General features: G+C 51.4%; 2 protein-coding genes and 2 long non-coding RNA genes across 16 annotated transcripts; 2 read left to right on the top strand and 2 right to left on the bottom strand.

Annotated features, from left to right (window-relative positions):
* Positions 1 to 5,822: 5,822 nt before the first annotated feature.
* RNF186 (ring finger protein 186) lies at positions 5,823 to 7,091 on the top strand. The gene has a single exon (XM_086364841.1). It carries the CDS (start codon positions 6,028 to 6,030, stop codon positions 6,706 to 6,708), a length of 681 nt encoding a protein of 226 aa, XP_086220967.1. The 5' UTR covers positions 5,823 to 6,027; the 3' UTR covers positions 6,709 to 7,091.
* A 482-nt stretch (positions 7,092 to 7,573) lies between these two features.
* LOC147377287 (uncharacterized) lies at positions 7,574 to 9,168 on the bottom strand. The gene is made up of 2 exons (XR_015150165.1): positions 9,065 to 9,168; positions 7,574 to 8,898 (listed from the first exon to the last, which is right to left on the bottom strand). It is a non-coding gene; the product is annotated as an uncharacterized LOC147377287 (long non-coding RNA).
* Positions 9,169 to 31,940: 22,772 nt separating this feature from the next.
* LOC147377286 (uncharacterized) lies at positions 31,941 to 34,335 on the bottom strand. The gene is made up of 2 exons (XR_015136550.1): positions 34,095 to 34,335; positions 31,941 to 32,359 (listed from the first exon to the last, which is right to left on the bottom strand). It is a non-coding gene; the product is annotated as an uncharacterized LOC147377286 (long non-coding RNA).
* An 86-nt stretch (positions 34,336 to 34,421) lies between these two features.
* Positions 34,422 to 141,329, top strand: TMCO4 (transmembrane and coiled-coil domains 4). Of its 13 annotated transcripts, none has more exons than XM_086325711.1 (15): positions 34,422 to 34,465; positions 43,254 to 43,367; positions 57,448 to 57,625; positions 65,025 to 65,199; positions 65,939 to 65,966; positions 76,877 to 77,009; positions 84,529 to 84,626; positions 85,022 to 85,165; positions 86,282 to 86,401; positions 91,817 to 91,981; positions 92,841 to 92,977; positions 95,669 to 95,753; positions 123,645 to 123,762; positions 130,153 to 130,270; positions 140,104 to 141,329. In XM_086325711.1, the coding sequence occupies exons 3-15, from the start codon at positions 57,456 to 57,458 to the stop codon at positions 140,509 to 140,511; spliced, it is 1,899 nt and encodes a 632-aa protein (XP_086181837.1). In that variant the 5' UTR covers positions 34,422 to 34,465; positions 43,254 to 43,367; positions 57,448 to 57,455; the 3' UTR covers positions 140,512 to 141,329. The 13 variants fall into 13 exon arrangements, with proteins under 13 accessions (XP_086181837.1, XP_086181846.1, XP_086181898.1 ...); XM_086325720.1 differs by having other exon boundaries at positions 34,422 to 34,694; XM_086325772.1 differs by lacking the exon at positions 140,104 to 141,329 and adding an exon at positions 130,659 to 130,937.
* Positions 141,330 to 141,780: the final 451 nt, after the last annotated feature.

Raw genomic sequence — 141,780 nt, 5'->3', positions numbered from 1 at the left:
GAGGCTAAGGTGCTCTGGTATTCCCACCTCTTAAACAATTTTCCACAGTTTGTTGATATCCCCACAGTCAAAGTCTTTAGCGTAGTCAATGAAGCAAAAATAAATGTTTTCCTGGAATTCTCTCACTTTTTCTATGATTGAACAGATGCTGGCAATTTGATTTCTGGTTCCTTTGCTTTTTCTAAATTGAGCTTGAATATCTGGAAGTTCTCTGTTCACATACTGCTGAAGCCTGGCTTGGAGAATTTGGGGCATTACTTTGCTAGTGTGTGAGATGAGTGCAATTGTGCAGTAGTTTGAACACTCTTTGGCATTGCCTTTCTTTGGGATTGGAATGAAAACTGACCTTTTCCAGTCCTGTGGCCACTGCTGAGTTTTCCAAATTTGCTGGCATATTAAGTGCAGCACTTTCACAGCATCATCTTTTAGGATTTGAAATAGCTCAACTGGAATTCCATCACCTCCACTAGCTTTGTTCATAGTGATGCTTTCTAAGGCCCACTTGACTTTACACTCTAGGATGTCTGGATCTAGGTGAGTGATCACACCATTGTGGTTGTCTGGGTCATGAAGATCTTTTTTATATAGTTCTTCTGTGTATCCTTGCCACCTCTTCTTAATATCTTCTGCTTCTGTTAGGTCCATACCGTTTCTGCCCTTTATTGTGCCCATCTTTGCATGAAATGGTCCCTTGGTATCTCTAATTTCCTTGAAGAGATCTCTAGTCTTTCCATTCTATTGTTTTCCTCTATTTCTTTGCACTGATTACCTAGGAAGGCTTTCTTATCTCTCCTTGCTGTTCTTTGGAACTAGGCATTCAGATGGATAAATCTTTCCTTTTCTCCTTGGCCTTTCACTACTCTTTTTTCTCAACTGTTTGTAAGGCCTCCTCAGACAGCCGTTTTCCCTTTTTGCGTTTCTTTTTCAGCCATATATATGTATATATCCCCCTTTTTGGATTTCATTCCCATTTGAGCGACCACAGAGCACTGAGTGGGGTTCCTTGTGCTATCCAGTATGGTCTCATCAGTTACCTGTTTTACATATTGTTGTTGTTTAGTTGCTAAGTCGTACCCTACTCTTTGCAACTCCATGGACTATATCCCACTGGGCTGCTCTGTCCATGGAATTTCCCAGGCAAGAATACTGGAGTGAGTTGCCATTTCCTTCTCCAGAGGATCTTCCCAACCCAGGGCTCAAACCCACGTCTCCTGCATGAGCAGGCAGATTCCTTATTGCTGAGCCACCAGGGAAGCCCATTTTGCACATAGCAGGGTATATATGTCAATGCCAATTCCCCATTTGGCATCCCCCTATTCAGGCTAGGCCCCAGGTCCTGCCTTCTTTCACTTCTCTTTAAGAAACACTGGCTAAGCAGATCATCAGAACGCCTTCTCTCTGCACCCCCATGTGAGATCCGTTACACTGAGGTCAGCTGCATAGCAAGGTGTGTAAATTACTCAGTCTGCCCTGAGCAGGGTTTCATGGAGGGGTCAGCGGAAGTAATCTTCCACAGTTTCCTACAGAGTTTCTGTCTCCATTTTATCAAAATGAGAAACTGAGCTTCAGTGAAGTTGAGAAGACTTGTCAGAAGTCGTGCAGCTAGTAAAGTGATGGGAGCCAGATGCCTAACTATAAAACCGGTATAAATGGTTACTCCAAGGCGCCTTTATGAACTTTCACTTTCTACTTTATATATTTCTATAATACTTGAGTTATTATACTCAATATATGTTTTCTCCACAATGGTTGCCCAACAACATCAAAGGTTCTTCTTTAGACACTAACCCCAAATTACTTCCCTTGGTCTGAGTTGAACTTCACCCAGCTACCTTCCTGATTATTATTTGGCTTTCCAGTATTCTTGCTTGGAGAACTTCATGGACAGAGGAGCATGGCAGGCCACAGTCCATGGGGTCACAAAGAGTCGGACAGAAGTGAGCTCCTATCTCTCACTCAGAGCTGGCTAGGGGCTTTCCAGGTGGTACTAGTGGTAAAGAACCTCTCTGCCTGCCGATGCAAGAGCTGCAGGAGAAGCAGCTTCGATCCCTGGGTCGGGAAGATCCCCTGGAGGAGGGCATGGCAACCACTCCAGTATTTTTGCCTGGAGATCCCATGGACACGGGAGCCTGGTGGCTACAGTCCATGGGGCCACAAAGAGTTGGACATGACTGAAGCGACTTAGCCCATACACAGGGCTGGCTAGCAGAGAGGGGCGTCACCGGCCAGGCTGGCTGAACTGTGCTGTCCACCTGATTTTCTATTTCTTATTATAAATGAATGCAGCTCAACAGATTTCTTTCTTCTCCTATCTCAACCCTCCCTAGGGTCTAGCAAACAGAAAGGAGCTTTATATAATGCAGGTCAAAGCAGTGAAGAGACACAAAGTCTTTTTGGCACAGTAACCCACAGGCCTTAGTTCTCTCTTGGCCGTGTACACTTTGTTGTCCGTGTCAGAAAGCAATTAAAGGCCTCTTTTCTTCATCTATTGCTATGTTACTCAAATGACTTGCCCTTCCTTACAAGGGACAAAAAAAATCCAACTCAAGCTAACTTAAGAATAAAAATCTAGGTGGATTTTATTGGTTATTATAACAAAACAAAGCAAAACAAAAAAACCCGAAGAGTTCTGGCTTCAGGTATGGCTAGGTCTAGGCATTCAATGTCATCAGACCTTTTTCTGATTCTTTTCTCATCTTTCTTTTGTTCCACATGGTGTGGTCCTGGAAACTAAGAGTTCTATCCTCTAGCTTGGAAAGAGAAACTTGTCAGTCATTCCAACAGAAGTCCCAGAATTGAATCTCATTGCTTTGGCTTAGCTCACACTTTGAAGTCTGAACCACTTCTTTTAGCCAGTAGGGTGAATATGCTGATTGGCCTGCCCTGAATTACATCACCTCCCCACTCCTGCAGAGGGGCAAATCACACAGAATGAGAGTGGAGAGCAGCAGTTACCCCCAAAAAAAGGCCACTGTGGAAGGAGAAATGGATGTTGGGCCTGGGGAGGAGACATGCTAGATCTGAGCCACCCTTCAGCTTGATCTGGGGGACAGTAGAGTAGAAAGATGGAGAAGGCAATGGCACCCCACTCCAGCACTCTTGCCTGGAAAATCCCATGGAAGGAGGCGCCTGGTGGGCTGCAGTCCATGGGGTCGTTAAGAGTCGGGCACAACTGAGCGACTTCACTTTCACTTTTCACTTTCACGAATTGGAGAAGGAAATGGCAACCCACTCCAGTGTTCTTGCCTGGAGAATCCCAGGGATGGGGGAGCCTGGTGGGCTGCTGTCTATGGGGTCGCACAGAGTCGGACACAACTGAAGCGACTTAGCAGCAGCAGCAGAGTAGAAAGAAATAACTGTCACGTCAAAGGTGAAGGAGAAGAGATGTGATGACAGGGGGTAGAGAGTGGAGAAGTGGATTTCAGAGACAGAGGGCCCGGGGGAGCCTGAGGCAGGAGAGCAGGGCCTGCCTCATGGGGTGGGGACAGCGCTGAGTCAGAGGAGCTGGACCCTGTGGACCTCGGCAGGTGGCAGGAACAGCGGGCCAGGTTCATGCTTCTGGATTCAGCACGGCCTCGGTGAGATTCCTTTGAGGAAGTGGATCATGTCACCCCACTCTCTGATATTCGGGGCAAAGCAACAGAATCACATTTTCCCCCTAGCTTTTAACTTGTTTGTTACAGTTGGTTTACAATGTCTTGTTAGCTTCTGTTGTATAGCAAAGTGATACGGTTATACATACATATAATTTTTTTCTTTTTCATATTCTTTCCCACTATGGGAATCATGGCAGGGGATGGGGGAGAAGTTGAGAGTTTTTGTTGTTTGCTTTTGAACTGTGGTGCTGGAGAAGACTTTTGAGAGTCCCTTGGACAGCAAGGAGATCAAACAAATCAATCCTAAAAGCCATCAACCCTGAATAGTCTTTAGAAGGACTGATGGTGAAGCTGAAGCTCCAATACTTTGGCCACCTGATGCAAAGAGATGACTCATTGGAAAAGACCCTGATGCTGGGAAAGGTTGAAGGCAAAAGGAGAAGAGGGAGGCAGAGAATGAGATGGTTAGATAGTATCACTGACTCAATGGACATGAATTTGAGCAAACTCTGGGAGACAGTGAAGAACAAGAGAGCCTGGCATGCTGCAGTCCATGGGGTCACAAAGAGTCAGATGCAACTTAGTGACTGAACAACAACAACAATTTGCTTGTTTTTACAGCACCGAGCGGCATGTGGGATCTTCATTCCCCAACCAGGGATCCAACCAGCACCCCCGGCATTGGGAGGATGGAGTCCTAACCACTGGACACCAGGGAAGTCCCAGGAATCAGGATTTCTTAACCTCCACACAGTGTGTATCTGTCAGTCCCACATGAGTCCTGTTAACTGGAGTCAGCTGCCTGAAGGCCAGTTGCCTCCACACCAACAGATGAGATTGAGTTCCTGGACCCAAGAAGCTGGGAACCCGACCTGCATGCTGGTAGATCCCCAGGGTTCTGGCCCCACGGAAGGCCCCTTGGCGGGCGGCCAGCAGGCTTGCCCTGACCACACCCCGCCTTTGCTTCCAGGCCTCCACAGCGCCGTCCTTCCAGGGCTGTGCCAAGCTGCAGGGCGATCATAGGTGAGGACTCTGTCACGAGGCTCAGCTCCAAGGAGGCTCAAATAAACAGCAGCTGTTCGTGTTACTCCTGGGTCTGCAGTGTGTCTGGCACACAGCAAACACACCTATTGTTAGGTCTGTGACGTGCACAGCTCAGGAATCAAGAACGGTTAATACAACTGCTATGACGGTAAAGGAACGGATGGCCTTGACAGGTGATAAATACCAATGAGCTGTCGGGGTTTTACTGGGTTTGGCTGGGCTTTCTCCCCCAGACACTCAGAATACTTTTCCCATCACTTCTCTCTTCTTCACAAGGCGGCCTGCTTGCAAATAGGCTCAAAGTGCAAACTTTTTCCCATTGATCCTGACATCCAAAACCTTTCATGGAGATCCACCCATGGCAATGTTTCTCAAATTGGGGGTCCCTGCAATCCGCCTGGGTTAGAATCATGATGACATTTATAAATGGGGCAAATTCTGAGATTTCCATCCAGACCTTGCTGAATCTCTGGGTCTGGGGACCTGGAAACCTGTATTTTGAAAGGTTCCTGGGAGGACCTCCCCGGTGGTCTAAGAATCTGCCTTCCACTGCAGTGGATTCAGGTTCAATACCCAGTTGGCAAACTGAGATCCTACATGTTGTGGGACAACTAAACCCAAGCACCGCAACGAGAGAGAAAACCCACACACCGCAGCTCAGACCTGACGCCGTTTCGTCACTGAGCTGTGTGTCTGACTCTTTGTGACCCTACGGACTGTAGCCCACCAGACTCCTCTGTCCATGGGATTCTCCAGGCAAGAATACTGGAGTGGGTTGCCATTTCCTTCTCCAGGGGATCTTCCTGACCCAGGGATCAAACCCATGTCTCCTACATGGCAGGGGGATTCTTAACTGCTGAGCCACCAGGGAAGTCCAAGACCTGACTTAGCCCTAAATAAATTTTTTTCTAAAAAAAGAGATTCTGGGGATGGGGTGGTGGTGGTGGTGATTCTAATATATCCTGAAGCTCACAAGCGGTAGTCCTGCGGGCAATCATGACGCACGGGCCCCAACAGGAAAATCCTGATTCTCGCACTGGCCCTCCCTGCCCCCATGGCCCTTCTATCAGGTTCCCGCACTGGCCCTCCCTGCCCCCATGGCCCTTCTATCAGGCAATTCAAAGTCTCCGGGCGGAGAGTTACTGATTAACCCTAGGTTTCAAGGAAAGAAATAATAATAACTGAAGGGACAACGTGAGCCAAGAAACAAGCTGAGCAGCCCTGGGAGAGTGGTGGCAGACGGCTCAAGACTAGAAGGAGGAGAAGGAGACTCGAGCCAGCCAGCCTGCGGCCAGACAGCCTTCAGGTCCCAGCAACACCCACCGATTTCTGCCTGTGGATGCCCAGGCGGTGAGCTGCCACGTCCTGGGGGCTCCGGGTGCCCAGAATGGCCTGCCCCGAGATCCCGCAGCAGCCCCAGCTGGTCTGCCAAAAAGCCACCCCCTCCGACCCCGCAGGCTGCGATGGAGGTCCTGGCGGCCCCACAGAGGGTGACCTGGAGTGCCTGGTGTGCCGGGAGCCCTACAGCGGCCTCCGGCCGCCCAAGTTGCTGGGCTGCCAGCACGCCTTCTGCGCCGTCTGCCTGAAGCTGCTGCTGTGCGTGCAGGACGACGCCTGGTCCATCCCCTGCCCTCTGTGCCGCAAGGTCACGGCCGTCCCCGGGGGCCTCGTCTGCACCCTGCGCGACCAGGAGAAAGTGCTGGAGCGGCTAGCCTGGCCGGGCCTGGAGGTGCCGCTCCGCCCTCAGGGGCTGGCGAACCCTGCCACCCTGACAGCAGGGCAGCCCAGGGAAGCCGGAGAGGAGGAGCAGGACCTGGTGAGCACCAACCGCGCGGCGGCCCGGCGCCTGGCCGCGCACCTGCTCCTGCTGGTCCTGCTCATCGTCCTCATCCTGCCCTTCATCTACCCCGGCGTCATCCGGTGGGTGCTCAGCTTCCTCGTCACCCTGGCCCTGCTGCTGGCTCTGCTTTTCTGCTCTCACCCCGGCCAGCAGGGCGGCTGCGTGCCCACCCCCAGGACTCTCTTCTGCAGAGAGCGGAAACCCAGCGAGATCGCCTCCATCTCCTGAGCCAGCTCTGACCGGGCGGAGTCGGGGGTCCCTTCTGCCGCTGCGGCCCGCTTACCATCACGGTGAACAGAGGAAGCGGTTATGCAGCGGACCGGCTCCCTTGGGAGAGTAACTGCCCCCTGGACTTGCCAGCCAAAGCCAGAACGGCTGTCTAGGGTCAAGAACTGTGCTTTTGGACAATAGACTCACCCCTGCCGTGGATATAGCATAGCTATTAATAAACTCTGGGGCTGGGGAAGGAACTACTTGAACGGGACAGAGGAAGGGGGTCTCCTGTTCCTTTTAGTCCAATGCCCCTGACTTTTCTTTCTATATCTGGATGAGAGTATTGCAAATATTATTGGTATTGTAGAACAAATAGAACTGGAACTCCTTTTTTTTTTTTGCAATTTCTCTGAGTTTTTTCTTTCTGTCTTTCTTTCCGTTTGATTTTGTGTGTTTGGGTAGTTTGTTTCTGTTTCAGGCTGTGCCGTATCTTCCCTCCTGGGAAGTCAGAGCCCACAGGAGGTCTTCCTGTGCTCTCCCTGATGCTGTCTGTCTGATGCCCATCTCACCTCTCCAAAGGTCCTGGTGGCTCAGGTCTCCTACTGACCTGCTCCCAGGGATGGAGAGGGAGAAATTGTGCAGAGCAGTGATAGTCCTGCTGTGGCTGGGGGATGCCCACATTTGGCTGGCTGAGTTGGGGAGGAGTGGGGAGGACCCTGGTGGGTCTGAGAATTGCTCCCAGCAGCTCCACCAGGATTTCTCAGCTGCATGTCATCAGGCCCTAACACAACAGAGAATCTCAGGGTTACAAGGACTCCCCTCCAACGGTGGGTCCAGCTGCCCATCTGAGGCGCTCAATCCCACACTCTGGAACCAAATCTTTACAGTTGTTGTTTTCTTTCTTATTGCATCCCGATGCCCAGTTGAGATTTTGTCGTAAAGATAAGAGGCCCCATAAATACAACGGTCCTCTCCAATAACCCCGTCTTTCCCACCTCACCCAGGGAGCCACAGTCATCTGAAAGGCTCTCGCATCTTCTCTTGGCCATTTCTGCTCCATAACAGAGGAGACTTCTGCGGGAGGGAATGACCTTCCGTGGCTTCCGGAATCAGGCACCAGCCAGGGGGACCCGTCGGGGTGCAGGGGGGTGAAAGATGGGAGATGTCGCATGATATCCTTCCAAAGACCCCACAGTTGAGAGGCAGACTTGAAACCTCAGAAGGGCGCGTTGAGTCCAATCCATCATCCCTCCTGGGCCCCGTTTCCTGATAGTTGCTGCATTTGTGTTCTTGAACTGGGCCTTCTGGCTCTCTGAGCTTCATTTCCCGCAAAACGAGCTAGTAGGACTGGACTATTCCTAAGTCTCCTGAAACCCAGAAGCTGAGGGCACTGCTGGGCTCCCGAACAATGAACAAGGGCCACAGCCTCTCTGGAGTCACATACAGAAAAGTCAGGGTGTAAGTCTGTATGCAATTAGCTCTTGCAATCTGCAAACAAAATCTCCCTTTTTTCTTACAAGGTGCTTTCAGGGCAACTCCGTGACACCCACGCTTTGTTAACTCCAGGTACTGGGAGGGGGCATGAGTGAGGGTGTGTGGGTGTCCCCATCCTTTTAAGCCAAGGCCAAGTGGGCCTGGAGAACACCTTGTCTCCCCAGGATGAATAAATGACAAGAATTGTTCGGCATGTCCAGAACTGGCCTGGGGCATGTGCAGTTTGGGAGGGTAGTCAGTAGGTTAGGGAAAGAACGTTCTTTCCTCATTCACCTCTACTCCCATTCCACCTTGATCTTGGACCCTCCACCAAGGTTTCCATCACTAATAACAACACCATTTCTACCAAAGTAATGGTGAGCTCAAGTTTACCGAGCGCTTACCATGTGCCAAGCACCACATTAAGTGCTCTGTGTCCGTCATCTAGTTGAATCTTCACGACAACTTTACGAAGGAGAGACCACCATGCCGAAGAGAAGACTGAGGATCAGAGAAGTCAATTCATCTGCCTAAGGTTGCTCAGCCAGCCACTGCCAGAGCTCCCTAGGAAATGAACCCAGGGTTCCTTCTGCTCCAATATACTGCCTCCTTTGCACGCAGTTCCAAAGCAGCCAGGAAGCTGGTCACTGCTAGCGGGCTTGAGAGGCGGACAGGAAACTACCCTCTGGAGTCTTCAGGGAGGCCAGGGAATCCTAGCATCTATTGTCTATGCTAAAGAGAAAGAACAGAAATGAAAAATGGGCTGGCCTTCCTTACTCTTGCCACCCAGTGCCAGCCTCCCCTGAAGGAGCCATGCTGGCACAAAGACCCCAACAGTGTGTCCTCTGTCTTGACATTTCTGTGCCTTCGTCCTGAAGCCCACCTGGTCCTTGAGTACCTTTCGGCTCCTGGCAGTGTGAGGAGAGATAGCACAAGAAGCTGATGTCAGCCCAGGCTGCCCTGGAGAGAAACAGAGGAGACAGGCAGTGCTGCGAAAGGATGTGAGTGGAAGGAACCAGAGAGGCGGGCCGGGGCTCAAAGCCAGGCTCAGACCCAGGGTGTGGCCAGCCAGACTCACAGAACTTTTCTGAGCCGTGTTTTACTTCCCTTTCATTTTTCACTTTCATGCACTGGAGAAGGAAATGGCAACCCAATTCAGTATTCTTGCTTGGAGAATCCCAGGGACGGGGGGAGCCTGGTAGGCTGCCGTCTATGGGGTCGCATAGAGTCGGACACGACTGAAGTGACTTAGCAGCAGCAGTAGGGAAGGGTGCCACCCACCTGCCAGGGGCTCCTTGGGCATTTAAAGTGCTGCTGGATGGACTTCTGTGGTGGTCCGGTGGTCTGCATTCCCAACGCCAGGGGCCTGGGTTCACTCCCTGGTCAGGGAGCTAACACCCACATGCCACAGATAAGAGTTCGCATGCCTCACCTGAGATCTGGTGCAGCTAAATAAATAAATGAACATTGAAAAACAGAAAACAAAAAGCTCGTGATGGCCTGGATGGGAGGGGCGCTTGGGGGAGAATGGATACACATATATGTATGGTGAATACCTTTGCTGTCCACCTGAAACTATCTCAACATTGTAGTTAGTTGTTTTTTTTTTTTTTTTTTAAGTGCTACTGAATGAGAATCCCATGTCCCAACAGCCTGGCTTTCTCATCAGTCATTGAACCCCTTGGGTTCCATGGGGCCTGTTCAGTGTGACAGAGAGCAGGGGCCCAGCTTTGGTAATGGGGTGGAGAAGCCCGTCCAGGGTAGGAGAGTCGTCCAGAACAGGCCAATCTGGTGGCTGACTGTATGCTTACGTCCTCAGGTTGGACAGGAATTGCAGGGAGAAGCCAATTCCACCCCCTTTAGCCCCATCTCCCTATTCTGTGGCCTTAAAGTCAGACATAACCTAGCTTGAATTCTAGTTTTCTCACTCAGAAGTCACCGCACCTCGCTGCATCTCAGATTCCTTATCCATGAAACAGGTTTCATAGAGTTGTCTGGAAATTAGTTTTAAAAAAAAAAATCCATGGTTGAGCATTTAGGATTGTAAGAAAGTAAAGAAGAAAGAGGGAAGACAAAGAGAAATGGATTGAGTTCTAGAAAGCCCTAACAGGAATGATGAGTACAGACTCTATTTTATTCAATCTTATTAATAAGGACATGGATTAAAACCTGGACATTAGAGACTTCCCTGATGGTGCAGTGACTGAGACTCCTCACTCCCAGTGCAGGGAACCTGCATTCAATCCCTGGTCAAGGAATTGGATCCCACGTGCTGCAACTGAGACCTGGCTGCTATGTAAAATAAATAAATATTAAAAAAAAAAAGAACCTGGACACTAGAATTTACCTCCTCCACTAACCAGCCTCAACATCAGCAATGTCTTCAGTAATATAAGAAAACAATCACCCCTAACATGGTCTGTATGCACTGAGAGAAGTGTATTACATATGATATCACATCTGCTACAAGGTTCGCTTCAGTTCATTCACTCAGTCGTCTTCAGTTATTTGCGACCCCACGGACTGCAACATGCCAGGCTTCCCTGTCCATCACCAACTCCCAGAGCTTACTCAAACTCATGTCCATTGAGTCGGTGATGCCATCCAACCATCTCATCTTCTATTGTCCCCTTGTCCTCCTGCCCTCAATCTTTCCCAGCATCAGGGTCTCTTCCAATGAGTTGGCTCTTTTCCTCAGGTGGCCAAAATATTGAAGCCTTAGCTTCAGCATCAGTCCTTCCAATAAATATTCAGGACTGATTTCCTTTATGATTGACTGATTTGATCTCCTTGTATTCCAAGGGACTCTCAAGAGTCTTCTCCAGTACCATGGTTCAAAAGCATCAATTCTTCAGTACTCTGCAATAAGGTAGGTGCTATTATTAATTAACTCCAAATTACCAATAGGGATGCTGAGGCACAGAGAGAGGTTCAGTAACTTGCTCGAGATCACACAGTAAGGTGGTGGTGGAGCCAAGGCCAGACAGCAGAAGTCCAATTCCAGAGTTTAGACTTTGAGTCACTTTACTGTATCCAGATGAAACACTCCTGGTCACGTTGTAAGCACAACAACGTATGTGAGCCCATGGCCTGAAGGGTGAAAAATTAAGAAGAGGTGGCATTCCCCCTTTGGCTGGGGGACTCAGGGGTGCCAGGGCTAGACGCCTGTGGAAGGTCGCCTGTCCCATTTCCTACAGCCGGGTTCCCATCTCAGCCTACAGCACCCGTTCATCACTGGAAGCTCTCTCAAATGACCGGAAGGAGCCTTGCGGTCTTTGCTGGAACAATGAATTCTTTGCAGCAATGGAAAATATTTCCAGGAATAAAGGACCTTCCTGCCGTCTCTCAGGCTATGGGGAGAACATGGAGCACATTCAAAGAGAAATTAGATCTGTGCTCTTGAATCTGCCTGGAGCTGTTCACATGAACTTTATATTCTTGCCTTGGGACCTTGAAGTCACTTTCTTAAAGGAGACTATTTCTTGAGTCAGTAGGGAACTCTCTGAGAATTCAGGACACCATGAAATCTAAGATCCATCAGTGCATTTACACAACAAATATTTATCGAAGGTCTGCTCTGTGCCAGGTACTGAACAAGGTATTTAATCGTATTTGATAAGGAACTTTGATGAAAAAGGGAAACCAATGGGTACAAAGTTGAAATGTGTCTCCCTTCCCCCCAAAATATAGGCTGAAGCCCTAATCTCTACTACTTCAGAATGTAAACTTATTTGTTTTTTGCTTTATTAATAACTTAAGTTTTATTGGAGTATAGTTGCTTTACAATGCTGTGTTAGTTTCTACTATATAGCAAAACAAATCAGATATATATATATATACCCTCTGTTTTGGACTTCCTTTCCATTCAGGAGAATGTGACCTTATTTGGAAATAGATTTTTACGAAAATAATCAAATTAAAATGAGTGTCATCCGCATGGGTCCTAATCCAATATGACCGGTGTCCTTATAAAAATGGGGAAACTGGTCATGGATTCAGACACGCTTAGAAGAAAGACACCATGAAGATTCATCAGAAGATCAGCCACGCGAAGGTGAAGGCAGAAAGGGGTTATGTTTCTACAAGCCAAGGAATGCCAAAGACGGCCAGAAAGTGACCAGAAGCTCGGAGAGAGGCCTGGAATAGACTTTCTCTCAGGGCTTTCAGCGGGAACCAGCCTTGCTGAGATCTTGATCTTGGACTTGCAGCCTCCAGAACGGTATGAGACGAGAAGTTTCTAGTACTGTGACAGGGAAGAACAGAATCTGATTCCGTGTCGGATGTGTTTCTTTAACCTTTGCTTGCTGGTGCTTCTGTCACTGCAGCCACTGCAAGCGTGCGGTCTCTAGCCATGAGCATCCATGGCAGCCTGCCTCCGGAACCCGGCCCCTCTGCCTCTGTTCAGCTCACAAGGAAACACCCTGACCTTGCCCATCTGGGACTGGCCACAGGAAAGGAGAAATTAGTACATCCCCTTCCTGAGGCTGGCCAAATCAGGAGATATTTTGCAAGACTTCTGGCCTTTGGGGACTTCCCTGGTGGTTCAGTGGGTCGAGAATCCAGCTGCAATGCAGGAAACTGCCTACCATGAGGACACCAGGGTTCGCTCTCTGGGTCAGGAAGATCCCCTGGAGGAGGAAATGGCAACCCACTCCAGTATTCTTCCCTGGAGACTCCCATGGACAGAGGAGCCTGGCGGGCTACAGTCCATGGTAGCAACTAACACCACCACCGTGGCCTTTTTACTTTACTTCCTCACTCCGTCTTCCTCTTGTTCTGGAAGAGAAACTAGCATCCAGACCCCAATAAGAGGGCACCTTAAGACTCTAGCAAGCCATCTTCTTGGACACTGGCTTTCCAAATAAAGCTGCTATTCTTGCCTCAACACTTCATCTCCTGATTTACTGGCCTGTCATGGAGGGAGCAGACCAGACTTGGACTCGGTGTGCTGTGCTGTACTTAGTCGCTCAGTCGTGCCCAACTCTTTGTGACCCCATGGACTGTAGCCAGCCAGGCTCCTCTGTCCATGGGATTCTCCAGGCAAGAATACTCTAGTGGGTTGCCATGACCTCCTCCAGGGGATCTTCCCAAGCCTGGGATCGAACCCAGGTCTCATGCATTGCAGGTGGATTCTTTACTGTCTGATCCACGAGTGTTGTTTAAGGAACAAGGGATTGTGGCTCCTTGGTACAGCAGCCCTCGGAACCGACACAGCATCCATCCTGTGCCTGGGCTTGCACCGGACCCCTTAGCTGGGCTGCTTCAAGTTCAGCAAAATAACTTGCCCAGAGTCTTGTAACAACACTCATAAAAAAGTCAGGCTCAAAATCAAGTCTGATTGATAACCAAAGATTAAGTTCTCACTCCCATTTCGTGCATGGCAAATTGAGGCTCAGAAAATCCCTGTGATTTTCCCCCCAAATAGAGCCCAATATGTCAGAGATGAAGTGGTAATCAGAGCCCACAGTTCCTAAATTATCCTTAATCTTAGAAACAACCATATGGGAACTACTGAATAATTATCCCCATTTCACAGGTTAAAGAGTTAAAACCCAAGTCCTTAAGATGCCTGACCAACCTTAAGGTCACAAGTGAGTGAGTGAGGTGCCAGAAGTTGAACCTACAGTTTGACTTTAAAGCTACGCTTCTCACTGCCTCACAGTTTCTTAGCAGCATGTCTGCATGGACAAGCAGGAAAGCCTATCTTTCAAGGTGCTTGAGGAACTCACCATCAGAGCCTCTTTGCTCAGAGAGGACAGGACTGTCTGTCTTCTTTCCTCTGACTTTGTTACATTCAACGGCCCCTCCTGTGGATCCCTCATCTCTCTTGCTGGGGAAACTGCTCTGTGGTTAACCTCAGCCAAGGAAGGGTCCCACCAGCAACCACTACACCAGTTAGGGTGCTTGGTCCTTCCTCCACAGACCTCCCGTTTCAGCTGAAGCAGTCACACGATACAGATCATACGATCTTTTCCAGAACTGCAATCTGGAGTTAGTGATGAAGGAGGGATGAGTGTTTAAAGTGGTAGCAACAAAGCAGATGGTCCCCGTAGCTCTGACCCTTGAGCCACTAGTTCTTCAGTGAGCTCTGTTTCCTTCCCTACAATTGTTTTTTGTTTTTTTTTTTTCTTTAGATAGCCAGAGTCAGTTTCTGTTGCTTGCAACCAAAGTTCATGACCTAATACAGGAGCCGTCCAGGCTCCTGGTTGCTGAAGAATCCCACCATCAACTTCAGCCCCTTCAAAACCTGGAAAATGAGGCAATGCCACAGGCCAAGGAGTGGAGGACCTCTTGCACTCCTGCCCCAGCCCTCCTGAGAGCCAGCCTGAATCTGTGGTGAGGCTGCCCAGATGTCAGGCCCAGGGAAATGGTGGCCAGGTTGCCTCTGCTCAAATGTGGGACTGGACAGGAAAACATGGAATTGGATCTCAGGCCAGCCGCTGTTGGAGGAGACTGGTTTCCAGTTCCTTGGCTTCAGAATCCCCAGAAGAAACAAGGTCTCATTCTTACATCAGTTCAGTGAAGTCACTCAGTCATGTCTGACTCTTTGCAACCCCATAGACTGTAGCCTACCAGGCTCCTCTTTCCGTGGGATTTTCCAGGCAATAGTACTGGAGTGGATTGCCATTTCCTTCTCCGGGGATCTTCCCAACCCAGGGCTCGAAGCCGGGTCTCCTGCATTGTAGACAGACGCTTTACCGTCTGAGCCACCTGTATGCATGTATGTATAATTTTTTTTGAGGGGGCTGCACTAGGTTGTCGCTGATGCATGTAGATTCTCTCCAGCTGGAATGAGTGCGGGCTACTCTCTGGTGTGGGGCGTGGGCTCCTCGTCACAGTGGCTTCTCTTGTTGCAGAGCATGAGCTGTGGACACGCGGACTCACGAGTGGTGGCACACAGCCTTAGCTGTTCCGCCGCATGTGGGATCTTCCCAGACCAGAGATCAAACCCATGTCCCCTGCATTAGCATAACCACTGGACTGCCAGGGAAGTCCACAAACTCTAGGTCTGTGTAGACAACTAGCCCAAGGTCCTTCACTGGAGTCAGTTTGCAAAACAGAGCAGCCTGCAAAGTAGCAGTGGCTGCAGCAGTTCCAAAACCACAGCAGCCATCATCTTGGCTAATGTTTAGCAAGAGCCTCCTACATTCGGGCTACTGTTCTCAGAGCTTCCTTAGAGCTTTCTTCCTCAAAGCTAACTCTTTTGTTCTTCACAACAATCCTATTATTCTTTCTGTTGGACATTTGACACCGTCATCTCAACGAATCAACACAGAGCCCCTATTCAGGAAGGCAGCTGAGACATGGATAAGATAAGGAACTTCCCTGAGTGGCTGCACTGAGTTTGAAGCAGGGGGTCTAACCCAGCTCCAGCCCTTCCCAGTCACCACACTTAAAACCGCTTCCTACTCCCACCTCTCTCCCTTCCTTCCTCATCTTCCCTGCCTCCATCAAAATGAACCAGACCTGGCCATGCCTGAAAATCAACTTTCCTCTAGACTTTTCAATAGTTTCTTGAGTCAACAAATTCCCTTTCTTTGCTTAAACCATTTGGACTGTGTTGTTTCATTTGTAGGCAAAGGAGCCCTGAATCCAGTCTCATCCTACTGGTCCACAAGGCCACCTGTCATATCCTTTAATATCCCTCCTTTAAATAAGCCAGATACCCAGAGGATTCTGGTAGCTCCTCAGCCCTTCCCCCAAGACCCAGTGCTCTGTGAGGCCTAGTTTATGGTGAACAGTGTTGGATTCGTGATAGCCAAAGAAGAGACTTTAGCTTCAGGACTAGAGATAAGGCTTTCAGGCACTTGGAGCTTTATGTGACACGTTTTATTACAGTGAAAAAGGGATGGAGAAAGCGTCTGTGATGACACGGACATCAGAAGGGGGCAGAGAGTGCCCCACTCACTAGTCTGGGTGGGGCTTGATACACTTTGTCAATTGGTTACTCACAATAAAAAGGTCTTACCAGACCCACACCCACAGTTTAGTTCAGTTCAGTCACTCAGTTGTGTCTGACTCTTTGCGATCCCATGAATCACAGCACGCCAGGCCTCCCTGTCCATCACCAACTCCTAGAGTTTACTCAAACTCATGTCCATCGAATCTGTGATGCCATCCAGCCATCTCATTCTCTGTCATCCCCTTCTCCTCCTGCCCTCAATCTTTCCCAGCATCAGGGTCTTTTCCAATAAGTCAGCTCTTCGCATCAGGTGGCCAAAGTATTGGAGTTTTAGCTTCAGCATCAGTCCTTCCAATGAACACCCAGGACTGATCTCCTTTAGGATGGACTGGTTGGATCTCCTTGCTGTCCAAAGGACTCTCAAGAGTCTTCTCCAACACCACAGTTCAAAAGCATCAATTCTTCAGCGCTCAGCTTTCTTTAAAGTCCAACTCTCACATCCATACATGACCACTGGAAAACCATAGCTTTGACTAGACGGATCTTTGATGGCAAAGTAAGGTCTCTGCTTTTTAATATGCTCTTTAGGTTGGTCATAGCTTTTCTTCCAAGGAGCAAGCGTCTTTTAATTTCATGGCTGCAGTCACCATGTGCAGTGATTTTGGAGCCCAGAAAAACAGTCTCTCACTACTTCCACTGTTTCCCCATCTATTTCCCATGAAGTGATGGGACCAGATGCCATGATCTTAGTTTTCTGAATGTTGAGTTTTAACCCAGCTTTTTTACTCTCTTCTTTCACTTTCATCAAGAAGCTCTTTAGTTCTTCTTCACTTTCTGCCATGACAGTGGTGTCATCTGCATATCTGAGATTATTGATATTCCTCCCGGAAATCTTGATTCCATCTTGTGCATCCTCCAGCCCAGCGTTTCTCATGATGTACTCTGCATAGAAGTTAAATAATCAGGGCAACAATATACAGCCTTGACATACTCCTTTTCCTATTTGGAACCAGTCTGTTGTTCCATGTCCAGTTCTAACTGTTGCTTCCTGACCTGCATGCAGGTTTCTCAAGAGGCAGGTCAGGTGGTCTGGTATTCCCATCTCCTGAAGAGTTTTCCACACTTTGTTGTGATCCACACAGTCAAACAGTCAAGTAGATCAGTCAAAGTAGATACAGTCAAAGTAGATCCATTATACCTACTACTGTGGGCAGGAATCCCTCAGAAGAAATGGAGTAGCCATCATGGTCAACAAAAGAGTCCGAAATGCAGCACTTGCATGCAATCTCAAAAATGACAGAATGATCCCTGTTCATTTCCAAGGCAAACCATTCAATATCACGGTAATCCAAGTCTATGCCCCAACCAGTAATGCTGAAGAAGCTGAAGTTGAATGGTTCTATGAAGATCTACAAGACCTTCTAGAACTAACACCCAAAAAAGATGTCCTTTTCATTATACGGGACTGGAATGCAAAAGTAGGAAGTCAAGAAACACCTGGAGCAACAGGCAAATTTGGCCTTGGAATACGGAATGAAGCAGGGCAAAGACTAATAGAGTTTTGCCAAGAAAATGCATTGGTCATAACAAACACCCTCTTCCAACAACACAAGAGAAGACTCTATACATGGACATCACCAGATGGTCAACACCGAAATCAGACTGATTATATTCTTTGCAGCCAAAGATGGAGAAGCTCTATACGGTCAGCAAAAACAAGACCAGGAGCTGACTGTGGCTCAGATCATGAACTCCTTGTTGCCAAATTCAGACTTAAATTGAAGAAAGTAGGGAAAACCACTAGACCATTCAGGTATGACCTAAATCAAATCCCTTATGATTATACAGTGGAAGTGAGAAATAGATTTAAGGGCCTAGATCTGATAGATAGAGTGCCTGATGAACTATGGAATGAGGTTCGTGACATTGTACAGGAGACAGTGATCAAGACCATCCCATGGAAAAGAAATGCAAACAAGCAAAATGGCTGTCTGGGGAGGCCTTTCAAATAGCTGTGAAAAGAAGAGAAGCGAAAAGCAAAGGAGAAAAGGAAAGATATGAGCATCTGAATGCAGAGTTCCAAAGAATAGCAAGAAGAGATAAGAAAGCCTTCCTCAGCGATCAATGCAAAGAATTAGAGGAAAACAACAGAATGGGAAAGACTAGAGATCTCTTCAAGAAAATTAGAGATACCAAGGGAACATTTCATGCAAAGATGGGCTCGATAAAGGACAGAAATTGTATGGACCTAACAGAAGCAGAAGATATTAAGAAGAGGTGACAAGAATACACAGAAGAACTCTACAAAAAAGATCTTCACGACCCAGATAATCACGATGGTGTGATCACTGACCTAGAGCCAGACATCCTGGACTGTGAAGTCAGGTGGGCCTTAGAAAGCATCACTACGAACAAAGCTAGTAGAGGTGATGGAATTCCAGTGGAGCTGTTTCAAATCCTGAAAGATGATGCTGTGAAAGTGCTGCACTCAATATGCCAGCAAATTTGGAAAACTCAGCAGTGGCCACAGGACTGGAAAAGATCAGTTTTCATTCCAATCCCAAAGAAAGGCAATGTCAAAGAATGCTCAAACTACCGCACAATTGCACTCATCTAACATGCTAGTGGCACCCCACTCCAGTACTCTTGCCTGGAAAATCCCATGGACAGAGGAGCGTGGTGGGCTGCAGTCCATGGGGTCGCTAAGAGTTGGACATGACTGAGCGACTTCAGTTTCACTTTCATGTATTGGAGAAGGAAATGGCAACCCACTCCAGTATTCTTGCCTGGAGAATCCCAGGGATGGAGGAGCCCGGTGGGCTGCCGTCTATGGGGTCGCACAGAGTCGGACACGACTGAAGCGACGTAGCAGCAGCAGCACATGCTAGTAAAGTAATGCTCAAAATTCTCCAAGCCAGGCTTCAGCAATACGTGAACCATGAACTTCCTGATGTTCAAGCTTGTTTTAGAGAAGGCAGAGGAATCAGAGATCAAATTGCCAACGTCCGCTGGATCATGGAAAAAACAAGAGAGTTCCAGAAAAACATCTATTTCTGCTTTATTGACTACACCAAAGCCTTTGACTGTGTGGATCACAATCAACTGTGGAAAATTCTGAAAGAGATGGGAATAGCAGACCACCTGACCTGCCTCTTGAGAAATCTGTATGCAGGTCAGGAAGCAACAGTTAGAACTGGACATGGAACAACAGACTGGTTCCAAATAGGAAAAGGAGTACATCAAGGCTGTATATTGTCACCCTGCTTATTTAACTTCTATGCAGAGTACATCATGAGAAACGCTGGACTGGAAGAAACACAAGCTGGAATCAAGATTTCCAGGAGAAATATCAATAATCTCAGATATGCAGATGACACCACCCTTATGGCAGAAAGTGAAGAGGAACTAAAAAGCCTCTTGATGAAAGTGAAAGTGGAGAGTGAAAAAGTTGGCTTAAAGCTCAATATTCAGAAAACTAAGATCATGGCATCCGGTCCCATCACTTCATGGCAAATAGATGGGGAAACAGTGGAAACAGTGTCAGACTTTATTTTTTGGGGGCTCCAAAATCACTGCAGATGGTGACTGCAGCCATGAAATTAAAAGACGCTTACTCCTTGGAAGGAAAGTTATGACCAACCTAGACAGCATATTGAAGAGCAGAGACATTACTTTGCCAACAAAGGTCCGTCTAGTCAAGGCTATGGTTTTTCCTGTGGTCATGTATGGGTGTGAGAGTTGGACTGTGAAGAAGGCTGAGCGCCGAAGAATTGATGCTTTTGAAGTGTGGTGTTGGAGAAGACTCTTGAGAGTCCCTTGGACTGCAAGGAGATCCAATCAGTCCATTCTGAAGGAGATCAGCCCTGGGATTTCTTTGGAAGGAATGATGCTAAAGCTGAAACTCCAGTACTTTGTCCACCTGATGCGAAGAGTTGACTCATTGGAAAAGACTCTGATGCTAGGAGGGATTGGTGGCAGGAGGAGAAGGGGATGACAGAGGATGAGATGGCTGGATGGCATCACTGACTCGATGGACGTGAGTCTGAGAGCTGGTGATAGACAGGGAAGCCTGACGTGCTGCAATTCATGGGGTTGCAAAGAGTCGGACATGACTGAGCGACTGAACTGAACTGAACTGAACTGAACACAGTCAAACGCTTCAGCATAGTCAATAAAGCAGAAGTAGATGTTTTTCTGGAACTCTTTTGCTTTTTCATTGATCCAACATGTTGACAATTTGATCTCTGGTTCCTCTGTCTTTTCTAAATCTAGCTTGAACATCTGGAATTTCACAGTTTATGTACTGTTGAAGCCTGGCTTGGAGAATTTTGAGCATTACTTTACTAGCGTGTGAGATGAGTGCAATAGTGCGGTAGTTTGAGCATTCTTTGGCATTGCCTTTCTTTGGGATTGGAATGAAAACTGACCTTTTCCAGTCCTGTGGCCACTGCTGAGTTTTCCAAATTCGCTGGCATATTGAGTGCAGCACTTTCACAGCATCATCTTTCAGGATTTGAAATAGCTCAACTGGAATTCCATCACCTCCACTAGCTTTGTTCATAATGATGCCTCCTAAGGCCCACTTGACTTCACATTCCAAGATATCTGGCTCTAGGTGAGTGATTACACCATCATGATTATCTGGGTCATGAAGATCTTTTTTGTACAGTTCTTCTCTGTATTCTTGCCAGCTCTTCTTAATATTTTCTGCTTCTGTTAGGTCCATACCATTTCTGTCCTTTATTGAGCCATCTTTGCATGAAATGTTCCCTTGGTATCTCTCATTTTCTTGAAGAGATCTCTAATCTTTCCCATTCTATTGCTTTCCTCTGTTTCTTTGCATTGATCGCTGAGGAAGGCTTTCTTATCTCTCCTTGCTCTTTTTTGGAACTCTGCATTCAAAAGGGTATATATTTCCTTTTCTTTTTTGCCTTTAGCTTCTCTTCTTTTCTCAGCTATTTGTAAGGCCTCCTCAGACAACCATTTTGCCTTTTTGCATTTCTTTTTCTTGGGGATGGTTTTGATCACTGCCTCCTGTACAATGTCACGAACCTTCGTCTATAGTTCTTCAGGTACTCCATTTATCAAATGTAATCCCTTGAATCTATTTGTCACTTCCATTGTATAATCGTAAGAGAGTTGATTTAGGTCATACCTGAATGGTCTAGTGGTTTTCCCCACTTTCTTCAATTTCAGTCTGAATTTGGCAATAAGGAGTTCATGATGTGAGCCACAGTCAGCTCCCAGTCTTGTTTTTGCTGACTGTATAGAGCTTCTCCATCTTTGGCTGCAAAGAATATAATCAATCTGATTTCAGTGTTGACCATCTGGTGATGTCCATGTGTAAAGTCTTCTCTTGTGTTGTTAGAAGAGGGCGTTTGCTATGACCAGTGTGTTCTCTTGGCAAAACTCTTTAGCCTTTGACCTGCTTCGTTTTGTACTCCAAGGCCAAATTTGCCTGTTACTCCAGGTATCTCTTGACTTCCTACTTTTGCATTCCAGTCCCCTATGATGAAAAGGACATCTTTTTTGGGTGTTAGTTCTAGAAGGTCTTGTAGGTCTTTATAGAACCGTCCAACTTCAGCTTCTTCAGCATTACTGGGCAGGGCATAGACTTGGATTACCGTGATATTGAATGGCTTGCCTTGGAAACAAACAAATGAAACACACCCACTTCCACAACATACATTTTAAGATAACAGAATTAGAACTAACAGTAGAAACATTTTACCAGATCCACTCCCACAACATACATTCTCTCCTACCATCTCTGTTGAACAGTAAATGGAAGAGCACCCCAGGACAGGACACGGCGTATGTGAACTCTTAGGAGAGTCGTGAGGAAGGAGGTTTGGGTGGCCATGGCAAGCCTCAGGAAGGATGTGGGAACTGGCTGGATCTTGAAGCAAAGGTTTGATTTGAATAGCCAGAAAGAGTGGGGTGAAAGACAGCATTGCAAGGAACAGTGTGAGAAAATCATGCTGCTGCTGCTGCTGCTAAGTCATTTCAGTCGTGTCCAACGCTGTGTGACCCCAGAGACAGCAGCCCACCAGGCTCCCCCGTCCCTGGGATTCTCCAGGCAAGAACACTGGAGTGGGTTATCATTTCCTTCTCCAATGCATAAAAATGAAAAGTGAAAGGGAAGTCACTCGGTCGTGTCTGACTCTTTGCGACCCCATGGACTGCAGCCTACCAGGCTCCTCTGCCCATGGGATTTGTCAGGCAAGAGTACTGGAGTGGGGTGACATTGCCTTCTCCAGAGAAAAGCATAGAAGCCGCCAAATGCACAGCATACTCAGGGGCAGAGAGTAGACCTGCCTAGGTCAGGAATCAGCCAGGAACAGGGAAGAGGGCTGCGCCTAGCGGCAGACGGTCCTGCGTGCCAGGCTCTGGGCCCACTTGTGCACGTGAGCATGCGGGCACGGACATGCTCAGAGTCACCCCCGCCCTGAGACTCTGAACTAGCAGCACAGACTCTTGTTGGCAGCCCGTGACAGGGGAGCCCGTGCCTGTGTGCATGAAACGATGTGTCCACTGGAGGTGAGCGTGGTGGGGAGGAGGGGGTACGAAAGGATGCAGTGAAGAGTTCTGGGCTTTGCTCCACTACTACAGAGCCTAAATAAACTTCTTTGGCCTTCAACAGCACCCAACCCTGTGTGAGGGGACATGGGGCAGTTTCAAGTGGTACTAACAGATATTCACTCGCTCACTCACTCATTCATCCAATAATATCACACAGTAAGCATTACCAGGCCTCCTGGTGGCACAGGTGGTGAGGAATCTGCCTGCAAGGCAGTTCAATCCCAGGGTCAGGAAGATCCCCTGGAGAAGGAAATGATGACCCACTCCAGTGTTCTTGCCTGGGAAATCCCATGGGTAAAGGAGCCTGGCGAGCTTCAGTCCACGGGGTCACAATGAGTCGGACAGGACTTAGTGATTAACACTAACACGAGGGTTAGCTTAGGTCCTAGGGACACAAGAGTCAGTGAGATACAAGACTGCTGGCCCCCCTGAACTTACCCTGGGGCACTGAGGGCCGCCTGCTCAACAGCCATCCCACCTTCTGCCTTCAGAGAAACCTGATTTTGTCCATGCAGCAATGTGCTCAATCAAGGCCGGCAAGAGTAGTCTCGGCTCAGTGCCCCATCCTTCACAAGGCCCCATCTGGCCTCTCCCAGCCATACCCCTCCTGACAGAGAGAGGAGTCTACAAGGCCAAGAGGATGTGCCCACCGAGCCCACACTATGGGTACCTGGCACCTCAATATTCCCTGTCCAAACAGCCCAAGCCCACTTCCAGCCTGCTGGAGTGAGTCCCTCCCCGACCCACTCTCCTAAGAATGCAGCCACTGCCCACATCTCTAGGCTTGATGAGTGGCGAAAGGGCAGCTGTTTGCAGGAGGGAGGCAGACAGGGCTTGGGTGTGTGGGAGTCCTCGTGTGGGACGGGAAGGAACCAGGGCTGGCAAAAGAAGGAAGAGGGGCAGTGAGCCAGGAGCCACATCCTGGCCTGAAACTCTGAGAAGCTGGAGGATTCTAAATTCACACCTGATCTTCCATATTGTTTGAAAGTGTGTCTGTTTGGAAGGTTAGGACATGTTTTTTTATCATTCTATGTTCTTGCCCTAAGCTCCACAAATGTTCAAACTGGCCTGTTCCTTGCTGCGGGGATCTGAGTCAGTAGCCCTTGCCAGATTCCTTGCTTTCCCAGACTCCTTTGCCGCCAGGAATGATCAAGTGATCCAGACATGTGATCCCAGCAAAGGGATTCTGGAAAATCATTTCTCCCTTGATCATGGAAGAGAAACCTATGAGGAAAGGCTCATGAGGAGAGCTTCCTTTTTCTCTTTTCTGTTTTTGAACACAACTGCTTAAGAACCATCTCTGGGGCACAGGATGACAGAGTGTGCAGCAGCCAGCATGCGAGGATGAAGAAAGACGTAGAGACCTCGGGTCTTGTCGTGCATGCTAAGCTGCTTGTGTCACGTCTGACTCTTTGCAACCCTGTGGACTGTAGCCTTCCAGCCTCCTCTGTCTGTGGGCTGCTCTAGGCAAGCATACTGGAGCAGGTTGCCAGGCCCTCCTCCGGGGGATCTTCCTGACTGCGCTCAAGTCTCTTATGTCTCCTGCCAGGCCCTCCTCCAGGGGATCTTCCTGACTGCGCTCAAGTCTTATGTCTCCTGCGTTGGCACTAGCACCACCGAGGTCACGGAGCTTAGGGCCAGCTCTGGAGCCATCTGCCTCTGGATTTTATGCTCCACAAGTCATCAGTGTCGTCATGGTCTTGGCCACACTTTGAGCAGTGAGTGATACAGCAGTGGCCAGCCATCCAAACAAAAACTTTGTGGTTTTTAATTTGTTTTTTGTATTTTTGTCCATGCTGCATAGCTTGCAGGATATTAGTTTCCCAAACAGAGATCAAACTCGGCCCCTGGCAGTCAAAGTGCAGACTCCTAACCACTGGACCACCAGGGAATTCCCAGAAACATGCTTTCCAAAGACTAGTGACAGAAATCAGTCTGGCTGGAAGATCAGCAGTCTGGCTGATGACATCTTGCCAGTCTGTGGGGAGGATTCCCCATCAATTCAGTTCAGTTGCTCAGTTGTGTCTGACTCTTTCCGACCCCATGAATTACAGCACGCCAGACCTCCCTGTCCATCACCAACTCCCGGAGTTCACTCAGACTCATGTCCATTGAGTCGGTGATGCCATCCAGCCATCCCATCCTCTGTCATCCCCTTCTCCTCCTGCCCCCAATCCCTCCCAGCATCAGGGTCTTTTCCAGTGAGTCAACTCTTCGTATCAGCTGGACAAAGTATTGGAGTTTCAGCTTTAGCATCATTCCTTCCAATGAACACCCAGGACTGATTTTCTTTAGAATGGACTGGTTGGATCTTGCAGTCCAAGGGACTCTCAAGAGTCTTCTCCAACACCACAGTTCAAAAGCATCAATTCTTCAGCTCTCAGCCTTCTTCACAGTCCAACTCCCACATCCATACATGACCACTGGAAAAACCATAGCCTTGACTAGACGGACCTTTGTTGGCAAAGTAATGTCTCTGATTTTTAATATGCTGTCTAGGTTGGTCATAACTTTCCTTCCAAGGAGTAAGCGTCTTTTAATTTCATGGCTGCAATCACCATCTGCAGTGATTTTGGAGCCCCAAAAAATAAAGTCTGACACTTTCCACTGTTTCCCCATCTATTTCCCATGAAGTGAGGGGACCAGATGCCATGATCTTCGTTTTCTGAATGTTGAGCTTTAAGCCAACTTTTTCACTCTCCTCTTTCACTTTCATCAAGAGGCTTTTTAGTTCCTCTTCACTTTCTGCCATAAGGGTGGTGTCATCTGCATATCTGAGGTTATTGATATTTCTCCCAGCAAAGACTAGTGACAGAAATCAGTCTGGCTGGAAGATCATCAGTCTGGCTGGTGACATCTTGCCAGTCTGTGGGGAGGATTCCCCATGGGTGAAGTCAAACCAGAGGAAATAGAGAATTCTTTGCTATACCTGCATGCTACTTTTACTATTATTGTCTTTAAAAAATAATCTCATTTTGCCTAATGGTTTAAAATGAACTACATCACTATTTAGGGCTTCCCTGGTGACTCAGTGGTAAAGAATCCACCTGCCAAGGCAGGAGAGCTGGGTTTGATCTCTGGGTCAGGAAGATCCCCTGGAGAAGGGAATGGCATCCTACTCAAGTATTCTTGCCTGGAAAATTCCATGGACAGAGAAGCCTGGTGGGCTACAGTCCATGGGGTCACAAAAGAGTCAGACATGACCTAGCTACTGAACAACAACATATTACTACTATAAATGAAAAGCCAAGATGATTTGCTATTATAGAAAGTAATAAAAAGATTTTTTAAGTGAAATCCATGCTGAAAATAAAAAACTCTAAGTGCCTGTGGTATCCCACATTGGATCCTGGGACTGTAAAAGGACGTTAGTAGAATAACCAATGGGCCTTCCCTGGTGGTCCGGTGGTTAAGAACCCGCCTTCCAATGCAGGGGACATGGATTCAATCTCTGGTCTGGGAGCAACTGAGCCCATGTGCCCCAACTACTGAAGCCCAAACACCCTAGAGGCTGTGCTCCAGAACAAGAGAAGTCACCGCAGTCAGAAGCCTGAGCATCAGAACAGGAGAGTAACCCCCAGTCATTGCAACTAGAGAAAGCCCATGCACAGCAATGGAGGCCCAGTACAACCAAAAACAAATAAATAAGGAAATATTAAAAAAAGAAAGTGGAAATCGCTAGTCGTGTCCAATTCTTTGTGACCCCATGGACTATACAGTCCATGGAATTCTCCAGGCCAGAATACTGGAGTGGGTAGCCTTTCCCTTCTCCAGAGTATCTTTCCAACCACAGGATCGAACCCAGGTCTCCCGCATTGCAGGCGGATTCTTTACCAGCTGAGCCACAAGGGAAGCCCAGGGGGAAGAAAAGAAAAACCAATAAAGTCTATACTTTAGTTAGTGGTAATGTACCAACACTGTTGTCAAGTCCAAACTCGTACTGCTTACCACACAACACGTCAATAAACCAAGAAACAAGCTGTTGGGGCAAGGAATAGTGACTTTATTCAGAAAGCCAGCAGATCAAGAAGACGGTGAACCAGTGTCCCAAAGAACCATCCTCCCTGAGTTAGAACTCAGGCTTCCTTTACACTTAAAGGGGAGAGGGTGTGGTCGGGTGATGCCAGCTTCTTGGTGTCAAAATCCTTTACTCTTGAAGCTGTCCACACAGGTCAGGTCAGGATGTTCTTGTAAACCTCCAGCAGGGCAAATGCTATTCTCTGCTCTGCAACTTTTTATCTCTATGTGAATGGAAAAGTGTTGTATCTTTAAAGATCAGAGCCTTGAGAATGGGCTAGCCTGCGCATTTCAGGCCATAGGCAACATTCTTAACTGGAAGCAAGAGCAAAAGAATACAAAGGTTAAAGTAAAAGAAACAGCTCCAATACAGAGTCAGATTTGTTCTTCCTATTACAATACTGGTTTCTCTGTCTTAAAAAAAAATGTAGCATGGTTATATAAGATGTTGACACTGAGGAAACAAGGTGAAGGATTATATGGTTCTCAGGTAAGAATTCTGTACTGTCTTTGGAACATTTCTGTCAATCTAAACTCCTTTCCTTCCAAAATAAAAAGGTTATTAAATAAATAATCCAGTGCTTAAATCCTAACTCAGTATTCTGGAGAGCCAATGGCTCTGAGCTGAGGCCTGTTCTCCCTTCATTAAACAAAGATTAGCAGATGTTATAGGAGTACAATGGTATACTATTCTGTCTTAAAAAAGGAGAAGATAATCCCACTTGTGACAACATGTATGTACCTGGAAGACACTGCTCAATGAAATAAGCTAGACGCAGAAAGACAAGTATTGTATGATCTCACATGGGTGTACCATCAAAAATAGTCAAATTCACAGAAGCAGGGAGTTAGAATGGTAGTTTCCAGGGGCTGGGGGGAAGGGGGCGGGAGATACAAGGACATGTCGGTCAAAGGGTACAAAGTCTCAGTTACACAAGATGAATGACTGTAAGCTCTGAAGATCGAACACACAGCATGGTGACCACAGGCAACAACGTGAAAGGTGGTCGCTCGGTCGTGTCCGATTCTCTGCAGCCCCACAGACTGTGGCCGGCCAGGCTCCTCTGTCCCTGGAATTCTCCAGGCAAGACTACTGGAGTGGATTGCCATTTCCTTCTCCAGGGGACCTTCCCGACCCAAGGACCGAACCCGGGTCTTCCACATTTCAGGCAGATTTTTTACCGGCTAAGCCACCAGGGGAGCCCATATAGGCAACAATATTGTATTGTATACTTAAAATTTGCTAAGGGGATAAATATTAAACCAAATCTTCTCAACACACACAGAAACTATGTAGGCATGATGGATTAAATTATTCAGCTTGATTGGAGTGATCTTTTCACAAGGTACACATATATCAAAACACCAAATCGTATACCTTAAATATATATAACTGTATATGTCAAAGATGTCCAATAAAGTTTTTTTTGAAAAAGAAATATACAAACCTTTTGTTTATGAACCTGTAAGTCACAAAGAAAAATGGTTTAAATAATGGCCTTGATTATTAATGAGAAACAAATAAAAATTGTACCTCAACAACAACAAAAAAATTCAATAGTATCAAACTGTGTTCTCAGTAGAATAAGGATTGAAGGGAATAACTTTCTCACGTAGGACTCAAGGTGATTTAACACAAGTTCACGTAGCAGCTGAAGATACCTCATGTATCACCAGTGATAAGAGTCTCATGCACTAGAAAATATTAGATCAGGGGCAAATACAAACATTCTTAGATGAGAAGCAAGTAGGGGTCAGCACTCATGCCTCCGTGTAAGAGATAAAGCAGAGAACTACAAACGTGTTACCTAACACACAAGAACAGTGGGGGAAAATATTAACCCAAGTGACTTTGACCCTAAATGACTGCCATTCAGCTTAGCCAATTCTAGTTGATGGTCCCATCAACAGAAAGATGTTTAGTTCTTTGGGTCAAAGACACCTTAGAAACGCAAACAAGAGATAAGTCGGCAACACAGCAGTATCCATGGTAACGAGAAACCACCCACAGTACCCTCCACCCTGACTCTCCTCTGCAGGCGTGTCCAGTCCTTCCCCATGGTACCCCTGTTTATTTCTGAGTGTCATTAGGAAAGAAGTGACCATAAACGCTCTTCTGTGTCATTCAGTCTCAAGTTCAACATGACAGCATCATACGGATATTCTACAGGAAGGGATACGGGGCTGCTTTCAGCGACGTCACCCCCAGAATTCAGTACCATCCAACAAACACTCATGCCAGGCCAGCCCCCACCCACATCCTGGAAGGACAGACATCAGTGGAACATAGTGAAGGAGTCTCGTTCTGCAGGGGAGCCATTCTCTAAAACTCATCTAAATATCTTTGAACCTGTATTGATGTTTGAGCCCATGGGATGGCAAGACAGCAGAACCAATCAGATGTGGGATCAAATCCTGGCTCTGTGATCATGGAGCTTGATGCCCCTGCCAAAGTTATTAAACACCCACCCCGCCAAGCTTCAGTTCCTTCCCCTGTGAAGTGGGGCTAATAACAGTATAAACTGCATAGGATTAAATCATAGAAAGCGTACACGGGACATGAAGAGCTAGCCGCAAGAATAATGGTCTCTGAACAACATCCATGGCAATTTCTATAATTTCTGGGAGAAGCAAATCCAATGATCTGGTTGCTGCAAACCTAACTGATCACCCAGGGAACTTTTTAAAATATAAATTCCTCGGCTTCCACACACCTGAGAAATTCTAAATTGGGCCAGTCTGGGGCAGTACCCAGGAACCTACGGCTCCGTGATATACATTTACAGTGTCTCATAGTGCCTAGTCTGCAGTGGGCCCTCAATAAATGCAGGCCTCATCCCTGGCCTGGACCATTGCACCAGTCTCCTAACCACTCACCTGTGTCCACTCTTATCCAAGTGTCTACCTCCGGAAGCCAGCGGAATCCTTTGGAAACGTGAAATCATGTCACATCACTGCCCCCAAACCCTCTACAACTCCCCATTTCTTACCGAATAAAATTCACGAACAAGGCCCTACATCAGCAGCTCCTGGGCACACGTTAGAAATACCTAGTGAGCTTGTGAACAATGCGCAGGCCTGGCCTAACCCCAGACCAGCAGAATCAGAATCTCTAGGGGTAGGGCGCAAGCAGGGCCGTTACCCCACATAGAGGACACCCAGTTACAATGCGATTTCAGGTGCCCAGTGAATAACTTTGTGGTATAAGTACGTCCCGGAAAATATGGGGACATATTTATACTGAAAAAGTATCTTTTTCTTGTATATCTAAAATTCCAGTGTAACCGAGTATCCCGTATTTTCATTTGCTAAACCTGGAAACCCTAGGCCACACATTAGCCTTTCTAAAAAGCTCACAGTGGGGCTTCCCTGGTGGCTCAGTGGTAAAGAATCTGCCTGCCAATGCAGGAGACATGGGTCCGATCCCGGTCAGGAGGATCCCACATGCCGCAGGATCGCTCGGCCTGTGAGCCACAACTACTGAGCCTGTGCTCTGGAGCCCAGGATTGTGACTGCTGAGCCCACATGCTGCAGCTACTAAAGTCCGGGTGCCCTGGAGCCCGTGATCTGCAAGAGGACAGGCCGCTGCAGCAGGAAGCCAGCCCACCACGACTACAGAGTGGCCCCCACTCAGCACAGGGAGGAGCGCGTGCAGCAACCGAGACCCAGCACAGCCAAGGCTAAAGAAACAAATTAAATTATATTTAAAGAAAGCTCACAGTGAAATGGCCCCCATCACCTCTCATCTATTCCTCTCCCTCAAATCCCGCCACTCCATCCTTCTCCTTTAAAGAGTCAGCCGCCTTGCCTGTCTCTACAGCTTGCGGTTGCTGTCTGCCTGGGATGCCCTGTCTGTGTCAGACACCAGCAAGCCTCCCTGACCTCTGCAAGAGCACCTTCTCCCAGGGCTCCCCTCGCCCTGCCTTACTGTGTCACCGTAGCAACCACAGGACATGATGTATCATTTGTTTGGCTGTCCATCTCCCTTCCCCCACAAACTAGACTGTCAGCTCCATGACTTGTTGGAGACACTTTGGTTCTTTCCTCACTGTCTCTACCCTCACTGTCTCTACAATGCCTAGAACCCTGCCAGCTACTCAGTAAATTCGGGCTGAATTAGTTAATGGGGGATGAAAAGACCCTTCCTTCCAGCACAACTCCCTAAGCATTCCCGTGGGAGGAGCTGACAGATATCTTGGCTGAACCGGGTCTTGCTTGTGGCATGCGGGATCTTTAGTTGCAGCATGCGAACTCTCAGTTGTGGCCATGTGGGATCCAGTTCCCTGACCGGGGATCAAACCCGGGCTCCCCCTGCACTGGGAGTGTGGAGTTTCAGCCCCCGGAACACCAGGCACTTCCCAGCCCCAGCAGAGGTATCTTTTACTGAGAATGAGAGCAGCTAACGTTTACTGAGCTTGTCCTGTGTGCCAGGCAGCATTCAAAGCACTTCACCTGCATATGCTCGTTTTGTTCTCATGACAACCCTTGTAGGAACCATAACAATCCTCATTTTAAGAGGAGGAAAGTAAATTTTTCAACAGCAAACCTCCAGTGCCTACACCAGAGAGACAAATGTACTTTCTCTACGTTTCCTTCCTGTACCCTGGATTCTGGGTCAGGTCCCATGTGCTGCTCATTGCTGGGGTGAGGAGGAAACTGGGGTCAGGGGTGAGCACCGCGCAAAGCTGTAACTGCTCCAATGTCTGCAGTCAAGAGCGTTTGACACAGGGTCTCTCTTGAACTACACACAGGGCAAGGCTGTTGGGCAGAGTGGTGCCTGGAACCATAAAGCCAGTCTGGCTAAAAGAGACACTGAGCCCAGGAGGGCTGGCTGGAGGTTTTCTGTCCATGTTCGCGTCCATGTAGTTATTAATTCTGCAACTGATAAGGCTCGTGTGCTCAGAGATAAACCTCCCATGTGCACACCCATTTGACCCTCACAGTGGCCTCACAGGAAAGGAGAGCTGCTATTCTTTGTCCTGAGTGGCCAGTGAGATGAGGAGACACAAGCCTAGAACATTCCACAAGATGCATGAGTCACAGGCTTCTTGGAAGCTGGTCTCTGACCCTGATCGGTGCCTTTCCCGTTCACAGCACTGGGCTGTCTTCACCTGGAGTAACAGCGACAAGCTTGTGGCCGCAGTGACTCACCCTGGCTCACCACTACTGCTTCGGGGGCAGGAGAGAGATGGGCCCTAGGTGGCACAGCTTCTCCCTGTGGACAGAAGCTCCGTAACAGTGGGATGACGAAGGAGGCTGGGCCCTGCCCAGATAAAGAGATAAAAGACCATATATTCCTCATTCTCAAAGTCAAGAACTCCCTGACCACACATGCACAGAAAGGCTCCTTGGAGGTCAAAAAGGGAGGAGGGATCACCTCATAGTAAGTGATATCAAGTACTCATAAGCCTCTTCACGAGAATCCACCTTGGCTGAGAGACGAGCACTGACACATGGGGGGATCCTGAAAGTGAAAGCGATACTTGCTCAGTCAGGCCTAACCCCAGGGACGGTAGCCCGGTAGCCCGCCAGGTTCCTCGGTCCATGGGATTTCCCAGGCGAGAATTCTGGAAGGGGGTAGCCATTCCCTTCTCCAGGGGGTCTTCTCAATCCAAGGATGGAACCCACATCTCTCACATTGCAGGCAGATTCTTTACCATCCGAGCCACCAGCAAAGCCTCAGAGAGGATCCTGAAACACACCAAATACGGACTCAGAATCAGGCAAATCAAAATGATTGGCCAGAGAAAACCTGGAAAAAATGCCATAAAAGTAATTCAAACTACCACAAGGATGCAACTTAGCAACTCTGAGTACTGTACTCTTGTTTTCCTCCTAATGAACACCTCACTTGTTTAACTACTTTCTGTCTTTGTGGGAATTCTTTTCTGCACAGCCAAAGGGCCAGGGCCTGGTCACTGGCCACTGGCTGACCTAGTGGCCAGGATCTGGTGCTCTCACTACAGGAACCTGGCCTCAGTCTCTGCTCTGGGAACCCAAGCTCCACTCCAAGCCACTGCAGGCCGAGACCACCTGAGATCACTGTGGCTTCTGCACAACCTTGACCTGAGCCTCAGTTTCCTTTCCTATAGAATACATGTGATGAGAATTCACAGGATTGCTAGAGGAATGCGGTCCATTTACACGTTTATGGACTCCAAAATCACTGCAGATGGTGATTGCGGCCATGAAATTAAAAGACGCATACTCCTTGGAAGGAAAGTTATGACCAACCTAGACAGCATATTAAAAAGCAGAGACATTACTTTGCCGACAAAGGTCCGTCTAGTCAAGGCTATGGTTTTTCCAGTGGCCATGGATGGATGTGAGAGTTGGACTGTGAAGAAGGCTGAGCGCCAAAGAATTGATGCTTTTGAACTGTGGTGTTGGAGAAGACTCTTGAGATTCCCTTGGACTGCAAGGAGATCCAACCAGTCCACCCTAAAGGAGATCAGTCCTGGGTGTTCTTTGGAAGGACTGATGTTGAGGCTGAAACTCCAATACTTTGGCCACCTGATGCAAAAAACTGACTCACTGGAAAAGACTCTGATGCTGGGAAAGATTGAGGGCAGGAGGAGAAGGGGATGACAGAGGATGAGATGGTTGGATGGCATCATCGACTTGATGCACATGGGTTTGGGTAGACTCCGGGAGTCGGTGATGGACAGGGAGGCCTGGTGTGCTGCGGTTCATGGGGTCGCAGAGTCAGACATGACTGAGTGACTGAACTGCACTGAACTGAACACATTCATTATATCATTCTGAACCAAGTACTGGGTTCAGAATCATTCTCAGTCCCTGGGGCTGGGCACACGGCAGAGGACTGACTCTCCTGGCTTTTAAACTCTAGTGGGGACCGCAGGCAATAAACAGAAACGGGAAGATAAACCAGAACAATTTCACAGAGTGAGAAGCACTACAATTGACACAGAACAGGATGCGAAGCCTGGAGTGGGATTCCCCAGGCACTTAAACAGTACCTGGCACACCGTAGGTGTTCAGAACTATTTTTTCTCTGACTGGACATGCTGGGTGGATGGGGAAGACTCACAGATGCCACCCTAGGGTGGTGGCGGGGAGGGCGGGGGAGGAGGGGTGGGCGAGGTGGGGCACCGGCAGGGAGAGCCAGGGTTGCAGCACCAGGCAGTTCAGTTCAGTCGCTCAGTCATGTCCAACTCTTTGCGACCCCATGGACTGCAGCACGCCAGGCCTCCCTGTCCATCACCAACTCCCGGAGCTTGCTCAAACTCATGTCCATCGAGTCGGTGATGCCATCCAACCATCTCATTCTCTGTCGTCCCCTTCTCCTCCCGCCTGCAGTCTTTGCAGCGCCAGGCAGGGGAAACCTCAAAGGCAAAGAAACGGAAGGGAAACTTGACGGCATGGATAGATCTCAACGCTCTGTGAACTTCACGGGGCTGCCTACCTAGGCGGGAAGGCTGTGTCTGTGGCCTGCTCTTTGATTTCACATCATTTGCTTTTGACGATTTCCCCCGGATGGTCGCGCGGCTCTCGGCGTTGGGGGACCGAGTCCGGCGAGCACTTTCCGCAGAGCCGAACCCGCGAGGGCGCCGCGCGGCGTCCCGGAGGGCGCACGGGCCCACGAAGCGAGTTTCGCGCGGGGCTGCCGGGCCCCTGCCTGAGCCGGGCACCCCGGGACACGCTCCGGGGCCCGGAGCCCGGAAGCACCGGGAGCGCGCGGGGCGGGGCGCTGGGCGGCGGGCCCCGCCGGACCCGCGCGCGGGGCGGGGCCGGAGCAGCCCGGCGCCCTGGCCTCCGGCGCGCCGCCACCGTCAGGTAAGGGGCGCGCGCCCCGCCGCGGGAGCCCCCGCCCCGCGCCGCCCGGCCCGCGGGCCCGTTGCCCCCTCCCCCGGCCCCGGGTGCCAAGTGCGCGGCGGCGGCCCGGCGCCGACCGGCCCGGAGTCGAGGCCGCCGGGCGGCTTCTTGCTTTCCGTCCGAGCCGGAAGTGCGCTTAGAGCCACACGCCCTGGCCGCAGATGGGGAAACTGAGGCCGGGCCTCCCCTGGTAAATGAGGACTCTGGTCCGGGCCAGGGAGGGGACGGTGCTTGCCCAACCCAAGGTTACCCGGGGTCGCCGGGCTTCCCCGTGGCTCACGGGGCCCCTCGGGCGCTCCTCACCCCGTCTTCTTTGGCCCCTGTAGCCCTCTGAGCTCTCAGGAGACACTTAAACTGGGAGGGAGGAGAAGGTGTTGGGAATAACCTCTGGAGAAAAGGCCCCAGGGTCACAGGGAGCCCAGGTGGCCGCCTCCTGACTCCTATTGTTAGAGGAAGGATGAATTTCTGCTACCGATTTACTAACTTTGGGGGGGGATTTTACACCTGGGTAAGCTGAGGCTCAGAGAGAGGAGGGAACTTCCCCAAGACCACTCGGCTGGGAAGGAGGTCAGAATAAGAACCTGGATTCTCCGACTCCAGAGCCTGACCCAGCACCTGGCACAGAGGAGGGCTACACACACACACACAGACACACACACACAGACACACACACAGACACACACACACACAGACACACACACACAGACACACACAGACACACACACAGACACACACACACAGACACACACACACACAGACACACACACACAGACACAGACACACACACACACACACCCCCCCTCTCCAGTCTCCTCTCTGCCCTGCTCAGGGTGGCGCAGGAAGGCAGGACCACAGCGCAGCTAGACTCCAGGCCTTGGTCTGGACACCACTGCCTAACGCTGCGTAGGAGTCAACAGTGAGTTCTCTGTTCACTAACTCAGCGTTCATTTCAGGGCAGAAACATAAAGCCCTTTAAGCTTTGGGGGCGTCTACCAAATACTTATTGAACGCCTACTGTGTGCTGTTTAGGCACCGAGAATACAGCAGTCATCGAGACAAGAGCTGCGGGGAGGTTGGGGGGGGTGGGGGGGGTGCGGGTGAGCAGTAGCTGGGTGGGGTACATTGCAATTGCAGAGAGTGGAGTAAACCCTGCCCTTCAGCCTGAGCGGGAGGAGGGATGAGGAGGAGCACTGGAATCTTCTCCCCCTGAAGTCGGAGAAGAGGGCAGGAAGGGATGAAAGCTCACAGCTCCAAGTCCTACCGGGCCTTGTTTGGGATGTTTTGCCAGCCTGAGCTCCCCCAACCCCACCCCCAGGGATTTGGGGAGGACGGGCTGGGTGGGTAGAGGGCGTCCCTGAACTGACCTTAGAGTCTGGAAAGCTAGCTGTGTAATCTCGAGTGCGTCATTCTACCTCTTGGCCTCTTTTCTCGTCATAAGGTGGGAGTCACGATACTTCACAGCGTTGGTGGTGCTGTGCTGAAAGGCTTCGGAAATCGGAAGCAGGGTCCAGGCTGTGGCTCACATCAGAGGCCTTGCCGACTCAGGCGTGAGCCAGGTTGTAGTGTTTATTTAGAGGCTCTAGTGACCCTGTCAGAGAAGGCAATGGCACCCCACTCCAGTACTCTTGCCTGGCAAATCCCATGGACGGAGGAGCCTGGTAGGCTGCAGTCCACGAGGTTGCGAAGAGTTGGACACGACTGAGCAGCTTCACTTTCACTTTTCACTTTCATGCATTGGAGAAGGAAATGGCAACCCACTCCAGCGTTCTTGCCTGGAGAATCCCAGGGACAGGGGAGCCTGGTGGGCTGCCGTCTATGGGGTCACACAGAGTCGGACACGACTGAAGCGACTTAGCAGCAGCAGCAGCAGTGACCCTGTGGATAACCCGTGAGTGCTCTCCGTAAAGAAATATAAGAGGCAGAGGGAGGCTGAAGGCTGGGAGCCTGAGCTTCCCTGCTCTGCTGTCTCAGAAAATAGAGCGTGTGTCGCAGTCCGCGTTTCAGCTCTCAGAACCCTTGCGGTCACATGTACTGCATCACACAGAGGTGGCTCAGGCCGTCAGTCCACAGCTCCCGGAGTCATCCTGAACAAGCTAAGTGACCTGTCTGTGCCTCGGTTGCCTCACCTGTAAAATACCTGTCCCCAGGGTTGTCACGGGGACAGAAGAGGCCAAAGCCACAAAGGGCCCTGTGTAGAGCTGCCACTCTGGGAGCCTTTCCAAGACCTGGGAGTGGTTGGATGGCACAGTTGGCTGCCTTGGTTGCCGTGGCCGAGCATGTACCAGAATGGCACCGTTTAGACACTGGGGTACAGCGGTCAACAAGACGCATGCTGCCCTGGTTGGGGTGGTGGGGAGGGAGGTTCATCAACGTCACAGCCTGGAGAGTTTCTCATGAGCCTGAAATCATCTTTCCCTGCACTAGTACCACGAGGCTGCAAGTGGCTGGATCAGCCTCCCGGGCCCTCACGTGGGACCTGAGAAATGTCATTAGGTGGTTTATCCTCACTCTGTCCTTTATGACCTGATGGTTTTGTGACCATTGCTGTACATTTTAAACTGCGGCAGCAGATGAAATGGGGGAGGGGGGCCCTCGCTGCCTTGAATATGTTACAACGAGCAGAAGGGGACTAGAAAGGGTATCGAACCCACTTGCCACTTTGCCACCCTCCTCTTGACGGCCAGACCCATCCGATTGTACCACCCTCTGCTCAAAACCCTTCTGTGGCTTCCTACTTTCTTAGGGTAAAGAACAAAAACCTCAGCATGGCCCTTAGAGTCCTGCTACCCGGGCCCCACCTACACCTGGCCTCCTCCTCCAGCTGTGTCTCAGACCACTTTATCAGTAGCCCTCTGTGCTGAAGCACGCTGCTGCCTGCTGCCTCAGGGCCTTTGCATGGGCTCTTCTAGACTGCTTCTCCTCCCTCAGCTCCCTTTTTCCAGGGTAACAACTCATCTGTCAGATCTGATCCCAACCTCGACTGGCATTCCAAGTTCCCCAGGCCACAGGACTTCCCCAGGTATGTGGGACGTTTTTGTCAAAGTGTAATTATACTTGCGTATAATTGTGTAAGATATCACTGGGATTAATCTCAGCTTCCACCCGGTCACACACCCCCACCTCCAACTGTAACCCTCATGATTTCTGGGACTGCTCGGAGTTTGCTCTGAGATGCTCAGTAATGAAATCTCTTTGGGAGCAGCTCTTGAGTGCACCTGTGGACTTGCTTTATCTAAAATTCTATTGTCCTTCATCAAAAAAGAAAAATTGCACACGTCACTTCTTAGCTGTGAGGGTAGGTGTTCATTCCTTCTTTCACCTGCTCTGCCAGGCACTGTTCTAGGAGACATCAGGGAACGTGACACAGTAGCCACTGCCCTCATGGAGCTTTCTCTAATGAGGGAGACAGACCACAGATAGACAAACCTATCCTCACTGCCAGGTGGTGGCACACTGGATTACGAAAAGCCACACCAGGCAGTGGTGGCACCCGATATCTTACACCTGCGTAAGGAGGTGCTCTGCTGAGGAGGTGGGAAAGCACAGGTGTCCTGGGCATCACCCACTGCTCCCCCCCCATCCTGCTTGGGGAGACAGGCACGTAGGCAACCAGCCTTCATGCCCGAGAGGAGGTGAGGCCCTCCAGAGAAAGCATATGCAGCGCTTCAGAGGTGGCAGGCTGGACAAATCCAAGAAGCCTCACGGCAGCCCCTGAGGCCCCTTAGTAAAACGGAGCTGGATTGGGGTCTCAAGTCACGTGCACCTGGGGAGGTGGGTATCCTGGTCCTGCCATTTGCCACCGGTGTGGCCCTCCCCTCTATGAGCCTCAGTTTTCTCATCTGTAAGATGGGGACAGTGTTAGTCTCTTCCTCGCAAGGTAGTGGTGAGGCTGAGCTGGGATCAGGAGAGTAAGTCTGCCGGAGCTCTTCACTGACTTTTCATTTTAATTTATGCTTGCACCGGGTCTTCATCACCGCCGGCGGGCTCTCCCCGGTTGCAGCGCGCAGGGGCTGCTCCCCAGTTGTGTGTGGGCTTCTCGTTGCGGTGGCTTCTCTGGTTGCGGAGCACGGGCTCCAAGTGCACGGGCTTCAGTACTTGTGTGCGGGCTCAATAGCTGTGGCACACAGGCTCAGTTGCTCCTCAGGGTGTGGGATCTTCCTGGACAAGGGTCAGACCTGTGTCTCCTGCGTTGGCAGGTGGACTCCCAACCACCAGACCACCAGGGAAGTCCCTGATTTTATTTGTAAGCTGTGGTTTTGAAGAAGGGGGCTCCTCTGGTAGCTCAGATGGTAAAGAATCTGCCTGCAATGCTGGAGACCCGGGTTTGACCCCTGGGTGGGGAATATCCCCTGGAAGAGGGCATGGCAACCCACTCCTGTATTCCTGCCTGAAGAATTCCGTGGACAGGGGAGCCTGGTAGGCTACAGTCCATGGGGTCACAAAGAGTCAGACACGAGTGAGCGACTAAGGTTTTCACTTTCACTTTGAAGAAGGGCATTATTTGGAGATGAGGATCCGCGCCAAGGAAAAAAAACAGCTTGAGCTGCGTCCCGAGGTGGGAAACCCAGTGTAGGCTGAAAGGAGCAGCGGCTCAGCTTGGGGGAAAGCTGGCTAGAAGGGGAGTGGGGAAAATAAAGTTGAAAAGTGGGGTCGTTACTGAACCAAACTTGCGTCTGTTCACTTGCACAGACCAATCTACTGTCAATCTGCTGAGACCTGTTGTGGTGAAGGAAGAAGTGCAGTATTTATTATGCAGGGGCAGATCAGGAGATCAGGGCTGCTGCTGCTACTGCTAAGTCGCTTCAGTCGTGTCCAACTCTGTGCGACCCCATGGACGGCAGCCCACCAGGCTCCCCCATCCCTGGGATTCTCCAGGCAAGAACACTGGAGTGGGTTGCCATTTAAAAAAACCCAAACTCCCTGATGGGTTTCAGGGAAGCGTTCTGTTTTTGTTTCGATGCATAGTTGATCGACAGTGTTGTTAGTTGCTGGTGTATAGCAAAGTGATTCAGTCATACGTTTATATACATAATTCTTTTTCACATTCCTTTCCATTATGGCTTGCTGCAGGATATTGAATGTAGTTCCCTGTTTTATACAGTCGGACCTTGTTTATCTACGTCTGTGAGTCTTTGTGTTTCATAGAGAATTTCACTTGTGTCATATTTCAGATTCTACATACAAGTGATGTCATATAGTATTTGTCTTTCTCTGGCTGACTGGCTTCACCTCGTACGGCAGTCTCTAGGCTTTCCACGTTGCTGTGAATGGCGTTATTTCATTCTTTTTATGGCTCAGTAGCATTCCATTGTATATATTTAACGCAGCTTCTTTATCGATTCATCTGTTGTGGGGCATTTAGGTTGCTTCCTTGTCTAGGCTATTGTAAACAGTGCTGATATAGCATTGGGATGCATGTATCTTTTGAAATCATAGCTTATTCTGGATACACACCTGTGAATGACATTGCTGGATCATATGGCAACTCTATTTGTGGCTTTAAGGAACCTCCATACGGTTTTCCATAATGGCCGCGTCGGTTTACAGGGAAGCGTTTTCTTTTTCAGGGAAGCAGTTTTAAAGACCAGCTGACGGCGGGGTGGGGAGTCACAGGGTGCGTGATCAGCTTGTGCACAAGTCTCTGACTGGTTGATGGTGAGGTAACAGGGTGGTATCACAGGAGTTAGCATTAGCAATCCTCAGGCTCCAGGAGGTCTGGGGGCTGTGTTCTCGTGGTCATGGAGTAATTGCATCCTTCCATTTGATAGTGGTTTTATCATCTGTAAAACAACTCAGGGACTGTGTATCAGACACTGTTATCTAAGGACTTCAGGGAAGAACTAAAGATTCTTTGACTGCCATATGACTGTTTAAATTGTTACCGGTTCTCCTGGCCAAACTGCTGCTTTTGTCATGACGCAGTCCTTTCAATCATTAATTCTTGGCTCCAGGGAGGCCTGGAAGACTATACCTTTTCCATAAACAATTGGCAGGCAGAGGACATGGGGGAGAGGGTCTGTCACATAAAGGCCCCCCTAGGTCCTGCTCGGTTCAAGATGGAGCTAGTGAGATTCTAATTTGGCAGTTTTCAGATTGTATTTGAAGTCTTTTGGGCAACCTCGGTGTATAAAGTAGACCAAAGAGGAGCAGTGTAGGCCCTCCTTGAGCTAAGACCCAGGTGCTCATTGAAATCCCACATCACTTATGCAGTGGCCTTTCCATTTATTTGTCAGGGCCTCTTTCTCCATCCATGAAACAGAGATAATAGCACCGACCTTATAGAATCGTTGGGAGGAAATGAGATGGAAAAGAGTGGCATATGGCTAATATTTACGAAGTACTAATATTTATAATTTTTTAATTTAAAAAATTAATTGTGATGGAATACACAGAACATAAAATTCACCATCCTAACCATTTTTAGCTGTGCAGTTCAGTACCATTACGTATAATCACGTTCTTCTGCAATCAATCTCCAGACCATTTCAATTTGCTAATCTGAAACTCTGTACCCACTAAACAACAACTTCCCCACCCCCTCCCCAACCCCTGGCGACCCCTACTTTACATTCTATCTCTACGTGTTGGTTACTCTAAATAGCTCATATAAATGGAGCTATACAGTGTTTGTCTTTCTGGGACTAGTCGATTTCATTCAGCATAATGTCCTTGCAAGGGTTATCCATGTTGCAGCGTGTTAGAACTTCCTTCTTTTAAGGCTGAAAAATGTTCCATTGTATGTATATAACACATTTTGTTTATCCTTTCATCCACCAATGGCCACTTGGCTTGCCTCCCCCTTTTTTTGTTGTTGTTCAGTCACTGAGTCATGTCTGACTCTTTGAGACCCCATGGACTGTATCATGCCAGGTACCTCTGTCCTTCAGTATCTCCAGGAGTTTGCTCAAATTCTTGTCCATTGAGTTGGTGATGCCATCCAACCATCTCACCCTCCGTTGCCCCCTTCTCCTCCTGCCTTTAATCTTTCCCAGCATCAGGGTCTTCTCCAGTGAGTTAGCTCTTTGCATCAGGTGGCCAGAGTATTGGAATTTTAGCTTCAGCATCAGTCCTTCCAATGAATATTCAGGGTTGATTTCTTTAGGATTGGCTGGTCTGATCTCCTTGCAGTCCAAGAGACTCTCAAGAGTCTTCTCCAGCACCACAGTTTGAAAGCAGCAATTCTTTGTGCTCAGCCTTCTTTATGGTCCGACTGTCACATCCATGAGTGGAAAAACCACGGCTCTGACTATACTGATTTTTGTCAGCAAAGTGATGTCTCTGCTTTCTAATACATTGTCTAGGTTTGTCAAAGCTTTCTTTCCAAGGAACAGGAGTCTTTTAATATCATGGCTGCAATCGCCGTCCATAGTGATTCTGGGGCTCAGGAAAATAAAATCTGTCACTGCTTCCACTTTTTCCCCTTCTATTTATGATGAAATAATGGGACCAGATGCTGTGATCTTAGGTTTTTTAATCTTGAGTTTCAAACCAGCTTTTTCACTCTCCTCTTTAGTTCCTCTAAAGCCTCTTTAGTTCTTCTTTGCTTTCTGCCATTAGAGTGGTATCATCTGCATATCTAAGGTTGCTCTTTCTCCTGGCAGTCTTGATTCCATCCAGCTTGTGCTTCATCCAGCCTGGCATTTTGCCGGATGTACTCTGCTCCACCTTTTAACTGTTGTGAAAAATGCTGCTGTGAATATGGGTGTGCAAATACCTTTTTGAGACTGTGCTTTTGGTGCTTTTGGGTATGTAAGCAGAAGCGGCATTGTTAGATCATTGACTGTTACAATTTGAAGGTGGGCATGGATGGCTGCCTCCGTGTCTTCTCTTGCCCGTCAGAGTAGGAGAGGTCCCTGGGACCCTGTGGACCAATTTGAAAACCAGTCAGTCAAATGAACCATTGCAGACTTTGCCATTTCTCCCCCTTCCTTGCCAGGCAGATTTGCCGCTTAAATTATACTTTAGTTATCCCTAGTGGAAACCACCCTTCGTTCAGCAAATGTTTATCGGTTCCTACTATGTTCCGTGTGGGCAGAAGGAGATAGACAGTAAGCAGTAAACATAAACAAGGAAAGGGTATGGTGTGTCAGAGTGAGGCCTGCTTTGGCCCAGGCGGAGGAGCCAGTTGACAGGGATTGGGAGGAGAGGCTGGGGGTGCCATGGTTTCCCTGAGCTGTGAGATTTAAGCAAAGACCAGAAGGAGAGAAGGGAGTTGACCATGTGGTTACCTAGGGGAAGAGCATTTCCGGCAAAGGGAACAGCCCCTGCAAAGGCGGGAGCACGCCTGGTGGGACCCTCTGGCAGCCAAAAGGAGGGCGTGTCTGGAGCCAAATGAGTGGAGGACCCGGCAGGAGAAGGGCAGGGTGCACGTGGCCCGGCGGCCACTGTGAGGAGGCTCTGGGTGAGAAGGCAGTGGCTGGAGGTTTGGAGCAGGGAAGGGACGTGATCTGACTCTTGTTTGAGTGGAGCTTTCTAGATGCTGTGGGGTGGATAGCTAGGGGTAAGGGCGGAAAGAGGTGGGAGAGGAGGCTCCTGCCAGAGAGATGATGGCAGCTGTACTCTGCTGGGAGTCAGGGAAGAAGGGCGTGATGATAAATGAGGACAAAACACCCGAGAACCTGGGCGTCCACCCTTGAGCACACTGTTGCCTTCCCGCCCTGCCCCAGCACCCCGCCCCTCCTCCAGGCTCCCGAAGCCAGGGTGGGCTGGGAGCTTGCCCTCCATGCCAACTCCCTCTTTTTCTTTCCAGTCTGTGCTGGGATTGTCCAAAACCCTCCGGGTTCTTCTGTGTTGAAACTGCTGCCGGGACACCTCCTGAGATGGTGCAGTTACCACCGACCTCCAGCTTAACTTCCCCATAGAGGTATAAAATGAATGGGTTTGTCTCCTAAAATGCTGAGAGTGGGGAGTAAGCTGGGCCTGCCTAGGAGCCCCGCTTCTAGGACCATGTCAGGATTGTCTTGGGGGGTGTGTGTGTGTGTGTGTGTATGTGTGTGTGTGTGTCCGCGTTAAACTACAGTCTTCAGAATTTCTGGCTTAACAGCAGTGCTGTAGCTCTGTTTATTACAAAAAGATTTCTTTGGCCCAATGCTTTTCCTTCTCCTTGGGTCGTCAGCCTTCCTCTGACACTGTAGTTATCTCTGTAGTAATGGTTGTTTTTAAAACAGATGTATATATTATTCATTTATTTTTAATTTGGCTGCATGGGGTTTTAGTTGCAGCATGCAGGATCTTTTGTTGCAGCATGCAAATTCTTAGCTGTGGCATAGAACACTGGCTCTTAGTTCCCCAGTCCAGGATGGAACCTGGCCCCCCTGCGTTGGAAGTATGGAGTTTCAGCCACTGGACCACCGGGGAAACCCTACTGATGGTTATTTCACTGAAGTACTGCAGACTCATTTAAAAATTCACCTGTGGCCACTTAACTCTGGAAAAGAGGAAGAGAGAGAGAAAAAGAACATCACAGCCCAGATGCACCGGGCTCCCCTACCCCGCAATCCCCTCGCCAACACACACACACACACCAAAATTTAAAAAAAAAAAAAAAAAGGCCACAGTTGGCTCGCTTTTAAGAAAAACGAAAGAAGTTCATTCTTGCGTGACATCTTTTAAAGACTAGGTCCTGCAGAACTTCCCCATCCAGGGATTGAACGTGCGCCCCCAGCTGTGGAAGTGCAGTCCTAACCAGTGGACCACCAGGAAGTCGAAAGGCCTTGGAGTTTTAATGATGATTTAAAGGACTTTCAGGGCTTCCCTGGTGGCTCAGTGGTAAGGAATCCACCCGCCAGTGCCTGAGATTCAGGTTTGATCCCTGGGTCAGAAAGATCCCCCGGAGAAGGAAATGGCAACCCACTCCAGTATTCTTCCCTGGAGAATCCCATGGACGGAGGAGCCTGGCGGGTTACAGTCCGTGGGGTCGCAAAGAGTCAGACACGACTTAGCGACTAAATGACAACAACAGAGGACTTTCAGGGATGATGTTGACCACATCTGATTTTCTCCTCGGTGCTAACTTTGGGATTTTTGCCACTACAAGAAGGAATCCCACTGCATTGTTTATGGCATCCATCAAGAAATGTGGGTCGAGCACCTCCGTGGGTGCCTGTAGAACCCAGGACAGATGTTTGGGAATGACCAACTCCCCCTACTACTGACAAAAATAACCCAGCCTGTGTTTTCTTTGGTGACTGAGAATATGACCTGTAAGACAAAAGTCATGTTCCCGTTTCAGACTGGCCGCCTGCATCCCGCCTCTGGGCCATGAGTCCAGCCGTGGATCGGTGTCCCCCCAGGCACCTCCTGTGTGCGTGTCGTTTCCCTGAGCGGCGGGGCTCTCCTGGGGCAGAGGTGGACCTTTCTCAGCGTTCCTTGGGATCTTCGTGTCACCTGGGCAGGGACAAGATTCCCAGGGAGTCGGGACTACTCCCCGCATCAGTGATGTGCTGGACGGCCCTGTGCACGTGAGGTGGCCCCGGGCACAGAGGCACCTCCAGCCCTGACCAGCAGGGTCTTTTTCTCACCGCAGGAATCCAGCACCCTTTCGCCGTCTCTCTCAGAATCAGTCCAGCTTCTCAGACATACTTGAGACTCTCAGTTCAGCTTTGGACTGGATCCTGATCCCTATCCAGACCAAGGAGTGGAGGCCACTGAGGGCCAGTGTACACGGTCCAGGTGGCGCCCCCCGCCTCCAACCTCAGCCGCCACCACACTCCCGCGATTGAAAGAGTTTAGGGCCCACCCCATCCGACGGGCCAGTCTGTGGAGTTGGAACCCTGGGCTCCTCCATCCCACCATCACGGATGGCTGAGAGTTGCCCTTGTCCATCTTGTTGATTACAAGACCTGCTGGTCAAAGGAATGCGGCTTAATCGTGACTTCACCCACACTGGCTCAGCTGGGCCACATGAGGCCAGGGCTTTGTGAGATAAAGCACTCCCCTTCTAGTGATCAAAAACACAACAAATTTTAATTAAAAAGATTTTTTTAAATTATTAAAGCTCTAATAAAGACTTCCCTGATGGCCCAGTGGTAAAGAATCTACCTTGGATGCAAAGGACTTGGATTCAGTCCCCAGTCAGGACGACCTAGCATCCCACAAGCCACAGAGCGAGTAGGCCCACCTGCCACAGCCCATGTGCTCTGGCACCTCTGCCCCACAAGCAGAGAGTCCACACGCCACAGCGGAAGATCCTGTGTGCCGCGGCTAAGACCTGACTCAGCCAGATAAATGGGTAAATGTTCTTTTAAAAAAGCTCTAATAAGCTTGCGACAGAAAAATGTTAGAAATCCAGAAAAAAAAGAATAAAAACCAATTACTTGTAGGCCCACAGCCCTGCCACCGAATGAAAAGGATCATTAACTTTTTTTTAAAACTGGAGGATAGTTGCTTTACAATGTTATGTTGGCTTCTGCCATACAACAACTCGAATCAGCCGTAAGTATGTGTGTGTATATATATATCCCCTCCCTCTCAAGCCTCCCTCCCACCCCTCTAGGTCATCAGAGAGGGCCAGGCTGGGCTCCCTGTGTTACATAGCAGCTTCCCATTGGCTGTCTGTTTCACATATGGTAGTGTGTATGTTGGTAAAAAAGCAAGGTCTGATGCTGTAAAAAGCAATATTGCACAGGAACCTGGAATATCAGGTCCATGAATCAAGGCAAATTGGAAGTGGTCAAACAGGAGGTGGCAAGAGTGAACGTTGACATTCTAGGAATCAGCAAACTAAAATGGACTGGAATGGGTGAATTTAACTCAGATGACCATTATATCTTCTACTATGGGCAGGAATCCCTTAGAAGAAATGGAGTAGCCATCATGGTCAACAAAAGCGTCCGAAATGCAGTACTTGGATGCAGTCTCAAAAATGACAGAATGATCTCTGTTCGTTTCCAAGGCAAACCATTCAGCATTACGGTGATCCAGGCCTATTCCCCAACCAGTAATGCTGAAGAAGCTGAAGTTGAACGGTTCTATGAAGATCTACAAGACCTTTTAGAACTAACACCCAAAAAAGATGTCCTTTTCATTATACGGGACTGGAATGCAAAAGTAGGAAGTCCAGAAACACCTGGAGTAACAGGCAAATTTGGCCTTGGAGTATGGAATGAAGCAGGGCAAAGGCTAATAGAGTTTTGCCAAGAGAACGCACTGGTCATAGCAGACACCCTCTTCCAACAACACAAGAGAAGACTCTACACATGGACATCACCAGATGGTCAACACCGAAATCAGATTGATTATATTCTTTGCAGCCAAAGATGGAGAAGCTCTATACGGTCAGCAAAAACAAGACCAGGAGCTGACTGTGGCTCAGATCATGAACCCCTTATTGCCAAACTCAGACTTAAATTGAAGAAAGTATGGAAAACCACTAGACCATTCAGGTATGGCCTAAATCAAATCCCTTATGGTTATACAATGGAAGTGAGAAATAGATTTAAGGGCCTAGATCTGAGAGATAGAGTGCCTGATGAACTATGGACGGAGGTTTGTGACATTGTACAGGAGACAGGGATCAAGACCATCCCCATGGAAAAGAAATGCAAAAAAACAAAATGGCTGTCTGAGGAGGCCTTACAAATAGCTGTGAAAAGATGAGAAGCGAAAAACAAAGGAGGAAAGGAAAGATATTCTCATTTGAATGCAGGGTTCCAAAGAATAGCAAGGAGAGATAAGAAAGCCTCCCGCAGCGATCAATGCAAAGAAATAGAGGGAAACAGCAGAATGGGAAAGACTAGACATCTCTTCAAGAAAATTAGAGATACCAAGGGAACATTTCATGCAAAGATGGGCTCGATAAAGGACAGAAATGGTATGGACCTAACAGAAGCAGAAGATATTAAGAACAGGTGGCAAGAATACACAGAAGAACTGTACAAAAAAGATCTTCATGACCCAGATAATCACGATGGTGTGATCACTGACCTAGAGCCAGACATCCTGGAATGTGAAGTCAAGTGCGCCTTAGAAAGCATCACTACGAACAAAGCTAGTGGAGATGATGGAATTCCAGTTGAGCTATTTCAAATCCTGAAAGATGATGCTGTGAGAGTGCTGCACTCAATATGCCAGCAAATTTGGAAAACTCAGCAGTGGCCACAGGACTTGGAAAGGTCAGTTTTCATTCCAATCCCAAAGAAAGGCAATGCCAAAGAATGCTCAAACTACCGCACAATTGCACTCATCTCACACGCTAGTAAAGTAATGCTCAAAATTCTCCAAGCCAGGTTTCAGCAATATGTGAACCGTGAACTTCCAGATGTTCAAGCTGGATTTAGAAAAGACAGAGGAACCAGAGATCAAATTGCCAACATCTGCTGGATCATCAAAAAAGCAAGTGAGTTATAGAAAAACATCTATTTCTGCTTTATTGACTATGTCAAAGCCTTTGACTGTGTGGATCACAATAAACTGTGGAAAATTCTTAAAGAGATGGGAATATCAGACCATCTGACATGTCTCTTGAGAAACCTGTATGCAGGTCAGGAAGCAACAGTTAGAACTGGACATGGAACAATAGACTGGTTTCAAATAGGAAAAGGAGTACGTCAAGGCTGTATATTGTCACCCTGCTTATTTAACTTATATGCAGAGTACATCACGAGAAACGCTGGGCTGGAAGAAGCACAAGCTGGAATCAAGATTGCTGGGAGAAATAGCAATAAACTCAGATATGCAGATGACACCACCCTTATGGCAGAAAGTGAAGAGGAACTAAGAAGCCTCTTAATGGAAGTGAAAGAGGAGAGTGAAAAAGTTGGCTTAAACCTCAACATTCAGAAAACGAAGATCATGGCATCTGGTCCCATCACTTCATGGGAAATAGATGGGGAAACAGTGGCTGACTTTATTTTGGGGGGCTCAAAAATCACAGCAGATGGTGATTGCAGCCATGAAATTAAAAGATGTTTTCTGCTTAGAAGGAAAGTTATGACCAACCTAGATAGCATATTTAAAAGCAGAGACATTACTTTGCCAACAAAGGTCCGTCTAGTCAAGGTGATGGTTTTTCCAGTGGTCATGTATGGATGTGAGAGTTGGACGGTGAAGAAAGCTGAGCACCGAAGAATTGATGCTTTTGAACTGTGGTGTTGGAGAAGACTCTTGAGAGTCCCTTGGACTGCAAGAAGATCCAACCACTCCATCCTAAAGGAGATCAGTCCTGGGTGTTTATTGGGAGGACTGATGTTGAAGCTGAAACTCCAATCCTTTGGCCACCTCATGCAAAGAGTTGACTCATTGGAAAAGACTCTGATGCTGGGAGGGATTAGGGGCAGGAGGAGAAGGGGCCGGCAGAGGAAGAGATGGCTGGATGGCATCACTGACTTGATGGACATGGGTTTGGGTAGACTCTGGGAGTTGTTGATGGACAAAGAGGCCTGGTGTACTGCAATTTATGGGGTCGCAGAGTTGGACATGACTGAGCAACTGAACTGAACTGAACTGATGTTGGTAAAGAATCTGCCTGCAATGCAGGAGACCCCGGTTCGATTCCTGGGTCAGGAAGATCCACTGGAGAAGGGATAGGCCACCCACTCCTGCATTCTTGAGCTTCCCTTATGGCTCAGATGGTAAAGAATGTGCTTGCAAGGTGGGAGACCTGGGTTTGATCCCTGGGTTGGGAAGATCCCCTGGAGAAGAGATAGGCTGCCCACTCCAGGATTCTGGCCTGGAGAATGCCATGGACGGTTCAGAGCTGAACTCGACTCAGCGACTTTCACTTGCACATGGTAGTGTGTGCGTCAGGACCATTAGCGTTTGATGCATCGCCTTGTGGTCTGTGTGCTCTGTGATCGCCTTGTGGTCCTTATGCTCTGTGATCGCCTTGTGGTCCTTATGCTCTGTGATTGCCTTGTGGTCCGTATGCTCTGTGATCGCCTTGTGGTCCTTATGTTCTGTGATCGCCTTGTGGTCTGTGTGCTCTGTGCTCTGTGAGGCGTTTTTTAGAAACACAGCTGCATCGTATTGTGTATCCCGCGATGTACTGTTAACCACCTCCCTGGAAAAGAGATTCCCTTCGTCCGTGGCACTTGCCAGTTTCTGTGATGGAAATAACCCCTCTGTGGCCTGTTTCAGGCTCCCAGCATCACTGAACGCAGATCTGGGAGAGGTGCCAGTCTGAGCTGACATCAGCACACCATATTATGATTTAAAATCATAATCCATCAGGGACTTCCCTGGCAGTCCAGTGGTTAAGACCTCTACTTCCCATGCAGGGGGTGTGGGTTCGATCCCTGGCTGGGGAGCTAAGATTCCACATGCCTCCAGGCCAAAAAACCATAACATAAAACAGAAGCAGTATTGTAACAAATTCATAGACTTTAAAATGGTCCCCATCAAAAAAAAAAATTTAAAAAAAACTCTTCATTCTGATCTTATGGTCAATACACAGTCATTATTGAAAATTCATAAAATTTAAACGTAGAAAAGATTAAAATCATACAGAATCTGTAGCCACCAACCCCCACCCGCCCCACTCCACCCCAGCGTACAGACAGTCAGTGTCAGCCACCCTGCTGTAAGTCCAACCATCCCCTCCATGCAGGTCGAGACATGAAATAACTGTCTTAAGAGTTTAAAAGCAATACAGCTCTGTGGCACTGGGGAAATCCACAAGAGTCTCTGGTATCCCACCATCCAGAGATCCCCGTGATGACTGTTCTTCCAGGCATTTTACTTGTCTATCTTTTTAATATGGTTGGACTTGTGGCTTGAATCTCCTGGTTTACAGTCATACTACATGCTCGTGCCTCATAGGAAGGTAACATCCAGGGGAAGGATGTTACCGATGGTAATTGATTAAAAACCCTTTGGAGGGATAAGAGTCTGCACTTCCACTGCAGGGGCCTTGGGTTCGATTCCTGGTCTGGGAACTAAGGTTCTACAGGCCACAGGGCATGGCCAAAAAGAGACCTGAAGAGGCAGAAAGTATTCTGGCTCCTTGAACATAGAAAATGGCCTGTTAGGATGAAGCTCAGATTATTTGAAGTTTGGGTCGCTGAGCGTCTTTGGGCGTCCTTGGGCTGAGCGTTATTGGGTCGCTGAGCATCTTTTTGGTTCTTCAGAAACACCTTCTCTCCGCTCCCGCTGGGCTCTGGGGCGTCTCTGGGTAATTCAGGTGCTGGGCCCTTGTTCCATCTGCCTTCCTCATCTGATGCTCGAGGGGAGGGTGAGGAGTGCCTTTCCAGAGAGAATAACCAGGAAAATCTAGCTTTTGTTGACACCTCAAAACTCGTTCATTCACTTGCTCACGTCACAGGCGATTTCTGAGCACTCACTGCATGGCACGCAAATGGCTGGGCCCCGGAATACTGGTGTGGAGGAGATCCAGTGCCAGCCCTCTGCCGCCAGGCTAGCCAAGCAGCGGGTGCAGCACCCATGGCTCAGGGTATGAAGACTTGGAACCGAAAATTCATGCCAAGAGCCAGGCTGCTCTCGATGAATGATCGATGCCTACAGACCTGGGGGACAAAGGTCAGAAGTAGGGTCAGGGCTCCCCTGGGCCCTGGGGCTAACCTCCCTCTTTCCCACAGGCCTCTTCCCAGTCCCACACCCTATGGACCTGCAGGCTGGTTTTTCTGGTTTGTTCCTCCAAGGCAATTTGCGTATTTCTCCAGGAACTTCCAAGAAGCTGAACAGCCTGTTTTCAGACTTAGAGAGAAGGGAGGCCCAAGGTTGTTTCTTGAAATCTGGATAAGCATTATATAAGGTTTCTTTCTCTTCAGAACTTTCGTCATTGTTTAAAATGATCTTTCTTTTTCAGTGTTCTCTATTTTCTTTCCAACTCCTTGTGTGGAATAGAATGATCTTAATTTAAATGTTTTGAGTTTACCTGTCGTCTGTCTCCCTGCTACAGTGTATCTGCATGGTGGAAGGTGCTTGTCCGTGTGTCTTAGTCACTGCTGGCTCCCCAGCATGTAAGACAGCACCTGTAATATTTATTGTACTCATCTGGTACGTGTTTGGTAAATTAACTGATTGATTTGAAGTGGAGGTGAACATTTAATTTGGGTTTATTTTAAGTTGAGGTTCTCAAATTCTATAGCAATGCCGCACTGCTTGTTTCTTTTGAATTGATTATGGACTCACGGGCAGTTGCAGAAATAGCGCTGAGAGGCCCAGTGCACCCTCCCTCAGCTCTGCACGCGGCCCTGGCCTGCACAGTCGGGTTGGACTCCTCAGCTAGGCGCGCTTGGTCCCCTCAGGGTGTAGCCCCTGGCAGCTTCCCCTCCAACCTCATTTCTACCCTCCCCGCCTCTACACCCACCCGTTGCCCAAGCCCTGGCTACACTGAGCATCCTTTTGGTTCTTCAGAAGCATCTTCTGTCTTCTCCGTTTGGGACTGACACGTTGTCTCCTCTGCCGGAACACTCTCTTCCCACTGACCCCGCTCCATCTGAGGTCGCCTTCTCCGGGAAGCCAGTGCCGGGCTCTCCTCTGCGTGTCTGGCTGTCTGGGTTTCCTCTGCCGCAGCACTTGCCCCACCGCTTTGCCGTCGTTTGGTACCTGTCTGTGTCTGCCACCGTCCTGTTTCTCCTCCTAGATCGCCTTCTCCAGCCCGTCTTAGCTCCTGCAGGCCTCTGCTGGAACGGCCCCTTTCGCCTGATGCCACTGCCACCCCCTCCTTCCTCATCACTGCGTACTCCGCTCTCCCTGGTTGCTCTTCCCTGGCCGTCACCGAGTACTTGACTGAATATTTACCTGTTTATCTGCTTACTTACTCATCACTTGCCTCCTGGTGACTCAGATGGTAAAGAATCCACCTGCTGTGCAGGAGACCCCAGGCTCTCAGTGCAGATCCAGTCTTCAGGTGGGGAAGAGCCCCTGGAGGAGGGCATGGCTGCCCACTCCAGTATTCCTGCCTGGAGAATCCCATGGACAGAGGAGCCTGGCGGGCTACAGTCCATGGGGTTGCAAGGAGTCGGGCACGACTGAGCGACTAACACTTTCACTCATTACTTATTTATTTAGTGACTGTTCAGAGCATGGATCATGCATTCAGTTCCTCTGAGTGAAAAAAATCTCAGGTCCACCTCTTAGTAGCTGTGTGATTATGGGCAAGTTACTTAAATTACTATGATTATGACATATCAGTATAGTAATGCCTGTCTCCCTCCTGAATGTGAGCCCCTTGAGGGCAGGGAATTTGTCAGTTTTGTCCCGTGATCTGCCCCAAGGCTGCCCAGAACAGGGCATCCTGCATCATATATCCTTCATTCATCCAGCAAGTAGTGGTTGAACACCATCCATATTCCACGGCTGGCTCAGAAAGCTCTGGGTACAGCAGTGAAAAAACACCCAGGGCCTGCCTCGGGGAGTTAGCATTCTCCTTATGCACACAAGTAAACAAATACTCTAAAAGTATATTACTTAAGACGGAAGTAGGTATTACAGAAGTAGAACAGGGGACTGGGTTAGAGAAGCAGAGTAGCTTGGCCTAGAGGAGGTGATATTCGGGCTGAAGCCAGAATGATGTGAAGGACGAATGCAAAGTGTCCCGGGCTGGGAGGACAGCAGGTGCAGAGGCCCAGGGGGAGGACCAGCCTGCGTATTGAAGAGCAGAAAGACGGTCAGTGTGGCTCTAGTGCAGCGAGCGCGGTGGGCAGGGGGTGTACAGGCTGGGATTTAGAGGCAGGCAAAGGCCAGACCAGGACTGTGTAGACCACCATGAAAGGACTGGTCTTCATCCTGGGGCGATGGGAAGCCTCTGGAGGACTTTAAGCAGCGGAGTGACATGACCGCTATGTGTGACAACAAGGCCGCTCGGGCTGCTGTGCAGAGAATGGATTTATAGGGGCGTCACGAGTGTGTTTTGTTGAATGGATGAACGAACGGATGAATGGATGAATTTGGCCTGAGCTGAGTTCTTCGGGCACTCAGCACACCCTCTTCCCTGCCGTGGTTAGAGGCAGGCCAGCTTAGGATTCTCTGATTAGAAGGCTGTTTCTTCTCGAGCTGAGACCTAACATAGGGTCAATAAACTACCACCGTGGGCTCCTCTGGGTAGGAGCAGCAGTTACTCCAGTCTCCAAGTGGCACGTGGTGGTGCTGATTAAAGTTAGTAGGAATCGCCGAGTCTGCTGACATCAAGACCGGGCACTGCCCCCAGTCATCATCTTAGTTCATGGTTTGTTGCTGTGCCCTTTGTTCACGGCCATGGTCTGTGCTGATTATCTGAGCCAGGGAGTTCAGTTCAGTCGCTCAGTCGTGTCCGACTCTTTGTGACCCCATGGACTGCAGCACACCAGGCCTCCCTGTCCATCACCAGCTCCCGGATCTTGCTCAAACTCATGTCCAGCAAATCGGTGATGCCATCCAACCATCTCATCCTCTGTCATCCGCTTTTCCTCCCGCCTTCAATTTTTCCCAGCGTCAGGGTCTTTGCCAGTGAGTCAGTTCTTCGCATCAGGTGGCCAAAGTATTGGAATTTAAGCTTCAGCATCAGTCCAGCCAGTGAATATTCAGAATTGATTTCCTTTAGGATGGACTGATTTGATCTCCTTGAAAAGCTATGACCAACCTAGAGAGCATATTGAAAAGCAGAGACATTACTTTGCCGACAAAGGTCCGTCTAGTCAAGGCTATAGTTTTTCCAGTGGTCATGTATGGATGTGAGAGTTGGACTGTGAAGAAAGCTGAGCACCGAAGAATTGATGCTTTTGAACTCTGATATTGGAGAAGACTCTTGAGAATCCCTTGGACAGCAAGGAGCTAGGGAAATCCACTCCAAAAAATCTTGAACCTGGGTTCCTGGAGCAACCGTTGGAGGCCAGTCTTGCTGGGTGACATTGGGCAAGGTCTTAACCTGTCTGGCCCTCAGTTTCTCCATCTGAAATGAGGGGAGGAGAATCCCTGTGCCTGATGCAGAGGAGAGAACATGGGGTTTGGAACCAAAGTCTGGTTTGATTTTCATCACGTACTTACTGTGTGACCTTGGGGAAATCACTTGACCTCTCTGAGCTTGTAGTTACAGGAGAGAGTCATAATGCCTCACATGCTACTTAACCTTACCTGGCAATTATAAGAATTAAATGGATTTACAGTGCTTTGTGAGCTGTTAGCCTGCTGTCCAGATGTTGGCTTGTGGCTTTAACTAGCTCAGAGTTATTTTGAAAAACAGATGCCATGTTAGCTGCCAACAAACTTTTAAATAATCCCTCCATAGATGAAATATTTTGAGAACAAAAGATTTTATTGCTCAGCTGGATGAGAATGAATTGTGAGCCAAAGTCAGTGTGGCATATGGGTATTAAACTAGAAATCTCTGGGCAATAAGACGAATGTTTAAAACGGAGATGGTGCAAAACAAACAAACAAAAAAAACAAGAGATGGTGGGTGAGATGTCTGGCTAAGAGGTCTAGCTTTGGGTTCTATTGTGCTGTTCTCTGGCATATGACCCGGGCCCAGATCCTCCTCCTCTGAGCCTGTTCCCCCAGGAACAGGGAGAAAGTGTTAGTGTGTTAGTACCTGGCTCGTAGAGCCAGCTGAGACAGTGTGTGTTAAAACTGCAGCCTGGGGGCCTGGCATCCAGCGACGGGTCCCTTTGGTTGCCTCTTATTCTTATTTATGCCCCTTTGCTGCATGCCAGGCACAGTGCTGAGCACTTGTTTGTTGATAATTTTATTAATTTATTTCTTTAACATTAATGTAGTGTGAGCCCAGTGCCAAGTTCTGTCTTTTCAGTGCTTTATAAATACTGACTTGCACGGCGGTGTTCCTCGTTGCTTGCACAGATCTTCCAGACACATACTATTATAGTTCATTTGTAGGTGAAGGAATCTCAGTGCAGAGAGGCTGAGCTTCCCAAAGTCCCACACCTTCTTCCCATCACACTGTCTGCCTGGTCCTGAGCCTGCATTTGTATCTGCAGTGCCTGTGGTCTGGCTACCCTTCCTGGTCCCCCTCCCAGGGCCCTTGGAGGCCTGGCTTGGCGTGGTTTGTCCCTACGCCTGCCTTCCCTCCGTCCACTTCAGCCGCCGGCAAAGAAGAACAGAGTAGAGGGAGGGGCAGAGGGAGGGCAGGGAGGCCTTACTCGCTCCCTGCCCCTCTTCTGTGGCTGCGCTGGGCTTCTCTGCGGCATGCCACGCCGGCTTCTCTCGTGTGCCGCATGGAGTCCAGAGAGCTCGGGCTCAGTTGTTGCGGTGGGGCTTAGTTGCCCCTCAGAATGTGGGATCTTGGTTTCCCAATCAGGGGTCGAACTCACGTCTCCTGCATCGGAAAGCAGATTCTTAACCACTGGACCACCAGGGAAGTCCCCCAAATACACAAATCTTAAGTATACAGTTCAGTGGATTTTAAAATCACCACCTGGGTCAAGATACAGAACGTTTTCTTCACCTAGAAGCCTTTCTGTATCCCTTCTGGGCCAATATTCCTCCAATGGCAACCCCTCTTCTGACCCTTCTCGCTATAGATTGGTTTGACCTATTCTTCAAGTTCATATAAACATAATTCTACAGTATACGCTCTAGCGAATGACTGTCTGCGTATCATTAAGATTCACTCGTGTTGAAGCCTGTGCGTCAGGCTTTGTTCTTTTTCATTGCTGTGTACATTCCATGGCATGACTAGACATAGGACGTCCGATCCACCCGTGGGAGAACGTGTGGGTGGTTTCATTTAGGACTGTTACGAATGGAGTTTCTCTGAGCATTCATGTACATGTCTTTTGGGGGACATAAGCCCTCATTTCTCAGGAGTGGAATTGCTGGGGTGTAGGGAAGACATTTGGAGAAGGCAATGGCACCCCACTCCAGTACTCTTGCCTGGAAAGTCCCATGGATGGAGGAGCCTGGTAGGCTGCAGTCCATGGGGTTGCTAAGAGTTGGACACAACTAAGCAACTTCACTTTCACTTTTCACCTTCATGCATTGGAAAAGGCAATGGCAACCCACTCCAGTGTTCTTGCCTGGAGGATCCCAGGGACGGGGGAGCCTGGTGGGCTGCCGTCTATGGGGTCACACAGAGTCAGACACGACTGAAGCGACTTAGCAGCAGCAGCAGCAGGGAAGACATTTGTTTAACTTTACTGGATAAAGTGAGACCATTTTGCCTATGGTTATACCAAGTTACATTTTCCCCAGCTGCATGTGAATGTTCTATTTGCTCCTTATTCTGTTAGTATTATAGGTCTTTTTTAGTTTTAACCATTCTGATCGGCGAATGGACTTGGGCTTTTTTCCTTTTAAAATTTGTTTGCTGGGTCAGGTGTTAGTTGCAAGATCTTTAGTCTTCGGCATTCGAGCCCTTGGTTGCAGCATGTGGGATCTAGTTCCCCAACCAGGGATTGAACCCAGGCCCCCTGCACTAGGGGAGTGGAGTCTGAGCCGCTGACCACCAGGGACATCCCTCACTGGAGGTTTTCATTTCCGTGTCCTCAGTGGGTGATTCACACTCCGCCAGTATGTTTGCAAGTTCTGTCTTTTTTCTTCGTCAACACTTGGTGTTGTCAGGTTTTCAAGTTTAGCCATTCTGATGGGTGAGTAGCCATGTCTTACTGGGGTTTTTATTTTTGTTTCTCTGATTCATGATGTTGAACATCTCCGCACGTGCTGTTATAGACCACTTTTGTAAAGATACGTGATATCTTTTGTGAAGTACCTATTCAGGTCTTTTGCTGGCAAAACTAATACAATTATGTAAAGTTTAAAAATTAAATAAAATTTTAAAAAAAAAGAAAAAAAAATTTGCTTTGTTTCTTTTTCTCAGTGACTTGTAAGAGTTGTTATCCTTCTGGGGATACTCAGCCTTTGTGATAAACACATTTGAAAATATCTCCCCATCCCCCACCACCCAGTCTCTTAAAGATGATAACTAGAAGTTTTTCATTTGAATGAGGGCTGATTCATCCGTTTTTTCTTTTATGATGGGTAGTTTGTGTCCTGTTGAAGGAGGCTTTGCCAACCTGCTGAAAGCAGCCTTTCACTGGGATTTTTCCCTGCAGGACTGGAAATGGCCGCAAGGGACGGGTCGGGCCCGAGGCTGCCCCGGGTGGCTGAGCCAGGTGTGGAGGGGGAGCCGCGTCTGCCCACGGGCCGGGAGCTGACCGAGGCCAACCGCTTCACCTACGCCGCCCTCTGCGGCATCTCCTTGTCCCAGCTCTTTCCAGAGCCCGAGCAAAGGTGAGTGCTTCTATCTCACAGAGAGAGATATTTCAAGTCCTGCTATTTCAAGGAGATGATTTCTGGCAGCCAGGCAGCCTTCCAGGTGCTACCAGACGGTACAAAGAGGACAAAGCCGTTGTCCTTGCCTTTAGGGAACTCACATCGTAGGGGGACAGCGATCCCTCATTCGGTACCCACTCCTTTATAGCTTCACAAGGCATTTAAGGAGCACCTGCTGTTTGACCAGGCACCGCTTGAAGCACGTGGAAAGTGTTCGTGAATAAGATCAACAGGGCCACCTCTGCCCCTACACTCAAGGAGGACACCCCCTAATGCAGGACAAGATGTCTGTGCATTCAGTGAGCACCTACTGTATACTGAGGATTGTGAAAGGCCCTGTGGAGAACGCAAAGAAAAGCAAGGCCTGGCTCCTGTTCTCCTGGTGCTTACAATCAGGGGGCTAAACCAGGTGTCTGGGTTTGTGTGTTTTGTTTTGTTTTCATTTTTATTCACTTATTTATGTATTTATGACCGTGCCGGGTCTCCGTTACTGCGCTTGGGCTTGCTCTAGTTGCAGCGAGCAGGGCTTCTCCCTGACTGCGGTGCGCATTGCCTCACTTCTCCTATTGCTGGGCGCGGGTTCTAGGGCGTGCCGTCTTCAGCAGTTGCAGTGTGTGGGCTCCATTCCCCAAAGTGAAAGGGAAAGTCGCTCAGTCATGTCTGACTCTTTGTGACCCCATGGACTATACAGTCCATGGAATCCGCCAGGCCAGAATACTGGAGTGGGTAGCCTATCCCTTCTCCAGGGGATCTTCCCAACCCAGGAATCGAACCAGGGTCTCCTGCATTGCAAGCGGATTCTTTACCAACTGAGCTATAAGGGAAGCCCTGGCATGTGGAATATTCCAGAACTAGGGGTCAACCTGTGTCCCCTGCACTGGAAGGCGGATTCTTAACCACTGAACCACCAGGGAAGTCCCCGGTTGACTGGTTTAAGAGTGGATGGATGGGCTACGTGCTGCGATGGGGGAAGGTTCAGTGAGTGTTAGGATCGGAATAGTAGAGTGGCTAGGAGCGTGGGCTTGGCCTTCAGGGATGTGCAGGGCAAAGTTTGGAGGGCCGGAGGGGCTTGTTGGAAAGCTGGTGAAGCTGTTTGGAGAAACCAGGACAGTGACCCGGAGGTGGAGGAACAAAGGGGAGGCAGCCTTTTTCGGGGCTGGGGACAGCTTGGGTGCTGTGGAGGGGCAGATGGGGCTGGGGACAGCTTGGGTGCTGTGCAGGGGCAGGCGGAGCCCCCAGACTGGGACGGAGGGCGTCGGAGCACACAGATAGTGTTGCTGAGGCCGGAAGTGGTGGGTTTTGGGGACAGGAAGTAGAAGAAGGTTTTGCTTCTGCATTATTTCCGGGAGCCGCGCCCCCTCAGTCCCAGCATGGGCCCCTTGCGTAAACTCCTCTGTGCCTTGAGTCTTAGCTGGGCTTTTTTTTTTTATCTTTGTCATCCTCACTGGACCAAACACTTGCGCGTATTCATCTCCTTGGGGGTCACCTCCAGGAAGCCTTCCCAGACCCTCCTCACCTCCCGGACAGGATGCGTCTCCACCTGTCTGTCCAGTGACCTGCCCCCATGACCCCCGGCACACTGCACTGCAGCTCTTCCCATACCTGCCGCCCCACTCCTGTCCCTGGAGGGCAGGAACTGCCCTGCTCATCGCTTGAGCGCCCAGTGCCTTGCACACAGCTTGGTGTAGCGAGGACAGTAAAGATTTGTGAAAGGAAGGAGTGGATACATACTGACTCTGTTAGCACAGGAGACAAACCACGGGATTTGGACTCAGATCTGGGTTCAAATCCTACCCCTGCCACTCTGTGATGACATGTGTCCCCTGGCAGGTTATTTGGCTCCCCTAAGCATCAGTGTCTTCAGCTGTAAAGTGGGGCTAGTGATGCCCACCCTGCAGGGTAGTTCCCAGAGTCAAGTGAGATAATGTAGGTAAAGCATGTAGCGCAGTGTCTGGCCCACAGTAGGCACTCGATAAATGTTAATGCTTACTAACTCTGTGACTTGCTTCATTTGTTCAGTTTCCTTATCTATAAAATGAACTGGAACTGACCCCTACCAGTCAGGGAGCTTTGGGCTGTAAGTAACAGGACACTGTACCAAAAGAGATTTAAATAATAAGAGGTTTTTCTCACTTGATAAGAAATCAAAAGGAAGAGAGTTCCAGGGTTGATAGAGCGCCTCAAAAAGCCTTTGGGTTGGCTTCTCTGTAGCTCTCCTGACCTTCCTCTCCTGATCACAGAATGGCTGCTGCAGTGCCGTACATCACACCCTCACAGAATAAGACTCGAGGCGAGAAGGGGAGGACGAGGATGCTCTGCAAGTCTCTCTCATTAGGGAGGAACTCTTTCCCAGGATACCCTGCAAAGACTTCCCCTTTTATGTCATTGGTTAGAGCCAGTCAGATGCACTAGCCTTGCCTGGAAGGGAGGCATGGAAAAACTAAAGACACTTGTCATTCTCTGTCTCCATCATGGGAGGGGGCTTCTACTGGCCCAGAAGAAGGGGCTGGGGAATCACTGCTGCTGAAAAGCAGCCATCCATCAGAGAGGGTGGTCCTGGGGAAGGAATGTGTGGATGGCCGCTGCAGAGCCTGGCACAGAAAGTAAAGAAAGTGAAGTTGCTCAGTCGTGTCCAGCTCTTTGCAGCGCCATGGACTGTAGCCTGCCAGGTTCCTCCATGCATGGGATTTTCTAGGCCAGAGTACTGGAGTGCGTTGCCATTTCCTTCTTCAGGAGATCTTCCAAACCCAGGGATTGAACTCTGGTCTCCCGCATTGTAAGCAGACCTTTACTGTCTGAGCCACCAGGGAAGTCCTGGTTTCTTTCTTTCTTTCCTTCTTTCTGGAGATTAGAATTTATCTCGTTGGGTGTTCTGTTCCTGAGCAAGCAAGGGTCCAACTCCTGCAAGGGTCCAACTCTCTCCCTGCTCCAACCCATACCTGTGCCATACTTCAGTTCAGTTCAGTTCAGTCGCTCAGTCGTGTCCAACTCTTTGAGACCCCATGAATCGCAGCACGCCAGGCCTCCCTGTCCATCACCAACTCCCGGAGTCCACCCAAACCCACGTCCATTGAGTCAGTGATGCCATCCAGCCATCTCATCCTCTGTCATCCCCTTCTCCTCCTGCCCCCAATCCCTCCCAGCATCAGAGTCTTTTCCAATGAGTCAACTCTTTGCATCAGGTGGCCAAAGTACTGGAGTTTCAGCTTTAGCATCATTCCTTCCAAAGAAATCCCAGGGCTGATCTCCTTCGGAATGGACTGGTTGGATCTCCTTGCAGTCCAAGGGACTCTCAAGAGTCTTCTCCAACACCACAGTTCAAAAGCATCAATTCTTCGGCACTCAGCTTTCTTCACAGTCCAACTCTCACATCCATACATGACCACTGGACAAACCATAGCCTTGACTAGACGGACCTTTGTTGGCAAAGTAATGTCTCTGCTTTTAAATATGCTATCTAGTTTGGTCATAACTTTCCTTCCAAGGAGTAAGCATCTTTTAATTTCATGGCTGCAGTCACCATCTGCAGTGATTTTGGAGCCCCCAAAAATAAAGTCTGACACTGTTTCCACTGTTTCCCCATCTATTTCCCATGAAGTGGTGGGACCGGATGCCATGATCTTCGTTTTCTGAATGTTGAGCTTTAAGCCAACTTTTTCACTCTCCTCTTTCACTTTCATCAAGAGGCTTTTTAGTTCCTCTTCACTTTCTGCCATAAGGGTGGTGTCATCTGCATATCTGAGGTTATTGATATTTCTCCCAGCAATCTTGATTCCATACTTAGGAAGCTCTTATCTTTCCAGAAGCTGCCCCAATCTGGTAAATCCCTACCTGATAAGCCGGTAGATATGCGGGGGAAGAGCTTTGCTCACTTTGTCCACATAAAGAAATGTTTATGAACCTGAACTGTGTGCCAGGCCTGTGCTGGGCACCACCTCCACCTGGGGGGGCGCAGGGAGAAGCCATTGTTCTGTGTGCCCCCCCCGCCAAATCCACATCTGGTTGTGAGCGCCCGTGGCTGTGGCTGAGCCCGAAGCATTTGCCTTGGGGGTGTTTCCTTCCTGAAAGTTGAGTGTGTGTGCGTGTTAAGTCACTTGGGTCCTGTCCAGCTCTTTGTGATCCTGCGTAGCCCGCCAGGCTCCTCTGTCCCTGGGTTCTCCAGGCAGGAACACTGGAGTGGGCTTCTGTGCTGCAGCGCAGCATGAGCAGCCCTTTCCACGTGGTTGATCTTGGTCGTCTTAAGACCCAAAACATGCTTGGGAAGGGGGCGGTCTCTGCAGTGGTTCAGCATGGCCTCTGGAATCCGAGACTTGGGGGCTTGGACCCTGGAGCTGTCACATAACCTCTGTGGGTCTGAGTATCATCCTTGTTTCTCGAATGGAGGTAAAAATAGTGCTTCCCGCCCTTGTGGGGCTGTATCCAGAAGTCAGCGAGCCCATGTGTATGGAGCAGCTAGCACAGGGGCTGGTGGATAGTTGCTCTGCAGTCGCCATGGATTCTCATTGCCATTGACTGTCATATGTTTTGACTGGGGCTTCCCTGGTGGCTCAGATGGTAAAGAGTCTGCCTGCAATGCAGGAGACCCGAGTTCAGTCCCTGGGTCAGAAAGATCCTCCGGAGAAGGGAATAACTACCCACCCCAGTATTCTTCACCAACCACATCAGAAGCATTACCAAGACCCCGCCATTCTGCAGTGCTGTTTCCTCGTTTAATAGATTGCCACACTGGCCCTTTATATATGTTCTCATTCATTTGTTTATCCAAAGAAACACCTGTATAGGGCTTTACACCTGCCAGTTTGGTTCTGAGCACGTGACACCTGTTAACTTGGCTAATCCTTTCGACAACCCTATGAAGTAGGTTTCATTCTTCTTGCTGGTGTTTCCAAGGCACAGAGAGGCTGAGTAACTTGCCCAAGATCACACAGCTCACGGCAAAGCTGGATTTGATCAGAGTTCATGCTCTTCACCCTTCCACGCGTGAGATGCAGCGCTTCTCTGCATCCGTGGACGTAGGGCCCGGCCACGCCGCTGCCCTCGGCCCCGAGCCCTTTCTGCATACATGTTGACACAGAAATGACACTGGATCCACTTAGTCATCCCTGCCCCCCACTCACACCCACACATCACCCCAGGGTAATTCCAGTAATTCCAGCGGGGCAAATCATAGTAACTGTAACAGCGGTAGCTAACATTTATGGAGGGTTATCGTGTGCCGGGTGCTTTTATCTTGTGATTTAATCTTTCTGGCCAATCTCTGAAGCAGCCCTGTTATCATCTTCACTTTACAACAGAGGAAAATGAAGCTGAGAGAAGTGAGGGAGGCTGTGAAGCCAGGCACCGAGGGGCCAGCACTCTCCCAGGGGTCAGGTTTCAGAGCCCAGCTCAGCCCTCTTCACTACCTCCCTTGGTCACCTTGTAAATAAAATGGTGATGCTGGGACTTCCCTGGTGGTCCAGGGCCAAGACTCTGCGCTCCCAGTGCAGGGGGCTCAGGTTCAACCCCTGGTCAGGGAGCTAGATCCCACACGCTGCAGCTAAGACCCAGTGCAGCCAAATGAACAAATATGTTTAAAAAAATGTAAATAGTGATGCTAACCAACATTAATTATCTACCGCGTGCCAAGCCTTGCTTGGGGTGCTTCATATGTAGCTTCTCATTTAATCCTCAAGCAGTTCTATGAAGTCGGTCTCTTACACCCATTTTCAGGTAAGGAAACTGAGGCACAGAGAGGTCAAGGTACTTTCACAGCCTCGCTCAGCAGTGAAGGACATTTCCACCGACCGCGGAGGGGGCCACCCACGTGGGCTGGGCCTGCCTCAGCTGCAGAGAGCCACCCTCCCCAGGGTTCTGCCCCCTTCCTGGGGCATCTGTTGTCCGATGCCTCTCTGATGTGAGGGTATGAAGGCCCAGCCCTCTCGCCCCACTAGGGGACATCTCTCAGGGGTCACCCCATCTTCAGATCTCCCCACAGGATCAGCTGAGACTTCTGTTGAGACTGGATCTCAGCTCCCTCCCGCCCACCAAGTTCTTCATCCTCCCTGCCCATCCACAGGTGTTGACCCCAAGGGACTCCCAGTAATCATTTCAGAGCTACTTCCTGGAGACCTGGACCAAAACGGTGGTGTTCCCAGGATTTGAACCCGAGTCCTGCACCCACTGCACGGGCCCAGCCTGCAGACATCTCTCTGCTTGGGCTTTGGCAGCAGCGGCTCTGAGGAATGGGTTGGGTGCGCTGCCTGGGATCCGTGGAGACTGGAGCCAAGCGATGCCAGCGGAGAGCCTCCTAAGGTCACCCGCATGACCAGGAAGCTCACCTTGTTTCTGGGAAACCTTTTCTCGGAACTTGCCTAATCACCTCCCGGCTGACTCTCCTGCTCCACATCCCAGTGGTAGCTTTGAATCAAAGCCTGATGTGGGCTCTGCCAGGGTCCCCAAGATGCCACGAAAGTGAAAAAGTGTCAGTCACTCAGTTGTGTCCAACTCTTTGTGACCCCATGGACTATAGCCTGCCAGGCTCCTCTGTCCGTGGAATTCTCCAGGCAAGAATACTGGAATGGATTGCCATTCCCTTCTCCAGGGAATCTTCCCCACCCAGGGATCAAACCTGGGTCTCCTGCATTGCAAGCAGATTCTTTACCATCTGAGTCACCAGAGAAGTCCCCCCAAGATGCCATGGGCTTCCTGCATCTCCTGGGGTCCCTTCTGCCCTGGAGTACCCCATCCATCCCCCACCCAGGGACCCCTGTGGGACTCAGCTCAGATACTCACTATGGACAGAGACCCCACGGTAATGGTTGCATAACTTCCTCCATACTTTGTCAACTTCTGCGGCGGCCAGCGTGTTTCTAGAAAGCATGTCTGTGGCTGTTTCCAATAGCAGGAGGTCACCACATCTGCAGGAAGCCTTTTCTGGTCGCCACCCCTCGCCTCCCAGGTGGATTCGGGGCCCCCTCTCTGGACTCATCAGGGCTGGATTCCTGCCTCTGTCCTAGTGTGTCCCATGGCACTAGACTAGTTAGTTCCGTCTGGGTCTCTACCCCTCGATGAGCTTCTTATCCAAGATCCGTCTTGCTCATTTTTTATTTCACAGCCCTCAGGGCAGGCTGGGCTCAGGGTGTTTGTCAGTAACTAACTGCTCATTGCCCTCATTCCTATGGTTTATCAGCTCTTTGTGGTTAAAGTTTTGGTGGAGTAAGCTCAGATCCGCTCTCCTGAAATCAGGTTTGGCTCTCTCGCTATATTCCATGGGCCACAGTTGCCATGGTTTTTTGTAGATGCCAGCTCTTCACATCCCTTAACATGTCTCGTCTTGTGAGTTGCATGGTCCAGGGTCTCAGCTGTGTTTGTCTTTCAGATCCTTCTGCACAGACTTTGTGGCTGGCCTGGTGAAGTGGCTGGACCTGTCTGAAGCCGTCTTGCCTACCATGACTGCTTTTGCCAGTGGTCTGGGAGGCGAAGGAGCAGACGTGTTTGCTGAGGTTTTGTTGAAGGACCCCGTCTTGAAGGATGACCCACTGGTGATCACTCAGGTACACCCACTGCCCAGGTAGCAGCTGCTGGGGAAAGCAGACAGCTTCCTCTCAAAGTCAGCCTGAATATCACTTCTAGCTGTGTGGGGGGAGTTCAAAGGTTAAATATTGCATCATAATATCTGATGATACGATGATTGTAGCTAGTGTTGAATTATCATTATCGAATATTTACTATTGATTTATTACTTAAACATTGCTTCTTATATGCTAGCATCTTTACTCATATGAACTCATTTAATTCTCAGAGCATTTTTATGAGGTAGGTAAAGTGATCATCCCCATTTTATAGATGAGAACACTGAGGCACAGAGACGTTTAGTAACTTTGAGGTCACACAGCGGATTTGAAGCTTGCCATCTGACTCAGAAGCCCATGTTCCTAGCCGTTAAGCTGCGGTGCCTCTTTTCGGAAGCATCAGCTTTGCTGTGTGCCCTTGGGTGTGTCACTCACCTGCTCCGTGTGCATTTGAAGCAGGCAGACGCTTGACCCGGGCTCTCGGTGCCAGCAGAGCAGATTTAAAACAGCCCTTGCCCTCCTTCATCTGACTCCCTGAAGTTCTCACGCATTTGTTTGGTTATGTGCTGGCTTGTTGGTCTGCCTTGCCACTCAAATGCAGGGCAAAGGTATTTTGTCTGCCTTGTTTTCCCACTTATTGTTAAGAGTCAGTAAATGTATGTCCAGTGAGCAGGCTGGTTACATATCAACCTATCGCTAATTCCTGTTACTTTTCCCTCAGGATCTTCTGAGCTTCTCACTCAAGGATGGTGAGTTGATAGTTCCTAAGTTCTGTAAATTGTGGGCACGTGTCTCCCCCTCAGCCAGGGAAGCCAGGGTTAGGTGTTGCCTCTGTGGTCCCATGCTCGTGGCCTTTTCAGAGCAAGAAAGGGAAGGGAAGCCAGTAGCGCTGGGGGGCCGGGGAGCTCTCCATTCACACCAAGCGCCAGCGGCATGATGCTCCTTGCGGTTTTACTGATTCCTTACCGCACCCCCCAGTCTAACCTTCTCAGTAGCTCTGGAGCCTGGCTCTTGCCCTCCAAGGTCTGTTCTGCTGACATCAGGGAGAAGGAACACAGAATTGAAAATGACATTCCAACAGCCTCTGTACCGTGTAATAAAGGGAAGTTTTAGGGACTTCCCTGGTGGTCCAGGGGTTAAGAATCGGCCTTGCAATGCAGGGGACACGTGTTCAATCCCCGGTCAGGGAACTAAGATCCCACATGCCACAGGGCAGCTAAGCCCACTCGCCATAGCTAGCAAGCCTGCACACCACAAGGAAAGATCCCACGTACCACAGCTAAGACCAACTCAGCCAAATAAATAAACACTTTTTATAAACAGAAGTTTCCCCGAGTCTCCACCGAACCTCTGGCTCGTGGGGGATTGGAGGGGTAAGAAGAGGAGGAAGAAGAACAGGATTTCACGAGTAGGCATAGCACACGCAGGAGCGTTGGCAGGAGAGAGCGCTCAGACGAGGGTCACGGGGGCCGGAGCCCAGTGAGCTCTGCACGTTCACAGGGTCCCAGGCGGTTCCCGTGGAGTTTACAGTCTGAGAAGCGCAGCTCTGAGGCTCAAACCCCAGCGTGGCCCTTTTCCAGCCACGCATAAATTTTAATTCTGTATCTCAGAGCTGAATGCGGATCATGCAAGGGTGATCTGGCCCAGCCCCTGCTTTTAGGTGGGCACAGCCTGAAGTAACACGTCTTCCTTTAAAAAAAAAAAAGATTGTTTATTTATTTTGGCTGCACTGGGAGACGTGGGTTCAATTCTTGGGTCGAGAAGATCCCCTAGAAGAGGGTATGACAACCCACTCCAGTATCCCTGCCTGGAGAATCCCCAGGAACAGAGGAGCCTGGCGGTCGCAAAGAGTCAGACACGACTGAGCACAGCACAGCACTGGGTCTTACTTGGGGCTCTCAGGATCTTCGCTGCACGAGGGCTTCTTAGTTGCAGCATACAGGATCTAGTTCCCCAACCAAGGATGGAACGCGGGCCCCCTGTGTTGGGAGTGCAGGTTTAGCCGATGAGGCCACGTGGCTGAGCTGTGGTCTGAGGATGTGGTGGAGCTGGTCTGAGAATCCTCGGCAGAATCCCTTTTATTTCTGCAAACTGAAATGAGGGAATATTCAATCGTCCTGGATGGTCTTAGAATGAGAGGTGGTTTGCCCAGAGGTCTGGGGCACGGGTTTTGGGAGAGCAGGGTAGCCGGTCAGCACACACACACTCTCACGTGATCGTCATGGTAATGACAAAGCGCTGGGTCCGGGCACTTGCTGGGAGGCCAGACGGCTGCCGGGGGCTGTGCAGACTTGGAGTCCTCCCTGCCCCCTGAGGGGTGCTGGCGGGCTTTGTTCCCATCTTGCAGGTCAGGGTCCTCTTGGGTGAGACTCATATTTCTAGGAGGAGCGACTGGGGCCCAGAGAGGGGAAGGGGCTTTCCCGGCAGCACACGGTGGCAGGTGACCTTCTGGTAGGAACCAGGTCTCCGGCCTCCTGGGCCAGCCCTCTGTCCCATGGCCTTATCACGGGGGAAGCAGCTCCTGTGTGTGCCAGACTCTCCCTTCTGTCTCCCAGAGCCATGTGTATCCTAGCCCGCCACCTGCCCGCACCTGCCAATCACAACCCTTCTGAGCGCCCATGAGCACCCCAGGACACCTTAACTTACCACCCTTTGCTGTGGTTGGGTGTGGGTGTGGGTGCCCTCGGCCTGGCTCTCACACAGTAGTTAGAGTGGGTTTGAAATGACCTGTGTGTAATATCACCGTCTGGTACTTCATGTCCTCCCGGGGGCGTTCTCGTAGGCAGCCTCTAAACTGGCATTCAGTTCAGTTCAGTCGCTCAGTCGTGTCCAACTCTTTGTGACCTCATGGACTGCAGCATGCCAGGCCTCCCTGTCCATCACCAACTCCCAGAGTTTACTCAGACTCATGTCCATTGAGTCGGTGATGCCATCTAGCCATCTCATTCTCTGTTGTCCCCTTCTCCTCCTGCCTTCAATCTTTCCCAGCATCAAGGTCTTTTCAAATGAGTCATTTCTTTGCATCAGGTGGCCAAAGTATTGGAGTTTCAGACTGGCATTGCCTGTTAAATTTCTCTGGAGAATCCCCCCACTTGCTAAGCACCTGCTCATGCTGGTGACTGCCCCTGGCCCTTGTCAAACACAGCATCCTCATCTCCATCCTTTCATGTAGACAGTCCCACTTCACAGATCAGCAAACTGAGGCTCAGAGAGGTAAAGGAACAGGTCTAAGCTGTTAAGTGGCAGAGCCAACATTCTAAAATAAGTGCTGTTAACAAAAACCTTCTCAGATTTTACCCGTGGGAGTTGGAGGGATGCAGAGGCATCCCCACAGGAATATAATAATCCCTCATGTCTAAGCCGGCTTCCCAGGTGGCGCAGCAGTAGAGAATCTGCCTGCGAAGGCAGGAGACTCAGGAGATGCAGATTCAATCCCTGGGTCAGGAAGGTCCCCTGGAGGAGGAAATGGCAACCCACTCCAGTATTCTTACCTGGAAAATCCCATGGACAGAGAGGTCCATGGGGTCACAAAGAGTCAGACACGATTCAGTGACTGAGCATGCATGTCTAAAGAATACCAGTCTCTGGCAGCATCTGAGGGGTCCCTTTGGTTTGTCTCAAAGCCCCTCCAGATGCTGGCATCTACAAATAGGAGCACGGTCAGTGACACACCAGGACCCCCAGTGGGAGCTGGTGGAAGGGCTCGAAAGTTCCCCAGAAGGCAGAGGTAGGTAGCCCCTCAAGCCATCCAGATGGCCCTCATCGGACACAGGTGGGCCCCGGAGAGATGGCAGGTTCAGTTCCAGCCCCCACAGTAAAGCAAGTCACGTGACCATGTGTGGTTTTCAGTGTATCTAAAGTTATATTTACACTATGCTGTAGCCCGTTACGTGTATAATAACGCCATGTCTAAATGGGGGTCACAAAGAGTCGGACACGACTGAGTGACTGAACTGAACTGAAAAATCCAGGGGACAAACTTTAATTTTAAAATGCTGTTGGAAAAAAATGGCACTGATAGACGCGGGATGCAGGGTTGCCATGGACCTTCAGTGTGTGAAGAACAAACAAACAAAACAACACATTGTCTGCAAAGTGCCATCAGGGTACAGCAGAAGCCTGTAGTTGAAAAGATGATGCCCAGAGTGGGAGCGGCTACTGTTGTCACGTCCAACTCTGTCCTTATTAATGAAGAACCAAGGACCAAGACGGCAGAGGATGAGATGGCTGGATGGCATCACGACTCAATGGACATGAGTTTGAGTAAGCTCCGGGAGGTGGTGATGGACAGGGAGGCCTGGCGTGCTGCAGTCCATGGGGTCGCAAAGGGTTGGACACGACTGAGCGACTGAACTGAACCGAAGGACCAAGAACTGGGAGCACTGGGGGATCTGCCTGCCTGGTGTTAAAATTCATCGGCAAGTTGCTGAACGTCTCTGTTTCCGTTTCCTTGGGCATCAAATGGGAGCCACAGTACTCTTTACCTCGAAGGGCGGCAGTGAGGACTGAGTGGAATAACCCAGGTCAAGTGCTGAGAACAGAGCTGGCGCTCAGGACGCAGCCCCTGAGTGCTGCAGGGCCGCGGTGGCCGCGGGGAAATGGGAAATTCCTGGGAACCAGGAAACCTGGACTCTCATCCTGTCTCTGAGACACTTGTGATGTCCAGTCACTTCTCTGAACTTCAATTTCAAGTACGAAGAGGCAAGAGCTCAATGCTACTTCAAAGCAAAACAAAGCTGTCTTTGGTCCTAAGAACACAGTCAAGGATCTTGTAAGGAGGTCAGTGTCATAGCTGGGCCAGTGGTTCGAGGCCTATCTCGTAAGCTCCGTGAGGGCAGGGCTCCTGTCTGGCTTCTTCACTGTTGTTTCCCAGGGTCTGCAACGCTGGAGGACAGATGGTGGGCATTTAGTGTTTGTTGGATGGATGGAGGGATGGTTGAATGGATGGACAGAAGGAAGAATGGTCTTTCCCTAGAGCGCAAGCGTAGGCGCTAGCAAGGCGGTTTGTCTGGACGGTAGGGTTAAGCCATCGTTTTCTGCGGAGACTGAGCAGGTAGGTCGCACAGCACAGAAGAAAGCTGTCTGTCTGTGTGGCTGCGTTTCTCTGGGTGTGAGGCACGGTGGTTAGTCCTGGAATCAGCCCAGGAAATCAACATGAAGAGCTGCAGGTCTCAGAACTTCCTGGAAGGTTGACCTTTTACTGACGATGTTGGGATCTTAGTCACGGAACGATGGCCGTCTTGGCAGCAGTAGGGTGGAATTTCTTTGCACACCAACCATTTTCTTCTCCTCACCCATTAACAACCCACGAAGCCTCTGGCCTGCCTAGCTGGAAAAATAAGCCTTTCATATGTTGACGGTTAAACTGAACCTGAGCTCCCTAAACCGGGTGTACACAGTGGCGGCACTGCAGACATTGGGGACGGGATCATTCTTTGTTGGGGGGCCCCGTGGTGCCTTCTGGGAGATTTAGCCACCTCCCTGGCCTCTTTTCACCAGACGCCAGTAGCCCTCCCTGACTTGGGACAACCAGAAATGCTTCCATACTTTACCAGATGTTCTTGGGATGGGGCTGCAGGGCACAAAAACGTCCCCAGTGGAGAACCATTGGTCCAGGACCCACAGTGTGGCCAGGTGGGGCTGGGTTACTAGCAGTTGGTGGTCTTCATAAGTGACCTAGGAACTGCCCTGGTGGTCCAGTGGTTAAGAACCTGCCTTGCAATGGAGGACACGTGGGTCCAATCCCTAGTCTGGGAACTAAGATCCCGCATGCTGCAGGGCGACCGAGCCCACACACCGCAACTGGAGAGACCACGTGATGCCTCAGAGACCCTGATTGCCACAACTAAGGTGAACGCAGCCTACACAAATAAACAAATAGATAAAAGTTACCCAGTTGCTCTGGGTCATGTAGCACAGATGGTGAATGACTGTGTAATAATATATAATCCTTAGATCAACTGCTAGAATAGATAACTGTTATCTCCACTGGGAGGAAATTAGGCTCAGGAGGTTAGGTAACCAGAGGTGAAATTTCAAAATAAGTTTCAAATTCCATTTAAGGCAGTGAGTCTCATGGTGAATTATGAGCCAGAGACGTAGCTGAATCATGGTTCTCGCCCTCTGTACCCTGAATCCAAAGATAGCTTTGGCTCCGGGCGATGGGACCCAAGGAGGTGCAGCTGCAGGAGACAGAACCACCTTCACTGCAAGCCCGGCTCTGCTTTCTGACCCGGTCTTTATGACTAAATTGCAAAGCCTACCTCGCCGATGAATCAGAAAAGCCTGAGAGGTCGTCTTCGATCGTGGTGGAACGCACACATTGTCACCTGGTGGCCTGAGTCTCCATCAGGATCCTTAAGACTTGGCAAGCTTGTTATCGGTATTGAACTGATTGACGCATTCAGCCAGTAAGAACTGAGCCCCACTGCGTGTGCCAGGCCCTCTGCTGGGCGCCAGGAGGAATCCTCCCCAGGGCAGATGCTCATGGAGTGCTTACTGTGTGCCAGCCCTGAGCAGAGTGCTTTTATGATTTGTTTCAGCCCCTCAACAGCACTGGGAGGTTGATGCTGGCCCCTGGCCCCTCGTTGTGCTGACGAGGCCACGGCGGCCCAGCAAGGGAAATCAGCTGCCTGAGGTCACACCACGGGGGAGAAGGAGGGCAGGAGTTGAGCCCAGGCATCATGGTTCCAGAGTCTACTCTTATCTTCGGCCATGCGGCATGTGGGATCTTAGTTCCCCAACCCAGGATCAAACCCATGCCCCCAGCAGTGGAACCTTGGAGTCTTAACCACTGGACCCGCCAGGGAAGTTCCCCACCATGCACTCTTGACTGGTGTTCTCCTTCCAACGAGGAGATGAAATGATAGAACCCTCATCGTTACAGCTGCCTTTAAGGGGATTTGATGAGGCCAGAACTAAGAGCGAGCACCCCGAGAGGCAGGGTCCTGAGGAGCGGCCAGACAGGGCAGCATCTAAGAAGGTGGAGCTGGAGGAGGGTTTCGGAAGAGGCCCCTTGGCTCCCATGACCACTGGCCTTGAACTACGCTTGTTACCACCTGAGTGTCCTTCATTGTCCCCCCAGAACAAGCCGCAAAAGGCAGGAGTCATACCCGGAACCATCTGAGGTCAAGTCCTGCCCTGAGTCGGGGTGCATCTTAGAAGCCCCACCCCTCCAGCCATGCTCTCCCCACCAGTGTGAACACCCTGACTTGTAAGTCAGTCCAGCACCCAGTGTGGGGGCCCCGGGGGGCATGGGACTGGAGGTAGGTGTGCTTTCTTTGTATGAAAAAGAATTCACTGAGGGTGAAACTGGGTATTAATATTTCAAATGCTATATAACATATACAATTAGAAAAGTTAGGGGGAGGCCTTCCCTGGTCGTCCAGTGGCTAGGACTCCACACTCCCAATGTAGGGGGACCGGGTTCGATCCCTGATCAAGGAAACTCCTATATGCCGGATGCCACAGCTAAGACTCAGCCCAGCCAAGTAAATAAATAAATAGAAAAGAAGAGAAGAGTTGGGGGAATTCCCTGGCAGTTCAGTGGTTAGGACTCAGCACTTTCATTGCTGGGACCCAGGTTCAATCCCTGGTTGGAGAACTAAGATCCCTCGAGCCACATGGCACAACCCAAAAGAAAAAAGAAAAATTGGCCCATTGAGGGATGGCAGCGCAGTGGGCTGGGTAAGTGGTTGTATGAACGTGGCCTGAGAGTGCCCTCGGACCCTAAGGGAGCGGTGAGACAGGTCCCCAGGCTGACTCAGCAGCTCACAGCCTCACCCCAGCAGTCCTTGCTTCCTAGCATCTAAGGATCTAGGAAACATGACAATTTATCATAAAAAGGGTACTATCAGCCACCCTTTCTCAACCACAGTCCATGGGGTGGCAAAGAGTTGAACAAGACTTAAGTGACTAACACTTTCACTTTCCAGCCACCTTTATCTGAGGACTAATTTGTAGAGTCACGCTGTGGCTCAGACGGTGAAGAATCCACCTGCAGTGCAGGAGACCCATGTTTGATCCCTGGATTGGAAAGATCCCCTGGAGAAGGGAAGGGCAACCCACCCCAGTACTCTTGCCTGAAGAATCCCATGGACAGAGGAGCCTGGCGGGTTAAAATCTATGGGGTCGCAGAGTCAGACACGACTGAGCGACTGACACTTTCACACTTGACCACTTACTGCATCCTAGGTGCTGGCCAGGTCCATCACATGTGTCTTCTCATTGCATCTCAACAAAAGCCAGGTTAAAAAGATATTCTTGCCCCCATTGTACAGACGAGGAAACTGAGGCTTAGAGAGATCAAGAAACTTGTCCGAAGCCGTTCAGCTATAAAGATAATCAGATGAAAATTCAAACACCAGTCTGTGTGGCAACTGCCTGAGTTCCTTTCCTTTAGTCTTGAGGGCAGCCCCCCGCCCCCAAGGGAAGGGCTTGGCAGTGATCTCTTCCCAAATGTCTGGGATGCTGCTGCTCTCCATGGAGAGGCGAGGTCAACCCCAGGCTGGTCACCCCGGCTCCCGAACTCAGAGCCGTACTGAGTGCAGAGGCTGGTTCAGTGCCTGGCAATGGAGGTTGTACTGCTGAGGTTGTACCCCCAAGGAGGTGCATGTGGCTGTGTAGGGAAGGTGGGGCTTATCATGGTGCCTGGGGTGCACCTGGCATGTAGTGCCAGGCTTCATGGGTGCTATTCATCCTTTAATGCACAGCACAGTGTTAGACGGTGAAGTTCAAAGTGCAGTAGCTGCTCTGTTGAGATAAAGGTGAGAGAAGGAGCCCAGGGGTGTGAGTTCTAACCCTGGGTCTGTCCAAACACACTGGGTGACTTTGGACTTGTCCCTTGCTCTATCTAGGCCAGAGGGACCCGTTGGACTCCAAGGGTGGAGACTGGGGTGGGTACTGGGGCTGCCAGCAGTTGAAGGCTGGTGTTAACTCCGGCTCCACTCAGGGCAGAGTTCGTGTTCCCCTCCAAGATTTTCCAAAGAATAGACTGCCTGGGTGTTGGGTCATTTGTATGTGTGCCTGTGGCCCATATCCTAGGGCTACGTGTGGGATGGTGTGGTGGTTGTTACTCAGTTGCTAAGTCACGTCTGACTCTGCAGCCCCATGGACTGCAACACGCCAGGCTTCCCTGTCCTTCACTATCTCCTGAAGTTTACTCAGATTCATGTCCATCGAGTCGGTGATGCCATCCAGCCATCTCTTCCTCTACCACCCCCTTCCCCTTTTGCCTTCAGACTTTACCCAGCATCAGGGTCTTTTCCAAGGAGTCAGTTCTTCGCATCAGGTGGACAAAGTACTGGAGCTTCAGCTTCAGCCTCAGTCCTTCTAATGAATATTCAGGACTGATTTCCTTTAGGATGGACTGGTTTGATGTCCTTGCAGTCCAAGGGACTCTCAAGAGTCTTCTCCAACACCGCAGTTCAAAAGCATCAGTTCTTCAGTGCTTATAGCTTTCATTCTGGTCCAACTCTCACATCCACACATGACTACGTAAAAACCCTTGCCTTGACTAGACGGACCTTTGTTGGTACAGTTGTGTCTCTGCTTTTTAATATGCTGTCTATGTTTGTCATAGCTTTCCTTCCAAGGAGCAGGTGTCTCTTAATTCCATAACTGGGAGGATTAGCAGCCCCGATTGCAAGCCTGTCCGGTGGCTCCCGGCCTTTTTAGGAGCGCCGTGGATGCTGGTTTCCTCCCCTGCAGAGGTCACAGGAGGAGTCTTCATCATGTGGCTGCTTCTAGGCATGAGTGCCCCAGACCTTCTGAGATCGGGGGTTTGCTAGTTAGAACAAGTGCAGAGGCCCTGGGGCAGGAATGAGCTTGGCTTCTTGGTGGGACAAACCCTGGTGCGTGAAATAGGGATCAGTAGAAAGTGAGGTGGGAGAGGGTGGTGGGAAGCGGTCAGATGGTGTACAGCCGTGCAGACCGTGGGGGAAAACGTGGGTTTTATTCCAAGTGCATTGTGGAGTTTCAAGCTGGGGAAGAGAAGCTCCCACATTTGTGACTTTATCTTTCAAGCTGCTCTGTGGCAAGCAAAGTGTGGGGGCAAGGGTGAAAGATGAGAAAGCGGGGAGATGGCTGGTGAAGCGCTGTGGCTGTCGTGGTGGCCATGACAACAGAGATGGGGAGCTGTGCTCAGACTCAGGATATGCTTTGGAGGGGCAGCTGTCAGTATTAGCTGGTAGATTGGGTGTCAGGGGAAGGGCAACAAGAAAAATCAAGAACATTGCCCAGGCTTTTGGCCTGAGCCCCAGGTCGGGCTCTTTATTGAGATGGGATGGATTGGCCCTTGAGGAGTCAGTTAGTTGCCTGGCAAGTTGTCCTGGGTAGCCCAGGATTCCTCCGCACCTCCTCCACCACTCACCACCTGCGTGAAGTAGAGCCTCAGCTCCAAGCCCAACAGTCTGGCTGTCAAGGTCCTTGAAATGACCCTTCCACGAGGCTGACATTCCAAAATCCCTTGCCCAGGAATACCTTGGAAGGTTTTAATCACCTGGCACCTGGCACTCTATATTCCAGAACTAAATCATGGCAACCTTGACAAATGGAGTATGAATTAGTAGCTGATTATCATCGCCAGCAATTAATCACCACGGCCAAGGCTTATTAATTCCCACAGCTCGATTATGACCTACGTTCAATGATCTGTGACCCTAGGAGGGAGCAGGGAGCTCCCTTATTCTTGGAACATCAGCGGATCAATAACCCCAAGACATGATCTGCCGGCGTCCGTCTCCCAGCGCGCAGCCAGATCCGCATGCAGGGAGGCAGCTGAGGGCGGTGGGACACGTGCTGCCAGACCACAGCTCGCTCCAAGGCCCCTCGCTCCAGGGAGGACTGCAGAATTACCATGCAGCATTGCAGACGCCCAGCCGAGGAGGCCGGTTCTGCAGTGTTCATAGAGGGCTCCTCGTGGGCCCGGAGTCCTCTGCTTGAAACTTTGTGAGATGACTCTCACAACTTCTACCTGAGCGAAGGCAAATGACCCCTACCTGGGTCATGAATCGAACATTTATTCTTTATGCCGGGTGCTCTCCTAGGGACTAGCAAACACACAGAGTTTATACATATAGGCTCTATACTTCTTGGGGAGAGAAAAACAAAAGTAAGTGGACATGATGTCAGACTTGGGCAAGCTCCATGTGGAATGAAATACAAGGCAGAGGGGTTGAGGGATGTGTGTCAGTGTCAGGGGGGCCACTCTGGACAGGAGGCATTGGAACAGAGACTTGAAGGAGGAGGAGGCGCCCCACAAGATCAGGGGAACGAGCCTCCCAAGTGGTGGAAACAGCCTAAGAGCAAAGGCCCTGTAGCAGGAACATTCTAGAAGGTAAGGTCGTGGAGTGGGCCAGGGGCCTTGTAGTCAGTGTGGGATGGGATTTGGTTTTCATCACGAAAACCTCCTTAAACAGCTTTGGGATGTGAAAATTGGAATCTTTGCTAATTTGACTGCTGAAAAACGCCACCTTGCTTCTGATTCAGGGTCGTGAGTTACCCACTGCTCTGCCCCGGAAGCTGTGCTCCTGTTAAATGCACCGGCTAGGGGCCTTGAGTCTGGGACGTGTCTCGGGTTCGGGTCTCATGCATCGCACTGCGGTGAGCATCTCTGTGCTTGGGAGCTGAACTGACCCCTCCTCTTTCTCTCTCTCTCGAGGCCGCTACGATGCTCGGGCCCGCGTCCTCATCTGCCACATGGCCTCCCTCCTCCGAGCGCCCTTGGAGGAGCTTGACCTCCTGGAAGAGACCTTCCTCGAGAGCCTGAAGGAAAGCAAAGAGGAGGACTCTGAGTAAGGGACCCCTGGCCCTGGCCCCGCCTATCGGGAATAGAGGCCTCCCATTTCTCAGATAACACAGTCCGGTCTGCCCCTCCTCCCGCCTACCTGGAATCTGGGATTTCCACTCCAGTGGACTTCTGAGATGTCTACCACTTCCACCCATTAGGAGACCCTGAATGGAGAATCCCGGTGCAGCCCTGACTGGCTGTGTTACACTTTAGCAAGTCACTTTCCCTCTCTGGCCTCCACCCTCATTTATAGGAGACAGGGATTGAGTGGATGATTGCTCGAAGCCCTGAGTTTGTGACTTTAACAGCCTGTGGTCTTGACACCCCCCTGCACTTCAGTTCATATGGCACCTTGTCCGTGGGTCAGAGTGGCCTGGGTTCTGACCCCTGTTTACTTTTGACCTTGGGCAGGTCGGCCCCCCTTTCTGTAAGCCATAGTATTCTTATCTGTAGTATAGGAATGAGAATAACATCTTAAGGTTGTTGTGGGAAACAGATGCAACTGTATTATCAAGTGCTTGGCCCAGGGCTGGCACACAGCAACGGTTCCATACCAAGGAGTCCTTACCTTCCCCACATGTCCCCATGCCTGCCAAGGCTGATGGGCTTTGCTCTCACTGTATGGTCAGGTGTATGTCGAGGGAAATTTTCCTGGCAAACTTGGCCAGAGCTCAGCTCTTTGTCGAACACCCTACAGAGGATCTAATCCCAGAGTAATAGATCAGTCCCGGTCACAGCCTAACTGCATGCTCCTTGCAGCCAGGCACATCTCTCGGCCTTGAGTTTTGTTCAGCCACGAAGAGTTTCTTTGAGCAGCCAGACTGTGCCAGTTCAACCGAACTGAGAATTTAGCTTTGAAGCCAAGCTCAGAACTGCATCCACCCTCCCCCTACCCAAGTTTGTAGGGCAAAGGGAGGGGGTTGTTTCCTTGAGAAAGAAGGAAAGTTAATCTGTCGAAATAACCCCAAATAGCCTTGTTTTGACTCCCAGAGCTGTGTCAGTACAGAAAAACCTGGACCGAGCCCAGCGACCACAGTCACAAGGGCTGCCCAGCACCTTTGGGTATATTGGACGTTTGTACCACTTCAAGTATGCCTTGAAGTGAAAGAAACTCTTAAGTATTGTTTGGAAATCTGTTGTCAGAAAGAAACATATTACCCAGAGGTTCTGTTCCGAGAATACCAGTCATGCCAGATCAGGGACGGTGAAACAGAGCCCACCTCTGCCACTTACCAGCCGTGTGATCCTGGCCAAGTTACTTAACTTCTCTGAGCCTCAGTTTCCTCACATGCAAATGGGGATAATAATAGCACCCTCTTCAAAGCTTCATGTGGGGCTTAAATGAAGTTTCTATACCTAAAGTGCTTCGAGCAGGCCTTGCAGAGCTGTGTGTGTGTGTTCAGTTGCCAAGTCATGTCTGACTCTTTGTGACCCCATGGACTGTAGCCCGCCAGGCTCCTCTGTCCATAGGGGTTCTTCTGGCAAGAATATTAGAGTAGGTTGCCATGCCCTCCTCCTCCAGGGGATCTTCATGACCCAGGGACTGAACCCATGTCTCCTACGTCTCCTGCACTGGCAGGCAGGTTCTTTACCACTGGCACCACCTGGGAAGCTCTGCACAGACTTACTAGGTGATAAATATCAACATTTGCTATCGTACCAAAAGATTGATGCTTTTGAACTGTGGTGTTGGAGAAGACTCTTGGGAGTCCCTTGGACTGTAAGGAGATCAAACCAGTCAATCCTAAAGGAAATCAACCCTGAATATTCATTGGAAGGACAGATGCTGAAGCTGAAGCTCCAATATTTTGTCCACCTGATGTGAAGAGCTGACTCATTGGAAAAGACCCTGATGCTGGGAAAAATTGAAGGCAGGAGGAGAAGGGGACAACAGAGCATGAGATGGCATCTCATCTCATTGGATGGCATCACCAACTCAATGGACATGAGTTTGAGCAAGCTCTGGGAGATAGTGAAAGACAGGGAAGCCTGGCGTGCTGTAGTCTGTGGGGTTGCAAAGAGTCGGACACAACTTAGAGACCAAGCAGCAACATTGCTGTTATTTCATTGTGGGGCCATTTCCTTGGGAAAATACTCCATAGGTGTCATTTTTGAAACTAAATCTTAGGGACTTTGGTGACCTCTGGGTTCCATCTGTGGTCTGTGGAAGAATCTGGGACCCAGGGAAAGCCTAGGGACTGGTCAGCCAAGCAGCCTGGTCCCCTGACTCTGCTGCTAAGTCTTTGTGGCCCTGGGCCCTGGCTTTCCCTCTCTGGCATCAGCACCCATGTTCTCACCTGTCCAAGAAGAGGATCGAATTGCGTGTAGGTGTCTTTTAACCCTGAGGTTTTGTGTTTCTGTAAGGTGAGCTTCCTGGAACCCCGGGGTGATCCTTTGCAGCCGGGGTTCAGGGTGCAATGTCCCACCTCTGTTCTTGGGGCCTCTTTGAGCCCTGTGGCCATCTGAGCTTCCCCTCCTGGTTGGGTGACTTCACTTCCCTATGCCTTAGCTTCCTTGTCTCTAGCACAGGGATAGTGATCGTATCTCCATCATAGGACTGTCCAGAGGATTAAATTCATTCATTCTTATCAAAAGCTTGGAACAGTCCCTGGCACATAGTAAACAGCGAATGCCAGGCTGGAGGTTGATACTGAGCCCATCATAATAACATGGTCAACATCTAACCTTTACTGAGTGCTCTCTAGATGCCGGTACAAGATACTGTCTCATTGGATTTTCACCGCAGTCCCCTGAGGCTTTGGCAGAGGAAGAAACAGAAGGTCAGAGGGTGACATCACTCGCCCAGGGGTGCCCAGGTGATCGGATTCAGCTTCCTTATCCAGTCTGAACGTCACTCACTGCATCCCCTTTGGGCGTGGCTGGGAACCCCCAGTTTCCTCCTTAGTTCTGAAGAAGGCAGCAAAGATCATTCTTCTATGGGTTGTCTGAGCTTTTACTCGGAATGTGTCTCTAGACTCCCCAGAGATAAGCACCCCCTCTCTATTGACTGGAGAAAGTGATTTTAAAAAAAAGAAAGAAAAGGGTGGACTTCTCTCGTCGTCCGGTGGACAAGAATCCACATGCCAACGTAGGGGACACGGGTTCTGTCCTCAGTGTGGGAAGAGAAGACTCCACGGTGGATAAGAATCCATGTGCCACCACAGGGGACACGGGTTCTGTCCTCGGTGTGGTAAGACCCCACGTGCAGCGGAGCAGCTAAGCCCGTGTGCCTCACTGAGCCCCCTCCAGGGCCCGAGAGCTACAAGCACTGAGCCCACGGGCCGGAGCTACTGAAGCCAGTGCCCCTAGAACCTCGCACCTGGGGTCCAGAGCAGGGGAAACCACTGCAGTGAGAAGCCGTGCCCCGCATCTGGAGAGTAGCCCCCCACTCTCCAAAACTAGAGGAAGCCCGCTCGCAGCAACAAAGACCCAGCACAGTCATGAATAATTCTGGGAAAAACGAGAAGGGTGACGATGAGGACAGAAGAGGGGAAGGCACCCCCTCTCACGGGAGATAAAGCGGCCGTGAGGGAGATTTCTCTGTGGAGCCGTGAGATGAGCAGTATGGTTGTCTGCTCCTCACAAGGTAGCCATGACTTCAGCCTGGGATTTAGCCCTGATCTGCGTTTTGGCTTCAGCCTCTGATAGCTCAGCTGGTAAAGAATCCGCTGGCAGTGCGGGAGAGCTGGGATCCCCTGGCAAAGGGAAGGGCTCCCCACTCCTGTATTCTGGCCTGGAGTATCCCATGGACTGTATAGCGCATGGGGTTGCAAAGAGTCAGACACGACTGAGCAACTTTCGCTTCTGTCTTTGGGAGGCTGACCTGAAGTCCAGCTCAAGGTCACTTCCAGCATCCCAGGTCGTGAGTGTGGCCAGGAGCTCTGTGATGGCAGAGGTGGCCATGGTGCCTCAACAGCAGGCAAAGTCAGGAAGAGGAGCAAGGCTTCGTATGGATTTAGTGTCGTGCTCTGAATTCTCACTTCCCAGTATAGGAAGCCTCGCAGATATGACTCACAGCCAGTGTCTCCTCTTGTTTAAATTCAGTCCGGCAGGGACCTCCCTGGGATTTGTTCTAATATCCCGGAAGCTTCATTCTTGATGGTGAGTGGCCTGAACTCTGGCTAAATATTTTCTTTAGCCAAAATGTATGTGCCCTCTGGTTTTCATAGACGTGGACAGTGAGCGGGAGAATAGATCACTGCACTGAGATGTTCACCTCCAAATCTTTCTTTCTGAGGAACATCTTCTGAGCTGCATCCAGGTGCCAGTCCCAGAGCCAGCTACTGAGGGTGGAGGCAGGAAAGGTTTGATCTATGTCCTAAAGGCTCACCCCGGCGGTTCTCAAACTTGACATAACCAGAGAGCTTGTTACAAGTAGTTTTCTCACCCAGGAAGTCATGCTTTTAACACCTCCCCGCTGGGGCTCCTGATGTGGTTCATCCAGAGCCTAGCCTTTGAAAATCAACGGTCCAGAATTCCAGGCTAATACAGCACAGAGGGTTAGGAAGGTCTGGGGTAGGGGCAGTCAGGCAACCTTGAGGCTCAGGGTGTGCTTCCTGGAGGAGACGACTCTGGAATGGACAGTGATGTTTAGCCAGACAGAGGAAGGTGAGAAGGTTCTTGGCAGCCAAGGGGCAGCAGGAACACAGGACTGAGGCTTAGGAGGCGTGCCTGCAGGCACTTTAGTGTTTCTGGAGGGTAAAGTGTAAGTTCGGAATTAATGAACCATGAGGCTGTGAAGAAGGCAGGGGCCAGGTCACAGGGGGCCTGAGTGTCCTGCTGGAGAGGTCACCCCATCCTCAAGGCAGAGGAGGAACTGGGAGGGAGGGAGAAACAGGGGCAGACCGTCACGGTTCTTATTCTCCTGCTTGGCGTTGGTCACCTTCTGGGGCTCTATCATCATTTCCAGTCCCGAAGTGAGAAAACTGAAGGTCAGAACAATCGGGTGAGCCAGTGAGCTTGTGGCAGAGCTGGGCTGAGACCTTTCTGCTCCCAGTTTGCAGAGTGTTTCCACACTCTGCAGCGTTTGTTGAACCAGATACTACTGGTCGGTCCGCAGGGCCAGTTGCTCGTGGCCCCTGGGTGTTCCTCACATATGTTCCCCCAGCAGCTGGAATTCCTCCTCAGGCCTTGAACTCTGCTGAAAGCAGCTCATTTCCAGCCTTCCCTTTTGCCCCAAATGGTGCTAGCAGTTCAGGGCCAAAGTATATCTGCAGCCTGTGTTGAGGAAGTTATCACAACCATGGAAAGAATGATGGGAGCAATAAACACACGGAATGATTACAGTGTGCTAGTCACCTGTGTGCACTCTCGTTTCGCCGTCCCAGTACCCCTGGGAATTCAGGGCTATTATCATCCCCTCTTCATGAATGAGGAGACTCAGACAGGACAATTTATTTGTACCTAATCCCGAGGTTAGTAAGTGGCTCTGTCCACCAGGATAGGCTAGGTTTTGGTGCAGTAACAAATGACCTCCGTGTCTCAACGGCTTACAGCAAGAAAAAGGTGCGTTTCTTTCAGGTTGGCTGTGGCTTTAGTCCACTCTGTCTTGGTCCCAGGGTGACAGAGTGGTCTTGGTCAACAGTGTTGCTGGTCTCGGGGCAGAGCAGAAGGGGTCTTAGCAGGAGGTGACACAGATCCCTTCCCCCTCCTGGCCAAAGCGGGTCATGGGGCCACTCAGCTCAGCAGGGCAGAGAAGGATCATTTTTCCTTAGGGGGACCAGCTCAGGGCATAACTGGACACCTGGAGAACGCTGGTGGCCCACCACAGCAGAGGCAGGATCCAAGCCTAGTTTACAGGGTTTGAAACCTGACTGCACAACCCACGCCCTTCATCACCATCGTGTGACGATCGATGCGTGTGGTTCAACCTCTTCCCGCACGTCTGAGGGCGTGCGTTTCAATCACGGGAAACCAGCACCTGTGATCACGGAGAGCTGGTTTCCGCTCAGTAGTGAAGCAACCAAGAAGTTGCTCCTGGGCTGTACCCCCAGGAGGATAAGAACGTCTCCCTCCTGAGGCTGTTGGTTTTAAAGATTAGATTTGTTAAGGAATCCATCAAGGAATTGAAGACAGTTGGTTGAGGTGAGTGGGCCGACAACCAAAATGCTTAGCAGGTCTCTAGGTGCCCATCTCAAATCCCACTCCTCCTCGCTGACTGGAGAATGAACGGTTTCTCACTATCACATGTGGTTCAGGAGGCGAGAGATGGGAAGGGAACAGTTCTGATTGAGGACCGCGTGGTCCTGTTTGCCAGCACACAAAAGTGCCCGCCCGCTGTCCACGCTCCATGAAAGTCTGTCGATCGAAGGCGTGAATTAAATTAAGTCCACACTGTCTTGGTTCTGGGTCCCAGGATGACAAGAGTGATCTTGGTCAACAGTGTTGCTGGTCTCGGGGCAGAGCAGGAGGAGGCGCAGCAGGAGACTTAAATTCCTTAATGAATTGAATCCTTACAAACCAACAGCCTCAGGAGGGAGATGTTCCTATCCCCCTTTTTACAAAAGGGGGGACTAAATTTCGGGGAGACGGAGCTTCGTGGGAGCAGCCTCCATCTGGGGCCCCACGTGCAGGGCCGGCTGTCGGGCTCTGTGTCCGAGATTCCCTGCACTGCTCCCCACTGCTGCTCAGAAGCTGGGTACGCTCATCCCCGAACGCAGCTGTGATACGCGGACAATAAAAAGGAAAACTGCTTCTGGGATAAGATAAGCCATTCGAAGTGCACAGCACAGTGGCAGCCGTGTTAAAAGTCCTCAGTAAATATTAACCCTTCTTTCGTTATTGCCGTCACCTGCCGTCGCTCCAGCACTGAGTTGTTGTCCAAACTCCAGGTTCAGTGCAGAGTTCACGCTGGTAATGACTGCACCCTCCCCCGTCTCCCGTCCTGCGCCTTATTGCCCCGAAGCACCGCGGGCCGAGTGTCAGACAGGACAGTTGGCCTTAGTGACGGGAGGGATTCTCAGGATTCTCCTGACCCGAGTTTCCAACACTGGTTCCCTTTTGCTACGTTCGGTCAGGCTCAGATCTCAAGTCCGGACGGTTCTAGTTGTTGCCCCAAAGCCAAGGTCTCCAGCACAGACATTTCTCTAACCCATGTCTGAAAGGGTTATTCTCAAGGGAAATTGGTTTCCAAAAGCAGATGGCAGAGCAAGGGCTGGGGAAGGAGAGAGTGAGGTGATGGAGTCTGTAACTGTCGAGTGCTCGTTCCAAGTCCGTCTGTGTAAAGATACCTTTGTGCTTCTTTTGCTGTTACTGTTATTACTTCTTTGTCTTTTCATTATTCAAATTGCAACCCTGTTAGGATGGATCAACTGGGTAAGTAGCATATCCCACATACTGGGTCTTTAGAACGTTTTCAGCTTTTTAAGACCATCGATGATGGATGGGCCTGGGGTAACCTTGGTACCTCGCTCTGCATGATAGAGCCTGTGGCACGGAAGCTAGTTTGGGGGGTTGCGGAGGAGGGGTGGCATCAAGGTTGCCCAGGCACCGCCGGCCCTAGAGGGCAACCTCTTCTCCCGCAGGTCTGCCGAGGCATCCCGGAAGAAGAAGGAGAACAGGAGGAAGTGGAAGCGCTATCTGCTGATAGGCCTGGCGACCGTGGGAGGCGGGACGGTGATCGGTAAGATGAGACAGGACACATGGCCAGGCCGGGTGGGATGACCCCAGGGACTGGCTTCAGGGCACAGTCACGATGGACTGCTTGCTCACTTGCATGTTGAAGGTGCTTTGCTCTCTCCCTCTTGCTCTGGGGAGAAATTCAGACTGCTTGTCGCAGCTCGCGTGCTCCTGTGCGGTCTGCCACCCCTCTGAACACTGTCTGCCAGCTCCCTGCTCGAGCCACCCCGTGCTGGCACCGCTAGGCCTTCCCCCGTGTCCCCCCGCTTGGTGTCCACTGCAGGGGGATCAGCTGGGGGGCTGCCTCCCTCCGCGTGCAGAGGCAGTGTGTTCACACGTATGTCAGGGGGCCACGTGTTCACGCCCTCCTGTCCCCCACACGGGCGGCTGTCCTTGCAGGCGTCACCGGGGGCCTGGCCGCTCCTCTCGTCGCTGCCGGGGCCGCCACCGTCATCGGCAGCGCCGGGGCCGCGGCTCTGGGCTCAGCGGCCGGCATCGCCATCATGACCTCGCTGTTCGGCGCCGCTGGAGCGGGCCTGACAGGTAAGGCTCCAGAGCAGCGGCGGTCGTGAGGGGTCTGCGGCCCCGGGTGGCCCAGTCCCGTAAGGGTCATGCCCAGATTCTCACCAGGGGAACTCCCCGGGAGATGGAGGAGGAGGAGGACGTGGCTTTCCTCTTCTCTGAGTTCCAGAACTTGCGGCAGGCTTCGGCACGGGTCTGGGGAAGGGCCAAGGCTGTGAAACTGCCCCAGTGTAGACGCTTCAGGGAGGCTCTTACTGGACTTGTTGTCGCCACCCGGGAAGTTTCCAGGCGGGATGCCTCAGAGACGCTTGAGCTTCCCCGTGTAAGAGACACTTACACGAGAAACTTACACGTACACGTTACAAGAGAAAAGAGCTACTTTTCATTCACCAGCATCCCCTGGGTGGGGGCGGGAGGGAGTCTTCCCAAGCCACCTGTGTCATAGGCCCCTCATCACACAGTTTCCTGTTCCTCTCTCCAGGTGGCCTGTAGCTTCCCACATTAAGAGTCTTGCTCATGGGAACTTCCCCGCTGCTCCGGTGGTTAAGAACTTTGCCTTCCAATGCAGGGGGTAAGGGCTTGATGCCTGGTCCAGGAGCAGAGATCCCACGTGCCTTGCGGCCAAAAACACCAAAATAAAACAGAAGCAGTATTGTAACAAATTCAATAAGGACTTTAAAGATGGTCCACATTTTTAAAAATCTTGGTCTACTAAGATGGGTGTGTTACGCTCCTGAGGTTCGTGGGCAGGAAAACGATATAGTACCCACTGAATCAGGACAGAGCAGTGGTTTATAAACTTGGATTCTGAGTTTCAACCCCAGCTCTGCCACTCGCGGGGCTCACTGGCCTTTGGAATCTTCTTACTCTCATCTGTAATTAGGGACAATCATGGCACCAACATTAATGAGTTCAAAAATGAGACGTTTGTTGAGGAACAGGGCACAGAGTGTGTGAGTACACAGAGCCACACCCATCTGTAATTAGGGACAATCGTGGCACCAACATTAATGAGTTCAAAACTGAGATGTTTGTTGAGGAACAGGGCACAGAGTGTGTGAGTACACAGAGCCACGCCGACAACATTCCCCAGGGGCCCCAGGCACCCCCATCCTCATTTTTGTATCTGGTCTTTAGGATACAAGATGAAGAAGCGTGTTGGGGCCATTGAGGAGTTCACATTTCTGCCCCTGACGGAAGGCAGGCAGCTGCACATCACCATCGCCATCACAGGATGGCTGGCATCTGGAAAATACCGTGAGGACCGGGGGCAGAAAAGGATGCGGAGCGGGCGGGCGTTGGCTGAGCTGGGTCTGCTGCTGTGGGCCAGACGCTGCCTAGGCTTTTGGCCAGTGTATGTCTGTAGGGGTGGGGTAGGAGAGCCCCATTTTTCAGAGGAGACTGAGGCTCAGAGTGGTGAGATAACTTCATCCCATAGTCTTCCCATCCATCCATCCATCATCCATCCATCATCTGTTTGTCTACCCATCCATCTACCCACCCACCCACATCCATCTGTCCATCTAACCATCCGTCTATCCATCCATCATCCATCTGTCCATCTACACATCCATCATCCATCCATCCGTTTGTCTATCTGTCCATCCATCCACCATCCATATAACCATCCATCCATCCATCCATCCATCCATCATCCATCCATCATCTGTTTGTCTACCCATCCAGCTACCCACCCACCCACATCCATCTGTCCATCTAACCATCCGTCTATCCATCCATCATCCATCTGTCCATCTACACATCCATCATCCATCCATCCGTTTGTCTATCTGTCCATCCATCCACCATCCATATAACCATCCATCCATCCATCCATCCATCATCCATCCATCATCTGTTTGTCTACCCATCCATCTACCCACCCACCCATATCCATCTGTCCATCTAACCATCCATCCATCTATCCATCCATCATCCATATATCCATCCATCCGTTCATTTATCCGTCCGTCCACCCACACATCCACCCATCAGTCCATCCTTTCAGCAGGCTTTACAGAGCACTGAGCACACTCTGCCAGGCCCTAGGAATCCAGTGGTGAGCAGCACAGTCATGGCCTCTGCTCCCGTGGAACATATGGTCCAAGGCAGGAGACAGATCACTGAGCAGAGAATCACAGGGACGCTGTATGCGCAGCACAGAAGGGGAAGCACAGTGTTCTGGGGAGTGAGGGAAAGTCACCAGAGGAAACTTTTTAGGCTAAGGACTAGCTGGGGATTAGTCAGGTAAAGAAGAGAAAGCAACGAATACCAAGTTAAAGGGCAGCGTGTCGAAAGGCCTGTGGTGCCAAAGAAGCACAGGATGGCTGGAGCAGGGGGCTGGGAGACAGGAGTTTGGGGGGGCCACATCATGTAGGAGCGTGTGAGCTGTGGCCAGGGGTTTAGACTTCTCCTCAGAACAAATGGAGGTTAGCAGGGGACTTTTTAGCACGAAAGTGAGAAATCGGTGCACTGGCTGTGTGACCTCAGGCCATTTCCTTAACCTCTCTGTGCCTTGGCTGTTTCATTTGCAAGGCAAAGCAGATTATCCTTGCCTTTCAGGGCACTCACAAAGATTAAACAAGGTGACCTGTAGACGATTTTTAGTGACATTCCACAAGCATTACTTAGTTCCCTTTGCTGCTGTAATTTGAACATGTGTGAGTTGGGGGACTTCCAGCCAGGGTGGCCCTGAGGAATAAAAGTCAAGGTCCGCTTCCTGCTGGCTCACTGTTGCAAGTGCCCACGTGAGGCTCAACAGACAGGATGAGCCAGGTCATCAGCCCAGGGAGAGAGCAGGGTGAGCCCGGGACGCTGGAGCATCCCAACCAGATACCCACGCTCAGAGCCTGGGGGGTTCCCGGGGAGAAGCCACAGTTCTTCTGAGTGACATAGCAGGAAGCAGGCGAGAAAATGCCCAGGCTCTGTTGAGAGGCTTTACTGGGCCCCAGAGTATTACTGGTGAGGCTCACCCCGGCCAGTCCCTGCACAGCAGTCTCTGGCATTGACTGAGCACCTAGCACCCTGAGTCAGGCATTTCACCCACACGCTAGGGGCCTGATGTACATGACCTCACGTGACCCTTTGAAGTAGAGCTGTTCTTTCCCTGATCTGGATGAAGAGGAAAGCTAGAGGGGTCCCATGGCAGACAGGCGGCACAGCAGGATTCCACCCCAGGTCTCCTGAGCCAGGGGTCACGGGTTCCTCTTCATTTGTCTCATGGCACGGTCTGTGCCACGGAGGGACCACGATAGGAAGTAAAGACGAAGGGTCTCGAGTGAAGCAGTTGGCAGCTCTGACCAGTGTGGAAAGAGAATCCTTTATGGTTGTTCTACCCCCTGGCTGAGTTGGCTCCAGATCAAAGTCAAGTTCGTCTGGGGGGTGGGGAGGAGGAGATTGTCTTCAGCGCTCTCCTCCAGCAGCCTAGTGCAGTATGCGCCTCAGGCAGAGGGGGGCGGTTATAAGAAATGCAGCCGAGCTAGACGAAGTTCTGGAGGGAAGTATCACCTGCCTCCTCGACGCCAGGAAAGAAGTCTCTTATCCTCGCAGGCCTGCTTCCGCCTGTGACGGGGACAGATGGGCTTTCTTGGGTCTGTCCCTTTATTAGTAGCATTGCACGTAATCGTGAGAGCGGCCTAGTAGCTCGCTGCTGAGCCAGGCATCCTGCATGCACTGGCTCACGTAGGCCCTCACGTCGAGCCACAAAGACGGGCATCGTTATCACCCCCATTTTACAGATGAGGAAACCGAGGCTGATGAGGGCTGCCCAGAGTCACCTTCTAGTCAGGGAACAGGGCACGGCTCACCCGCTTTCTGTCTGGCTCCATGGCCCATGTTCTTGGCCGCGGGGTGATAGAAGGCAGGAGAGCGCTTATAGTTTACGTAATGCTTTTCACGCAGCCTATCAGGCGGTCCCCGTGACCCCGGTGAGTCAGATGCCCTCTTTCCATTCTGGCACCTGCAGAAACCGAGGCTCAGAGGGCAGTGTGCCCTGCTGCGAGCCTTGGGACCAGGAAGCTGCCCGGCTGGGTGCAGAGCCTGGGCCAGCATCACAGCCCACCACGCACACACATACATGCACACACACACACACACACACACACACACACACATGCATGTACACACTTGCACACATGCATGTACATACACTTACATGCGCACACATACACACATGTACACACGTACACACATGCATGTGTGAACATTCACGTACTTGTTTACACACATGCACATGCACGCATATGTGTACAGTACATACACATGCAGCCTTACATACGTGTGCACGTGTGTGTGTGCACACACACACACACACACACAATCTGCCCACATCCTCTCTCAGAGCTGGCTGTCTTCTCCTCCATAACTAAAGACAGTTAACCCCTGAGCTGCTGCAGAGCTCTGCCTGGGTCCCTGCAGAGAGGGGGAGCAGCCCCTCAGGGGTCTTTGTCAGCAAAACTCCCATCGAGGCACCTGGCTGAGCCGGAACCCAGAGGCAGTGGGAAGCTGTCTCCTCCCTCCCTTCACTCATCCTGCTTTCATGAGGCTTTGCAAATCGAGCGCTTGGCAGACAGGCTGCGGGAGAGATGGGCATCAGACGAAGCAAAAATAAATGGACAGTCATGGGCCGTGATGAGAACTCAGGGCAGGAAAGCGCAGGATATGTGAGACCCATCAGAGGGCCAGAGGGGATTCCCTGGAGATAAGGCAAGCAGGCTGGAAACTCATAGAAAGGTAAGGATGGAAGGTCGCTTGGGCCACAGGCAGAGATGCACAGGGCTTCTCTGTGCTCCCACAGTCTGCAAACCAGCGACTCCATGAGGTTTGCACGGTCCTCTCCCTCCCTGGGCTGAGGGCTTCTTATCTGGGTGGCTCAGCCTCCTGCATTGTAAAATGATATAACATTATCCCTTGTAATTGTGGGGCTCCATTTCCGAATCTATGTCGAGGGTTAAATCAGAGAGTCCATGAGAAAACCCTTAGTGCAGAGCTGCCCAGTGCTTGGTACCTGCTCACTGCACATTCCTGCAGTGACCAGGGTCTGCATCTTCAGGGTCAGGCTCCGGGCCTGGTGTGGTCTAGGTCCCCGGTTAACATCTGTATAGGAATGAAACAGTGAACAAAGAGATGGAATCAAAAGCATGTGTTTCCAAAGGGCAACATGATGAACAATGAGGCTGTAAGGAAGGCAAGGGCCAGGTCATGGGGGGTCCTGAGTGTCCTGCTGGAGAGGGGCCGCTACCCTCACATCTGAGGGCGGACCGGGAGGGAGGACGGGGCCAGCATCGTGGTTCTCTTCTCCTGCTTGGCGCCGGGCACATGGCGCTACTGGCATCACCCTCCCATTTCCAGTCCCTCGGTGAGAAAATTTAGGCTCAGAAAAGTCAGGGGAGCCAGCGAGCTCACGGCAGAGCTGGCCTCAAAGCCCTCCGCCCCCAGTTTGCAGACTGTCCCCCAGGTGGTGTGAATGAGATGCGGCTGGTTCAGGGAGCGAGCCTGTGTGTTCCTCTCGTGGGCCCTCAGCGGCTTGATGCCAGAACTACTGCAGAGGGCGAGGCAAGAGCCCTTTACATACGTGGTCATTGGAATGCTTAATTCTTACGGCTACTCGGTGACAGGAGATGAGTAGTAATCTCCCCAAGGGGATGAGTAGTAACCTCCCCACTGGACAGCTCGGCAGAGTGAGCTCAGCAGGGGATAGTGGCCCCTGGTGCTCCAGGTCACTAACGACCTTGCTAAGGAACGCAGGAACTGGGTCCTGAAGCCCAGCCCGCCCACTCAGGCAGCCCCGTGCTCCATGTGGGAGCACACCCGCTCCGCTGCCTGTGCTGCCCGTGGGCAGGCTGGTCCTCCCGTCTCCTCCACGAGGGTGAGTGGGCCTTGGTCCCGCTGCCCGCTGCTGCCCGTGGGCAGGGCTGGTCCTCCCGCCTCCCCCATGAGGGTGAGTGGGCCTCGGTCCCGCTGCCCGCTGCTGCCCGTGGGCAGGGCTGGTCCTCCCGTCTCCCCCACGAGGGTGAGTGGGCCTCGGTCCCGCTGCCCGCTGCTGCCCGTGGGCAGGCTGGTCCTCCCGTCTCCCCCACGAGGGTGAGTGGGCCTCGGTCCCGCTGCCCGCTGCTGCCCGTGGGCAGGGCTGGTTCTCCCGTCTCCCCCACGAGGGTGAGTGGGCCTTGGTCCCGCTGCCCGCTGCTGCCCGTGGGCAGGGCTGGTCCTCCCGTCTCCCCCACGAGGGTGAGTGGGCCTCGGTCCTGCTGCCCGCTGCTGCCCGTGGGCAGGCTGGTCCTCCCGTCTCCCCCACGAGGGTGAGTGGGCCTTGGTCCCGCTGCCCGCTGCTGCCCATGGGCAGGGCTGGTCCTCCTGCCTCCCCCACGAGGGTGAGTGGGCCTCGGTCCCACTGCCCGCTGCTGCCCGTGGGCAGGCTGGTCCTTCCGCCTCCCCCACGAGGGTGAGTGGGCCTCGGTTCTGCTGCCCACTGCTGCCCGTGGGCAGGCTGGTCCTCCTGTCTCCCCCACGAGGGTGCGTGGGCCTCGGTCCCGCTGCCCGCTGCTGCCCATGGGCAGGCTGGTCCTCCTGTCTCCCCCGCGAGGGTGAGTGGGCCTCTGTCCCTGCCTGTCGGGGACAGTGGGGGCCCCCTCCAGCCCAGACAGGAGAGACCCCACCTGCCCGCGCTCTCCCCAGGCACGTTCAGCGCCCCTTGGGCTGCCCTGGCCCGCAGCCGTGAGCAGTACTGCCTGGCCTGGGAGGCCAAGTACCTGATGGAGCTCGGCAACGCCCTGGAGACCATCCTCAGCGGTCTTGCCAACATGGTGGCCCAGGAGGCCCTGAAGTACACGGTGTTGTCTGGTGAGCCTCCCCTCCCCCGACCAGCGGCATGCCCACCACTCCCAGGCCACACTGGTTCTGTGCCTTTGCCTGCCTGAGGCCCCCAGGGAGTCAGGCACTGTGCTGTTCCCTCGGTGCCCCTGTCTGTGACATGGTTATTATGGTCTTCATGGGGAGGAAATAGACAAACAGCCCATCACGTTATCACCTAGTGTATCAGTTAGTAAGTGCTGTGTAACAAGCCACCCCACAACCCAGTGACTTAAAATAGCAGTCATTTATCACAGTAGCTCAGGAGCGTTGGCTTCCTTTGGCTGACTTTTGCTGGGCCTGCTCATGCATCTGTGTGTCAGCTGGCCAGCCAGGTGTCGGCTAGCTTTGTCTGGGGTGACCAGGGTGACCGGGCTCTGCTCCATTCGTCTCTCCTCCGCTCCTGGAGTCGCAGGCTAGCCCACACCCCCGGGAGAAGTGTGTCAAAGGCACAAGTCCATTTCACGCCTCTCATCCAGCAGCATCTCATTGGCCAAAGTGGGTCAGGTGATGGAGCCTAGCGTGGACGGGCAGGGGGTGGGGCCGGGGGCGCTGCAGGGTTACGGGCAAGGTGGGAGGGATACAGGGTGGCGTGATCGATTGGGCCATCTCTGGAATCCCACCCGTGGCAGATGCTTGAACCTGAGATCTAGTCCACGTATCAGAAATGTGTGAGCTTCCCTTTTCTTCCGGGCTAGTGAGCGGTTTGGCAGCACTTGGGAAACTTACAGACCCCAAGTTAGAGACTGCGGGCACTCACTCAGCATCCAGTAGCCAGCCAGTCACTTCCCTAGGAGGACCCCCCACCCTCACCCCCACTGCCTTCATCACCTGTTCCCCTCCTCCCCAGGCCTCGTGGCCGCCCTCACCTGGCCAGCCTCACTCCTCAGTGTCGCCAACGTCATTGACAACCCCTGGGGCGTGTGCCTCCATCGATCGGCGGAGGTTGGCAAGCACCTGGCCCACATTCTGCTCTCCCGGCAGCAGGTACCCAGGACTGGCTGGAGCGGAGGTGGGAGGGAGCAGGGGAGCTGACTGGTGGGCGGATGTCATACCTCAGACAGCCCACGTCGGGGTAGCCCAGTGGCTTTAAAGGGTCCGCACTGCTCCACCAGCTCAAGTCACAAAAGTGTCCTAGGAGAACTTGTCTGGCTTAAGACTGCACTTCTCTGCAGGGGGCCCAGGTTCCATCCCTGGTTGGGCAGCTAAGGTCCCAAATGATGTGTGGTGGGCCCACGCCCTGCAAAAATATATCCTAGGATGGACCAGTAAGAATTACTGACTGTGCCTCCCTAGCAAGTAATCAAGTGAGGACTGAGTGTCAGAGGCCTCTGCAGGTGTGGTCAGGGTCAGCTCTTCCTTCGCAGATGTCTACAGAGCTACACTCTGAGCACGTCTCCAGCGGTCCAGATACCACATAAAACCATCAGGGTTCCGTCCACATTCCAGACAGTCAGAGGCAAGAAGGTACAAGTGAAAGCCCAGGAAGATCCCACATGCCCTGGGGTGGCTGAGCCGGTCGCATCCCTTGGCCAGGACTCAGTCCTGAGGCCGTCCCTGGCTACAGGGAAGTTGGAGAAACTTAGTTTTTGGCTGGGTAGCTGTAGGGGGTGGGGGGTGGGGGCAGAAAAGCTCAGGAGTTTTGCTACCAAGGATGAAGGGAGAGTAGCTGTTGGGCAGTGACTGGCAGCCTTGACTGCAAAGTTCCTGTGGAATTGGAATATGATTCAGTGGAGGGACTTCTGTGGAAGTAAATGGAGGTGGAACAGCAAGGAGCGGATGCAAGTATTGGCCCAAAAAGCAAGGGAAAAGCGTAGAGTGCTGAGCCCGGCTGGTCCAACGAAACTCGCCTGCCCTGCCGTCTGCTTCCGTGTCTGTAGACCCTGTACTCAGACCCCTCTCCTGACCTTCTTTTCCAGGTTGCCGTTCTGCAAGTTCTTTAGTCAGAAAGTTCCTCTGTGCATCTAACTTGGAACCCCCCATTTCTCTCTTTATGTGTTTTTTGTTATTTGGCTGCCTCGGGTCTTCACTGCATCATGTGGGATCCCTCATCGAGGCACGCAGACTCTCATTGCGGTGCGCAGGCTTAGCAGTTGCGTTGCACAGGCTTAGTTGCTCTGAGACATGTGGGATCTTAGTTCTCCAACCAGGGATCAAAGCTATGCTCACTGCATTGGAAAGGATTCTTAACCACTGGACCACCAGGGGACCCCATGGACCATAACCTACCAGGCTCCTCTGTCCATGGGATTTTCCAGGCAAGAATACTGGAGTGGGTTGCCATTTCCTTCCTCCAGGGGATCTTCCCGACCCGGGGATCAAAACCGGGTCTCCCCCCATTGCAGGCAGATGTTGTACCATCTGAGCCACCAGGGAAGCCTTACCAGGGGAATCCCTTTTTATGTTTTTATTATTATTATTATTGTGGTGAAAGTCACATAACGTAGAACATACTGCTTTAACCGTATTTAACTGTCCAGTTCGGAGGCGCTAGTACATTCACATTCTTGTGTAACTCTCACCATCATCCATCTCCTGAATCTTTCACCTTCCTAGACCGAAACTCTGACCCCATGAAACACTGAGTCGACCGAAACTCTGACCCCATGAAACACTGAGTCCCGTCCCCCCCACCGCCCCCCACAGCCCCTGGATCTACCGGGGTCCTTTCTGACTCTATGGATCTGACTCTTCCAGGCCCCTTGTATAAGGAGACTCAAACAGCACTTGTCTGCACCTCCTGTACGTTGGAATGCATCGTTCAGTTCAGCTCAGTCACTCAGTTGTGCCCAACTCTTTGCGACCCCATGAACCATGGCACGCCAGGCCTCCCTGTCCACCAACAACTCCCGGAGTTTACTCAAACCCATGTCCATCGAGTAGGTGATGCCATCCAACCAGCTCATCCTCTGTCGTCCCCTTCTCCTCCCACCTTCAATCTTTCCCAGCATCAGGGTCTTTTCAAATGAGTCAGCTCTTTGCATGAGGTGGCCAAAGTATTGGAGCTTCAGCTTCAACATCAGTCCTTCCAGTGAACACCCAGGACTGATCTCCTTTAGGATGGCCTGGTTGGATCTCCTTGCAGTCCAAGGACTCTCAATGCATTGTTAAGGTTAACTGAATACACGTCCTACAACAGACGGTACCTCCCCCCAACCCCGTGCTATACAGTAGGTCCCCTCATCAGCCTTCCATTCCAGACACAGCAGTCTAACGTACTGTCTCCTCTTCTAGTCTAAGGCCAGCATTTCATACCCCGCTTTCCTCTCTAGGGACAGAGCAGTCCCCCTGCTCCACGTCACCCTTTGCCCTCTTCTCCATCACATCTGGGGGTACCTCCCTCCCCCTCTTCCAGCTCCAGAAGGGCCCCCTTCACTGCGGTCATTTGCCGCACACAGGTAGACGGGGAAGGAGAGACGGCTGCTGGGCAATGGTGTGAGATAAAAGGGAATTAACCCAGTGAAACACTGCCTGTCAGCCTCAGAGGAAGCCGGTTCCCGAGCAGGTGCCCTCCTGCATAAACGCCTCTCCTGATGGAGACATCAGAGCCCGGGGTCAGGAACGGGACAGCCACCATGCATGAAGTGCAGGGCAGCCGCTGACAGGTGTGCAAGGGCCGCCGTCATCAGGGCAGCCTTTCTGGAGCCGCTGTGCACACCTGTGTCCCTTCTTCCGCAGGGCCGGCGGCCTGTCACCCTGATCGGCTTCAGCCTGGGAGCCAGAGTCATCTACTTCTGTCTGCAGGAAATGGCTCAGGAGAAAGGTAAGGCTGGCTTGTTACAGGTGAAAACCCTTCCTGAGTCCGTCCCCAGGCCGGAGGCTCCACACCGGGGACCTCAAGTCTTGTGACTGTGTTCCCAGATCTTCGTTAAAAGCTTAAAATAGTTTGAAAAGGAAAAAATAGTTACTTGGAAAATCGTATATTTCTTCCATGTGTAAATTAGAGTGGATGTGAGATAGTCCTACAATAATGGCCTTAGTTTTCTGACGTGGTTTTTTTTTAAACTTACTGACTTATTGATTTTGGCCACGCTGGTCCTCGTTACTGCACGCGGGCTTTCTCTGGTTGTGGCTTCACTGACGGGCGTGGGCTTCTCCCTGGGCGGCTTCTCCTGTTGCAGAGCACGGCCTCTACAACATAGGCTCAGTAGTTGTGGCGACGGGCTTAGGTGCCCCGAGGCATGTGGGGTCTTCCCAGAACAGGAATCCAACCCGTGTCCTCTGTGTTGGCAGGCAGATTGCTAACCCCTGGACCGCCTGGGAAATCCTGATGTGGGTTCTAGAGTGGGAGAGGAGGGGGTGGGAGGGCTCTGAAGTTGGGGTGTTGGCAGGGCCGCGTTCCCTCCGAAGGCTCTGGGGGAACCTCCCCTCTTCCGGCTTCCAGTGCTGTTCGTACTCCCCGGCTCGTAGACGCGACGTTGCACTCATGCCTCATCCTCGTCACCTTCTGCTTTACGTCTCCTCTTCTGCCCTAAGGACAGTTTTGGTGCCTTCAGGGCTACCCGCTCAAATCCAGGATGACCTCGTCTCACGTGCAGGCACGTGTGTGCTCAGGCGTGTCTGACTCTTTGCAACCCCATGGACTGCAGCCCGCCAGGCTCTTCTGTCCTTGGGATTCTCCAGGCAAGAATACTGGAGTGGGTTGCCCTTTCCTCCTCCAGGGGGTTTTCTTGACCCAGGGATTGAACCCACATCGCCTGCATCTCCTGCATTGGCGGGTACATTCTTTACCACTGAGCCACCTGGTACCAATTACCCGTGTGTGATTTAATTTCTTCTGCAAAGACACTTTGTCCAAGTCAGGTCCCGCTCACAGGTTCTGAGCGCGTATCTCGTTGGGGGAGGGGGCGCTGTTCCACCCACTACAGACACCTGTGGGAGCGTGGCATGCCGTTCAGTGATGTGCTTTCAGCGTGGAGGCAGTGGAAAGCCTGGATGCCTCTGCCCCAGCCTCAGGTGGGTGAGGCCTCCAGGACTGAATGCTGGCTTGTGACAGATCTGTCAGCCGGGGCTGCCGCCCTGGGGGTGGTTACAGAGGGTGAGGTGCAGAGCTCGGGGCACTTGGGGTGGTCTGCTGCTCTGCAGAAAGGATTCCTTCTCTGGATGGGGCGAGTGACAGAGAACTGTCAACGATCTTTAATCTCACACACACTCTGTTGGTCAGAGCAAGTGACGGTCAAACCATACAAGCAGGACTTGAGTGTTAGTTGCTCAGTCCTGTTTGAGTCTTTGCGATCCCAAAACAAATTGGATTCATTTCCATTGACCACTCTGTCCATGGGATTCTCCAGGCAAGAATACTGGAGTGGCCTGAGCATTCCCTTCTCTGGGGGTTCTTCCCGACCCAGGAATAGAACTTGGGTCTCCCCCATTGCTGGAGGATTCTTTACCCTTTGAGCCACTGGGGAAGCTCAGATCAGCAGGGTGGAGCAGTGCATTCTGTCCACAGTGGAGGGGGAAGGGAGCCAAATGGTGGACTCTGACTCTGGGGTTTGGAGGGCATGGGCTTTGCCAGCCTGAGACCTGGGTCTGCAAAGACCAGCCTCTTCCCAGCTGAGGAACCTGGGTTGGGTAAGGATGCAGCCTCCCTATGCGTCCATCCCTCCATTTGCAACAGGAGGTTCACGTCACCTCTGGGCAGCGGCAAAGGGCAGAGAGACCATGGCAGTCAGGCCACCGGCAAAGTGCTGGCTCCTGACCCTCCCCTGGCCTTCAGGCTGAGGTGTCCCTGCCGGCGCAGGGGGACCTTGCACCCACCCCTGCTCTCTGTAGTTGCTACCCCCACCCCAGGAGGTTATCCTCCTCTGTGCCATCATCATCTTGCTCCTTTCCTGGTCATCCATCCCCAACCCATGCAGCAGACCATCCGCCAGGCTCCTCAGTACCTGGATGTACTCAGTACTCCTCAGTACTGAGTACCTCAGTACTCAACAGTTGTTGAGTCACTCACTCGTGTCGGACTCTGCGCCCCCGTGGACTGCCGCATGCCAGGCTCCTCTGTGCTCCGCTGTTTCCTGGAGTTTGCTCAAATCCATGTCCATTGAGCCTGTGATACTACCTAACCATCTTATCCTCTGCCACCCCCTTCTCCTCCTGCCCTTAATCTTTCCCAGCATCAGGGTCTTTTCCAGTGAGTCGACTCTTTGCATCAGGTGGTCAAAGAACAAGGCCACCTGGACGACACGGTCTTATTAACAGGACCGATTCTCAATTCAGAGGAGAAAGGCATACCTTTGGCTCCAGTGAGCATAAATTACTTGTTAGCTTCAGAACATTAATACAAGCCAACTCTTCAATTCCCCTGCTGAACAAATTGGATTCATTTCCATTGACCACTTGGCTGAGGCCATCAGAAGTGAGATCGATTGTCAGCAGGCTTTGGCAAGTGAGGCTGGAGACTGGGGCGAGGATGATGTCCTGCCTCTCCGCCTTTGCAGGACTGGTTCCCAGAGCAGCTTCCTTCCGGCCCCTTTCTGGTCACTGCTTCCCCCCTGAACCTTTGCTGCCGACCGATAAGAACTGGGGCTCTGGTATCAGGCGGACCTGGATCCAGGTCCCAGGTCTGTCACTGACAAGCTGTGGGACCTCGGGAAAATCACTCAACTCCTCTGAGCCTCAGCTTCCTCATCTGACGTGGGGTTTGGTACACTCATCTTGGAGGCTCCTGGAGAGATTAAAACGAGACCGTGAATGTGGAAGTACCTTCCACAGGTTCAGTTCAGTTCAGTCACTCGGTCGTGTCTGACTCTTTGCAACCCCATGGACTGCAGCACGCCAGGCTTCCCTGTCCATCACCAACTCCTGGAGTTTACTCAAAACTCATGTGCATCAAGTCAGTGATGCCATCCAGCCATCTCATCCTCTGTCGTCCCCTGCTCCTCCTGCCCTCAATCTTTCCCAGCATCAGGGTCTTTTCAGATGAGTCAGTTCTTCGCATCAGGTGGCCAAAGTATGGGAGTTTCAGCTTCAGCATCAGTCCTTCCAATGAACATTCAGGACTGATTTCCTTTAGGATGGAGTGGTTGGATCTCCTTGCAGTCCAAGGGACTCTCAAGAGTCTTCTCCAACACCACAGTTCAAAAGCATCAACTCTTCGGTGCTCAGCTTTCTTTATGGTCCAACTCTCACATCCATATGTGACCACTGGAAAAACCATGGCCTTGACTAGATGGACCTTTGTTGTCTGCAGTTTAGGTTCCATTAGTAAACACCTGTTCCTCTAAACTCTAACGTGAGGGCCTAGGGGAGCTATGGTGAGCATTGAGTAGGTAGAAAGTGAAAGTGAAAGTCGCTCAGTCGTGTCAGACTCTTTGCGACCCCATGGACTATACAGTCCATGAAATTCTCCAGGCCAGAATACTGGATTGGGTAGCCTTTCCCTTCTCCAGGGGATCTTCCCAACCCAGGGATCGAACCCAGGTCTCCCGCATTGCCGGATTCTTTACCAGCTGAGCCACCAGGGGAGCCCACGGTGCTTGTCATTTTACGTCTACTTTCTGGCACACGTATTAGATCCTGAACTCCAGGTGGACAAGGTCTGCCTGTGGCCCACCATCTCCCTGGCACCCAGCACGTTTGAGAGCTCAGGGAAGGGCAGGGAACTTGACTCTCAGCGAGAGAATCAAGCGTGGACTGATGTACTCAAGAGCCAGGTGCAGACTCCCCCTGCGCCAGGGGCTCAGTCTCCCCATAGCCCCTGGGGGAAAACTGAATGAGGCCACACAGAGGAGCCACTCGGGTGCTGAGAGCTGGAGCCAGGATCTGACCCCAGGGCGCCGGGCTTTAGTCCTAACACTGCTGTACTTTGCCAGGGGAGTATGGGTGGGAGTCCTCCAGAGGCCCAAGGGGGGAGGGCATTCCAGAGGCCCAGGCCGGCAGGACAAAGGACAAAGGACACGCTCTCAGCGTGTCTGGAAACGTTGAGTCCGGTGTTCCTGCAGCCTGTGAGAGGGGCATTGAGTTGGAGGCGGGTCATGGTTAGGACAGGAGCCCCGCACAGGCTGAGGCGTTGGAACTGATGCTTAGGCACTCGGCCTCTGAACTGTGGGGCGAATGAAGAGCTGAGCAGGTCCTGCAGAGGGAGGCACTGGGGGCAGGGCGGGGGGTCAGCCCCGGACAGCCCGCGGTTCACACCCACACACTCCCATGCACACATTCCCATGTGCTCACACACATTAACACACAGAGCAGCAACTCAGCCAGCCCCAAGGACCTGTGCCGCCCCCATTGCTCTCTGTCCAGGGAGGATTTTAAAAATAGAAGGAACTAGGATGGGAAGCTTCCCAAATAACAAGAGTTTGATCGAATCTGAATAGAAGCCCTGTGCTCAAAAGCACAGCTGGTTTTGTCCCCACCCGATCACCTCCTAAAGGAAAAACTTGAAGCCACAATGCTCTGAACGAGAATCGTCTCCGTCAGCCTGGGGGTTTTCCCTCTGGCAACATCCCATCCCAGCGTGTCCGGACGGGAGGGGAGGCGAGAGAGCACCCCAGTCGCCCTTTGCCTCACCCTTGGTTAAGAGCTCTCCGAGAAGGGGTCTGCCCGTGGTGGCAGAGGCTTATTCCAGACGTGGGCTGCGCTCCCGTGGTGAGAGGTGGGACACGTTGGCGGGGTGGTGGGGGGGCAAGCCATGCCCTTTGACCCCATCCACCCTGCCGGCCCCCTCAGCGCCTCCAGGTAGACGGTGAGCTCCTGATACCAGGCCTCAGAGTCCTGTATTTGCCCCGTTTCTCTCTGCCTTTCCAGAGAGCAAGAAGGGAACTCCTGAGGGTTCATAGAAATAGGAAGTCAGAAACAACACACGCCCACCTGCAGAGCGGTGCAGAGGGTCCTGAACCCGAGAGCCAGTTGCTGCTGCGCAGCCTCCCTGGGGGCCTGGGCCCAAGGCCAGCGGGGCCACGGAGTAACTTGAATGAAAACGTGGACAGACATTCACAAAAATAGGCTCAGGCGCCTGCGTGTTGAGCGGAGCCCTCTTCTTCCTGTGTCCTCTTTCCCCCTTACTGCCCACGTTCTCTCTCCAGCCATCCACTGAGCCTCTGGTCTGCAGGACTTCACTGCTTACCATCCACTCCCAGGTTCCATCCCTGGGTCGGGAAGGTCCCCTGGAGAAGGGAAAATGCTGCCCACTCCAGTGTTCTTGCCTGGAGAATTCCATGGACTACACAGTCCGTGGGGTCGCAGGGTCGGACATGACTGAGCGCCCTTCACTTTCACCCAGTCCCCACCCATCAGATGAGAGGCGGACAGAGCCGGAAGGACTGCACAGATGCAGGCCTCAGACGGGGCCACAGACTCTTCCCCACCGAGAGACCCAGCTCAGCTGCTGCAGATATGCAGGCTCTGGAGTCTGGGCATCCCCTTTGAATCCTACACCCACTACGAGGCAAGCCTCACCTTTCTGAGCTCCAGGGGACTGGGGCAACACCCTGAGTAATAATAGTATTGTCGTCAAGGCTGTAAGTGTTACATGCAATCGTGCACACAGATGCTGGTATGTGAGAGCCTGAGGATTCTTATTGAGCACTTATTTTATGCTAAGATCTGTCTTAAGCTGTATAAGAGGGAGCTGGCTTGAAATTCCCTGAAGGTCCCGTGGTTAGGACTGTACGCTTTCACTGCCGAGGACTCAGGTTCGAGCCCCGGTCAGAAACAAAGAGCCCACAGGCTGCACAGTGAGGCCAAAAAAAAAAAAAAGGCAACGGGGGGCTCATAGGATTAGAACACACCACACACACAGGTGACCTTAACCGAGGCCCCAGTTGGGAAAAATCGGCCTCCCATCAGAGTGGGGGCCCCCAGGTTCTGTTCCTCTCTGCTCCTGCACTCGCCTTCCCCCACCACCCTGTCTTTCTTGACAACCCCTCCCAAGCGCTGGCCTGGGTTACTGGTGGGGCACCTTCAAGTCTGCAGCTGACTGTGGTCATGAATGAATTATTCACCCTTTGCCCGGAGCTGCTGTTTCACATCTAATTCATTCCAGCTCAGCTGTCTGGTTTCAGGCAGCCCTGCTCATTTAACACCCAATTAATCTTTACACAGAGAAGACCCTCTCCTAATTGCAGGAAAGCTGTCATTATCTGAGTTGGGGGAAATGTGAAAAAGGAATTACTCTAATACAATTGAATGTACTAATTGTCTTCTGGATTCCCTGGAGACCGAGTAATGCGATGTAGCAATAAATGAATCGCCCAGAGCACAGCACCCTTCAGCCAGCCTCCCTGGCCCTCTGCTCCCACCCAGCCTCCCCTGGCCCTCTGGTCCCACCCAGCCTCCCCTGGCCCTCTGGTCCCACCCAGCCACAGCCCATCCTTTTTCCCCTCCCCCAGGAAAAGCTGCCTATGGCATTAACCACCTCACAGCTTCATTTCCGTCCTGAGTGATGTTGCAGACAGCAGGGGGTTACTGCTTAGGGGATATGCAGCCATCCCCAAGGTACCCCTCGCCTGGTCCTGCTCCTCCCTCCAGCTCAGGGTGGGCAGCCTACTTTCAAATAGGTGTCTGGACCACGAACCCCTTGAGGGCAGGAATTGCATGTGAGCAGCCTCTGTGCCTCGTGTATCTGGGATGAAGCCAACAGAGCGTGCACGCCCTGTAAGTGATGTGTCTAACGCAAACAGTCACGCTGTATCAGTCGGGACAGGTGAGGTTACGCTGCAGTGACAGACACCCCCGCATCCTTAGAGGTGTAGCCCAGCAGAGGGCTTCACTGTGCTTCCAGTCCACTGTGGGTAGGCGGGGCTCTGATCTCTGTAGTCACTCAGCCGTCCAGGCCAGTGGAAGCTCCCTCAGTAGGAGGTCGAGATTGTGGTGAATTACACACTAGCTCTTCAGTTTCACCTGGAACTAACACGTGACTTTCACTCATGTTTCGTCAGCTAGAGCAAGGCAAATCGACGTTTCTAACATCCAGGAAAGGCCAGTGAGCACTCCCACCATGGGCTCCAGCTGGAAGACCTTACTTGGATTCTAGCCTCTAATTCTCGGTTGAAACATTAGTTTCTTCATCTACAAAATAGGGACTTTGCTCTCTTCCCCTACCCTGCCTCATAGCTTGCAGGATAGAAGAACCCCTTGATGGGAAGCCAGAGTGTGGCAGGTCCTGAGGATGCTGGGATGAGAGTGCCAGAGGTTGATGGTACCCAGGAGCTCCAGCCACGGGACCCCCGACACAGACAGAAGCAGGGATGGTCCCCAGAAGGTTACCCACCAGAGGACCAGAGATGAGGCCAGTGTAGAGCTGGGTCCAGTCCGGCAGGGAGCAGGCTCCAGGCAGACAAAACTCTGAGCTGTGGTGATGGTGACTGGCTCCAGCCCAGGGCCCAGCCAATCAGACATGACCTGATAAAGATGCCCTGGAGATGTAGAGCGCATGTGCTCAGTCGCTGAGTTGTGTTCAATTCCTTGCGAGGCCGTGGGCTGTAGCCCAGCAGGCTCCTCTGTCCATGGGATTTCCCAGGCAAGAATACTAGAGTGGGCTGCCGTTTCCTTCTCCAGGAGGTCTTCCTGATTCAGGGATTGAACCTGAGTCTCCTGCGACTCCTGCATTGGCCGGCAGGTTCTTTACCACTGAGCCCCCTGGGAAGCCCTGACGGCGGAGTGAGTGAGTGAGTGGGTGAAAGTCGCTCAGTCGTGTCTGACTCTTTGCAACCCCCCTGAACTGTACAGTCCATGGAATTCTCCAGGCCAGAATACTGGAGTGCATAGCCTTTCCCTTCTCCAGGGTATCTTCCCAACGCAGGGATCGAACCCAGGTCTCCCGCATTGCAGGCGGATTCTTCACCACTGGGCCACCAGGGAAGTCCCTGCTCTTGGCTCTGGTGTCCGTCACCACAGATGGGATAGATGTCTGTGCCAACGCTTGATGGTGTCAGTTTTGTTAACTCGGATCCTCGCAGCCTCCTCATGGGCCGGCATCTGATTCACCATATTCTATAGAGAGTGGACAAGGACTTTGAGACTCAGAGAGTTGAAGGGTTTCCCCAGAGTTGGAGCTGGGAGGTGGCAGAGCTGAGGCTGCCCCCCACGCCTGGCCCTGGCCCTCGGTCTGGATCCCTCTCCTGCGGCCGCGTCCTGCTCCCTCCCTCTCCCCTTGCTCTGCACTCAGGGCTCTGGGTCAGGCCCTGTGTGTGTTGCTCACCTCGTATCACCAGCTCCTGGCAGAGGCCCTGGCACGTACGAGGTACCCGGTAGCTGTCAGTGGCTGACTACCTGTCGGTTGATGAGGAACGTGAAACCTGTGTTTCATGTTCTCCATGAGTGCCACCTGCAGAGAACGGTGCCAAGGCCTTTGGTGGTGAAAGGCTGGAGCTACATGAGCACGTGGACCCCTCCGGCCCCGAGATCTAGCCAGGGGGTCACCCACGGCTCCCGGTGACCCAGGCCACTCCGCTCCTGGACCTCTCGGCAGGCGTGGTCAGCCAGCACGTGCTCGGCATGTGCATGATCCGCCGGCTCAGATCCGGGACAGAACGTGCGTCTGCCAAACTTCAGGCAGGAGAGGAACATAGCCAGGATTCCCAGGTCCATCTGCCCGCCGACAGGAGGAATTTGCTTTGGAAGTGACTGATCCTCTGACCAAGGGTATTTCTGGCCCCAGCAGGTGGCCGGGGGTGGAGTGCAGGGCCTGATGCCAAGAAAGGCCACCATCCAAGCACGAGAGACCCTGGGCCCCAGATCCAGTGGATTTTTCCTATGCATTCACTTTCAAAGGCCTCAAAAAAGTGGAAAGAGAGCTCAATTCAGACTGACTCATGGAAGCGGAGCCAGGAAGTGGCCACGTGAACCGAGAAATCAGTTCTGCTTCAGCTGTTTATGCACTGATGCTTCTCTTCATTCTCAAAAGATGTGAAGAGAATTCATTAGTGACCCTGCACATTGTCTCTGGCCAGTGGCCCTGTCCACGCTGTTGGCAAGACGTGCTGGGATATGCTGGCTCGCCTGTTCATATTTTCACTCAGCCAATAAGATCCCTCAGGGCCTGCCACACTCTGGGCACCCGAGCCCATCCATGGCGTCAGCCCTGGCTCCCCCTTCCATCCTGCATCTGTAAGTTGGCTCCATCCAACTGCTTCTCCTGGAGACTTCAAGGTACACGAGACCGTGACCTGAGCGCAAAGCCAGGCCCTGCTCATCACTGTCCAGGTGCCCTTAGGCGAAACCACTTTGCCTCTGAGCTTCAGGCTGAGGAGTTGAAGGGGACACGGGGGCCTCCTGGGCTTGCTCGGGGCTTAACCACGAGCTCTGTACCTAAGGCTTCCCTGGTGACTCAGACAGTTAAGAATCCGCCTGCAGTGCAGAGACCCGGGTTTGATCCCTGGGTCGGGAAGATCCCCTGGAGAAGGGAAAGGCTACCCACTCCAGGATTCTGGCCTGGAGACTCCCCTGGACAGAGGAACCTGGCGGGCGACAGTCCACGGGGTCACAGAGTCAGAAACGGCTGAGCGACTTCCACCCGGCCTGTACCAGGGACCCCCACTAAGAGCTTTGCGCGTTTTCTCTCCTTTATTTTTTTAACTTTTTTTTTTTTTTTAATGTGGACCATTTTTAAAGTCTTTACTGAATTTGTTACAATATCGCTTCTGTGTTGTGTTCTGGATTTTTGGCCAGGAGGATTGTGGAATCTTAGCTCCCTGACCAGATATAGAACCCACAGCTCCTGCGTTGGAAGGCAAAGTCTTAACCACTGGGCTGCCAGGGAAGTCCCGTGAGTTTTCCCTTAATGTGCAAACAAACCTAAGATGCGGGTAGAGATCCTTCTCTTTTGCCAGTGAAGAGGCTGGGGGCGGGGACAAGAATGAAATGGATGACTTGGCACGGGGGAGAGGCACACTAGTGTGCACGGGGACAGCCCGGGACCCAGTCTGACGGCTCAGCCTCTCAGGGCGGTGGGTGAGACCACACAGCGCTTGCTGTTACTGTTCAGCCGCTCAGTCGTGTCCGACTCTTTGTGACCCCGTGGACCGCAGCACGCCAGGCCTCCCCGTCCTTCACCAACTCCCAGAGCTTGCTCAAACCCATGTCCATGGAGTCCGTGATGCCATCCAACCATCTCCTCTATCGCCCCCTTCTCCTCCCACCTTCAATCTTTCCCAGCATCAGGGTCTTTCCAAATGAGTCAGCTCTTCACATCAGGTGGCCAAAGTGTTGGAGCTTCAGCTTCAGCATCAGTCCTTCCAATGAATATTCAGGGTTGATTTCCTCGAGGACTGATTGGTTTGATCTCCTTGCAGTCCAAGGGACTCTCAAGAGTCTTCTCCAACACCACAGTTCAAAAGCATCAATTCTTCGGTGCTCATTTTATCCCACAAACATCAGAAATTATGGACTCCTATACTCAGGGTTCCAACAGACAATTTGGAGTCATCTGGTTCAGACCCCTCACATATAGGATCCCCTTGACATCATCCATCAGAAGTCTCTACTAGCATCTGCTTACTTGCTCCCAGTGATGGGAAGCTTACTACTCTGCCCAGGTTGGTTAGGAACTTAGGAAGGGATCAGTTTAACCTGGAAGTCGGTGGCTTGTGGGCTGTGGAACATTAGGCCCTGCTCAAAGAGTCTGTCAAGGCTGCTCGTGTTCACGTATTTCCAGGGAGGCACTGGCACCACAACAGAGCCCCGAGGGCTTCAGAGCCTGGGTGGCCAGCGTGCCCCCAGGTCTGCTCTCAGGCTTTTCAGAAACAAGATTTTACCTATTTTGAACCCGGAGCTGATCAGAGCCCCTATTAAGCACATTCACAAGAGACAGCATTAGGAACTGAACACTGATTCATTTTGGTCCACCAGTAATTGTCAATTTCCTGCAAATGGAGCAGATGTCCATGCTCTCTGTCCGAGCACCTGGGAAACAGATTATCTACCAAAGCTTCTCTCTGCAGGGCGAGGGAGGGGTAGCCTCCAGGAATTATTTTCCTGGCCATGGTGAGCCCTGGTGCCCCCCCCAGCCTCACGAGCACGCCCCCACCAAGGGACCTTTCTCAGTTTCCCTCCCTCCTGGGCTTCCCCCTCACTGAGAATGTTGTATAAATGAGTCCCTTGCATGAGTCTGGTTGATAATAACTGAAGAATCCAGACCTCTGCAGTGAAGGAGCAGCCCTCTGGGGGTTTGGGGGTCCCAGCAGGGGAAGGAAGCACCTCAGTTCAGTTCAGTTCAGTCCCGTCCCTCAGTCGTGTCCAACTCTTTTCAACCCCATGGACTGTAGCCTACCAGGCTCCTCCCTCCATTGATTCTCCAGGCAAGAGTACTTGAGTGGGTTGCCATTTCCTTCTCCAGGGGATCTTCCCGACCCAGGGATCGAACCCAGGTCTTCTGCATTCCAGGCAGACGCTTTAACCTCTGAGCCACCAGGGAAGCCCCAATATATGTAAAGCACTTAGCAAAAATGGCTGGCAAGTCGCAGGCGTTCAGTAACTGCTATCTTTGTCCCTGTTACTGCTATGGTTGTACTTTCTCCTGTTATCACCCAGCTGCTATAACTGAGCTGTGGCTTCAGCTACTCACTTCCTAGCCATCAGAGCAAAAGCAGAAAGCATTGATCCTATTTCTCACTTCCATAAGGGGACTTGGAGATACCAGCTCTGCTGGTAGGAAGACCTTCCTTTTCAACCTGTCTCACTCTGAGAGTTTCACGCTCTCCTGTGAGGAGCTAAGTGCTCAGGTTCAGGTTTAATTAGCCATCAGAGCCTCAAACAGCTCTGCCTTCTGCTCGCTGAAAAGGTTTACAGACCCAGTACCACGAAGACCACACCATGGCTGGGAATGACCTCTCCAGGGTGCTGCCTAATTGTCTGGAGGGTGGTAGCAGGGGTGTCTGCAGAAACTCAGGCAGGGAGATAATTTCTTCAGCTTTGAGCACCTGGGTGCTTGAAAGAATGTTAATTAGGCGGCAAGTCCCAAGTTGGGCTCTCATCGGTGTAATTTTACGTTTAGTAATTTAGCAGTTGCTGGGGGGAGAGGCTTCAGGGGACTGTTGTTGAACATGGCTCACAGCTTAGTCAGTTTAGTTGCTCAGTCGTGTCTGACTCTTTGCAACCCCATGGACCGCAGCACGCCAGGCCTCCCTGTCCATCACCAACTCTCAAAGCTTGCCCAAACTCATGTCCATCAAGTCAGTGATGCCATCTAACCATCTCATCCTCTGTCGTCCCCTTCTCCTCCCACCTTCAATCTTTCCCAGCATCAGGGTCTTTTCCAATGAGTCAGTTCTTCGCATCAGGTGGCCAAAGTGTTGGAGCTTCAGTGTCAGCGTCAGTCCTTCCAATGAACATTCAGGACTGATTTCCTTTAGGATGGCCTGGTTGGATCTCCTTGCAGTCCAAGGGACTCTCAAGAGTCTTCTCCAACCTTGGCCCAGCCTTAGATACCCCATAAGAGGGCTGTGGGGTTTTTTTGTTTGTTTGTTTTTTAATATGTATTTATTTATCTATTTGGCTATGCTGGGTCTTAGTTGCAGCACATGAGATCTAGTTCCCTGATCAGGGATCGAACGTAAGCCCCCTGCATTGGGAGCTCAGAGTCTCAGCTGCTGGACCCAAGGGAAGTCCTGTGAGGGCTTACTGAACCGCACTCAGTGAAGCCAGCTGACTGAGTCACCGTTCCTGCCAGGTTCTTCCCATGAAGTGTCTCTTTGATGGTCCCAGCCAACCCGGGTGCGCCTAGGCCCCGTGGCCCATGGCAAGGCCCACTGCACTGCCCGGGGACCCTGGACCTGTCTCTTGAATGGTGCCACTGAGTGCTTACCCAGCTTGTCCAGGCTGCACAGCCAGTAAAAGGCAGGGTCGGGTCTGGAGCCTTCCTGGGGCTTGTCTCAGGGACCCTGGGGCGTGGCGGGTGCTCTGGGGTGTGGTCAGCCCAACGCTAGCAGGTGGCTTTCCTGGAAGGTCCTGGCCGAGTTTCCCGGGACACCTGGAGCATCTGTGGCTGCCACAGCACCATCTGGCGGTGACTTGTGGAGCACGCACCTCACGAGCCCAGCTCAGAGCGGGCTTCCAACAGGCGCCGGCAGCCCGGCCTTCCCTTGAGGGTTTGTGCAGAACTGAGTACCTCCTCCCTCTGTCTGAGAGATTTCCGTGTCAGCCAGCCACATCCTCCCTGTCTGTATTTATTAGACATCAGAGATACAAAGCAGCGGGGTAGTTCCCTGGCAGTCCAGTAGTTAGGACTCCATGCTTTCACCGCTGGAGGCCTGGATTTGATCCCTGGTCGAGGAATTAAGATCCCACAAGCTGCAAGGTGTGGCCAAAATAAAAGACGGGGCGGGAGCGGGGGATGGAGATACAAAGAGGGGGAGGATCTAGTATTTACCGAGCTCCTGCTGGGAAAGGTGTTTCCCGGCATCATCTCTTAGAGTCTTCCCAACAGCCCTGCAAGTCAGCGATTCTCCAGCCCTTTCTGGATGAGGAGATGGACAGGCGTGGCCTGGCCCGGCTCCCGTGGCCCTATCGGACCCCTGCTCATGTCATCAAAGCAGAAGGTCTGCCCTCCTAAGCGTCACTGGGCTTTCCTGGCAACAGCTACCCAACGTGTGCTGTCGTTTCCGTGAACTTTTTCCCCTCCCCAGATGAAAATCAAGAGGAAATATTCTGAAAAAGAAGTTCTCTTAAGAAAAGAAAGAAAAACCAAATCCCATGAGTCCATTAGCGATGTCCCCTTTTTCTTTAATGACCAAAAACTATACAAGATCAGGTTCCTGTGGCACTTATTTTAAAAGATGGAAGGGAACTCAGATGGGATTGTTTTGAGGATTCCACAGCATCGCAGAGGTCACTGCGAGGCCCCTGCCCTGTGCCGACCCGTGTGGAGAAAGTCATTGGCAGAGAAGAGGAAGAGCAATGACCAGGTTTCTGATATGCCTCCAGTTACCCCACCAGGAACTTGAACTCAGGCCCATAGACATGCATTCATACTCACTGGGTCGTTCAAAGAGGCGAGCGGCTACCAGAACTGGGCCCACGCCGGGGTCTGAGGCTCCCAGTTTGGCAGGGCTGTTCATGCAGGGATATGGCAGCGTTAGTCATAAAGACCTACCAGCAGCCTTATCAGTGATCTCTGCCCTGACTGTTCCTGACCGGCAATCACTGTACCATCTGTTTCAGAAACGGAATAAACAGTTATAAAGCTTGAGAGCGGGTAAGAGGAAGCAACCAGGGGGAAATCTTACTTTGAACCCAGATCTAGGCACTTTAAGTAAAATTACCCAGTGGAAACATGACCACTGCTGTCAGAATGGGAGCCTGACATTGGAGTCCAGAGCACCTCAGTGTAGTGGACTCTGACTTGCTAAACTGTAGGCAGCGCTGTGGACCCCAGGTTATAAGCACTAGCAGAATGGGAATAACTGCTGTGGACTTCCAGCCAGGTTCCCAGCCACAGGCATTACCATACAGGTCCTCAGTCCAAACTACACAGATTCGCATGTAAGAGCAGCTTTAAAGATGAGGTCTTATTCCATAAAGTTTATAAAAACACATGAAAAAAAAAAAAAAACGAAAAACACCATATGGGAAAAGCACAAAGAAGCAAACATCAAGATTAGATCCTTAATTTAATAGAATGGCCTAAAGGAGTGCCCCCCTCAAAAAACTAAGCATGATTACAATAATTAAGGACATAAAACATTGAAGGATAAGTGGAAAGAGTAAAATGTTGGGGGAAAAAAAAGTACAGGGAGATTTTTAAATGAAACCAGTGGAACTTTTAGAAATGAAAAAAATAGTCATGAAATTAAAACTTTGGTGGGAAAGTTAAACAGATGAGACAAAGCTAGCGAGAAATCTTTCCCAAAGGAAAGATCTTTGGGGTACGTATTAGGTATGTTAAGGTCAGAAGAGCAATGGCTCCTGAATGGCTCACAATTCAACAATCTGGCAGTCAGAAGCACTTTACAAAGGAGAGGATCACTCTGATAATGAACATACCGGGGGGCTCCCTTGGACTTGAGACATACCATTCTAATTTCCCCTACAGGAGCCCTGGAGAAGGACATGGCAACCCACTCCATTATTCTTGCCTGGAGAATTTCATGGACTGAGGAGCCTGGTGGGCTCCTCTGGGATTGCCATGGGATTGCCAAAAGTCGGACACGACTGAGTGACCAACACTTGCTTACACTTAAAGAGGGAAATAATGAATTGGAAGATTGGTTTGAAGAAATTACTCGCAATGCATTGTGGAGAGATAAAGAGATAGAAGATAGGAAAGAGAAGGTAATGTTCAACAGTTGCCTAATTCCAACTCCAGAAAGGAGAGAATAGGAGAGAGATGCACTTTACTGACTGAGACTGACCGACAGACGTGACTCCTAAGGTTCAGGGAACATGAGTCTTGAGCAGAATAAATGTGTTACACCTGCAGAGATCAGAGTGAACTCCAGAGGTAAAAAGGAGTTATTTAATTACTTTTTAAATGAATTCTTAATACTTACAAAGAAACCTCAACTAGACCGATGCTGTGCTATGCTATGCTAAGTCACTTCAGTCGTGTCCGACTCTGTGCGACCCCATAGATGGCAGCCCACCAGGCTTCCCCATCCCTGGGATTCTCCAGGCAAGAACACTGGAGTGGGTTGCCATTTCCTTCTCCAATGCAGGAAAGTGAAAAGTGAGAGTGAAGTCGCTCAGTCGTGTCCGACTCTTAGCGACCCCATGGACTGCAGCCTACCAGGCTCCTCCGTCCATGGGATTTTCCAGGCAAGAGTACTGGAGTGGGGTGCCATTGCCTTCTCTGACTAGACCGATGAGACTTCTCAAAACAATAGAAATCAGAAAAGGAAAAAAAAATTGTCAATCTAAAATTGTATATCCATCCAGCTAAACTATCATTTGAGGTGGAAGCCAAAAGATATTTTCAAAGACTGAGCAAGTTTACCTTGAAGAGACCCTTGCTACAGTAACTACTCAAGGAACTCTACTTCAAAAAACAGTGAATATTACTGTGATAATATAGACAGAACATCTAGCACTGTTCCCGGAATCCAGGACCATGCTCGTAACCACTAGCTGCCTTTATCATACTTGAATAAAAGCCTCCAGACCCTGCTCTGCAGCTCTGACCACTGGCCCTCTGGACCTGGTTGCTTGATCTTGCACTTGATTAAATCAGTGCTTGAACACCCCACCTTGATCTTGCCCAAAGGATTCTGCTTTGGCCTATTTTCCAGTTCTCTAGGAGGATCCTGCCTTCATTCAGGGTCCCAAAACCACATCCCTGAAAACAGCCACTTGCCAACATCCTGGCTGGGCCACTTCAGTGCCCAGGCGACATTCCCACCCACTGTTCCTCCCACTCCTCTTCTCACTGGGTGAGAATTCAAAGAAACATTTCCCTAGTACTGGTACCACCAGGGGTTTTTAACCCATTGCTCACTGCACACGAGCTCTCAGTACTTTGCAGTGTTTCAGATATATTGCGTATATCTGCGGTAGACTGATTGCAAAAAAAAAAAAATGGCCCTACTTCTTCACCCCTCCCTGTTTTCACATCTTTTCCAATATGACCTTGAAGCTCTTCCCATCAAGTGCAGTCTGTTTCTCCACGCTTTGAATCTGGGCTGGCCTTGTGACTTGTATTCGCTAAAAAAAAAGTAAAGGAAATGACATCGTATCCATTTCAAACTTAAGCTTCAGAAGGCCTTGCACATGGGTTTCACCCTCGCCTTAAGAACAAGTCAAGACTAGCCCCCTGGAGGATGGAAGACACGTGAGGCAAAGCCACGTAATCTCAGCCAGCCCCCAGCCTACCCACCAGCTGGTCATAGACACGTGAGTGAACCCAGTGGGATCAAGCATGCCGGGATAATCTCAGCAGAACTGCATAGCCCATTGGTAGGCTCATGAGAAATAACAGATGGTTACCTCAAGTCACTGAGTGTGGGGGTTATTTGTCACACAGCAGTAGCTACCCAATAGAAAGACGCTTTACTTGTGTATATGCGTATAATGAAACTGCTGGTGTTACGCTGGCTCACAGCCTGAAGCTGACCAGCAGCTGTGCTTCTATTCATGTCATCTTGCTCAGTTTAACCTTTCTGGTGGGGAATTGAGTGCCCATGCTAAGGTGGATGGCACCCCACTCCAGTACTCTTGCCTGGAAAATCCTATGGACGGAGGAGCCTGGTAGGCTGCAGTCCATGGGGTCACGAAGAGTCGGACACAACTGAGCAACTTCACTTTGACTTTTCGCTTTCATGCATTGGAGAAGGAAATGGCAACCCACTCCGGTGTTCTTGCCTGGAGGATCCCAGGGACAGGGGAGCCTGGTGGGCTGCCGTCTATGGGGTCGCACAGAGTTGGACACGACTGAAGCGACTTAGCAGCAGCAGCAGCAGGGTGTGGACCGACAGCCGTAACTGCCCATCAGAAACTGCGCAGTGTGACATGTCTCACGCAGACCCCTCTTTCTTTGCATGATCTTTCCACCCACTTGGTTTGACAGGTGTTCCCAAGAGTAGCAAAGCAAAAGGTCGTGTGCCTTTGGCATGGTGCCCACATCAGGATGTCAGTCTTCCAGCAAACTCCAGCCTGCTGGTGTGTGTCTTGACTCAACCGAGTAAGAACTGTTTATCTTGGCAAGTTGTGTTGTTCTATTTTTAATATTCGATTTTAGAAGATGTCACCGTTATCAAAAGACATGTTTTGGTTCAAGATTAGGGAAGTAGAGTAGGAGAGAAAATGTAGGGATCACTGAATTCCACTCTGCCCCTTATTGTGTGACTTTGGGCAAATTACTTTGTGTCTCTGAGGCAAGTTTTTCCCATCATAAAATGGGAGTAGTCCTGCTTACCTCCTAAGGTTGTTACAAGAAGAAAATGAAACAGTATATGTATAAAGCACTTAGCCTAGGTAAGCTGTGATGATGATAAAGAAAGAAGGGAGGTTAAGAAATAGAATACCAGACCTTCGTTCAAAAACAAACAACAAAGGAACGACCTCTGCAGCAAGGTCTCTCTCTCCAGCTTCTCTCCCAGCTCCTCTGAAGTTAGACCAGCTTTACTGCCTGTGATACTTGAAGGATAAAACCAAGGCAAAGAGTTCCTCAGTAAGCTCAGACACACTTAAACATCCTGACCTTGAATTCCTAAACTCTCACTTAGCTGAAAACTGCGTCTGGGGTGTCACTAGATACCAGTTGAAATGCAAAGCAGACTGTCATTCAGTCAACTGGCTCTTTCATCTCCAGCAGACATCGCCTTTGATGTGATTTCTTTCCCTTCTACAGAATCGCATCTCCCAGTTGCTTTGTCTGCAGCCAGACCCCGCTTTAGCCTTCCCTGGAGAGGCGGGTGGACAGCCACGAGAGGTCAGGCATGCAGATTAATTTTCGGGCCCCCGGATGCCAGTAACAGCCTTACCACTTTGCCAAATGGAAGAGAAGGGAATCAAAAGGGAGAGATGAAGGCTTACTCCTTCCATGAAAAAATCATCCCAAATCCCTATAATCCATCAACAGGCTCCCTTAAACGGTTCTTTCTAGTGTGAACGTCATTCCACTGAAGGGTTGGGAGGAGGGGGACAGTCAAAGCTTGCCTTCATCTCCCTTCCCTCCGGCTCCTGGACCTCTCCCTCTCCCCTCCGCTGCGTCTGTGGGTTTATCTTGTGTGTACGTGTGTCTTTGGCATGGATTTCATTTGTGTTAGATGCAGTTCACAGCATTTTCTTCAAGGTCTGTTTTCTGGACCCGCCATCAGGAGATAACTTCCTCCTTCGTTTCCCACCTTATCGCTCCATGCACACATGACCCCCTGCCAGGAGGAAGAACATCCTTCTTTTTCGCTTCTCAAACTGTGGTCTTTGCAGTGCGGGAGAATCTCATTACTGACAGTGTGATAGGCCTGTGGGAGCATGTGATGTGGCCTTTCCTGCCATGTGATGAGATTTCTATGTAGCTCCTAGAGGAGGCTGGTGGGAGAGACCTGGCAGGCACCACCAGGGCCTGCCTCACATTCCGAAAGCACGTGGTCTGGAGAGGACAGAATGACAGAGACGAAGCTGGGAGTGGCCATTCCCAGTGACACAGGGCCCCCCTCATTGTACAAAAAGGATGCTCTGTGGGACTCTGAAAGAGCTAGCCCTACTTGGTACATTTTAAGAATGTTTAGTTTGACAGAAACAATTTATCAACCTCAGATATGCAGATGCTACTACTCTAATGGCAGAAAGTGAAGGGGAACTGAAGAGCGTCTTTATGAGGGTGAAAGAGGGGAGTGAAAAAGCTGGCCTAAAATTCAGCATTCAGAAAACTAAGATCGTGGCATCTGGTCTCATCACTTCATGGCGAATAGAAGGGGGAAAAGTGGAAGCAATGGCAGGTTTTATTTTCTTGGGCCTCAGAATCACTGCGGATGGCGACTGCAGCCATGAGACAAAGACGCTTGCTCCTTGGAAGGAAGGCTATGAGAAACCTAGACGGCACATTAAAAAGCAGAGACATCACTTTGCCGACAAAGGTCCATGTAGTCAAAGCTATGGTTTTTCCACTAGTCATGTAGAGATGTGAGAGTTGGACCTTAAAGAAGGCTGAGTGCCAAAGAGCTGATCTTTCAAACTGTGGTGCTGGAGAAGACTCGTGGGAGTCCCTTGGACAGCCAGGAGATCAAACCAGTCAATCCTAGAGGAAATCAACCCTGAATATTCATTGGAAGGACTGATGCTGACGCCAAAGCTCCAATACTTAGGCCACCTGATGCAAAGAGCTGACTCATTGGAAAAGACCCTGATGCTGGGAAAGATTGAAGGCAGGACGAGAAGGGGACAACAGAGGATGAGGTGGTTGGATGGCATCACCGACTCGATGGACATGAGTTTGAGCAAACTCGGGGAGATAATGAAGGATAGGGAGGTCTGGTGTGCTGCAGTCCAGGGGGTCGCAAAGGGTCAGACACCACTTGGTGACCGAACCACAACATAGAGGATTTTAAAGACCAAGGGTCCAGAGTGAAAGAATTCTTGCTGTTGTGAAGAACTAGCCATTCTCAGCTCTTGGGGTTTTTTTGTGATTTGTTTTGTTTTGTTTTTTTTGAAAAGCTAAGACAATCTCCAGACTGCCAGGAGCACCCCAGTGGTAAAAGTGTCATATCAGGAATCTGGCATGATAAGAGCAGTTGACAAGATAGAAATTGATTTATCTAAATCCTGAGTGATAAAAAGCAAGGTGTTTGCACAACAGTGTGACTGTGCTTAATGCCACTGAACTGCACTCTTAAAAACGTTACGGAACTTCCCTGGAGGACCAGTGGGAAGATCGGAGCCTTCCAGTGTGGGGGGCTGGGACCCCTACTCAGGAAACTAAGATCTTACAAGCCTCACAGCTAAAAAATAAAAATAAAAAATAAAACAGAAGCAATATTGTAACAAATTCAATAAAGACTTTTTTAAAAGGTCCACATCAAAAACATTGTTTTAAATGGTTAAGATGAAAACTCATGTTACGAGTATTTTACTATAATTTTTTTTTTTTTTTTTAATTTGGGGACTTTCCTTGCGGTCCAGTGGTTAGGACTGTCTGCTTTCCCTGCCAGGGGTGCGGTTTCCATCCTTGGTTGGGTAACTGAGATCCCACAAGCTGAGTGGCGGGGCCAAAAAAAAAATGTTTTTAAGTAAATGAGGATGTGTTTAACCGTAGTTTACAGCTCTACAGCTGCTTCCCTCCGGAGGCTTCGTCCTCCAACCAGGTGCCCGGTATCACCACTCCCCACCACTGACTCCTCAAATAGTACCTGCAGTTAGCAGCTGGCTAGGAACAGGCACGGAGAAGGCAATGGCACCCCACGCCAGTACTCTTGCCTGGAAAATCCCATGGACGGAGGAGCCTGGTGGGCTGCAGTCCATGGGGTCGCTGCAGTCAGACACCACTGAGCGACTTCGCTTTCACTTTTCACTCTCACGCATTGGAGAAGGAAATGGCAGCCCACTCCAGTGTCCTTGCCTGGAGAATCCCAGGGACGGGGGAGCCTGGTGGGCTGCCGTCTATGGGGTCGCAGAGTCAGACACGACTGAAGCGGCTTAGCAGCAGCAGCAGAAACAGGCGTAGTACTGTAATGGCGAAGCCATCTCCAAAGACAGTGCGTCCTGCCCACCATTTCTACCTCGCTGCCAACTTGACTGTCTGCATGGGAAAAACAGTGGATCCCACTGACCGGGCATGTGCCAGGCACCACCCTGAGCATATAACAACCTCACTCCAGCCCTGGGAAATCAACGTTATTGTATTATCTCCATTTTACACGAGGAAGCTAAGGCTCCAAGTTACTAAATAACTGACTTCAATTCACACAAAACCAGCATTTGAAGATTTCTTTTGTGCTCAAGGTCAAGCAACTTCTCCCAGACTGGCGATTCCCAGCGTTTCTGTGCCCCTGGGCGCTTTCTGCTGGCAAACATTTCCCAGCCCTGCCTGTGGCACTTGTCACTCTTTCAGCGTCTCCTGGTGAAGAAAGTATGTAATGACAAAAAAAAAGCTGCCTGAATCCAGAAATTCTGTGAGTTTCAACAGCCATCTGATAGTTCTAATCATGGCACCTGCCGTGCGAGACAGGCGGCGTTTAATTGGCTGGCGGTGGTTTGCACTTACGCAGGCCCTCAAATTCGCTCCGGATCTTTGCCCCCAGAGATGGAGCACCTTGAGCTACACCACGAAGCTCCTGAAGGGTCTGGAGATCCCGAGCCTTCCGTATCATGTAGGCCAAGCCCAAGGGATTCTGTGAACATGGCTGATGTTAGGTGCTTCTTGGGAGGGTCACCATGAGCCTCTGGCTCACACTGTCAGAAGCCAGGGGAGGGTCGGCTCAGTCAGATCAGGGTCAGAAGGACCAGCTCCACCAGGGCAGTGTCAGAAGGACCGTTCATGTTCTTGCCCGCTGCAGACCGTAGCTAGCCACAGTAGCAGCTGTTGCCCTGGAGCAGAACCCTGGAAACCAGCAGTTAAAGAGCTGAGTGGGTGCTTGAGTGCTCAGTTGCTTCAGTCCTGTCCAACTCCTTGCGACCCTGTGGACTGTAGCTCACCAGGCTCCTCTGTCCATGGGATTCTCCAAGCAACAATACTGGAGTGGGTTGCCATGCCCTCCTCTGGGGGATCTTCCCACCCAGGGATGAAACTCATGTCTCCTGTGTTGCAGGGGCATTCTTTACCGACTGAGCCACCAGGAAAGCCCGAAAAGCTGAGAGCAGTGGTTAAATACTCACATTTACTTTCAGCAGAGTCAGCACTTGCTCTTCATTATCCAGTCTACAGAGATCCTCGACTGGCACCTCTCAATTAAAAAAAAATTTTTTTTGCATGTATTCTCACCACAAAGGGTTCATACTGCCGAGTCCCGTGGCTTGCTTTCATTCATCCCACAAGTACTTACTGAGCACAGCACCTCTGCCAGGTGCTGTTTGCTGAGGGCACTGGGGATTCCCTGTTGTTGTCCAGTTGCTCAGTCGTGTCCAACTCTTTGCAACCCCAAGGACTGCAGCACACCAGGCTTCCCTGTCCTTCACCAACTCCCAGAGCTTGCTCAAACTCAGGTCCATTGAGTCAGCAATACCATCCCACCATCTCATCCTCTGTTCATCCCCTTCTCCTCCCGCCTTCAATCTTTCCCAGCACCAGGGTCTTTTCCAGTGAGTCCGCTCTGCATCAGGTGGCCAAAGTATTGGAATTTTAGCTTTAGCATCAGTCCTTCCAATGAATATTCAGGACTGATTTCCTTTAGAATTGGCTGTTTTGATCTCCTTGCTGTCAAAGAGACTCTCGAGAGTCTTCTCCAACACCACAGTTCAAAAGCATCAACTCTTCAGCACTCAGCCTTCTTTATGGTCCAACTCTCACATCCATACATGACTCCTGGAAAAACCACAGCCTTGACTAGACAGGCCTCCCTGGGGAACTTGAGAAAGAACAGTCTCAGCCTCGGGAAGCTCCCATGTAGTGGCCGGCAGACTGAAAAGAGATTTTAAAAGACAACTAGGTCATGAGTCAGATGGTCTCAAGTGCTGTGGAGAAAAGGAAATCAGAGAAGAGAGATGGGACTCCTGGTCTGGGTGGGAGGTTGAATCCTCCTCCCTTTGGAGGGTGACAGTTAAGCAGAGAGGTGCCAGGGGAAGGCGTGTGGATGTCAGGGGGAAAGGCATTGGGAGGAGGGGTCAGCGAGGGAAAGGCCTGGCATGTTCTGGAACAGTGAGGCCAGTCTGGCTGGAGCAAGCGAGTGAGGGGATGCGTGGGGGAGGTGTCGGTGGGCTTCAGGAGCTGCTGAAGATGACTTACCCCAGGAGAGATGGACCCCACGAGAGGGTCTTGAGCATGAGAGTGAAATGATCTGACTCTCCCTCCAGTGTAATTTACATACTACACAATACCCCCATCTTCAGTATATAAGTCAGTGATTTTCAGCAAACGTACAGTCCAAAGCATTCCACGACTCAGTTGTCGAAAATGTCCATCACCCCCAGAAGGTACCTACCTCGTGCCTATGACTTGACTTTTAAAGGGATCACTTTGGCTCCTGTATTAAGAATAAAAATAAGAGACAGAAGTCAAAGACAGTTTGGAAAAGTAGTGTTTCTCATAGCACACGTGAGTGACGAAAAGCACCGAAACTGGAGAGGAGAAGGCAGGACCGATGAGCACTTCCTGGCGCTTCAGTGGCCAAGACTCCTCACTCCCCGTGCAGGGGGCCTGGGTTCAATCCCTGCTCGGGGGACTAGATCCCACCTGCCCCAGCGAAAGATCCCGCGTGCCTCGACTCCATTCCAGTGCAGCCAAATAAATAAATACATAACTAAAAAGTTAAAAAAAAAAAAAAAAAAAAACACAGGACAGATAGAGCATTTCTTCTCCACTGCTGGAGGGATGGCGCTGCCTTAATTCCAAAGTCCTAACAAGCTGAAGGGCCTCCACCTTCGCAGTAAAAGCATTGTATTGGAAACATACACAGGATTGCTTAAAAAATCAGAACTCCACGCCTAAAAGCTGGACGTGCCTGTGTCCTCTACTCGAAGGTGACCAGTGCTTGTTGGACCCCTGACTGTTTGTAAAGCTGTGGGACTATCTTCACACCTTAAAAATTCACAGGAAGAAAAGCTGATGGTAGCAACTGGAATAAATCTCACACATTTCAGAAAACATTTATGGTCCCTGCAGTTAAACGGCGGTAAGGTGGTCTTTTGTTCGTTATCATTGTTAAAATATTAAATCCCAATTTCTTTTTTAAAACATTTATTCAGCTGTGCTGGGTCTTAGTTGCGGCATGTGGGGTCTAGTCCCCTGACCAGGGGTTGAACCCAGACACCCTGCATTTGGAGTGTGGAGTCTTAGCCACTGGACCACGAGGGAACTCCACGGTGACATGAAGACTCGAATGTGCCCACGGAAGGGCCCTTCTCGACTCTAAAAGTGGTACCTGAGGGAGGGTTTTCTGGGTTTTACCTGGAAGACTGGAATTTTCTGGTATTATAAAGTTTTGGACCAAACAATGAATTTTGACATTTTTTTTCCCCTGGCATCTAATTCAGTGGCCAGTTTTCTTAACTCAGACTTCCCCTCCTGGACTGTATCATTCTGGGAACAAGACATAGAGTTCTCCCTTGGGTAGGTCTAAAATGAGGTAATGGCACCCCACTCCAGTACTCTTGCCTGGAAAATCCCATGGACGGAGGAGCCTGGCGGGCTGCAGTCTATGGGGTCGCTAAGAGTCGGACACGACTGAGCGACTTCACTTTGACTTTTCACTTTCATGCATTGGAGATGGAAATGGCAACCCACTCCAGTGTTCTTGCCTGGAAAATCCCAGAGGCGATGGAGCCTGATGGGCTGCCGTCTATGGGGTCGCACAGAGTCGGACACGACTGAAGCGACTTAGCAGCAGTAGCAGCAGCAAGTTTTTTTGGCTAACACCTGTGTGTCACAGACAGTCTGCTTCGTGGCTTATCTCCAGGTTTGCCTTTTGTTCCAGAGAACAAATCATGTTTTAAAATGTAAGGAGAGCACCTACGACTGTGTAACCGTCAGAAGGGGAGGAGGTCTCGTTAAGTCAGTTTTCAACCAGGCTTCAGTAAACATGTTTCCAGCTCGCTGCCCACCCTGGCTGGATTTGACGGTTCTGGACTGTTTTGTGAGTTTCAGCTGCTAGTCTCAGTTCAGCAAAAGGCAGCTATCTCTTTGCTGTTCATCACAGCTGTCTGATGGGAATCAGGCATCCTGGTGGTCGCCCTAGGCGACCTGGTGGGGAATGCTGCAATCCCACTGCTGGCCACAAGGGGTCCCAGTCCGCCAGGTGATGGCCCCTGGGGCAGCGGAGCTCCTGAGATAGATTCATCCGGCAGGTGCCCTGAGTGGCCGGCATCCAGAGAGAGCGCAAAGCTCCGTCGTTGGTCTTGGCCCACAGCCATTGGCACTGTGGGGGTGATGATAACCCCTCCATGATCGCTGCGCTCTGAGTTGCTGCTGCTGGAGGGATGCCCAGGACCTGGCAGCTACTCAAGTGACCTTCGGCACGCCCCCTCCCCTCTGAGACCCTGTGTTTCCTCATCCGCCAAGAGCAGGGTTCAGAATAAAATCTACAGCCTCGCTGGAAGCACAAGCACCTGAAGTAGCCCTTACGTGGAAGAGCATCTGAGTCATCTTTACCATTCAACACGAACCACCAGCTTCCCGAGGCTTCACATCTTTCTGCCAGATTATCCTCTCCCTGGAAGCCAAGGATTGACGTCAGGATTCTGTGCCAGGGAATCTGATCTGTCAGAGCCAGAGGAGCACAGGAGTTCTCAGACTCCTGTTAGCCCAGAACCCTTTACTCAAAGTCTGACATGCAGCTCAAATGGAAACCAAATGCGCTCTGGTTAGAAACCGGAGCCCAGGGAGAGGAAGCCAGCTGCCCTGTGTCTCTCAGCAGGAGACGGGCAGGGCTGGCTGAGTTGTCCCTGTAGGGCCCACTCCCCAAGAATAACACGGAGCAGGTAACTCTCCAAGTGTAGGGGCGCTCAGGACTCTAAGAAGGAGCTACGTGCTGGGAGGTGGGAGAGCAAGGCAGGCAGGGGGTCCGCCAGCTTCCTCTGTGCATTCACCACCCTGGGTTTTTCCCCACCATGACTTCATCCCCATAAAGACCCTCAGTTCAGTTCAGTCACTCAGTCGTGTCCGACTCTTTGCAACCCCATGGACTGCAGCATGCCAGGCCTCCCTGTCCGTCGCCAGCTCCCAGAGCTTGCTCAAACTGATATCCATCAAATGGGTGAAGCCATCCAACCATCTCATCCTCTGTTGTCCCCTTCTCCTCCTGCCTTCAATCTTTCCCAGCATCAGGGACTTTTCCAATGAGTCAGTTCTTCGCATCAAGTAGCCGAAGTATTGGAGTTTCAGCTTCAGCATCAGTCCTTCCAGTGAATATTCCGGACAGATTTCCTTTAGGATGGACTGGTTGGATCCCCGTGCAGTCCAGAGACCCTCAAGGCAGTACCATAGCCACTTGTAGGCTCAGAGAAGTGACTTAGCTCAGAAGTCACTAAGCTGGGATTTGAACCCAGAGCTTTGCAGCTACAAAGTGCAGATACTGGCTGTCCCGGGGGATGGCCGTGTATTTACTCACCCATTCATTCACACCGTTCTTGAACCCCAAGGACAGACCAGGCAGCTGTGACCATGGCAAGCCGGAGCCCCGCCCTCCCTGAACCCAGAGGTTAGAGGAGGAGACAGATGTAAACAAGTGAGACGAGGCCAGAGCAAACAGAGCTGGCTCGGGGGTGGACAGCGGCTGGGGGTGGGGCGCACATGTGCACCCCGGCGGGCTGAGAGCAGCACTTCTCAAAGTGCGTGTGAGCTGTGGGTTTCCAGTCTGCAGGGACATCAAAGAGACACTGCTGCTCTGATCTATACTGAGAGGACGGACACCCCACGGGCCAGCGCTCATCCACGGGCTGCAGTGTGAGGAGCCCTTGCCTGAAATACCCTGAACCGCTAGGTCAGCGCCGATGCATCCACTCCATGCCCTTTCGCCCCCCTCTCCTCTGCACTCCCGCCTTACCGCCAGGCCATACAGGCCCCCAGGGACTGTTGCCAGAGGAAGGCTGTGGTATCTCCTGCCTGGCACATGCAACATGCCAGGGACCATGAGTCCCTTCTAAAGGGAAACACTCCATCTGAGTGTACGGTCAGTCGTGAGCTTCACGGATGGTGGAAATAGATGTGGGTCCCCACTTGGACTGTGCTACCCACTGGCCATGTGATCCTGAAAATGTCTTTGGTTTTCCTAAACTCTGAAACGGGGATGATGTGTGCTTGGATTATTCATTCATTCCTTTTTGACTGCGCTGGGTCTTGCTGTGGCCGTCTTCTCTAGTTGTGGGGCACAGGCTCGGTGTGCGGGCTTTGTAGGAATGGATCAGGCACCAGAGGGCTTGACCCAGGGCCTGAGCCTCTGTGAACAGAAGCCGCAGTATGGTGTGCGTTTGCATGAATGTGTGCACGAATGTGTTTGCGCCTGCAAGGACAGGAAAGCCTGGCGTGCTGCAGCCTGTGGAGTTGTAATTGTCAGACATGACTGAGCGACTGAACAATAGTGAGTGCATATGTGCCTTCTCGTGGGTCTCATATCCATTTCTTTCACGGCTGTTGGACGGTCCCTCGCAGGACCCACTGTGGCCAGGGGCGCTAACGATCTTTTCTGGGGTCTCTCTCCAGATTGCCAAGGGATCATTGAGGACGTCGTCCTGCTGGGCGCACCTGTGGATGGAGAAGCCAAGCACTGGGAGCCTTTCCGGAAGGTGGTCTCTGGAAGGATCGTCAATGGCTACTGCAGGTCTGTCCAGACCTCGTGCTCCTGGGGAGCTGACAACCCTAACTGAGCGCCTAGCGTCCTAGTGACCTAGGTGTCGCCTGGGGACACAGATGTTTGAGGCCAGGCCCTCGTCCCGGAGGATCTCAGGGAGCAGTGGGGCACCGGCCCTGGAGGGAGCAAGGCCCAGGCCAGGGATCCTGAAGTGGGCAGCGTCCATGTCCATGGGACGATGCACGAGAGGGACAGGTCCTGGGGAGGACTTCCTAGGTCAGGCCCGAGACCAGATTATAGGATGACTCGAGAGGCCAGGCTGGTCACCGTGATCTGGGGCAACAGGGACATGGGTGAGTGGCTGAGACAGAGGCAAAGAGCGAGCCCCAAATGGGAGGTCTTTAAGCGATGACTAACGAGCCCTGGTGTGTTGTGTTCGTTTATTGTTTTTTGGCTGCGCTGGGTCTCTGCTGCGGCCTGCAGTCTTCTCTAGGCGCGGTGTGCGAGCTCAGTAGTTGGAGCACGCAGGCTTAGTTGCCCCGTGGCGTGTGGGATCTTCTCTCTGACCAGGGATCGAACCCATGTCCCCTGCATTGAAAGGCGGATTCTTAACCCACCAGACCACCAGGGAAGTCCCTCGTGTGCATTATTTGGTAGGAAGGGAGTGGCGATTGTCCAGGCTTTCAGAGCAATGTCTCGGGGTGGGGATGACAGCCCTGGGGGGCCCAGCACCCACAGCATATGACAGATCCTCCAGCAGGAGCTGAGGGCTACGGAGGCTGATGGCTGTGGGGCTAGAAAGGAGGCATCCTGGCCGGGCATTTGAGAAGGACTTGGGGGCTTCAGCCAAGGTGGCGCCCTAGACACAGGGGAGGAAGGGAAGATCCTACCCCCAAACCCTAAGGGGTTCATATTATTGATCCCATTTCACAAGTGAGAAAGCTGAGGCTCAGAGAAGTTGAGTCGCAAGGCCGGTTAACTTTAGTTTTGATCTAAGCCTAACCATCCCAAGTGGAACCTGCACCTGAATAGAACAGATTTGGAAAGTCTTCATCATTTTGATAACTTAGCCCACGTCCAGAGCTAAAGATAAAGATGATCTTTAGCCATGGATAGAGGGCATTAACCAGGACACCAGAGTTCAACCAATTAGTATGGCTTTATCGTTCATATTCTTTTTTCTTTTCAAACTTTAAACTTTTTGCTTTGTACTGGGGTATAGCCAACGAGCAATGCTGTGGTGGTTTCAGGTAAACAGCGAAGGGACTCAGCCAGATATGTACATGTGTCCATTCTCCCCAAACCCTGTCCCTCATATTCTCAGCTGAGTTCTTAGAATCAGAATATGGTAGAGAGAACAAAGAAACAATGATAAAGAGCCATAATATATAAAGAGCTCAATCAAATCAATTTTAAAAATCCAATAAGAAAATGGCCAGAGACTTCTCTGGCCATCCAGTGGTAAGACTGCACACTCCCGATGCGGGGGGCGTGGGTTCACTCCCTGATTGGGAAACTTAAAATCCCACATGCCGCATGGTGTGGCCTAAAAAAATTTAAGAGATAAAAGAGAAAATGGCCAAAAGATGTCTACACATAAGCATGGAATAAATGCAGTGAATAAACTTTTGAAAAGATATCCAACCTCATTATTAATGAAATAGATGCAAAGTAAAGTAAGTAAAATACTGTTTATCATCCATCACATCATCGAACATCTGAAATGTGAATAGCATTCAGTGTCGGTGAAGATGTGGTGAAATGGGCATTGTTATACTCTTGGTGGTAGTTGAATTTAGTGAATCCTTTTTGGGGGTAATTGGCAATATCTATCCAAATTATTAATGTGCCAGTCTTCTGACACCACAGACTCTGGCTCCTGTGATCCTACATAAATAGATACTCACATGCACAGAGATGGATGCACAGAGGGGATCCTTGCAGCTTCGTTTATAAAAATTGAAAGCAGCCCAGTGACCTAAATGACCACAAAGAGGGGAATCATGTTTTTAAAAAAGCAAGGGCAGCAATCCATTCTATGGGCCCGTTTACAGAAGAAGAAGTTTCTGTCTGTGTGTGCATATATGTATCTGTGTGTCTGGAAATGAACAGGGAAGTCCAGAGGGACCATGAGACACGGATAACAGTGAAACCCATGAAGAGTAGATAGGGATTGCAAGGAGGGCTTGGAAGGGTTTTTTTCCCATTGATACATAGTTGATGTACAGTATTGCATTAGTTCCAAGTATATAGCAAAGTGATTAGTTACATGTGTGTATATATGTACTTCTTTTTTAATAAAAGAGACTTTTAAGTAAGGGCAGTTTAAGAAATAAGAAAATGAATGGACACAACATTGACATCAAACAGTCCTTGGTTAAAATCTTGGCTCCATGCTTTATCTCTCGGATGCCTTTGGACAAGCAAATCTGAAGCTCAGTATTCCCACCTGTGCAATGGGAATAAGAGGCCGTCCTGCACAGGAGTTCTGGGAAGATTAAAGGAGATTATGTGGGGTGGGAATGGCAGTTTGTGGGTGCCCAGTAAACAACATGGGCATATTCACAGCACAGGATGTTTTTGGTGTGTTTCATAAACAGCAAAGGGAAGGAATTAAAAGTGCATGTGTGCAATATCAAAGCAGCAAAATCCGATTAAAGCCACCTGTTCTGTTGAGAACCTGAGGCTAATAAGCTTGGGTTTCCATTATTTTGTGAGATCCTGAGCCATCTCTCCAGAGAGGAAAAAGGAGAAGGAGGAAGGAGAGAAGAGGGGAGGAATGTGCAGACCAAAACAGTAACTGTCGTTTCTTGATTAAATTAAGCAGCAGCCAGGAATTCACATTCTTGGCCCCCAAACACTCTTTGGTTGCCGTGAACTTACTTAAGATGGAGAGTGAGTGAGGGGGTAAGGGAGCTTCAGGCCAAAGCTACCAAACTATATCCATTTATACATTTATAATGTACATTAATAAAACTCGCAAGCTCTTCGCCTGCTTTCACACACTCCCTGGGAGCCAGCCGGGCTGAGTGGAGCTGTTCCCTGTTGTACTGCAAGGACACTGAAGCGCAGACAGGGTCAAAGGCCAAGGTCACACAGCAGAGCCAGGATGTGAACTCGGGTGAGCCTGTCTCCTGACCCCTGGGGCATCTGCAGTGAGAGGGTTTCATTCTGAGCTCCAGGGGACCCTGAGTGGTGTCTGCTCCAGTGCCGTGTGGGGAGGGGCTGATGTTAGAAGGAGCGGGCGGTGGGAGGGCGGACCCCTGCCCACAAGCGACTCCAGGCCTGAGAGGACCCAGGGCACAGCCTTCCGCAGGTCCCATGGTGCTGGTCAAGGGCCAGCTTGATTCGTGCATCCGCCTGGCCTGGAGCACTGAGGCCTGGCTTGCTGGGGCACCCCACCCACCAAGGGGTTTCACGACTCCACTTGGGAGGCAGGATGCAGGTCTAGGGCACGGTTCTCAACGAGCTCTCTGCCCAGGAAAGGAAAATACCCAGGGACGGACCCACAGAGGACATGTAACAAACACCGAAAGGGGAGCACACGGCAGGCGCCGGAGGGACGGGGGTTATTAATGTCAGGGGGAGGGGCTCAGGGCCACTCCTGGAGGGGGCACGTGCAAGCTTGATGGTGAAGGAGGGGATAGGAGCCCGGCAGAGCCGGGAAGAGTAGGCCTGGCAAGAGCGGCCACGGAGCCCGTGAAGGCCCCGAGCTAGGGCTGTCATGGCACCAGTGCCTCCCGGGCTCGCGGGTGTGAGTGCTGGGCGCACAGGATGCCCTCTCTGGGCGTGCTCCTGCCCTCCCCGCACGGTGACTCACAGTGACCAGCCTGAGGCTCAGAGGGGTCAGGCAACTCACCCGAGGTCACACAGCCGGCGACTGACAGGGCAGGACGGTCCCAGGCGGGGGCTGTGGCCCACCCGCCGTGAGGGGGTCTGGCAGCCTCTGCAAAAGCGCTGGGCTCCTTCAGCAGTTTCAAGGCTCTGGAACCTTCTAACACGCGATCTCGCCCTGTCTGTCGTCACCGTTCTGTCGCCTAGTCGCGTCCAGCTCCTGCGACCCCGTGGACTGTAGCCCGCCAGGCTCCTCTGTCCTTGGAAGTTCATCCGTACGTGTGTATAAACAAGTGCAGTTAACGTCGTTAAGTAGAGTGTGGTCAGAGTTCAGATGGACCGTGGGCAGGAACGACACTGGCCTTGCCCGTTGATGACCTTCTTCCTGTCTTATCTTTTGGGTTGTTCTGGGTCTTTGTTGCCAGGCGTGGGCTTTCTCCAGCTGTGCTGAGCGGGGGGACCACTCTCGAGTTGCGAGGCACAGGCTTCTGGTTGCACTGGCCTCTCTTGTTGGGGAGCACGGCTCCAGGCGCCCGGACTCAGTACTTGTGGTACTCGGGCTTAGTTGCCCCACAGCATGTGGGATCTCCCCAAGCAGCGGTCACACCCGTGTCCCCGCACTGGCCGGTGGATTCTCACCCACCGTACCCCAGGCACGTCTCTCATTTACAACTTTCCGTGTCAGAACCATCTCGGGGGCCTCCCTCACACCCTGTGTTTGATGCACGAGTCTCATGATGACTTGATAGAACAGCTCGGATCAGTCTCCCTTCTCCCCTTAGCCATCATTCTGAGGGACACTCTCCTGGGCCTTCAGTATGAGGCTAACCATTGGGGTGTGCAAGCATTGCTGTCTGGACGGAGTTAAGGAATTTTCTAGAAAAGAACGCTTGTGGGCAGTGGGGAGTCACGGTCAGCTACTGAGAGGACAGGGGTCGGGTGGGAGTTTAAGGAAGGGGAGGGGCTGGGGGAGGGGCTGCCTAATTTCAGAGCTGGAGCAGAAGGTCCTGGGGGAGCAGGGCAGGCGGATTCAGTGATCAGTGGCCTTCCAAGGGGGGAAGGGGGACCTGGGACATGGTCCTGCCGGCTTCTGTTTGAGGGACCTGGTGGGTGATTCACACGGTGGAGTTGGCGGGGACACAGCAGGTGGGTCTGTTGCCTGCGAACGAGTGTACTAAGTCGCCTCAGTCGTATCCAACTCTCTTGTGACCCCATGGACTGCAGCCCACCAGGCCCCTCTGTCCTTGGGGTTCTCCAGGCACTAATACCAGAGTGGGTTGCCATGCCCTCCTCCAGGGGATCTTCCTGACCCAGGGATCGATCCCACATCTCTTTATGTCTCCTGCATTGGGAGGTGGGTTCTTTACCACTAGCGCCGCCTGGGAAGCCCAAGGGTCTGTTGAGAGCCCCTCAACTCTGGACCCCGGTCCTTCCAGGGGTGTCCGGAGTGGTACCACACAGACACCCATGTGGTCAGAGACCCTGAAGGGTCAAAGCTACCAGGGAGCCTAGGGAGCCCGCCACACCATGGGTCCCAGACAGCTCGGGGGCCTCGCCTGTGGTCAGACAGGCAGGGCAGGGAGCCCTGACTCTCAGCCGATCCCCCCCACACGGCAGGGAGGGAGAGCCCTGCTTTCAAACAAGCGCAGAAGAATAATGGACTCAGGGGACCCTGCAAACCAGAGTCAGACTCGGCCTAAACGAAGGACAGCCTGATGTGCCGAGTAGAGTTCCAGTCCTGGAGGCTGAGGGGGAACAGAAGTGTCCACGCGCACGGACCTGCTGGAGAACAGGGCCAGCGTCACCCCGGGCAGGGCGCAGGGGCTCGAGGGGGAACACTGCCCCATGGACCCTGTAGACCAGGCCTTCTGTGGACACAGCTCGGTGTACCTGAAGAATCAGGCTGCAGAGGGTCCGGGGTTATCCTCTCTCTGGAGTGCAGGGCGGATGTCTGGCTAGGAGTGACGGGGTACAGAGCATGGGGTTCACAGCACCCCTGAGAGCGGAGGAGGACTGTTGCAGGGCTGTGACCCACCTGGGGGTCACCCTGGCCTCCTAGTGAGGGCAGGAGGCTGCAGGCTGGGCCTGTCTCAGTCCCTCCCGTTCACAGTCAGATGGGGGGCCCCAAACCCAGAGTCCCAGCCTGCAGAGATGTGTCCTGGACCCCCGTGGTCCTCTCCCCGAGACAGATGTCCTGCTGCCTCTCTTTGATCTCCCAGGAGCCCTGGCCCAGACACCCCGGGGAACTGGAAGCCCACAACCAGCGGAGAGCGTTCCTCCCAGCCTCATGCTGATTTCTGGAGAATGGCATGCAGTTCCCTCAGTCATCCACTCAGCAGAGACTGTCTGTTGCTCTCAGCACTGTTTTCTGCCCCAGTGAGCCGGCAGGGAACCAAGCGGCTTCCCCGGAGCTGCCAGGCCCGGCGGTGCTCCCAAAGCATCGGCACCTGCAGCTGCCCCCGCCATCCCGGGGCACAGCGAGCCCCAGTTTCCCACAGAAACGCCCATCCTGCCAGGCTCGCTGGGGCCGGGCCGGGCCCTCCTGAGCTGGCGTCCACCCCTTCTCACTGCGTCCTCTCCCCACAGGGCGGACTGGCTGCTGAGCTTCGTCTACCGCACGTCGTCTGTGCGGCTCCATGTGGCCGGCCTGCAGCCTGTGCTGCTGCAAGACAGGAGGGTGGAGAACGTGGACCTGTCCTCCGTGGTGAGCGCCCCCGGGCCCCCTGGGGCCGACTTTGGGGGGTGGGGATGGCGCACGTCTTACTCCAGCCCAGCGACCCATGTGCCAGGGACGCGCCCCGGCCCGGTCCACCCCAGACGAGAGGATTGTAAGAACTCACTGGGGAACCAGTAAGTCCTGTTCACAGGCACCATCCCTGTGCCAGGGCAATGCCCCCAGGCCCTTGGCACACGTCCTCTCTAACCTGCACATGGTCTCAGGGCCAGGCATCATTATCCCCATTCCGCAGATTAGGAAACTGAGGCTTAGGAACGTTCCCATCATGCAATGCTCGACTGATAACCTGGATTTGAACCTCCAAAGCCCGTGTTCTTGCCCCTACATTACTGCCCTCTTTCCACTCCTCCCCCAGCCCTCACTCACTCCCCGAGCCCAGATTACTAGTCAGGACAGTCTGTTTCTCCGGAGAGTAACCGGAACAACCAGAGGATACACGTGGAAGCGTTCAGGCTGGACCGGAAGAGAAGCACCTGACCGCCAGGCTGTGAAACGGAGTGGGCTTCCCGGGTGGCAGTAGTGGTAAAGAGCCGCCTGCCAGTGCGAGAGAAGTAAGAAGTGTGGGCTCGATCCCTGGGTGGGGAAGATCCTCTGGAGGAGGCCGTGGCAGCCCACCCCAGGATTCCTGTCTGGAGAATCCCGTGGACAGAGGAGCCTGGCGGGCTACACAGTGCTGCACAGAGTCAGCACAGCTGAGGTGATTTAGCACACACGCCCAAAACCTTGGAATAGGGAGCAAGGAGGGTGTTTAATTTATGACAGTGTTGCTTCTGTTTGATGTGTTTGGTTTTTTGGCTGCAAGGCATGTGGGATCTTGGCTCTCCCACCAGATATTGAACCCACACCCCCTGCATCGGAAGGCAAAGCGTGTTCCAAGGTCCCTGACCTTTGACGTATCTGGAGAGTTTACTTAAAATGCAGGTCCCAGAGCCCCGCTGCCCAGACCTCCTCCATCAATCTCTAGAAGTGGAGCCTGCTCGTCTGCGTATTAAACATCCTCCCCAAGGACTCTTCCACATCTCAGACTAATCAGCGCAGACGGTCCAAAGCATCCTTACTGGGAAATCGGGGGGACCCACCCCAGCAGCCACACAAACCTAATTTGGGTTTCTAGATCCGTTTTCCAAGCTTGCAGGAACCTCGTCCCCCCACTACATGTCTGTCCTAGAGAGTTAATAATAGCTTCATGTACCAACGCGATGCCCAGCTCTGCCCTGAGCCTTTTTCAGTGTCCGTATCCCCACTGTACGGATGTAACTGCAGCCCACGACCTCTGAGGTTTTGAGAGGCTAAGGGACTTGCCCAGGGTCACTCAGCGGGAGCATGGCAGAGCAGGACTCAAGCCCAGGTCTGAAGCCAGTGGGCATCGCCCCTGGTTGGGTAGATGTGGGAACCAGTGGCAAAGGCACCAGCTGCCAGGAAGGGGTGGGTCGTGGGCTGCAGTTACATCCTCAAGCAAACTCCGCCAGGGGAAGTCGCTGCGATGAAAGTCCCCCGGGAAAAGGAGCTTCAGTTTCCAGTTACTACACTACCAGCTGCCATGTGTCAAGTGCCAAACATTTCCCAAGCATAAACCAGTTGCCCCAGGTACTGCATAAGCGTGGTTTGAGCCAGCCACGCCGTCCTGTCTGAAAGCAGGCAGACCAGGCCCCTCCCTGGGCATCTGAAAACTCCCCTGGGGGTGGGTAGCCGGGATGGCCTTGGCTCCTCCCTTCAGCTTCAACATCAGCCTGGCCCAGCAACACCCCCCAACACACGCACACACACACACACACACACACACACTGCACCTCGTGGTGGGGGAAGCTGGGCACCCTGACCCCCACCAGCACAGCTAACGCCAGGTTGCATGAGGTTTTAGGGGTTTTCTGATTTGCTTTTTAAAGATTTATTTTTTTGACAGTGTTGCTTATGTTTTACGCTTTTGGTTTTTTGGCTGCAAGGCATGTGGGGTCTTGGCTCCCCGACCAGGGATCGAACCCACATCCACTGCACTGGAAGGTGGCGTCCTAACCACTGGACGTGGCAGGGAAGTCGCCGGTTGCATGTTTGTTAAAGCTAAACTGAGGCCTGAAGAGAGCACGGGGGGTTCTAGCACAAAAATGTAAAACTGGAACATTATCAGGCACTGCCAGCCCCGGAGCTCATGGGCCGTGACCTTGCCCTGAGGACCCCTGGGTCTCTCACCTGGCCTGCCACCATCTCGCGGGGGCCAACTTGTCCTGGCTCATACCTGTACTCCCCCAGACTCCCAGGGCCCTGGCTCACAAGTTCTGACCCACCAGAGGAAGGCAAGTGAGGAAGGGGAGCTTCAACCCCTAGAGTCATCTCTCTAGATCATCTTTACCCCTGAGAGACTTGCTTCATGCGATATCAACCTCACAGCAACCCTGTTGAGTAGGCTGTGGGCATCCCCAAGTCATAGACTAGAACACTGAGGCTTGAGACAATGGGTTTCCCTGGTGGCTCAGACAGTAAAGAATCTGCCAGCAATGCAGGAGACCCAGGTTCGATTCCTGGATTGGGAATATTCCCCAGAGTCAGGAATGACAACCCACTCCAGTATTCTTGCCTGAAGAATTCCATGGACACAGGAGCCTGCAGGCTACGCTAAGAGTCAGACATGACTGAGCGAGGCTTGAGACGATAGACTCACAGAACCAGAGTTGTAGAGCCGATCTCTGAAACCAGGCCCGGAGTCTGTGCGGTCCGCCTACCTGTGGGAATGAGGAGAGCTTGGCTAACAAGACTAGGAGACCACCAGACTCTGATGCCCCCTGGTCCGTGTCCAGGGGTCTCTGTCCTGTTTGACTTGATGCCCCACCATGCCAGGGGTCTCCCTCTGCCACAGGAATCAAATGTGAAAAAGTGTGGCTGAAATTTCCTTTTCAATGAAAATTTCCTTGAAATGCTACAGAGCCCTTGAAAGATGCCGATTCTGCCCTGGGAAGCCTCTGAATGGGATGTAGTGGGAAGAGCCCAGCGGTTGATGCCAGGGAGGCCTGGCTTTGGAACCCGCCTCTGCTGCTGCTGTGCTGGCTGTGTGACCTCAGGCCAGCGGCTTAACCTCTCTGTGCCTCGGGTACCGCATCCTAGAAACAAGGCTACCACCTGCCTTCCAGGGCACATGCGTGATGCTTGGTGCGCAGGAGGCCCACCTTTAACGCTGGGCTCCGCCTCCCCTGCCCCCGTCTCCACCTTCAGTTCTGCCCCCGGGACCAGCAGCTGCAGAGATTCCTCTCCGGGCTCAGATGCCTTCATGGCAGCCTCCCAGCTCCTGCCTAATAATAGCTCTTTATCGCATTAGGATGCAGCACAGAAAGCAGTGCTTTCCTTTTCTGGGTAATTAGAGGTAATTAGCATTGCCTTCGTGCCGCCCTCCTATTTTCCTTGAAAATTCTTGCTGGAGGAGACGTTGCTGGCAACAAAGTCCTCATGACTGCTGTTGGCAAGCAGTACCTGCCCCGTGCTCAGGGCTGAGACCTAAGGACACGCCTTCTCCTGGCCGGGCCCACGTGGGCAGAGCCCTCTGCGTTAGCCCAGCGGCAGTCACGTGACACAGACCTGGTCTGCAGAGGCTCCTGACCTCAGGACAAGCCTGAGCAGGGGTAAGCCGGGGTCAAGCTCTGACACAGACAGAGGGCATCTCCAGGGAATGAAGCAGACAAAGGCCAGGCTGCCTGACGCTCTTTCAGCCTCTCCTGTGTGGGGACTGGTTTGCAGCAGATGGGGTTTCTGCCTCCCCAGAGACCACCTCTTGAGGCTTCTTAGGCGGCAGAGACCCAGTCAAGGGTCTCTGGAATCTTGGTGTTCCAGAAGAAATGCCAGCTGACTTCTAGGACTTAGCCAGGGCTCGGCACACAATGGTGGTGGTTTAGTTGTTCAGTCATGTCCGACTCTTTGCAACCCCTGGACTGCAGCCCGCCAGGCTCCTCTGTCCATAGCATTTCCCAGGCAAGAATACTGAAGAGGGTTGCCATTTCGTTCTCCACCGGATCTTCCAAACCCAGGGATCGAAGCCGGGTCTCCAGCTTTGCAGGCAGATTCTTTACCAACTGAGCCACCAGGGCACAAGATAGACACTCAATAATAGTAACAGTAGCCAACACACCAGACACTGCTCTGCACGGGTTACAGACCTTATGTCACTTGATCCCCATAGCTGTCCCGTGAAGCAGGAATGGTAACCCCATTGTACAGGCATCAGTGCAAAGAAATAGAGGAAAACAACAGAATGGGAAAGACTAGAAATCTCTTCAAGAAAATTAGAGCTACCAAAGGAACATTTCATGCAAAGATGGGCTCAATAAAGGACAGAAATGGTATGGACCTAACAGAAGCAGAAGATATTAAGAAGAGGTGGCAAGAATATGCAGAAGAACTGTACAAAAAAGATCTTCATGATCCAGATAATCACAATGGTGTGATCACTCACCTAGAGCCAGACATCCTGGAATGTGAAGTCAAATGGGCCTTAGAAAGCATCACTACGAACAAAGCTAGTGAGGTGATGGAATTCCAGTTGAGCTATTTCAAATCCTAAAAGATGATGCTGTTAAAGAACTGCACTCAGTATGCCAGCAAATTTGAAAACGCAGCAGTGGCCACAAGACTGGAAAAGGTCGGTTTTCATTACAATCCCAAAGAAGGGCAATGCCAAAGAATCCTCAAACTACCGCACAATTGCACTCATCTCACATGCTAGTAAAGTAATGCTCAATATTCTCCAAGCCAGGCTTCAGCAATACATGAACTGTGAACTTCCAGATGTTCAAGCTGGTTTTAGAAAAGGCAGAGGAACCAGAGATCAAATTGCCAACATCCGATGCATCATGGAAAAAACAAGAGAGTTCCAGAAAAACATCTATTTCTGCTTTATTGACTATGCCAAAGCCTTTGACTGTGTGGATCACAAGAAACTGTGGAAAATTCTTCAAGAGATGGGAATACCAGACCACCTGACCTGCCTCCTGAGAAATCTGTATGCAGGTCAGGAAGCCACCATTAGAACCGGACATGAACAAGAGACTGTTTTCAAATCAGGGAAGGAGTACATCAAAGCTGTATATTGTAACCCTGCTTATTTAACTTATATGCAGAGTACATCATGTGAAATGCTGGACTAGATGAAGCACAAGCTGGAATCAAGATTGCCAGGAGAAATATCAATAACCTCAGATACGCAGATAACACCACCCTTATGGCAGAAAGCAAAGAAGAACTAAAAAGCCTCTTGATGAACGTGAAAGAGGAGAGTGAAAAAGCTGGCTTAAAACTCGATATTCAGAAAAGTAAGATCATGGCATCCAGTCCCATCACTTCATGGCAAATAGATGGGGAAACAAGGGAAACGGTGATCGACTTTATTCTGGGGGGCTCCAAAATCACTGCAGGTGGTGACTGCAGCCATGAAATTAAAAGAGGCTTGCTCCTTGGAAGAAAAGCTATGACCAACCTAGACAGCATATTAAAAAGCAGAGACATTACTTTGCCAACAAAGGTCCATCTAGTCAAAGCTATGGTTTTTCCAGTAGTCATGTATGGATGTGAGAGTTAGACCATAAAGAAAGCTAAGCGCCAAAAAATTGATGGTTTTGAACTGTAGTGCTAAAGAAGACTCTTGAGAGTCCCTTGGACTGCAAGGAGATCCAACCATCCATCCTAAAGGAAATCAGTCCTGAATATTCATTGAAAGGACTGATGCTGAAGCTGAAACTCCAGTACTTTGGCCACCTGATGCAAAGAACTGACTCCTTGGAAAAGACCCTGATGCTGGGAAAAATTGAAGGCAGGAGGAGAAGGGGTTGACAGAGGATGAGATGGTTGGATGGCATCACTGACTTGATGGACGTGAGTTTGAGCCAGCTCCAGGAGTTGGTGATGGACAGGGAGGCCTGGCATGCTGCAGTCCATGGGGGTCACAGAGTCGGCCACGACTGAGCGGCTGAGCTGGGCCAGACAGGCATAGAAACTGGGGCTGCAGCAAGGCACACTGCATGTGGGTGGCAGAACTGGGTGAACCCGGAACCTCCCTGAGCTGGGACTCTTCACCACTGCGTTCATGCTGCCTGTGTCCACACATTTCTGTGGCTTCTTGTCAGTGACATCCGGCCCTCAGCCATTAAGCCTGTGACATGTATTATCTCACTGAAGCCTCACAACCAGCCCACGTGGTGTACTTATCTTTATTAGCCCCATTTTACAGAAGAGGAAACCGAGGCCTGAGAGGTAAAGGCACCCCAAGGGGTCCGATAGTCTTGGAAACGGTTGGGCAGATGGCAGCAGCTTTGGTTTGGGAAGTCGAGGTGTCTTTCAAGGCAGGAAGCAGGAAGCCCTGAGGCCCCCTCACCCCACGTTGATAAGCCTGAGCATCTGCAAGGTTCAGGGCTGGGTGTTGGGGGTCGGGTCCTGCCCTCCCCCACACAGTCTATCAGAACAGAGACCGAAGCTAGCAGATGAAAATGGTGGCGTGTTGTGAGTGTTGTCACAGGGGAGCCCCCAAGAGGGTCCCTAACCAGTGTGGGAACGCCAGGGAGGCTTCGCGACCCCAGGGACATTCAGTGTGTCTCCCCGCAGGAGGAAGCCCTCCGTCGAGGCGGCCAGGGAGACGGTCCTGGACTGCAACCTTTTCTTTTGCTGCTCCGGGTCTTAGTTGCGCACTCAGTGTCTTCCATCTCGCTTGCGGAATGCTGGATGTTTCAGTTGCGGCGTGTGGGATCTATTTCTCTGACCAGGGATTGAACCCGGGCCCCCTGCATTGGGAGTGTGGAGTCTCGGCCTCTGGACTACCAGAAGTCCTGGAAACGTTATCCAGCGTCTGCCACAGCAGAATGCTCCTCTGCACAGAAGAGATTCTTTTCCCACCCACCTCACTCCTGCTCTCCTGTTCCCCCAGCTCCCTGTAAAATTAGAACTTTGCCAGCCAGTTCTTTCTCCCTCTCCATCTTTGCAGAATAGCAGCTCAGGGGCCAGGGTTGGCTGAGGCCTGGACCAACCTGTGGCCAAGAAAGGCCAGAGCTGTACATTCTGGGGCAGTTGCACAGTGCAATTTCCATCTGGCATCGGCTGTGGCCACAAATACCTCCCTTCCTTCCTGTCCTGCCTGCCTGCACCCAGCCCTAGTATCAGCCCTTTGCCAACATTGAAAAAGTATAAGGAGGCCATCCTTGTTTATCTCCCTGGGTCTAGGTTTCTGCTGGCTGGAATTCACATGTGATGGCTTGAGCTTCAGCAGCCATTTTGGGTTCCCAAATGGATCAGCCCAACTAACTCCCTACCTTCTATCTCTCCTTCCAAGAAAACTAAAGTAAAGGAACTCATATGCACGGCGTACCTACTGTGCACCAGGAGCTGTGCCTTGTGGTTTGTATTATTTCTTCCCACCACTCCTGTGAGATGGGTATCACTAACTCTAACTGGGTAATGTCCCTTTTTTAAAAGAGGTTTGGGTCATATATGGAGCAGAATAGTTCCTGCAAAGTCCCAGGCTGTTGAACTCTTTTAGCAGATATTCAAGGTATGCAGTATGGAGGAGCTGGTGTTCAGGACATTGTAGACTCACCTCGTTACTAGTAAGAGACAGAGCCAAGTCTAGAACCCCGATTTCTCTGATTCAAACTTAGGTGCTTTCTAGCACCACGCAGCCACTGATGTCCACCCTCTAGGAAAGGATGCCTCCCTTCCTTGACCTCCACCCTGAACCCAGGGATCTGAAAAGCCTCTTCTGTGTATATGCACGTGCGTGTTTCACTGAACGGTCTTCGAAAGCAGTTGTACAGAAAACAGCGAGAAGTAGGCAGGTTCTGGTTATTATGAGAAAATAACAGAGCTGTGCAGGGAGCTGTCTTTTGAGTTCTGGCGCGGTCGCCGGGCTGGCCCAGTGTGGTTTGTGGCCCGAATGGGATGCCGGTGCTGCCGGCTGGGCCTTCGTGCCACCTCCTCGGGTCCCGGCAAGGCTCCCCTCTGTTCCCTGTCTTCTTTTTAAACAAACACCTTCCTCTCCAGCCTTGAGGGACTGTCCAGTCTTGTGTTTGCCTTTGGCACTAAAGCAGGCCCCCTAAGCTGGCTGGGGAGAGCGTGAGGCTCCGTTTCAGGGAGGAGATTTGCGCGGAGCAGCTTCCACAGTCAACCTCTGAAACGCCGCACATGGCTGCGCCCTTCACAGGCTGCGTGTCATTAGGCAAATCACCACCCTTCTTTGGGCTTCTCTTTTCTCATCTGTAAAACGAGTATGATTTTTAAGGTCGTCCCCACCACACACTTGACTTTCCACGAAGAGAGAAGGTCTGAATTCAGAGCCCAGCTCTGACATCTGTGTGACCCTGGGCGGGTCCCTTTACCTCTCTGCCTTAATTGCTTCATCTGCAGTTAGCACCCAATACCTGTCAAAGGAGTATAGCCAATAAATGTATTTCCTCCAATGTATTAAGGACCCGCTGTGTATCAGGCATTGTCCATTATCACAATTAGGCGTCGGCACTCCAGTTACACCCCTATTTTTCACTCACTGACATATATCCCAACACAAAAATAGAGAAGTCTCTTTTCTCTCAGGAAGGGAGCAGGCGCTTCATGACCCTTGTGTTAGTGAAGATTCTGTTCATAACAGAGGCCCAGATTAAGTGGCTTAAACACACAAGAGGTGATGCTGCCACATAGGAAAAGGCCAGAAGAGGCATTTCAGGGCTGGTGTAGAGGCTCCACAGCCTTCAGGGGCCAAAATTCTCTGTCTTGCCACTCCGCCATCCTTACTTGGCTCACGATGGCTGCTGAAGCCCTGGCCATCCCGTCTGCATTCCAGCCAGCAGGAAAGAGGAAATAGGGAGAAAGCAGAAGCATTCCTCCTTTTAAAGAGACTTCCAAGGAGCACCGAATAACGCTGTGCTTCATCTCATAGGCCCGAGCGCATCCCCATAGTACACTCACCGGCCAGGGAGGCTGGAGAGTATGTCCAGTGATCGCTTGTTCTTATGACTAAGGGGAAGGAGGAGAGTGAACTGTGGAAAGTACCTTGCAGTCGTTCTAGCCATAGCTCTGTTTTCGATTTCAGAAATTCCTGGGGGAACCTTCAGAGCAACCCTCTGAGCTACTCACTCTTCCTGCCCCCATTTTACAGCTGAGGCAAGTGGAGGTCAGGGGGATACAGGGCTTGCCCTGGTCCCTCAGCTGGTGAGCCACAGAGCCCTTCCACTGTAACCTAAAGCTGCAGACAGAGAACGGGAACTGCCCCTCCAGGCTTCTGTGAGGAGGATCTTTCCTGCCCCACAGGACCCAGACTCTGTAGAGAAGCTTCCTTTTGTTGTTCAGTCGCGCGGTCATTTCTCTTTGTGGACTGCAGCACACCAGGCCTCCCTGTCCATCACCAACTCCTGGAGCTTGCTCAAACTCATGTCCATTGAATCAGTGATGCCATCCAACCATCTTATCCTCTGTCGTCCCCTTCTGCCCTCAGTCTTTTCCAGCATCAGGGTCTTTTCCAACAAGTCAGTTCTTCACATCAGGTGGCCAAAGTATTGGAGCTTAAGCATCAGTCCTTCCAGTGAATATTCAGTGTTGGTTTCCTTTAGGATGGACTGGTTTGATCTCCCTGCTGTCCAAGGGACTCTCTAGAGTCTTCTCAAGCTTCCTTTATCTTTATTCAATAAATTCTAGAGCAGCCTTGAACCCAGAGGCTTCCCACTCATTCTGGATTGGAGAATCATTGAGGGTTGGAGTGATGGTGTTGGTTGACGACACAGGGAAAGGCCCAGGGGTCCTGGGAGGACTGGGCTCTGCGGTGCTCACTTTCCACCCTCCTGCAGGTCAGCGGCCATTTGGACTATGCCAGGCAGATGGACGTCATCCTGAAGGCCGTGGGCATCCGCACCAAGCCCAGCTGGGACGAGAAGGGACTCTTGCTGGCCCCAGGCAGCCTGCCCCAAGAGGAATCCCGCCAGGTGGCAGCCACCTCTTCATCAGATCAGACCACCAACCAGGATGGGCAAACCCAGGGTCCTACATCCAGAGACATCCCCAAAGCAGCCATACCCCCTGATCTCCACCAAGCCCAGGTGCCAGCAGGACTGGACCAGTCTGAAGGGGCCTCCCTTCCTGCTGCTACCAGGCCTGCTGAGAGGCCCCCTCTCTGCAGCCATGGCCTGGGCGCCAACCCACTGGACTGCCTTGCCTGTGCCCGTGAGACACAGGGGCCCTGCCCAGGGCTGGACTGACCCGAGGAGAGTCACCTTCCCAGACGGCTACACAGAGCACCCTCTTACTCCGCTTCACCAGCTCCCCCGCCACGAGCTCTGGAGATGGAGAATCTCTACCACTGCCTTTGCTAAATTGAAGACGTCGGTACTGGAAGGACAGGGGCTTGTAAGGAGACACTGTCCCCTCCCTGAGGAATGGAAGCCAGAGCTCCGCAGAGTCAAGCCAGCACAGTATGGATCCCTGGGGCTGAACCGGCCGGGCACCTCCTGTGCTTTGGGTCAGCGCTGGGGGTCTGATTGCCCGTCCAGAGCTCTCTGGAGCCACCCTGCCAAGCTCTCCAGCCTCAAGAGCCTGGTGTCCGCCCGCCCCTCCAACCACTGTCCAGGGCTGTGCTCCAGCCCACAGGCACCATGGAAACACCTGCAGAGCGGGTCCAGTGGGGAGCGGACAGCTTACCCTCTCTGCCCTTGGGAGATCCGATGAGATTTGCCGCATGCAGCCATCCGGGCTGAGCCCTGCAGAACCACAGGGGCGGCCATCAGAAACATGTGACGTGAAGGCCCCCCCCAAAGTTAGCCACAGGGGGGCCCTGAAGATAATTGTTACAGAGCAGGGTGCACAGACGCCGGTTCAGCAGGCCGTATGGATGCTGGATCAGCAGGCCGTGTGGACGCTGGATCAGCAGGCCATGTGGATGCTGGATCGGCAGGCAGTGTGGACAGGAGCTGGGCCTGGGACAAGAATGAAGTGTGTGGGGGCAGAATTTCCTACGGCAGGAACAGAGGTGTGACGATCATAGTAGTAGATAATAATACTCGCTACCGCTTATTAAGTATTTATCGTGTGCTCTTTGTACGGATTGTCTCAGTTGACCCTCACAACACGCCAATGAGGTAGGTACTGTTGTCTTCATTGTCATGTCAGGCCCAGAGCGTTTCGGGAACCTGCCCGAGGTCACGCAGGTGATCAGTCTCAAAACCCAGTCAGTTAACCTCCAGAGCCTGAGCTCTTGGTCACTGTAGCTGCATCCCTGAAACCTTCCTCCTCGGTCCTCCCACTGGCTCTGAGTGACAGAGCCAGAGATGATCCCTGTCCCGCTCTGTGCATTCGGGGAAACTGAAGCCCAGGCAGAGAAAATATTGACAAACCCGGGAGGAGGCAGCTGGGATTGGAGAGAATCGGGGGAATTAGAGTATTGGAGCTGAATTGGTCCTCGGGGGGGATGTGTATTTGTTCCTTCAGCAGATACTCACAGAGCCCCTGCTGCTGCTGGTCCAAACCGCTCA

The sequence above is a fragment of the Bos grunniens genome, chromosome 2 (genome assembly GCF_055505025.1).
Source record: "Bos grunniens cultivar Pamir isolate PY7600 chromosome 2, Bosgru_T2T1.0, whole genome shotgun sequence".
NCBI lineage: Eukaryota > Metazoa > Chordata > Mammalia > Artiodactyla > Bovidae > Bos > Bos grunniens.
The sequence above is the reverse complement of the archived record's forward strand: the minus strand, read 5'-3'. Positions and strand labels throughout refer to the sequence as shown.

Coding starts and splice junctions, on each gene's coding strand:
- RNF186 (XM_086364841.1), top strand. CDS start 6,028: ATGGCCTGCCCCGAGATCCCGCAGCAGCCCCAGCTGGTCTGCCAAAAA.
- TMCO4 (XM_086325748.1), top strand. CDS start 57,456: ATGGCCGCAAGGGACGGGTCGGGCCCGAGGCTGCCCCGGGTGGCTGAG. Junction 84,627..85,021: donor GGGAGGCGGGACGGTGATCG/GTAAGATGAGAC, acceptor CTGTCCTTGCAG/GCGTCACCGGGGGCCTGGCC. Junction 95,754..123,644: donor GGAAATGGCTCAGGAGAAAG/GTAAGGCTGGCT, acceptor GTCTCTCTCCAG/ATTGCCAAGGGATCATTGAG.